Source organism: Acomys russatus, chromosome 1 (assembly GCF_903995435.1).
Source record: "Acomys russatus chromosome 1, mAcoRus1.1, whole genome shotgun sequence".
Lineage (NCBI taxonomy): Eukaryota > Metazoa > Chordata > Mammalia > Rodentia > Muridae > Acomys > Acomys russatus.
In genome coordinates this window covers 39,745,613-39,889,791 of record NC_067137.1, presented here as the reverse complement: position 1 = coordinate 39,889,791, position 144,179 = coordinate 39,745,613, and the positions used below count along the sequence as shown (strand labels likewise).

At 47.0% G+C, this 144,179-nt stretch overlaps 1 protein-coding gene across 3 annotated transcripts; it reads left to right on the top strand.

Moving 5' to 3' along the window:
- Positions 1-39,288: 39,288 nt before the first annotated feature.
- Positions 39,289-124,846, top strand: Rnf144a (ring finger protein 144A). 3 transcript variants are annotated; one of them, XM_051144173.1, is made up of 8 exons: positions 39,301-39,390; positions 91,531-91,676; positions 104,325-104,429; positions 104,587-104,647; positions 110,631-110,838; positions 111,934-112,081; positions 117,633-117,722; positions 124,656-124,846. In XM_051144173.1, exons 2-8 carry the CDS (start codon positions 91,542-91,544, stop codon positions 124,785-124,787), a joined length of 879 nt encoding a protein of 292 aa, XP_051000130.1. In that variant the 5' UTR covers positions 39,301-39,390; positions 91,531-91,541; the 3' UTR covers positions 124,788-124,846. The 3 variants fall into 3 exon arrangements, with proteins under 3 accessions (XP_051000139.1, XP_051000130.1, XP_051000119.1); XM_051144162.1 differs by lacking the exon at positions 39,301-39,390 and adding an exon at positions 60,716-61,050; XM_051144182.1 differs by lacking the exon at positions 91,531-91,676 and having other exon boundaries at positions 39,289-39,390.
- Positions 124,847-144,179: the final 19,333 nt, after the last annotated feature.

The following is a 144,179-nucleotide window of genomic DNA, read 5'->3' as shown; positions in this document are numbered from 1 at the left end:
ACAGACACTTTGAGCACCCACAGCCTCTCCACATTTGAAATCTATCAGTGGGATGTCCAAAGCTCACTCTGTGCTGGCAAAGAGGAACAAGACACAGGTTTGAATCACCAAGTCCAGAGAGGACAGCTGCTCATAGCCACTAGGATCCCATTGGTATATGCAAGCACATCACACATGTTTCTACATAATTGTGACCATGGCCCCATGGCTGGAGTTTACACACGTTACCCATTATGGTTACACAGGCGGGAGCAGCAGCCTTTTATACAGGGGATGCACAGTACCTCCAGCAGAGCCTCAGGGCTTCTGGAAAAACACAAGGAATGAGCAAACAGATGGACTTTTCAAACCATCCCTCCCAAGCCAAGAGGAGAGGACATCACAGAAAGAGCCAAAGGTGGAGAGGTGTCAGGGTGCAGTGACGTACTCACAGATGCTCAGTGCTCATAAATCAGCCAGCCAAGGGGCTCCTGGAAGGGTCTGGTCTTACATGTATGGTTTTGAACTTCTGTTTTCCATTGGTTTTGTTAGAGACTACGTGTTCAGCTACCTCATCCTGATGTGCTCGCTATCCCTTTAGGAACTTACTTGAGGTCAAGTTTTGGAACGTCTTGCATTGTTTTCAATAACAGGAAATTGTCTTATTCTGGCTCTGGTTTGTGCTTGTTAAATACAGACAACACGAACTGAAGCTTGAAATAGAAAGTAGACTCACTCTTCATGATATAAGAGAACAAGAGTTCATGGGGGCTTCAATGCCCGCAGCTCCTGTAATCGGATAGGAATTTTAAGAGAAACAGTGCACTCAGCAAAGCTACGATAATCAGAAGAGCTCTAGCTTGGCCATCCGCAAGGGATATCTCAGCCCCAAGAATGCCCACCCTTTTCAGGCAGGGGAGGGCAGGGAGGAGCAAGGGAGGAGATGGGGCTCACAGGAAACACAGAGCAACAAACAAACAAAAACAAAACAAAACAAAACAAAAAAACTGTAGCTGCAGAACCAGTGGTGAGCAGAAAGCCAAAATGATTTACAGTGTTTTTTGAGCTCCAATAATGACTGACCTGATTGGGAGTTCTTTATATGGGGCCTTGAAGAGTAGTTTTGTTTGCTCCCTGTTTCCCGCACCCAGCTCTTCTTGTTTGGGTTTTCTCAGCCTCTGCGTCAGTCGTACCTGACATAGCACAGGGTTCCTCTAAATATTTATATTGTAAATCAAATGTATAAGACGTATCAACCCAAGTTACCAAGCCTGAAAAAAATGCTAGGTATCTTGTACAAAGCAATTTTATCTGTGTGATGGAAAGAAATAAATCTGTACTTGTTTTTTTAAAAGGACTCTAAAGAGATTCAAAATATCTTTTAAAACTACATTTGTGATTTCGAGCACTAATAAATGAGAAAAAATTTCACTTAAATACAGCAATTAAAGTATGTGCAAACAGGTGTTTTAAGTGGTTGAATTCAGTAACTCCATTATTTTATTATGCATATCAAGATGACTGTTTTATGTAAGTACCGTGTCTAACTCACATCTTAGCAAGCTAAAAACACATGAGAAAGTATGTCACTAAAAAATAGTAAAACACAGATATAAACACAATGTGTTTTATCATAAACAGTCCTAATGACCAGAGTGGTTAGTTCTTGGAAAGGAAAAAAATTAGTATTTTTTATGTATTCTTTGAAAATTTCACATATGCCTTCAATGTAATTCTGCAGACTCATTACTTCATCACTTTAGCTTTCCCCATCTCCCACCTGTTATTCATTCCCGAAGTCCTGTCCTGGTCTGTTGATTTTTAAATAATACAATGAGTTCAATCTGTGCTGCTCATATATCCATGTATGTAAGCCCTCCGGTTGGAGCATGGGAAAACTACCAAAGGCCACACCATCAAAGAAAAATTCATTCTCTGTCCCCATCAAGTGTCAATAAGCCTTCAGCTAAGAGGACCTCATAGTCCCCTCCTCCATCTACACTGGAATGTTGAGTGGCAGGTCTTCTGTAGGCTACCAAAGCCTTGTGAGTCCATGAGAGCAATGGCTTCCACGTCTAGAAATACTCTCAGTCTTCCTTGATCTCTGGTTTTTATAATCTATTTTTTCCCATCTTTTGTAAAGCCCACTAAGCTTTGACAGGGACGCAGTATGACATAGATATCTTCTTTATAGCTGAGCATTTTACAGACACTTGCTCTCTGCACTTGGACCAGTCATGAGTCTCTGTTTTAGGCATGTCCACTACACAAAGATGCCTTTCCAATAGATACAGAGAGCTGTGATTACCTATGGGTTCAGAGATGTGTGTTTAGAAGGTAGTTTGGTGATGTGTTTGTTTAGCAAAATAGTAGTAGTAGGTTTACTCCAGGGCCTGTGAGGTCACCAGCTATGGGTTCTTGGCCAGATTTACAGTACCAGGCATGTGTGTTTCCTTCAATCTAAGATGCCTTGAATCTAATCAGAAAGAGGTTGGTCATCCCCATAATATTCATGCCACTAGTATAACCGTAAAGATCTCTTGTCAGACTGGACATTGTTGTATTTTGCATGGTTCACAGCTGCATAAGGCTGTTGATGACTTTATTTCTCAAGCAGGTGGTATAGCGCCCTCTGGGACTTTGAAAGCTAGTAAGAATGGAGGAAGGTTCTAGACTAGTATGATTGATTTCTGTAAGTCCTGTGCCCAACCCTCATGGTGGTTTTGGTGATAGAGTTTTATCATGAAGTTTTGCTGAGTGTCAGAACTGTGACAGGTGGCTGCATTGCTGTAGGGGTCCCCTGTGACCAACCATTCAAGGGGAGAGATCCCACGCCTGGCAGTCGGCTTTCGATTTGGCAAACTATGGCTTCTGGAAGGAATATTATGACCCATATAAAGTAACTCCGTATGAACACGTGTGTGTGTGTGTGTGTGTGTGTGTGTGTGTGTGTGTGTGTGTGTAACCATTATAAAACAGTAGATCCAGTTAGCTCTAATAGAAATTGTGTGGCCTGCAGAACAAGAAATGCTAGGCCTAGGATGCGGTTCAGTTACTAGAGTTCCTGCCTTGTGTGCAGGAAACTCTAGGTTTGATCTCTCTTTGCAAAACAAACAAACAAAAACAAAACAAAAACAAAAACAAAAACAAACAAACAAAAAACAGAATGAGTGGCTCCCACCTGTAATCTCAGCACACTGGAGGTAGAGGAAGGAGAGCTTCAAGGTTATCTTCAGCTACATAGTGAGTTTGACTCCAGCCTGAATTACCCAAGAAAACAATGAAAGAATTATTTATTACCTGTTCCTTGACAGGAAGAAAATAAATAGCTGAAAACCTCCGAATGGAAATGCCAGTGATGCCTCTAAACAAACACCGGTGACAGCCATCTCCAGCTCTGTCAGAGCAATATTAGGACCATCAGGGAAATCTCCCCCTTGTTTCCAAGGTGAACTACTGTAGCCACACAGACAACACTAGGGAGACTTCCTGTGTGGCAGCCACCATTGTGTAGGATGTCAGTGATAAAGCAAGGGGCTCTTCTGGAAGCAGCTGGAGGGGCCGGAGCAGAAGCCTGAGGTTAAGGATAGAGTAAAATGCCCAATGATGACGTTATCTTTCAGCTTGCCTGCATAGACTGTGCCCTTCAGAGTACAAGTCAGTATCCCTCCCAAAACACATGCCAATTGGATGGAAGAATGTTGAGTTCAGAAAAATACAAGGTGCACACACCCTGCAGGACAGGCGGCAGACACACAGTGAACAGTGTGTGCTGACTAGAAACTAAAATTTGATTCTATTTCTGCTGCAAATGAGAGACTCCTACCTTATTCTGGATGAATATACACCAGTATTCCCCATGAGCTTTAAGATCACTGGAAAGCTAGCAGTGCAGCAATGCCCACGGTGTACTGAAATGAGCATATTCAGAGCATGTCCGTCATACCCAGGGCCCTTTTGGTGGTTTTAATATCAATGTGGTACAGCCCTGGCTTCATATGTGGGGTGCCCTTACAGCACATACCAGGGCATTATCCTGGACTTGGTTTGGAATGAGCCACCATGAGATGGCATCCCAGGTAGCCATGCATCTGCAGATGTTATAAGGGTGTCGCACTCAGTAGAGGCCTCCAGTGTGTGGATTTGAGGGTTCTTCTGTGACAACACTGTCACCTACTCTCCACACTGTCTTGGATAACCCGGAGGCTGCCATCACCTCCCGCTGCAGATGAACTTTGACAATGGGAGGAAGTCTCATTGTCCCCTCAGACACCACCAACATTATTTCCAGGACCATTGCTTCCAAAGGAAAACACACCCTTACTTTAAAAGGAATGAAAATACACTTTCTTTATTGTTATTTAGAACTTTTGGATTTATAACTTCTACTGATATTCCTAGCAGTACAGAAATTCCATTCCAGTGTGTTTGTTTGTTTTTTGTTTGTTTGTTTGTTTTTTAATGAACTACAAAAAGAACCATGGGCTTACCATTGACTTGGGATTTATAGTCTTTTGAGAAGTTCTTACCATAACTTTTGTGTTTTGTTACTTTCAAGTCAATAATGATACTTGAGTTTTATACACTTGATGGGGAAAATAACTATAGAAATGTATAGTTTATATGTCTAAGGCAAAAACATAATTAAAATTTTGGAGTATATATTGTCATGATTGGCTGGAGATTTTACCAATATTTTCCAATAATCTCTCTGATGTCCACATAACTGAAAGAAACATGGACAAAACAGCATTTACTTTGTGAAGTGAATAAATTCTTGGTTCAGTGTGTACCACTTGGTGCCCTACAGGATGTTTGGTGTAGAGATACACGCGTGTGAAGACCTCATTCCTGCTTGCAAAGTTGGGAAGGAAAGAGACAGAGGAAGGCAAAAAGATAGGATATACTGGGGAAGTTCTCTCCTTGTCTCAGCTCCTGTCCACCTCAGTAGACTCTGTCTTATCCCTGCTCCTTTAAGGAGAAGACTGTGTTTGGATTCACATCACACAGCTATCATTTTAGTGAGGTCGTTCAGCTGAGTTTCCTCAACATAGTGCTGTGACTACTCAACTCTATTTTGTGCTCTCATTTACCTCAGTACACAATGTGAGGGTCCAACCCAATGTGAGTGGTGCCAACACCAGGCAGGCAATCCTAGTTGAGAAAGCCATGGAAAACAAATTAATAAGCAATGTTCCTCTGTGGGCTTTGTATCAGCTCCTGCCTCCAGGTTCCTGCCTTGAGGCCCCACCCTGACTTCCCTTCACGGTGAACAATAATTTGTAACAAACCCTTTCCTACCCAAATTGCTTTTGGTCAGTGTTTTATGACAACGGAAAAGAAAACTAGGACAATCATGCAGTCACAAGTCTCTTGCTGTGGAAACAGTACATGATCTTTAATATGTGTCCGAGACAGCATCTCAGTGCCTGTTTCCAAAAGCCATCAAGGAAATTCTGCTGCAATTCCAATCCCCGCCACTAGAGGGCACTTAGCTGTTTGATCCTCGAGTATTTTATAGGAATTCTGTTTTTTAATCTATTTTTCTGCATTTGACACACAAAACTGTTTTAATTTACTGTAACTCAACTGCCACATGCTTGGGTATAATCCGGAATAGTACAGTTACCTGCAATTTATAATTTTTACTTGTTTGTTTGCAATGAGGTCTATGTAGCCGATGTTATTCCTTCCTGTAGGAGGAACTTAGGGACCTATCTTTCTCCTGAGTGCTGGGGATATTACAGGTATGCACACCCATGCCTGATATATTATACTTTTTTAAAAGAGAAAAATGAATCATTTTCCCCCTGTGGATTTTTATATTACCTAAGCTAAAACAGCCTTCATATAATCAGCTTACGTGAAACAGATCTAGCTAAGCCCAGTGCAGTCTCTGTAGGGATGAAAGCCTGGGGGACATTGGCTGATTCTCAGTGGGAGAGTAGGTCATGCCACTGGAATGTAAATTTGAAGCTGAATTCAGACCTTCTGTGTCACTGGTACTTTTTCTAGTCTGGGGAAACTCCATTTCTCTCTTCCCTGAAGGAGAAAAAAAGGCTCTGAGCCAAGCACATGAGCAGAGTGAGGAACTCTCAATGCACCGCAGCTGTTTCATCCATCCTGACTCTGTGTGTACATGCAGGATGTGTGGGGCCTCTGTGCTTGAAACTTTCAACATCTCTTTCTAAAGGGGAGAAATAAGAACGTTTCTTTGTGGGAGTCAAATTCAACTTCGGCTTAAACAGGGCTTCTGCTTCTTTTTTGCAGCCTGAGTGTTCTTTGGTGAAACACACATTTTCTCTTGGGAAACTAGAAGCTAATTTGATTTACATTCCTATGTGTTAATGACAAATATTTTGCATGCGATTATTGCTCAAATCAGGTTGACAATCCAGTGACTGGAATTTTACGTTAGGAAGCTGAGAGGGCTGGACATGAATGAACACACTGTACTGCAAAGTTTTATGTCCCCTCATCACAGGCTAGTGTCATCTAAGAGGAGGGAAAATCTCAATTGAGAAAGTTCCTCCATTAGCTCAGGTTGTAAGTGAGCCTGTAAGGTGTTTTCTTAATCAGTGATTGATGAGGGAGGGTCCAGCCCACTGTGGGTGGTGCTATCCCCAGGCTGGTGGTCCTGGGCTCTGTAAGTGAGCAGGCTGAGCAAGCCATGAGTAGCAAGCCAGTAAGCAGCACCCCTCCTTGGCCTCCGCCTCAGCTCCTGCCTCCAGGTTCCTGCCTGCTTTCTTTCAGTGAGGGACTATGATGTGGAAATGTAAGACAAATAACCCTTTCCTCCCCGGCTTGCTTTTGTTCATGGTGTGCATCGTATCAATAGTGACCCTAACTGAGGGTCACTATTGCTTTGAAAAGGCTTTATCATCTCTGTAAGTTAGTGATGGTGATACCCACGACTTGTTTCCTTCCTTTGAACCTTGTTATCTGAGTGGAGTTATTTGGCTAAATTATCTGAATAATGGGCTCATGTTTTATCTTTGCTGGAATTTGGGGTCTAATTGTTGCATAGGAAAACAGCCAAACAATTGAGCCCAGCAGCAGTTGGTTCCTTTCAGCAATATTTATCTCCTGCCCTGCCCTACTGGTGAATGGATATTGTTTAAGAAGGTAGGATTGGACAGAGAACAATCATGCAGTCCTTGTCTGAGTGTGTATATATTACATTATGTATAACATATAATAGATCACATATTAGTATATAGATACATATTTATATGTATAAATACACACTATTTATAATATATATACACCCTATGTGTATCTATACACCAATATATTATACACATTATGTGATATATATTATATTATATATAGTTATGTATACCAATATATATATAAATATATACCAACTATATAATTATTTATACTATATATTATTAACATATAAATATATAACATTTATATATTATTAATATATTACACATAATATAATAAATGGGGAGGGTCAGTTGAGTTCCTATTCTCTCAGTGATGAAATGTGATCTAGAAATGTAAATGAAGCCTTTCTTTTTCTCTCCTAAATTCTTCTGGTCATCGCGGTGTTTGTCAAAGGAACAGAAAGCAAACTAGAACTGAACTCTGGTCTCCAGACTTATGCATAAAGCAGTTACCCACGGAGCCATTTGCCACACCCAACTATCCACATGTTTAAGAAACAAAGTAATTCAAGTGTTGGAACAGTTAGAATCACAGCAGAACAAAATATTAGCTAAAACACCACCATCACAACAACAACAAGATGCTTCGGACTCACAACAATCCGAATGAAGCACTAGAGGATTTTCTAAGGAGCCTCAGGAGACCTTGCTCCCATTTTTAATCCCATAATCCCCCAGACCTTTTCATCAGCAGGTGGTGTCCAGACTCTGCCGACAGCATGAGGAAATATGTTTGAGTCTCCCTTAGCCATCTTGCTGGGGTGGAGGGAGAGACTTGTTTCCCATAATTCAGATCAGATCTCTGAGGTGTGTAAAACAGGGGATGGAGGGATGGCAAAGCCTCTCTGGAAAATGTGAGAGGAGACGAAGGGCCTGGATGCATTGCTGCAGAGTTCTGGGCCAGGTGAAGCCCTCTGCCCTCCACCAAGGCAAGGCATGCTGGGTAGGCTTTGACTCCACCAGCCGCTTTTATTGGAAGCATCTTTGGGTAAGGCAGTTTGTTGTGGCTTCTCATAATTCCCAGAAGGGGCTAAGCCTCCAGTATCCAACACCCCAGCAGTCAGGGCCTGGAGTGCCTTGGTTCTGTCTGTGTGGCATGTGCACAAGACACGGAAGCAACCACTGCATTATAGGGTCCTAAACCACTTATGTATAATTCAATGCATCCATCACGTCATAGAAGCCTCACCTATACCCAGATGGTGGATACCGTATGCTGTCTTCCTTTCCTTTTATTTGAGGGCCATGTGCCATGAGGCAGTGTGTACTATGAATGAGAGCAGTCCATTGAGTTGTCAGGGATACAGACTTGGGGCTCTTTCCCAAATTCTTTTCCTGGCTGACTTCTGTGTGGACACCTTCCAAATTCTAATATTTTAGATTGTAGCTCCTTGTTTCAGGGTTAAGATTGGCTGGTTAAGCTATTTGCTTAACACCGCACTTTGTTTCTCTATAAAGACACAAGTACAGACAAATCAATGCTGCTCAAAACTAGTACATAATGGATGTGTTAGTTTAGCTTTGACTATGCCGCAGTAACAAACAAACCCTACAACTTCTACAGCTTAACCCATACAGGCTTCTATTTTGGGAATCGTCCTTCCGCAGGGTAGCCAGAGCCCCCGTTGACTTGGTATACAGCCGAAAGGCCACTGTGATGGAGTTGGGCAATACTGAGGGTCTTAAGCTCTCCTCATTGTCTCATCCAGAAGTGCAGCTCCTATGGACACCCAAGAAAGGAGCTGGGCACCCCAGGGGCAAGCGAGACGGAGCCCAGAGACTGGCATGGAAACTCTCTGCCACAACCACGTCCACCTGCACCGAATGTAATTTAATTATTCCTTCTGAGCTGAAGAAGTGTTTAAATTTGTCAAGCCACAGGGGTCATATTCTATTGTTTATTATGGGGAAGCAGTATAACAGAGAACAAATACATGGCTGAACCAGCCAAGAGCCTTGGGTAGCAGCACACTGAAGTCACTGGCTGGCGGAGATCTCAGAACTGGCGCAGGCTTCTTTATGCCTTAGGCTTTCATACGAGCAATGAAAAGCCAGGGCCAAGATTTCTTTCTTTTCTGTTTTGACTCTAACTAGATTCTACAGAATTTGCTTTTGAGCTATGGAAGGCAGGATTCATATGCTTCTTTTTTAGAATGGAGTCGCACGTAGCCTATGTAGGCCTCTCCTTTTTTAATCGAGGGTGACTGCACTTCTAATCCATCTGCTTTTACTTCCCAAGTGCTGAGATTACAGGCATTTGCCAGTAAATCTGGTTTATACAGTACTGGGCATTCGTGCATGCTAGGCAAGCACTCTTCCAACTGAACTACATCCCCAGCCCCGCTTACTTCCTTTGACAAATTTGTATTGAATGTTTGGAACTTTCTCTGTTGGTGCTGAGAATGGCAGTGTACAAGATACATCATGCTTCCATTCTAGGGGAAAACCAGAAATAAAAAGGCCTTGCTTTTTATTAATAGCCCAACCTTTTCACTAAGTGTCATTTATTTTCCTGCTTTTGGGTGACACTTTTATTTTTACTATCACACTTATTTTCTAAATTATAGTTATACATGGGCATGGTCCAGGTGCTTCTCTTAGCTTGCTGGGAAATGTAGCATCTAAAACGTACAGAATTTATTGTCTCACAGTGCAGAGTAAGTCTGTTGGCTAGGTTGGTTCTCCATAGAAATAGAACCACTAGAAAAATATTCTGTGCATTATCTACACATATACTATGGAATAAAAGCCCATCTGTGTTTATCTAAGGATATCATATGGAAGTCCAGGATATAGTGTGCACATTGGGTGATTACAAAGAACAAGACCCCTGAGATTGCCTACAGGCACATAAGACACCCGAGAACAGTGGCTCTCAACCTTCTAACACATTTCATATTGTGGTGACCCCCTTCAACCATAAAAAAAGTATTTCATTGCCACTTCATAACTGTAGTTTGTTACAGTTATAAATCGTAATGTAAATATCTGATATGTAGGCTATCTGATATGCAGCCCCCATGAAGGGTCCTTTACAGGTTGAGAATTGCTGTCTTAGAAACTTAGAAACTGCTGGTGGGATTTGGTCTGAGTCCTTGGGCCTGAGAATCAGGATGGAGTTGTATGGATAATGGGGAACAGGTTTGAGTGACTCGGGAAACCTAGGTTCAAGAGCCAGGAACATCCTATATGTGAGGCAAGAAGGTGGAAATCCATGCCAGCAAAGAGCAAGCTGCCCTGTTCTTGCCTTCTATCCTCTTTGCCTTTAGTGGGTTGGACCATGTTCCTTGGATGGGCGAGTCTTCGTTATATAAGCTACTGATTCCAGGCCTCGTCTGTGCCAGCATCCTTAGAGACATGGCTTCGTGGGCATCCCATAGCTCAGGCAGTTGACACAGGATTTGCTATGATAGGGTCTGGATGGGGCTGGCTACCAAGACAGTGAACACGTGCCTGCTCCAGGCTCTCCCAGTCCTCTGATAGTTTACCTATCTCACATTTGATGTGTCCTGGTTTACAGAATGATCTCCCATCCTAAATTCCCAGCACACCCATGTCCCGATTTCCCCACTTCCCAAGAAGAGTAGTCATAATAGCTGAGGACTCTATTCTACTTTGACTGCATCTTAATTAATGCCACCTGCATTTACCCTCTTTGGAAAATGCTCATACTCTGAGCTACTTGCAGTTGGACTTTACACAAATTCTCTTCAGGGTTGGGGAGGGCAAAGATCGGTACACAGCAGTGTGCGTATATGACTGCTGGCCATTTTACTTGTGCCTTCTTGAAGGTTCTCCATTTGCAGGACACTGTCTCTGTCTCACATATATATGGCACCCCAGCTAGACTCTCCCGAGAAGAAGGGTCTGAGCTGGAAGGTGTGGGTGGGAACCCCACCCATGATGGATGATGACCTGAGAGTAGTGGGAACTTCCTTCCTTCCTGAGGTTTTGCCCTAGTGGGCTGTTCCTTTCACCTGAGACAGTGCACAGTGCAGAAAAGCACAATGTGCCCTTGCTTTAGAGTGCCTTCCAGAAGGAGATTAACAGGCCCACTGTTGGGGGGGGGTGTTGCATCCTGTGTCTCCAGAAATGCAAAGTCCCCCAGGATCCTGGGATTCCCTAAGGAGAAGCTGAAAGGGGAAAGACACTCAACTTTTTCCTTCTCTCTAGAAACAGAGAATTAGATTTACATACAAATAATAAAGTTAAGCTGAGGCAGGAGGATTCCAATTTGAAAGCGAGGGCTAGGTTATGAGTTGTAGTGCGGCCTGGCTACAGAATTAGACTGTCTCAAAAGAAAAAAAAAGTGAATGGAAAGAATGTGAATTCTATACTTAGAATGTGCAATCAGAAGTTTAAACAAATTGCATTGTCTATTTTCTTTTTTTTTTTTTTTTTTTTCCTTTTAACCATAAGCCACAGCTTTAAGCTTCCTTCAATTGTATCTGGGAGAAAACTTCACAATGGGCTTGCATTTTTTTCAGCCTCTAGACCACCCTGGGCATCCTGCCCACTGTGAGTGATCATAAAATGCCTGTCCAGTGAGTGACAGTGAACAGCAAAGACCCTAACAGTAAAGTCTTACAAATAGGCTCAAAATGACCACCTTGCAGGGAGGTAGTCAGTTTTCCCCTGGCAAGGGCTTGACTGAAGAGCCACTGTGAGGGTAGAATGGCTTAAGAGCCAGCCAGTTTTCTGGAGAGAATGGCATTAGCAGTTGTGAGGCAGAACTCAGAGGAGCCAGCTTCATTCATTATTGAGCACTTATTACGCTTAGACTCTGTGTGGGATTTCACAGAGAGACATTCTGTAGACTGGTGATCTAAGCTTCCAAGTAAATAGCCAGCACAGAGAGGATGGCAAGTGCCATAATCCACATAAAAACAAAATAAATAATATACACATTTAGAGATCTGGGGATGTGGAGAGCAATGGCAGATACGACAGGCTTCATAGAAGAAACTGGAAAAGCACTGTGGGGTTTGCTGCAAATCCTGATTTCAGTGCCCATGTGGGGGCCTCACTCCAGCTCCCCAGCAGCAGTTGCATTAGCCAATGCATTGGATCATGGGAGTGAAGATGCGCAGGCAGCACATAAGCACTGGTAGGTGTCACGTGTGCAGTTTGATGAGGGTGGGTTTTCTACCTACTCCCAGATAGTCACGGGCAGCCAGAGTACCTCAGTCTCCTTGCTTCCACTTACCGTGAGCTTCTAGCCTCCCTGGAGCAGACTCTCAATCCTTCATTCATAACTTCACTCCCCCACCAGGCCTGGGGAGGTGTGAAAACATTTCTCTCAAAGCTCAGGCCTTCAGGCAAAACTATTTCAGTGAGAGGCCGAGGCAACAGAGTGCTGTTGTTAGGATTCTTCACACTGCGCTTTCTTGAACAATGGCATTTATACAAAGTCTGAGCCAAACCAAGACTCTAGGAGGCCACGTGTGTCCTTGGTTTGTTTTGAATTTCGCTTATTTGACATAGGGTCTCACGAATCTAGTCCAGGCTGGCCTTGAACTCTCAGCCCTCAGAATGCTAGGCTTATACATATGAGACACCACACCCTTCAATCATATGTCTCTGAAGATCAGAAATATTCAACACAATAACTGGTGGCAGTGTAGACGTAGGCATTGGAGAGATAGCTCGGTCAGTACAGTGCTTGCCCTGCTGGTCTGAGACTCGAGTTTAATATCCAGTATCCATGTAAAATTACAGGTATGGTACATGCCTGTCGGGTGATCCTAGCACTGGGTGATGGGGGTCGGGGTAGAGACAGGAGGGCTCCTGGAGCTTGCTGGCCAGCCAGTCTAGCTGGATTGGAAGGGTTTGAGTTCAGAATATAAGGTAGAGAAAAAGAGATGGACACCCCAGCATCGACCTTTGGCATGCATGCACACCCACATACACATGTATAAACACAAACTCCCCCACACACAGATGGGAATGCAACAGCAGAAAGTAGTAGATTGTACAGAGCTTTAGAGCCAGAGAAGTTCAAGTTAGCGAATAGAGGCTCTCCTGTCTCCTGGCCAAAGGGCCAAAGGCCCACAGCTGCCTGAGCCCAAGTGCTTAGGCAGAACATCTTAGTACAGGGCGCGTGTGTGTGTGTGTGTGTGTGTGTGTGTGTGTGTGTGTGTTTAAGATTCTCCCAAGGGCCTTCCCCTTCCCTAGTTAACTCTCACCTCCTGACATTCCCAGGACCTCCACAAAAATACCCTTTCCAATTGGGGGCCCTGCCCTTGGGGACATGTCGTTCTAGCTGTAATACTCTCAGACTCCAGTCATGCTTGCACGTTTGACACGGACTTAAGACGTCAACTTCCAGGGAACTATCAGAGGGACCGCAAGACAATAGCTTATGGGGATTCCCATCCACTGGTGGACCTTTGGCTCTAAGAGAAAGAAACGCAACGCTTTGGCTGCTGCTTTCCGTATATGCGTGGAGCCCCAGTCTCAGGCCCGTGCAGGCTGCAGACTCTGCACCATCCATCCTCATCATCGGATGTTAGGGCGAAAAGATGATTCTTGTCCATTGGCTCACAGCCTTCGTGGTAAAGTACTCATAGGCAGGATCATCAAGCAGGTCCTGGCCAGGCCAGAGGCTTGCTCTAATTTGCATAGCCAGACCAGAGGGTCCCAGATGCCCAGCTGAGTGATATTCCCAGCTCCTGCCTGGTAGGGTCAGGGTGCTTCCCTCGTTTCTTTCTAGCTGTTGGTACTTGTTCTTCTAGTATTGAAAGCAGGAGTCCACCTTCAGGCGGCCTCATTACAAGCTTGCTTCCGTCCAGGGCAGCACCCTCTGAGATCTGACCTGGACCTTCTGGCATTGCCTTAGGGGGGCTGCCCGCCTAGTCCTGGTGTATGGACGTAGCGGCACCTCTGGACGCCAGGGGGCGCTGGTGTGCGAACTGGCTCTGCTTCCCGCGCCCGCGCTTACTGCGCGCTCGCGCCCCGCCGACCCCGCGCGCAGTTCTCGGGGCGCAGGGCGGGGAGGCATAAAGGGCGCTGCGCTGCGGGGCGGGCTGCGCGCGGGAGGCTGACGGGGCAGCTGCACCCGCGAGCCGGCACCGGGCGGGGCCATCGCAGCCGCGCGCAACCAGGCCGAGCGGGAGCCCGGACCGCGCGGGACCAGGTGGGTGACGCGCGCGTCCCCTTTGTGTCGGCATCGCTCTAGCGGGCCGCGCGGGACAAGGCTGTGCGGGGCTGGCTTCGGTCCCCCAAACCCTAGCGCGGGGCAGTGACCCGCGGGGTTCAGGGCGGGGATGAGGGCTCTGCTCTGGGTATTCGCTAGGGCGACGGCCGCGTTCCCCTGGCCACTCGCATTTGGGGATCGCGCGCCACGGGGAAGTCTCCAACCGCAGGCGCGGGGTGCACTGGGCTGGAGTGGCCTTGGTGGGCGGCCGTCTGCAGGCCTTATGTGGACCCCGCGACCTGGACGTGGGCAAAGCTAGGGCGCGGGGAAGGTCGGGTCCGCTCTGGCCAGCAGCAGTTGCTAGTACCCCGCAGTGCTTAGCTGCGCCTGGCCGGGGGCATCGTCCTCTGCTGGCCTCTGGCCCAGGAGTCTCCGTGTCCCTTGCGCCCAGCCTGCCTGAGGAAGTCCCTCAGATCTCGCGCATCCCGCGCTCCGCGGCGCTCCCCGGTTTTCTGCACCATCTGTGGAGCGCAGAGATTTTAAACGCTTCTGCTAACTGGAGGCTTCCTGGCTGTTGGGCGGGAAGAGGCGACTACTTCACCCTAGGCGGGTCTCTGGTGGTCGTTCCTAAAGTTTGCTTTAGCTCTTGTTTGGTCTCTTTTTCAGAGAATATTTAAAAGAATGTTTGTTTTGAGCAGTTATCAACAGCCTGCGGCGTAGTGCAGGGTCAAAGGCCAGAGTAACAAGGAGAGCTAGCCTAGACAAGGCCCTGGGAACCGCTCCCAGGGTTCCTATGTCCTAGGGTGAAAGGATACACCAATCTTGCTTAGGACAGTTTTAGGAAGGAAGTGTCTTCTAGGAGTGGTGTCTGGGAGACAGAATCGATCCTTCCCAATGACCCTGGCCAGGATGGTAGTTCAGATTGCTAAGAGATGTGTATAAATTCAATACCAGATGGAAGACAAGGTGGTCAGGGTGCCCTGGGATGAGAGAGATGAGACAGGAGGAGGGGCTTTCTAAGGGAGGGATGTGGCATCAGATGACCTATAGGGCTTAGCCAGAGTGGTGGGGGAAGCGCCAGCAAGGGAATGCCCTGTGTGAAGGACCAGTTCCCATGGGTTGCCCACTTACCTCCCGGGCACCCGAAGTTTTTGCTCATTATGTCCTCTTCCGTGGTACCAGAGGTTTGCTGTCTCCCACAGTTTTGCTTTTGCTACATTTTACAGAGTACTCAGGAAGTATGCTGCCAGGGGAGGTTGAATGGCAGGTCAAGATTCTGGCCCTGGCTTCTGTGGAGTGGGGACCATGGGTGGGCTTGCAGGAGGACAGCAGACAGTACCTGTCACGCTTCAGAGTGGCTGTAGCAGTGCTGAAGAGGGAGACCCGGCGCTGGGTGCCCCGTATGGGCTTTTAAGTCAGACACCACCCTTTGCCATGCACACACCCATTTTCACTTGCCAGGGTTCCATGAGAACCTCCTCGGAAAATGCGTGCATGGCGCGCGGGTAACTCAGCTGCAACAAGGGGGAAATTTTTCCAGACCCAAACACAGTTTGATAAAAAATGGTTTTCGATAAAAACACTCAATACTTTAGTTTTTACTAGTGAGTTTTTGTAGGCTCTCTAGGTCAGGCCGGACGGGTACTCCCTATGTAGCTGAAGATGACCTTAAACTTCTCCAAGTGTGCACCAATAGAATACTGGAGTTAATGGGATGAACCACTATAATCAGTTTATGTAGAACTGAGGTTTGAACCTAGGGCCTTACTAATGTGAATGCTAGGCAAACATTGTACCAGCTGAGCTACATCTCCAGCCCCTGGAGTTCGTTTTTTCTAAACATGTTCCATTTCTCATGCTGATGTTTCCCTGGGGAAACTCAGATGGATGGGACAGGAGTCCATAGGCCACAGACCAGTCTACGTCTTTTGCAAGCGTCTTTCAAAACCCTGTTTGTAAGCTTGCAGTGCCTGATTCCAGACAGTTCCTAGACTACGTAGCTTCTCCTGGGGCTTTATTGTGGCTTGGAACTTGGAAAAGATACCGCACTCTGTTTTTTTTTTTTTTTTTTTTTTTTTTTAACCCAAGCTGCCCATGTTCAGGGCCAATGTGCTGTCCTGCTTGCAGCGGTAGGGCCCCCAGCCAGGAGCCACATTGCCTGACTGAGAATGCTGGTTTTTCCACTGTGGTTCTTCACTTGGCCTGACTGCCTCGTCTTGTTCAAACATCCCTTCTTTCCATAACGGCAGGGCGAGCTGGTAGAAGCCTGTCCTGAGACACCGAGAGTCATAGACAGAGAGGGGTCCTCAGTCCTCTTGTGTGACCATGAGGGCACTGTTGGCTGCAGAGGAGAAATCAGGTGTCCTGGCCACATGGAACTTGGGGTGATCTGGCCTGGGATCTTCCAAGTATCTATGGTCCTTTCCTTCTCCTCCTCTTGGAACAGGACAAGGATGCGTTTGCTTTCCTGAGACCCCATGATCTTCAGCTATTTAGGGAGATGGCCATTTGACCTAGCACCCCTAGCCACCCGGGATGTTTCCGTACTGGTGCTGGTTTAGAGGCTGTGTGGAGTGGACTCTTCTTAGGAGGCTGGGCTGTCATATTTCTCCTGGGTCGTTGTGGAAGGTGCCCTTCATTCCTTCGAGGTTGGAGAAGTCATTTGAGGCTAGCCTCCTCTCTTTTCTTTCCCAACTGCTGATACATATGGACACTTTTTCTTAATTAGCCGCAGAAATTAATTGAAGCTGCTGTTCACATGTCTGCGGGGCATTTGTTCCCAGCAGTGTCCCCACCCAGCTGTCTGACCTTGGCAAGCTTGCCTGGATGGCTCTGGTTCTCTCGGGATAGCCCTGAAGTGTTGGCCCAGATGTTCTCCTAGGTCTGGGAGCAAAGCTGCGGCGAGTCGGTAGTATTTCTAGAAGAAGTAAGTCTACAGAATGACCTATGTAGGCATTTATGAGGAAAAGGTATTTTTCCCTCTGAAGTGCGGCCGTCCTCCAAGGCTGCGTGGTTACAAGTTCGCTTTGGGGGAGGCCCTTGGAGCGCCACAGCTGACACTTGACTAGCCGTGGAAGCTCAAGGGGCCTCTTATCTATTCAGCGGAACTGTGAAAGGCCTGCTCTAGAGCAGTGATTCCAAACCTGTGAGTCATGGCCCCTTTGGAGGTTGAATGGCTGTTTCACTGGGGTCGAACATCAGCTATCCTGCATACCATATACTTACATTACGATTCGTAACAGTAGCAAAATTACAATTACGAAGTAGCAATGATAAACGATCTAATGCTTGGGGATCGTCACAGCATAAGGAAGCATATTAAAGGGTGGCAGCTTTGGGAGGAAGATTGACAACCACTGGTCTAGAGTGTGCATTTATAACCTGGATGATGTAGCATTACAGAGAAGAGTCAGCTTCCTGCTGGCCTGAAGTCTTTGCCGGCCAGTGTTGTTTCACTGTGTGTCTTATGTCTGATGCTGGAAGTGGAGGAGGCAGGAGTAGTGTCCATTAAGCTTTGGTCATGTACAGGTGTCATATGGACCATAGACTCAGCTCTCTCATAGCCATGGGACAGGTGTATGGTCTACACCCACCTGATGGGGGCAGGTGCAGTCCGAGGTCTTACAAGGTATGTGTGGAAGCTGGGCTCGTGTGACCTTGGTCTGCAATGTAGAGAGCTGGAAGTGAAGACAATAGCAGGTTGATTTTGCAGTGTGTGTGGGGGTTGGTCTACCGTGTTGGAAATATGCAGAGTATACCGGGCCCCATGCTTGCAGGAACCAGCAGGTTGTTAGCTTGGGAGATTAGAAGGACGGTATCAAAATCAGGACCTGAAATAGCAAGAAACAACTTGAGCTGGAGAGCAGGGTAGGACAAACACGGAGGCTCTGACCTTACCTGGTGGGCACTGGCTTGCTGGAGGGGTCTGACTCTGAAAGCTATCCAAACCAGACTTCTCATTTGTCACACAGTGCTATCCTTTCTGGTATCTTCTGGGAGGTTCCTCGGTGTATTTTCATTGTCATTTATTCTTGCCCAGTTGGCTTGTCGTGGAAGTCAGAGTTTAGGACAGGTTAGTAAGAGCAGTACAGTGGTGTGGCTGACACAGTTAAGAGGCATTACTCCTGAGTGGCCTAAGAAGGCTCCGTGGGCTGCAGCAGCTCCTACTGGTGTTGAGAACGTTCTAGTAAGCCTAAAGTAGTAGGCTGTGATAGCATGGGCTTTGAGAAAGCCCACTTCTTAATCCTACCTAACTTTCCAGCCGTGGGAGGTGTATTCGTTATTTTCTGTTGCTGTGTTAAAACATCATGACCGAGGCAATCTAAGGAAGAGTTCATTTTAGCTTATGGTTCCAGAGGAGCGAGAGTCCGTGATGCACAGCAGCACGTGGCAGGCTTGGTGGCCAGAGCAGGAAGCTAAGAGCTCCCATCTTCAGTTGCAAGCAGGAAATGGAGAAAGTGAGCTGGAAGTGTTATGTAGCTTGAAATCACCAAAGCTGCTTCTAGTAACACACTTCCTCCAGCAGGGCCACCCCAAACAGCTCCACCACAAAAGTTCCAGAGTCTGTGGAGGACACTCTCATTCAAACCACCAACATGGGGCAAATGAGGAGAGGTCTCAGAGTCTGCCATGATGGGGCTGGACCCAGCTGGACTGTTGCTATCTGACCAAAGACTGTAAGCACGTCAAGCACTTCATACAATGTTGTGCTTCTGGAAGGATGTGTTAAGCTTTCAAAGAGCCAGTTTTCATGTCTCCTCTGGATCAGGGCATGCTTGGGTGTGGGTGCCTGGGGTCTGGAGTGAGGAACTATGTGATAGGTGAAACTAGAATGTTCCCTAACCTCCTGGACAGACAGCCCATCTCAGAATGTGGGTCTGTTACTTGGCCAGTGGCCTGAGTAGCTCACAAATGCTGTACACACACACACACACACACACACACACACACACACACACACCCCATGGGCTCCCTGTACCTTCATGTACCTTTCTGGCATCAACCATTGAATTTCCCTATCATTCCCCTGGGCCCTATCATACCCTCTCCAGTGAATCTGCCCTCATTCCCTGAAGGAAGCCAGTCTGCTCTCAGGGGCAGCCACTGTTCCTGAGTCCTCACGTAGCTGTGGATGGAGCAGGAGATTCCCTTCACAGAAATAAGTGTTCAGAGTTTGGCATCACTGGCCCCCTTCCCACATGTCCACTCTCAAATGGGAGCATACAAAGGCGGCATCAACACGAGGATCACTAAACTTCCATGCGATGCTCACTGTCCCTCAGCGTTCTGTCCACTTACTCCTGCTTCCTCCCTGCTCAGATGCCTCCAGCAACTCCGTGACCTATGAGGAGCCCCTGTGACCCCTGGCTGAGCAGCCTGCCCACCAAGGAGTTCTCTAAATTGCTGCCATCTTGGATCTTTTTTTGCTGCCATCTTTGTGAACACCAAGCTTCAGATAATTTGCCCATAGGTAGCACCCTTTTCCTTATCTTGAGAACCACTACTGTGATGTCACTCTTCCTGGCACTCTCATTTTGCAGAGGAGGAAAGGGAGGTACACAGAGAAGAAAGAGGCAGGACTACAGAGCCAAGGCTTAGGCCTAGGCCCTAGGCCCAGGCTCCCATAGGCTTACATTGCCTGAGGCTCAGCCCCGACCCTCCCTCCTCTAAGGTAGATTTTTTTTCCATCAGGAACTTCTTTAGCAACTTTCCCTCAGAACCCACACTTGCACTTATCTATTCTATTTTAGTGATTTGTGTAACTTATTCCTTCTGCAAAACCATCAGCTCTACAAAGGCAGGAACTTACTCATTTGGGAGATCTTCCACCCCCTCACCTCCACCCCCACTCCCAGTTGCATCACACTCTTCTTGCTCTTTCTGAATGAAATGATTGCTGTGAAATGGTTGGCAGTACTCCAGAGTGCGTAACCCCACGGGGGTCTCTCTGGAAATATCATCAGTGACAACAAGGAGAGGTTGGTTGTCACTCTCCAGTGTGACCACAGAACATCCCATGCTGCTGGGCCTTTGTTTGAAAGGTTGAGTGGAAGCCACATTCACCTCCCTTTGAGCAAGACCAGTCAGATGTAGGCCCTGGCTCTGGAGTGAGAGGGGTAGAAGTCTGCCAGAATGCACAGTGGAAGCCCTGGGGGGCTGCGTAGACAGTTTCACCCTGACAAGTGCAAGGGTCTGATGGATTAATGCCCAGAGGAGCTGCAGCCTGAGGCTCCCTGTGGTCCAGATGAAGTAGGGGGTGTGTCCTGGGGCATCTACAGTGTGCCAGAAAGAGCCATTGAATGAGATGGACGCATTAGATAGGGGCTGAGAACTAGGCTGTGCTTAGCAGGCTTGTATGCAGGGGAGGCCGGCTGAGGAAAGGCTCAGCTGCCCTGCATTGGCTGTGAAGGGGCTTACTCCATAGGAGCAGGTTTGCATTTGAAGGTGCTGAGGAGATGGGCTGGCAGAAGAACCCAGGAGCAGCAGGGTGGGGAGTTCCTCACCCTTACATCCGCAAGTCCTTCGGATACAAGAGTGGAGTAACCACCCCAAAGCAGTGGGTGGAACGGAACTGTTCACAGGTGTGCTGGCCAGCCAAACCAGCAGGAGACCCTGTACTTATGGGCGTCAGGGCACACCACTGCAGATTGGCTCTGCCTTAAGAAAGAACAGCTTGTGGCCTCTGAGGATTCCCTCCATCCACTTGTGCTCTCACATACATGGGAGCATGTGTGTTCAGGACCTGCGCACTGGAAGTGTCCATGTGTGGTCAGAAACACAGGTTCATTTCTGCTGACCATCCCTGATGGCTCTGCCATGTCTCTTGGTAGCTGAGCCTGGGGTTTGACACACTCTAACACAGCAAAGCAAGAGTGTCCAGAAGATTGTTGGATGTGGCAACCCAGGTTGGGGGAATTTGTTGGCTAAAAACTGTCTGTTTTATTTGTGACCATATGGCTGGGAAGTCCCTTGGTGGGTGGGTCAGAGGTGACCGGGTGTGCCTGGAGACATGAATTCCTTCTTTGCTGCTTAGAGAGGCAACTGCAATAGGCAGTCTGGTCAGTGAAGAAATTAGATGTGACAGGACATTTAAAAACAAACAAACAAACAAAACACATCTGTTTGAGGCCCAAGAACCTGCCTTTTCAACATGGCTCCCTAACTTCTGTCCTTGCTCTGGCCTCTCTCCAAGTTCCCTGTCCCTAGGCCTAGCACTTTAGGGCTTCCAGAGGAGAAAGAAACCCCCTGCAATCCTAGGGTGAGAGCTGGCAGGAGCCAACCACAGGTGACAGGCTAGAATCCAGGCCAATGTGCCATTCTGGTTGCTGTTATCAGTCACCCCCACCCCCACCCGTGTCATCTCTCTGTCCACATAAAGACCAATCACACTGGATGAAGGCCCACCTTAGCTGATCACATTTTACCCTGCAAAGACTAACAAGGGGGACATTCACATGTGTACTGTAGTGTGTGTGTGTGTGTGTGTGTGTGTGTGTGTGTGTGTGTGTGTGTGTGTGTCTGTGTCTGTCTGTCTGTCTGTCTGTGCTGGCTAGTTTTTAAAGTCATCTTGATATAACCTAGAAGAAATCCCTTGCGACGAGAGTCTCAGTTGAGGAATTGCCTAGATGAGGTTGGCCTTTGGGCATGGCTGCGGATGATTGTCTTAATTGTTAACTGAGGCAGGAAGATGCACCCTGGATGTGGGGCAGTACCATTTCATGAGCTGCATTCTGAACTGTTTAAGCGTGACGGAGGATGGCCGAGGAACTAGTGGGCAGAGAGCGTGGATGACTCTGTTCCTCTCTGCTCTTGACTGTGGATGCAGTGTGACCAACTGCAGTGTGACCTGTGGTCTCAGACTCCTGCCATGTGTCTTCTCTGCAGTAATGGGCTGTGACCTGGAATTGTAAGTGGAAATAAACCCTCCCGCATAGTACTTCAGATCATGGTGTTTTATCACTACAACAGAAATGAAACTAGGATAGAACGTATACACACACACACACACACACACACACACACACACACACACACACACAAACCTGTTACTGTTTGTATGCATTCCTGTGCGGCACCATGGGCTTTGGTAGTGGCAGAGTATCTTTTAGCAAGGATTTGAACTTATAGGCATCTATTTACTCATGACAAGACAGTGTTGAAAGATGCTTGGAAGTTGATGCAGCTACTCTCATGTCCCTGAGAACCAGGCACTCCTCTTTGTTTCTGTATCCTCAGTCCTCAGGATACTGGCCTTTGTGTGCACACTGGTCTATGGTCTTAGATAGCTGGCTTTAACTGTAGACTTGTATCTGTATTTCTAGTAGGTGTGTGTGTGTGTGTGTGTGTGTGTGTGTGTGTGTGTGTGTGTTGATGGATATGTGTGTGTGTCTGTGTGTCTGTGTTGATGGATATGTGTGTATGTATCTGTGTGTGCTGATGGATATGTGTGTATATGTTTGTATGTGTGTATTGATGGATATGTGTGTCCATGGCATCTGCTCCCTTTCATTAGGAAAAGACAAGTCTTCTGAACTTCAGTTGATTCTGCTGTGCTGTTGGGCAGGAGCTAGCCTGTATAAACACAGTATGAGAGACTCAGAGAAGTGAGAGCTTGCAGTCATGGGGGAGCTCCAGAGGCCAGAGTGAGACAGAGTTCATGGTAACAGTCAAGGGCTGTGCTTGCCTCTTCTGGGCGTCAATAAACAGCTGTCCCTCTACCTGTTATTCTTAGAAGAGCAGGAATCTATATGGGGCAAGGTCCAGGTGGATGTTTGCACAACTTCGGTACTCTTGATGTGATGGTGGCCCCTGTGCCTTTGTCCCCAAGCTCAGTGTGGGCAGCAGAGGCCATAGGTAGGTAACACCTGCATAAGGCTCTCTTTAGTAGGTACTTAGTTGTTAATTGGATCTGCATCTTTTCCCACCGACGCCATGGAAGTCCAAAAGCAGTCCAGCTAGTCATTATATTAGTTTATGTTGTTGTGTTTATTTTACTTTATTTACTTTGTCAGCGAGTACTTAGTTCTGGGAATTTGAAGGCTAATTGAGGACTCTATGGGGGAGGGTAAGGACTTATGGAGAAGTGGGGCCGAAGGACGGGTAAGTCCTTTCTATAACAGGTAGGGCATTATATTCTGTGGTCTGCAGAGCACGGGTTCCGAAATGATTGGAATTGCCTGCATTCCACTTTCCCACTAGAAATCTGTTCAGCTGGAACCCACAGAATCCCTTTTCTCCAGCCCTACAGCCTCTTCCTGGTTGCTGGCTGTGGGGTGACTGATACATTGCAGGTGTGTGGCTTTCCACAGGCTGAGTAGAGACTGAGTCCCACCCACAGACGGGCACTATAGCATCCTGTGTCTGATGTGAGCGTATCCTGAAGGACCTGGCTTCTCTTGCTTTGGAGGCAGTTGTGCAATTCCTGCAGGCCAATTGGCCGCAGAGAGTGGCTCTTATCTCTTAATGCTTTACTACTCCCTGGCCTTGTTCCTCTTTGGCTCTCAGCTCCGTTTCCTTGACAGTGACCTTGCTTTCTCTCTGTTTTGGAAACAGGCAGCGAATCGAGATCCATCCAGGATCATCAGCTCAACTGAGCCCATTGATGACACATGTAGGCAGAGAGTGAGCCTTGTCTCTCTGGCAGATAGGGGGCTGTGTCTCTAGGTGGCAGGACCTCTCTTGTATGGCCGGAAGCCTTAAACACAGGCAGATGGAAGAGATGGAGCCTGTGTGCTCTGGGGCTTGGTGGCTGTCTACTCTGGCTTGTCCTATTTCAGCTGCGTGGAACGTGGGTGAACAGTGTGAAAACACAATGTGGGACACCGTAGAAGTTTTCCTATGAATCACATGTTGAGATAACTATATTTTGGCTGTATCGGGTTAAATAAAACACATTACTAATTACACTGGGGAGAAAGCTCAGTGGTTAATGTGCTTGCCACTAGGCACGAAGACCAGAGTTGGGATCTCTAGATCTGAAATAAATGCCAGATGGGTATGGCAGTCTGCCTATAATTCCAGCGTTGAAGAGAAAAGACGGGGTTCCCAGAGCTGGCTAGTGGCACTGAGTTTGCTTGAGAGAACCTGCCTCAAAGAGTAAAGTGAAAAAGTAACTAACTTCATTTGCGTGACAGGCTTTCATTTCCAAATCCACCCTCCTGTACCTATACACATGTACTTGCACATATGCAAACTTACATAAACATACTGCACAACACACACACACACACACACACACACACACACACACACACACACACACCTCAGTATCCCTTTCTTCCTACATCTTCTTCCCCCACCTCCTCTTCTTGTTCTTCAGTCCTCTTTTCCCATTTCCTTCCTCCTCCGTCCTCCTCCATCAAAAAATGCAAATCCACACGTGCAGTTGGCATTCTATTTTCTTGGACTGTGCTGCTGCTGCTGCTGTGGAAGGAGCAGGCTTCCAAAGCTAATGACGTTCTGGCCAGTCCTGTCCCGCCAGAGAACTCCCAGGGGTGGGCTGGCCACGTGTTGGATCCTGGTACTATGTTTTTCCACTGATATTACGCCTTGAATCTAGGTGACACTGTGGAGTCCCTCCCAGATTGTCTCATTTGGGCACCCCTGACTCCTGCAGCCCATATTATTAGACATAAGCTGCTAAGCGGACTCAACTCTGCACCAAATTCAACCCTAGAGTTCAGTTTTGTATGGTTTTGTTTTTTTCAAATGTGTAGAATGTAGCCTTTTCCTTAACAAAACTCTGCAACCTTTGAAATATATCTGACCACTTCTCACTATTGCCTGAGGTTAGTTGCCTGGTGTCCCAGTGTTTCCTCCTGCTGGGAGCTTGTTACCATTCTGACCTTCTAGGCTCAAATCAAATAGTCACTCTTAAGGATTCAGGGTAGTTGGTGGGAGTAGCCTCTCTCCTCTGTGCTTGGTTCCTGCATCTGTCCCAGGCTACATAGTCATGTCCTGGATGCTCAGCCATTATCCTAGCCAGCTGCTCTATCCCAGCCAGCTGCTCTATCAGGCAAATCCACTGTCCTCCCATGGCCTCTGTGCTGCTGACCTCCTTTCTCAGCAGATTTTTCTCCTCAGCATCTGTATGTGTGTGTGTGTGCGCGCGCGCGCGCGTGCGTGCACGCTTTCCTAGCTGCCCCCTCCCCTATTTTCTCTGCTTCTCTGAAGTGTGTGGTTTTGCCTGGCTTGTATGCTGAGCACTGGGCCTCTTGGCAGGATCCTCCGCATCACTCTTCTCAGTCTTTTCTCACTTTACATCTGGCTGTACAAAAATCCCAGCTCCTCCTCTTCCTGTCCCATGCATGTGTATTTCCATCAGGAACCAGGCCTCATGGCTTCCCCAGGTGGCTCTGACATGGTGGGGACAAACGGGAACGAAGTCATCATCCCTCTGTTCCCTAGACGGGCAGAGAGCCAAGGTGGCTGGGCTTTGCCAAATGGGATATTTTCAAAGCCTGGAAATAAAACCATTAGTTTTGGACTACAAAGAGACAGACCTGGGACTCATGTCAACACATATGTTTTATTGCATCCACAAAATAGACCCCTCATGGGGCCTACTGCAGCCCATGTACACTGGAGTGAAGCACATAGACCCTGAAATAGGCCACTGCTTAATGTTCAGGCCAGAGCTGGGGAGGCCCCAGGAGTCTGCTCTGAACACTGTCTCCTTCTGTCTCTTCGAGGCAATGTAGGCCTAGATGGAAGCAGCTCAGATTCCTTGGGTGACAGAGCAGCCAGTGGGCTCCGGGGCCAGAAGCATGTGGTCGGGCATATTTAATTTTTTTTCCTACCATAGGACCTCATAAACCAAACTTCTGTGTGCTGAACTTTTCTCCAAACCCAGTTGTGCTTGCCTGCTGTCCCAATACTTGGGAGGCTGAGAAAGCAGTGTAGCTGCGAATCCAGACCAGCTGCAGTGTGAGTTCTAGGCTAGTTTGGGCCTAGAAACTAAAATGAAATGGCAGGTTGGAAGAAAAGGAAGAGAATCCATTAAGATCATACACTGAGGGTGTAGCTTATAGGATAGAGTTCGCTCCTGTGCTTTAATCCCTTGACTCAGAACCTAGCTATGCACACAGCTGTAATCCCAGCACTCAGGAGGTGGAGTCAGGAGGATGAGGAAGTCAAGGTCATCCTCGGTCTCATTGTAGGTTCTAGGCATTCTGAGCTACATGAGACATTATATATATAAAGTTTGCTTGAAGGTGTATGTTGGTGATTTTCAAAGCCATGCGCTAGGTGTAAACCAACTCCTAATGTGCTAATAAGAACAGTCACTTAAAGGTCACACAATTCCAGTGTGTGTTGATTTAATTCTATTTGGGTCTTTTCTTGTGTTGATTCCAGTCTGCTTTCCACAGTTCTGTTTATGTGGAAACAGGGTACAGTTACAATGTAACTGCAGGCATCCACGATAAAGACCTTGAGAGAGAAGAAAGAAGTTTTCTTGGCAAACATGAAGTCATTAGTGCCTACATTTTTTTTATAAAAAAGAAATTAGCTCGAGGGAACTTCCTATTTTTCAAAGATGAACTGGCTGTGCTGTGGGAAGAGGGTGAGATGGATCATGTTGGCCCAGTCAGAGAAATAAGTCTCTTGGCTTGAGCTTGGGGAGGGGCTAGGTTAAGGATAGATGTATTATTTTTCTTTGCCATGCAGCCAGCCCCAGAAAACAATGCTAAGTGTGGAGAAAAATAAATGATTTATGCACAAACGCTAATATTTTCATTTTCTTTTTCAAACGTAATAGCCCCAAATGAAAAACATTTAAAATGTGGTTAAATAAACATCATTTACTAATTAGATAAGATTTTTGGAGATGGTGGCCCTGGGAAAATGTTTAGATTATTAAGAGAAAATAATTGTGAGATAGGATTGTGTATAAAAAACGGTTTATCAACATGGAAAATATGCTACAACATAGCTCACAAAGAACGTGGATTTTTAACATTGTGGTTTTGTAGCTGGCTCCCTGCACCCTTGCTAGGGTTCAGCTGACCATGGGCTGAAAACACTCAGGGGAGGACCTTTTCCTATCTTGACATTATTGCAGTGATGCCCATTCTGTCGGGCAGCATGTGGAAAGCAGAGAGGATGTGCAATATATGGGAGCTTGGGCATGGGTTCTGCCATCAGTGCCGCTATCTCTGTGAAGGAGCCTGGAGAGGTTCTCTACCCTTAGGGACTCTCATTTAGGCAAACCCAGGATTTTTTTTTTTTTTTTTTTTTTTTTTGGCTTCCTAGAGGAAGGAAAAGGATAGCATGGTGAAGCAGGAGGAAGCGGGGATGGGGGGTTTACCAACAGACATTTTAAATGTGGGTCTAAAGCACAGGGGTTTCTAGAAAGATAAATGACTGAGTAGTGAAAGCAGGCGAGGAGGATGAAGGCAGGCTTCTCGAGGGCAAGTCAGAAGCACGTTTCTGTATGATGGGTGTTGCAGGATTTTGTTGGCTTTGGTGCTGGTTGGTTTTTGTTGTTTTGTTTTGCTTTGTTTTTGTCAACCTGACACAAGTTAACATTGTCTGGGAAGAGGGAACATCTATGGAGGAGTGTCCTCCCATCAGGTTGACCAGTTGGGAAGTCTGGGGCACTGTTTTCATATAACGATTTATTTAAGTGTGCCGTGTTTTGCCTATATGTATGCCTGCATGCCAGAAGAGGGCACCAGTTCTCATTATAGATGGTTATGAGCCACCATGTGGTTGCTGAGAATTGAACTCTGGACCTTTGGAAGAGCAAGCAGTGCTCTTAACCTCTGAGCTGTCTCTCCAGCCCTGGGGGCACTGTTTTTAATGGTGATTGATATGGGAGAACCCAGCATACTATGGGCAGCTTCCACTGGCTAGATGATTTGAGCTTATATAAGAAAGCAGGCTGAGCAAACCACAGGGAGCAAGCCAGTGAGCAGCACCCCTCCGTGGGCTCTGCCTCAGCGCCTGCCCTGAGTTTCTTGCCTCACTTCCCTCAAGGATGGCCTGGGAACTGGCACTATAAGCCAAATAAGGCCTTTCCTTGCCAAGTGGATCATATAACATATCACAGAAGAGGAAAGCACCCCAGGATCACTCTCTAGTGCCATCTCTAAAGGTCACTAAGGAGCCCTGTCCCCCTTTATAGGAAGGGGAGATGTTCAAGGATCGTCGTTTAGGTTTATGACAGTGGACAGGTAGTAGGAGCTCAAGGTTGATGTCACTTGGGCCCTTGGTAAGCACACTTGGCTCACTGTCCCTGATCGGGGTCCTATGGAAAATGTAAGCTGTCTCTGTGGGCAGCTTGGGCTTCCTGGTATTTTCTGATGCAGTCAGCAGGATCAGCCAGCTGGGGTCTTTCTCACTCTTTCCCCCACCATCTTTCCTGCCTTTCTCTCCTGCCTCAGCTATGCAGGGACTGCCATTTTACATAAGTCCTGGAGCATCTGTAGCCTTTGGTGTCTGTGGGAGGAGGTGGAAGCCAAGGGAATCACTGGCCTGATCCCAAGCGATGGCTATTATTTCACTCCAGAGTGAAATGCATTGTTTTAGTTTAAAGCGTTAAACAAATTGTAAATTGAACTTAATTTTGTATGCATATGTGTATGTATTTGTGTGTGTGTGTGTGTGTGTGTGTGTGTGTGTGTGTCTGTGTGTGTCTGTGTGTAGGCTTATACGACAGCATGCTTGTGGAGGTCAGAGGGTTTGCAGGAGTCAGTTCCTCTTCTACTGTGTGATTTCTGGGATTAAACTCACATCATCAGGCTTGGTGCAAATGCAGTTGCCCACTGACCCATCCTGCCAGCCCCCACCCTCCCCCCATCTCCCCCCAAAATTAAGGCTCACCCCAAAACATATGTTGTATTATTTCACTCATGATGAGCATTTTGGCATGTGAGCCAGAGGTCTAAGATAGGTGTTTTGCTGTGGTGGTTTAGAGAGAGGTGAGTAACAGACCAGGAAAGGAAGCCTCCTGTTATCAGAGTAAACAACTGCTAACATCAGCACTCTTTCAGCGGGGCTGCTCCTCTGCTCCTGTGTAGGTCAGGCCCCTGCAAGCTGCCTGTGATGGTGAACTCAGAAGGCAGTCAGTGGCCTGCAGAGTCAGCATGCATGGCACCACCATCCAGTGTGGCAGCGGTGGTCAGGGATTGTGCAAGATGAGGCAGGACGAGGACAGAGAAGAGCCCTCAGCCCAGTCGGACTTCAAATGGAGGCCTTTGACTTCCATAATTGTTCCCAGATTGTTCATCTATTTGGTGAGGATGGTTGCACGGTTGCTTTATTCATGGGGCTCCTTTGAGGACAGAAGACGTCACGCCTCTGAAAATTGCAGGGCAATCCAAAAGGTGAATCCAAGGACACTGTTTGCTGGGGAGGTATGAGACCTCCTCCTCCACAGCGATGGAAGAGAGCTTGGGCCTGGAGTTGTAGCTCAGAGGTAGAGGGATAGACAAGAGTCTGGAGGCCCTGAGCCCCATGCCTGGCACTGTATAAAACGAGCAGGCAAACAGTAGCCGCTAGAACCTGCCAACTATTTTCTTTAGTTTTCAGCTAAAGATAGAAACGCATACGTGAATAATACTCCGATCTCTCCTCAGTTTTCTTTTTCTTTTTGAGCATCATTTTGTGTTAAGATTGAAGTGATGTCCATAGCCCATGAATGATGTGTGTGTGTGTGTGTACACGTGTGCACATGTGCACATATGTCATATTGTTTCTCTCTCTTTCCTGTTTTGTTCGCATATTGATTCTTTCTCGCAGTGTCTAGGGTAGCCTAGACATCTTCAGGCCTGAGGCTTTCGTGAGTATCCTTTGATAACTGGTTTGGGTTGCGAAGCAGGAGCACACTTGGCCTGATTTCTTGGTTCTTTTATTTGTTTGCTTTTGTATTTTTGTGTACTTTTGGCGTAGGATGTTTCATGGGAGGGAGGCAGAGTTCAGATGGGAGGCTACGGATCAAATAGATAGAGTTGATTGTCCAAAGCCCCTGTCTGTTCTGTTTTTCTGCCTCCTAGATTTGTTCATTTAACAGCAATGGATGGTGTCACATCTTTACTTAGTGGCTGGTTCTCTTCTGTAGTTTTACTATGTTTGCCTTATGTGTTTCAGCACAGTGTTGTTGAGTGTGTACATGTTTTTATGTCTTCTGGTGGAATTTACCTCTTTATATCTTGCAGCCCAATAGTTCTTTTGAACTCTTGTCATTGAGTTTTTTTTTTTTTTTTTTTTTGACTAGCTTTTGCATGTGTGCATGTTTCTCCATCCCTTAACTTTTAATCTGCTTCTGCAGTGTTTTAGTTTCTTTCTTTCTTTTTCCTCTCTTCTCTCTCTCTCTCCTCTCTCTCTCTCTTTTGGTATTCCGAGACAGGGTTGCTCTGTGTAGCCTGGCTGTACTGAACTCGCTTTGTAGACAAGGCTGGCCCTCAAACTCAGAGACCTGCCTGCCTCTGCTGGGTTCAGTGAATATCTTATGTACTCCTTCTTGTACCCATATTTTAATACAATATTTTACTAATTTTGAGAATTTCATCAATATATACAATGCATTATGACTATATTAACTCCCCCATCCCTCTTCTTAATTCCTCCTGGGTCCACGCACACCTTTCATCCCCTCCTAACTTTATGCCCTCTGTTTTTGTTTACTAACCCATGGAGTCCAGTTTGTGTTGCCCATATACTCCTGTGTGTGGGACCACCCACAGGAACATGATGGGCTTACCAGGGGCCACACCCTTAAAGAAAATGAACTCCCTATCAGAAGCCATCATTATCATTATCGCCTCAGCTTGCTGTAGGGATTCATGAACCTTTCTTATACAGGCAGCCACAGAGTGCAGTGGTCCTATTTGTCCAAAAGACACTGTTCTACTCCAGGCATCCCCAGACTGTTTTTTTCCAGGTTAAAAAAAAAAAAAAAAAAATCTCTGTTCATTGCCCCAAGCCTGTGGGGTTGGGATACAGCTATCCCATGTGTGACCGAGAACCACACCAATACTTACTCCCTTCGCTTCACTTTGAGGAGCTGTGATTTTTTTTTTTTTTTAACCACCACCCACTGCACAAAGCAGCTTCTCAGATGAAGTCTGATACCCACATCTCTTAATTGATCTTTTTAGACCATTCATATTTAAAGAGATTTTTTTGATATGGTTGCCTAGCGGCTATGGATTGCTATTTTTAATTCATTTGTTTCTTTTTCTTTTTGTTTTCCTGGTTGTGTATTTATGGGATTGCAGGCTACCAATGCAATTCACGCATTGGTCACATCTTACAAAAACAAACATTTTCAGTGATTGTCCTATAGTGTGAAGTCTGTATTTCTAAGCCTAATGCCCCATTTGAGAAACCACTATGGCACCAGATGGTATAGTAAATGGACCTTGTGACAGAACATCCCTCCTTCTTAGCTCTGATTTCACTTATCTATGCAGGGTTTATATTGTCCATTCGTCCTGGGTCATCATTTCCGAGCGTTCTAAGAAACTACTGTTTGTGACTATGGGATTAGTGACCCTTCAGCTGGTGTCTCTGGTCTGTACCTTGGTTGAGTCATCCCCCTACTCACCAATGTTCAGTCACAGTACCCTGCAGTCCCTGACTGTGATGACAGAGAGGACTCATGCCACAGGAGGCTCGCGGAGCTACCGTGTGAGGCTGGGACATTTTAGGTCATTTGAGAATTGACCTTCCAACCTGTAAACGGCCTTAGAGACACTTCAGAATAGCGCTGGGCCCGTTTGCATGGTTGAGATGTTTAAAAGGCTTTATTGACCCGTCACTTTTTTGCTCTGTTAAGTGGGCAGTAATTATCTGGATACTCTGTGTGGGTAGGTTTCATCTTTGGTCACCTGTGGAATTAGATAGAAACGACCTAGAGCCATTAGACACATAGGTAGCCTTGTCAAAAAAGCAATGCATGGCCTTGATGGAACGTCCCCTAGAAATACGTCATCTCAATTTTAGCTTTTAAATAGGAACTACGAATGGAGCCAGGCTTAGAGGGTTAGAGCTGCGTGTATGAACTTTACAGAAGGCACAAGACCATTGGTGCATGCCAGACTTACTGTGTGAGAGAGCTGAGGGATATTATTTTAGATTTTAAAAGTCTACCTACCTACCTACCTATCTATCTATCTATCTACCTACCTACCTACCTACCTATCTATCTATCTATCTATCTACCTACCTACCGATCTACCTACCTACCTACCTACCTGCCAGATGTGCGTATATGTATGTGCATTGGGGGGAGGATCTCATATACTGTTTGGATCTTGGGTCAGGCTGTCACATAGCCACCTTCCCCAGCTGAGCCCTCGCGCTGGCCCTGGGGTCTTGCTTTCACAGTGGTGTAGCTTTGTGACCTTGTGAAGTGACCAGCCACACTAACTCGAGAACTCTAAAATACTTGATCTTACATTATGCGTGTAACGCGAACATAATACATTAAAAATGTGATGCCAGACAATACAACCTCACAGGGTACAAGGCACTTCTTCCTCCTGCCCCAGCCTTTGGATCCAGGACCATTCATGAGAATCCTCCCCTTGTCAGAGTCCCCGTCTCTCATCTGTCCCAGCACACATATGCTTGGAATAGAAACAAATAATGCATCTTGCTCTTTGGGGGAAATTTCCCCTGCTCAGCAAATACAAACCCACCTCATTCCTCCTTAAGGCAAATCACCCAGAGAACTGCTTTCTGGGTTCTTTAAAGTCACAATGTGTTTTATTGTCGCATGACTCTAAATAAATTAGTTTTTCTAGTGTAACGTCCTGACAGCAACAAGATTCTTATTCTGTGCCTGCTTTGGCATCCAGTTGGGTAAATCAATTGCTTCTTTGTGAGCAGTTTGAAGCTTGAGACTCAGTTTTTATGAGTGATTTCTTTGAATTAGGGAATGGTGGTAGACTAACCAGAGGCCTTTCATCCCAGAAAGAGGAAAAAAAAAAAAAAAAAAAAAAAACCAAACCTCAATTAATTGATCTCCAATAAGCCAATGAACGTGCTTCATGCCTGCCTTGAGAAAGGCTTCAGCTGCTTAATTTACCCCAGAGAAGGGAAACGTTAAATAGGTCCCTTCAAGACAACACGAAAGGGATTGCTGAGGAGCACTGGGTGGCTTCGCAGTGGACAAGACTCTCAGTATAGTATGCATACAGAGAAGTGCTTTATTGAAGCCAGACAAGACCCCATTCATACTGAACTAGAGCAGCTCACACACGTGGAAACCTCTGCTCGCAGTGGCTGTGGGAACCTCCCTGCCTCCAGCTGCACTGGATTTTGAAATCCTGATTTGTAGGACCAACAGCAGCTAGAAGACAGCCCTGGGCTTCGGAATGGAAAGATCCGGGGAGAAGCAGCCTGGTCGCTTCGGGTCCTTTTTGTTGTTGCCTGTACAGGGAGTCATAGGTCTTTCCTCTCATGCTTGCTTTGTAGTGGTAGCCACCAAGCGGGTGAGCAAAGGCCAAATGTCAATATGCCATCTGTGAGGTGTGTGTGTGTGTGTGTGTGTGTGTGTGTGTGTATGTGTGTGTATGTGTGTGTGTGAGGTGTGTGTGTGAGGTGTGTGTGTGTGTGTGTGTGAAGTGTGTGTGTGTGTATGTGTGTGTGTGTGAGGTGTGTGTGTGTATGTGTGTGTGTGTGTGAGGTGTGTGTGTGTGTGTGTGTGTGTGTGTGTGTGTGTGTGTGTGGTGTGTAGAGGCGGGTGGGCAGTAAAGAGAAGAGAAAGAAAGCCCTGTTTGTTGGGCTGGGAATGCAAGGGAATTAGGCCCTTCCTGTGGGGTTTTAAACCATAGTTCGGGGTATGTTATACGTGGCATATGTGATCTTTTGTCAGACAAAAGTGGGCAGTTTTGACTGTGCCAAAGATTTTTTTAGCCTCTGAAAATCTAAAGAGATGCAAAGTGAAGAGTGAATTCCCTTTTGGTGCCCTCTAGAAGAACTGTATTATGTCTTCAGTCCTGCTCATGAATGTAGGATTAGTATGCAAACAGTTTGCATGTTGCCTTTTTCTTCCCAGGTGTGTCTTAGACATCTTTCCGTACCAACACGTGAGGAGCCAGCTCTTCCTCACTCCTGGGGAAGGCATCCTGTTATGGATTCAGCTTGTCATCTTCACTGCAGTCTTCCAGGGTTTGCTCCTGCAGTGGCTCCCAGAGCGGAGACATCACACTTCACCACTGCCCCTCCTATGTGAGCAGCGCTCTCTGGTGTTTCCCCTGTCCCCTGACTTCCTAAAGGACACTGGGCATAGTCTTGGTGTGCCCTGTGCTTTGTGTCCCTGTGAGTTGGCGTTCGAAAGGGTGAGGTGCATCCTCAGACGTCTCTTGTCCTTTTCTCTGGTGCCAGTGCTCAGGTGAGCTCTTGGCTGTCTTCTGACTACAGCATAGACATGTACAGTTCTGTCTAGCCCAGAGCGGCCTAGGGACCACCCACCCCATGCTTGCCACCTGCCTGGAGCCTCACAGGTGCACATGTGGTGTGAGGGTGCTTTGCCACTCACAGCTCAGATGCTCCACTGCTCAAAATGAAAACCTGGAAGCATCTTTGTCCTTTTCTCCCCCTTTCTTTCCTTTCCCTTCTTCCCCTCATTTTCTCCTCCGCCTCTCTCCCTTCTTCCTCCCATTTTAAAGTTACACGGCCCTTCCTTGTTTTAAAGTTACACAGTCCTTTCTCGTTTTAAAGTTACACAGCCCTTCCCCGATTACTTCCCTTCCCTCTCCTTCCCCTCCCTCTCCTTCCCTTTAACTCCCTCCTTTCCTTCCTCCTCTTCCCTTTCTCCATCCATTGTCCCTATCCATCCACTCCCACTCTATCCTTTTCCTTCCTTCCCTCCCCCGTCTCACTCCTGACCTCCTCTCTCCTTTCTTTCTCTCCAGCCAGTGGCTCCTGAAACTCTCTTCAGAGCACATCTGGCTTTGGCTCTTCTTACCACAGCTGATAGGACTCCCCTGAGTCTCCCACACCCACCTTGCTGAGCTGGTGCCTTCTCAGCTCTCTTTATGCCCTGCTTCCATTTTGGTCAGCCTGTTGTCAGCCTTCAGAGTCTGTGAGAGACCTCTCTAAGTCACAGCACCCTTCCGTTGCAAGGCTTTACTGTATCACTTACAATGCACAAGTGTAAACTTGGGTATGCTTGTGTACGTACGTGCACAAATATGTACGTGCGTAGACTGCAAAGGTATAGCAGGCCTGTCCCACAGTCTCACGGGGCAGCAGATTGTCATCTACAAGGTTTACACTTGTGCAATCTAACTAAAAGTACAATCGAAGAAGAAACTCTCGATGTTTGCAGTAAGTATGGATATGCTGTGGCTATCATGGGCACACGCTGCTCCTGAGCTGTGGGTTGGATGTACTGGGAAAGGTGCCAAGTGATGATCCCAACTCTGTATTCCCCTCACAAACCTAGTTATTTTAGTGATTGCCTTTACTTAATAAGGTGTGATCACATATAACCCTTTTATATAGAGATTTACATATACCTGATGAAAGGAATCAGTGAAATTATTTTTCTGCATTTCCTGCATGAGCTTGGAGTTTTGAGGGCTTTTATACTTTTCGGTAGCGTCCATGTTCATTTGAAGGTGTGAGTTAGATGCCATTGGGATTGCTTGATTATATTTGCTTCTTGGGAGAAACAAGTACATTTTATTAGTTACTAGAAGGGTCATGGGTAGACATGGGGTTTCATGTTGTACAGAGTTCTTAAGAGCAAGGACTTCTTGCCCATCTCTGCCCCAACAGAACTACCTGTGTCTCAGCAGATGTCCAAGTACAGGTGGGGGACAGAGGGCGCGACTTACATATACACTGTTGGCATCTGTAGAAGGGCCATGAGAAAATGGCAGGGCTCATTGGGGAGGCATGCACACCCACAGGCTGTGCTGTGCTGTTTCAACACTGGTCCATGCTGCTGAGTGAGTGGTGATTAGTACTCTGCAGTCACAGTCCTTGCCTGGGGACTGTATGCTAGAATATGTATGACAGGCAGCCAAGGAAGAGGCACCTGCTCTTAAAAAAAAAAAATCAACTTTATTGTTCTTTATGTAGTCTCTTTGCTAAATCAGTAAGCAAATGAGAGATAATTTAAAACACTTTTGCCACCATTAATAGTGTCAACAGACAACTTATCTTTAAAAATGAAAAAGAGGGGTTGGAGAGGTAGCTCAGCAATTAGCAGTGACACCTGCTCTTGCAGAGGGTCAGAGTTTTGTTCTCAGCTCTAGCACTGGGCAACTCACGATGCCTATCACTAAAGCGCTGTCCATAAATAACAAAACACATTAAAAATGCAAATGATTCACCACTGTCGAAGGCATCTTGTATACAGTACATAGATTTTATGCTTTGATTAACACATATTAATTATACATAGTAACAAGGTTCATTGTGGCATTTCCACATGAGTGTGTACTGTATTTTGATCATATTCACCCCATTTCCCTCTCTTGTTCCCCCCAACTCTCACCAGTCCCCTTCTCCCCGATCTCCCTTCATTTCTATGTCTTATTTGTGTCCATTTTCCCAGGGCAGATGCAAACAGGCTTTGTGACCCCGAGCTTTGGGAGCCAGGGTGTCGGTAGGCTTTGTAGCCTGAGGGGTTGAAGGGCAGGGACACGAAGCTCCTAGCTCAGAGTCCAGGCAGAGAGTTTTGCACTTGGTTGGCCTGTGCAAAGCTCTTCTTGATGCAGCTCAAAAGGGCTCCTATCAGCAGTGTGCTGTCTGAGAAGAGTGTTACCTCCCTGCTGGCAGGTGCAGTGCTATTTCTAGGCTCTTTTTATGTGGGAACAGGAGCAGAAAGGCGGGTCTCTGGAAGGAAGGTGTTGTCTTTTGTCTGAAGAGTCAGAAGTTACTGCCAAGTGAAAGCAGAGAATAGCCCAGTCACTTAGTGGTGGCCTTTCTGGAATAGCTGTAGTGAAGCTATTCAAGGCCAGCTGCGTGCAGGTGAGAGGCTTAGGAGCTGGGCTTAGGGCTCTGCTGGGGAAACAGAGTGAGTGCTGAAGGCTGCAGCCTTGAGCAGTCTCCTCATGAGTGTTGCAGGAGGAATGAGTGTCTCCATGTGGAAGGGAAGAAAGAGGGATACACCAACGAGACACGGGTCTGTATACCAGGATGCGTCTTCTATCCTGTCACCTACATGGCAGCCCTTATTGAAGGGACCAGGAAGCCTTTTAAGGTTGAAGCAGGAAATAGCCACTGATGGTCTGTGCTCCATGACCACAAAGGCATCAGAATGACCAGAGTTCAGACATGAGTGTTGCAGTCCTGTTGAGCAAAGCCACACTTGAAGAAAATTAGAGAAGAAGAAGAAGAAGAAGAAGAAGAAGAAGAAGAAGAGGAAGAAGAGGAAGAGGAAGAGGAAGAGGAAGAGGAAGAGGAAGAGGAAGAGGAAGAAGAAGGAAAGAAATTCTGGTGCAGCCTTACCTTGTACACTTGCTTCTTCTAGGAGCTTGTGCTGCCCGTCCCTCCCTCCCCTCCCTCCCTCCTTTCCTCCCTCCCTCCCTCCCTCCTTCCCTCCCTCCCTCCCTCCCTCCTTCCCTCCCTCCCTCCCTCCCTCCATCCCTCCTTTCCTCCCTCCCTCCCTCCCTCCTTTCCTCCCTCCCCCTCCCTCCTTCCCTCCCTCCCTCCCTCCCTCCTTCCTCCCTCCCTCCCTCCCTCCCTCCATCCCTCTCTCCCTCCCTCCTTTCCTCCTCACTTAAACTAATACTTTCTCAGGTCTGTCATTCACATCTTAGAGTCACTATCTCAGAGTCCCCGTGCAGGGGTTTTGATCATGTTTGCACATGGTCTTGTGACTGTAACCAGTACCTGATTCCAGAATGCATTCAGTAGTCTCCAGTAACCCATGTCCATGCAACGAGTCTCAGCAAGCCAGGCATTTTCTTTTTCTCTCCATGAATTTGCTGCTTGGAATGTTTTGCTTATGAGTGGTTTCATATAATGAAGCGCTTCTGTGCCCAATGTCTTTAACTTAGTGTAGTGTTCAAGATTAACTTTCCAGATGAGGAAATGACTCAGTGGGTAAAGTGCAAAAACATAAAATAAAAATGGCATGATAAGGACACCCCACTATCAACCTCTGCTCTCCATGCCTGACTGTTACACACACACACACACACACACACACACACACACACACACACACACATACACACACTCATCTGTGTCTTAGTAAGAATCAGTTCCTTTCAGGACCCAAACAATTGCATGGTCATGTAATACACCAGTTAATGGACATGTAGATTGTTTTCACCTGTAGGCTAGTATGGATGATGCCACTTTGATCATGTATGGGCAAACCTTAGTGTGTAGCTGCCTTTCAATTTATCTCAGGCGATTCCAGGGTCATAGGCTACCCTTAACTGTAATCACAGGCTGCAAAGTGTTTCCCAAGCAGACCTCACTGCTTTGCACTCCCACTAGCCCTGTAGATTGCTCTGCATCCCATTTAAAACATTTAGGGTAATTACTAATGGAGAATATGCACACGCCCTCATTCTGTTTCCCATGGCTCTTATTTCTCCTAATTTCATTTTATTCATTATGTATTTTTGAGTTGTGTGGGGTGTTTTGGTGTTGCTTTTCTTGATGGAAAGAGACTTTCTATTGAGTATCTATAGAGAGCAACACCAACCATATTCCTGTAGGAATCCCACAGGGACAGCTGGGTGCCTGACGACTGGAGAACGGTCCTTGACGATGAATTGACCTGTTGGCTTCTGTGTGAAATTTGCTCTTGTAACTTCTGTGGTGAACTGTAATGTTACACTGATGCTTAATAGGACAGGGTTTCAGACAGCTGTTTACCCAGAATTCCCTGGGGCTTGTAGATAGGAAGATCACCATCAACACCTTGGTCCTTCTTTGCATCCTGGCCTTGCCATCCTCCTGCTATTCTTGTGCTGACCTCTCTTCATTTTCTTCCTTCCTAGGTACCTTGAGCTCTGCTCTGTCTGCTGTACCCAGGGCTCCCCTTCTCGGCTGGATGGAATCTTAGTACATGGACTTTTCCTTCCGCCTAACGGAAGAGGCACCTGAATGCTCATAAGTGCAGCAGGACACCACGACCTGGCTGGAAGATATCACCTCTCCTTGCCTCTGCCCTTCTCACAGGTACCTGTGGACCCCAGAAAGGAAGGAAAGCTTAGAGATTTTTCTTTATTCCTTTCTCACTATCAAAGTCTCAGGCCAGTGCCAGAGACAATTGTACTGCCTGAGTATAATTTTCTACCCTTCTTAAACCAAGGCATGTAGGTGAATTTCTTCGGGGCTCTCCCTGGATGAATTTTAAGGAGTGTTGCAGGTGCCGACTGTTAAATTTATGCTTTGCAACAGACTTCTCTTTGGCTGCTTATTTTCACTGCATGAGACTGATGTTCCTACTCTCGCGCTGGAGCTTTGGTGACAGGGTCAGAAGGCTGTTGTCACTTGTGTGACTCATCTGGGGCGGCGGGGGGGGAGGGGGGGAGTCTCCTTGGTTCATCTGTGCTCTAGCAACATAAGGAATAAGTTCTCATGCGTGCCTGGTGCTCTTGTCACTCAGAACTCGCCGTCAACACAGCAGCACCAGGACTGGTTCCTGCTGTCTGTCAGGCAGAGGTGTGAAGACAGGGTAGGAACAACCATGGGGAGACACTGTGTACAGCTGATAGTGTGAGGAAGTAAACTATGATAGCTGTCAAGGCACAGATGTAGAGAGAAGAAAATGTAGGGAAATCTTTGTAAGTATACATATAGCAGTTTTTTTTATAGGTGGCCCTGGGAGGGCTTTTTAAACAGGTGGGATTTGAACTCAGACTTCAAGGAGCTACCAGCATTAACCACTTAGCACCTGGGCAAAAACATTGTTGAGGAAACCTCAGGTCACCAAGACCTGAAACCAGTGCCTCTCGGCAGCTTTGCAGGACCTTTGGAGGACAGGGTGTCCCAAAGGGAGCCTGGGAAAGTTAGGCTGGATTCAAAGATGGCAGGAACCTGGGTTGTTAGGCGCAACCACCACTCGGGGATTTCAGATTGCATCCTGGGAAACTTGTGCAGTTTTAAGTGGGGGAGGAGGAAGGGAATCTGCATTCCGCTTGAGGAGACTCATTTTGCTGGCTGTGATGGGAGTAGACACAGAGGGTGAAGGGCAGAGGTCGAATCAGGAAGCTGTCCCTGAGGCCACTAGAAGAAATCACTGTGGCATCAAGACAATACACAGTGGTTGTGTATTGCTCAGGCATGGAAGAAGTGGAGGAAAGTGGGCACTCACTGGGGGGAGGGTCTCTCTTAAAGATAGATACCATAACTTATCATTAGAAAAATGGAAAGGCTTATAAAGATTGTAAAGATGCTGAGTGTGTGTTCACACGACTGGCCAGAAAGGGAAAGGACAGGCTGGAGAAGGTTTGGACTCAGGAAGGGGCTAGAAAGTTCCTTTGTCGACATGTTGAGTCTGTAGTGATGACAGGACACCCCAGTGGGGATGCTGCACTGGCCACTATCTCAGAACCTGTGCTAAGAGCTTATCTACACTGATGAGGGTAAATAGGATTCTGACCAATGGCCACTACTTAAAGTAATAAGCTATAAGATGCCCAGTGAGGGAAGATTTTAAAAGTTGAGCTGTGGGACTTTCTAGTTACATGAAGACCCTGACTGGAGGGTTGGCCTCTAAAGGAGACCTGGAGGGAACAGCAAAGAAGGAAGGGGATGCCTTTCTAAAGGCATTTTCAGGAGTTACCAAGGAGCTATCAATGTTGACTGTCCATTTGACAGGGTTAGAATCACCTAGGAGACACATTTCAGATCCTATTTGTGAGGGAGTTTCCAGTTGGGTTAAATGAGACAAGCAAACTTACCCTAAGTGTGGGTACCAACTTGCCATGGGCTGATCTACTGAACTGACCCAATATGTGAAAGCTGTTGAGCACCAGCATTCACCTCCCTGCCTCTGATTTGCCTGGGATGGTTATGGTTTTTGCCTATGGTTTACCATAATTAATGACACCTTTTGGTGTCAGACAAAGGCCAACTTTGGACACTAAGTGACGTGATCACCCGGTTCACAGGCTTCTTGTATCCACCACCTTCTGGCTGCTCTAAATCTCTCCTGGGATCTAAAGAGGCACCAACCCGAGTCCACTTTCTAGTGCTCTGTCTCTGTTTGGCTGAACAGAGAGGGACAAAATGAGAGAGACTGAAGCTGCTGGCATGTAGGAGGGATAAAGTGTCTACTCACAGTGGGGCCAGAGACACAGAATGCTGAAGGGAAGGTCCATACCTTTGGCATCAGGGACTTAGGGGAGATGATTATGGGCACTTGTGTGTGCCCACCTCTGAGAGATGAGAGAACTGAGACTCTTAGGGTGTTTGAAGAAATTTAACAATCTCCATGGTGCTTTTCCTGAGCCCTAGAAACTCAGGCATTCCTATACCCTGAGTTTTCATAGTTTGTTCTTCAAAAGGGTCTGCTTAGGGCAACTCCCCATATCCACCCTCTACGTACCCACATTACCAGGTCACTCTTCTGAGGACAGTGGGACTGATAAATGATGTGTCACTGATGATTTTTTTTTTTTGTCCAGTACCATGGGCACGCACATGGTGGCATCAAAAATGACTTTTCAAGTGACATTCCTGCTGCCCATCTCTCCCTTGGAACACGGTGTTGTGAGCCTTTATCTTCTCGTTAACATTGTAAGATCATTCTAGTGCTGTCTGCAAGGAACTTCCTGATCCAGAGAAGCAGACTCTCATCTGTGGTGTTAGCCATCCGGGAGCAGACCAGAAAGCTTTTTAATGATGAGTGGAGTCCGCGTTCTGTCCAGCTACCGCCCACATCCACCTCCCAGGACATTTGTTTAGGAATCTGTCACAGATTCCAAAAAGTATGAAATGGCTTCATACTAATGAAAAAAATTCAGGCTAAAGAGGCCAGAATACCAGAGAATGACAGGTTCCAATGCCTCCAGATGCCCCCAGTACATACATCTGGAGTGGAAGCAGTGAGGGGATGTATAGATTTCAGCTTTTTCTTCTGATTTGCTTCCCACTTCCTCCAATTTGGAAAATGGCCTTTATTTTAAAGGGGGATGGGAAAGTCTGACTGAGAAAGTTTGGCAGGGCCTTGAAACTCCCTCGGCTTGGGGAACAGCTGGAATTCAGAGAACCAGTCGGGTTATCCTAGCTCCCCGCTGCTGAGCAGTGGGCTTCAGATGCTGCAGGGCTGAAACAGCTGAGGACCTCCAACCAGGTAGACGGGTCTCAGTGCCCTGTTTCCGTGGGATCAGGGGCATTGACCTGGAGACATTAGATCGTCACTATTTTTTGAAGCAGGGTCGATGTTCCAGCTAGCATGGCTAGCCAGTGGGCTCCTGGGTCTGCCTGTCTCTACTCCCTAACACTGAGGTTCCAGGCATACCATGCCCAGCTTTTTGTGGGTATTGGGGTATTGAATTCAGAAGGTGCTTTCATGCCAACTGCACTTGCCCACTAAGGTGACTCTGCAGTCTTCCTGTGCTTCTGTTTGTCACTCGATTGCGGAGACTCTAAGAGACACAGCTGCAGATCCACACAGGCTAGTGATGGTACATTTGGACAAGTTCGTTGGAAGCTGTGAGCTTTATCCCAGGAGCAACGTAAAGAGTAGGAGAAAACCCAGAAGGAGAGCCTGAGATACGTGCTGAACGAAGATTAATGTTACCTTCCTCTGTTTTTTTTTTTTGTTTTTTTTTTTGGTTTTTTCGAGACAGGGTTTCTCTGTGCAGCCTTGGCCATCCTGGACTCACTTTGTAGACCAGGCTGGCCTCGAACTCACAGCGATCCACCTGCCTCTGCCTCCCGAGTGCTGGGATTAAAGGCGTGCGCCTTTGGTTTTAAAACTACAGTTGCTTGTGTTATTCCCTCAAGGCCAACAGCGGAGTTTTCATAGACGCACTGTTCACACTTACACAAGTTCCATGCAGCCTTCTCCCACATTTGCTGCATAAGTAACTCCCCACTTTAGCTCCATTTACTATTGCTGCATTAAATATAAATGAGAAAGCCATTAGTGTCTTGGCCTTGTCATATGCGTTAGAGTGGATAGCATAATTCAATCATCGCAACCTCATCTTAGCCCAGACTTTATGGGTTATAATAGATTGTGTGAGTTGTGCCTTATCGTGTATTTCTCAGAGTTTTAGAACCTCCATCTCCGCCTACATATTATACACATAGAATATATATATATATATATGTATATATAACAAAAGGGAAACATTTGGGTTCAAACTCTAGGTGGGGCTGCATCTGATAGAATACAGGTATAATTGATAGTTTGAACACAATCTTTTCCCATTTCCATCATCGCAGCAATGATCAAAACAGCCAAATGGTCCTCACCAGCATATAATTAAAGAATTCTTGTGATCAGATTACAATCACATGGTCATTTCCTCCCCAACTTCTTTCTAGGTATATGGACCTAAACAGTCTGTGTTTGAGAGACAAATCATGGATACAGTTGAGTTATTTAATGCCATTCCCATGTAGCTTTTTTACACGTTCTAGCTGCCTTTCTTTTGCTAGGACAAAACTTTGACCAACAGCCACTTAGGGAGGCTTGCAGGTCCCAGTCCATCACTGAGAGAAGTCAGGGCAGGAACCCAGACAAGGCCTTGAAGTAGACACCATACCACTCCCAGCTTTTTGTGTAGACTCTGGTATCTGAACTCAAGTCAGTGTTCTTCCCCACAAAGCATCTCCTCAGCTTGTGTTCTAACTTAGTCCTATTGTTCCCTAGAGCTGTAGTTATAACGCAGCCATCCTCCTGTCGCAGACATGTGAGTTATTGCCAGTCTTGGCTATCACAAGCCTGCTACTGTCAATATTCTTGCATATCTTTCTCACCCGCAAGTACGTGTTTTTTTTTTTTTTTTTCCTTGATGAAAAAAAGCTACACAGGGCACCTTGTGCCAAAGAGAGGCACACTAATGATCAGGTACAAGAGACCACCATGGTGATAGCCGAAAGCATGCTAAACTCTACCCTCTTGCCAGCAGAGAACTAGTCTCCTTTAACGCCGTGCTTTAACAACAACCCATCACTTAGCACTGTAGGGCTTGTTCATTTTTCCCCAGCTAATGGTGATGGAACTCTCACATGACAGCTCACACCTGCACACTGCACCCTTCTCAGTGTTAATGGCCATTGTGTCCCACTGGTCTCCTTTATCCTTTAAGCTGTATTTTCCCTCACTGACTTGAAAAGCCAGTCTTCATATGTTCTGAAGAGTATTGTTCATTTTGTGGGCTAAAAATAGCACCTCCCAGTTTGTGCCATTGATTTTCATTTTCTGTGAAGTGTCTTTTTGATGGCCACGTATCCTTGACGCAGCATACAGAATCTTATCAATTTTGCCTGACAGTTAAGGCCATGTGCTTGAGATGCTCTGTATTCCAAGGTCTTAAATCAATCCTTTATGTTTTCTTTGGATAGTTTTGTAAATTATTGGACAGTACATTGTGTGTGGGATATTGTAAACTGATATTATTTTTATCCATGGAAGACAAATAACGCCCAGGGTTCTATGGATCAGCACTCCCTTTTCCCCACAATCCTGAGGCATGCACACTCTTTTATGTGCTGTGTATATTCATGTTTAAGGTTCCTTCTGTCACTTTATCTGATCACTTCCATGTCACTACTTCTTGTGGTATTACTTCAGCTCTTGAAGAAAGTTGCGTAATTGGACCCCCACAAAATTACATTTTTTTCTTGACTATACTTGGACCTTTGAAGTTCTATAAAACTATAGATCTAATTGATAAAGCACCCTAGCACCAGAAGCAAAAACAAAGCAGAACACACCCTGACCTGGACAGCTTTAATTGCCAGCCTTGATTAAGGAATTGCCTGGACCAGTTTGTCCTTGGGCAGGTCTGTGGAAGCTGTAGTATTGATTGTTAACTAAGGTAGGCGGAGCCCAGTCCACTGTAGGTGACACTATCCCTAGGTAGGTAACCTAGGCTGCATAAGAAAGGTAGAGGAGCAGGAACCCCCGAGCAATGTAGCAGCAAGCCAGCAAATATCCTGCTCTGACTTCCCTCAGTGATGGACTGTGACCTGGAAGTGTACAATGAAGCCCTTTCCTAAACTCCTGAGTTGCTCTGGTCATGGTGTTTTATCACAGCAACAGAAAGGAAACCAGAGCACAGCCTAAACAATAACAGTGACAAAAAAAAAAAAAAAAAAAAAAAAAAAAAAAAAAAAAAAAAAGCAAATCCCACAAACCCTGTAGAAGAATTGACTGGATTGCACTAACTCTGCAGCTCAACAAGATAATACTGCCATTTTTCTCCTGTACTTTTTTTTTATGGGGACCTTAGGTCTTTATCGTATGCCTTCTTAATGGTTTTGTTTTCTCCAATCTTGTGCTTTCGTGTAGATGAGCCTTACCCATCTGTGCCTGCTAGTTTAAAAAATATATTTTATTAATTTAAAAATATATTTTATTAATTTATTCGTATTACATCTCAATTGTTATCCCATCCCTTGTATTCTCCCATTCCTCCCTCCCTCCCATTTTCCTCTTACTCCCCTCCCCTATGACTGTGACCAAGGGGACCTCCTCCCCCTGTATATGCTTATAGGGTATCAAATCTCTTCTTGGTAGCCTGCTATCTTTCCTCTGAGGACCACCAGGACTCCCCATCCAGGGGACATGGTCAAATATGGGGCACCAGAGTTCATGTGAAAGTCAGACCCTACTCTCCACTCAGCTGTGGAGAATGTCCTGTCCATTGGCTAGATCTGAGTAGGGGTTCGAAGTTTACTGCACATATTGTTGTTGTTGGTGCCATAGTTTGAGCAGGACTCCTGGGCCCAGATCTGCCATCATAATGTTCTTCTTGTAGGTTTCTAGGACCCTCTGGATCCTTCCATTTCCCCATTTTCCCATGGAAGCAGGAAGACTCACATGGTATATACTCACTTATATCTAGACACTAGCCCAAGGGATATGTCCCATGAAAGTGCCCACTGGTTTTGTGTCAACTTGACATAAGCTAGAATCATTTGAGAAGAGGGGACCTCAACTGAGAAAGTGCCCCCACCAAATTGGCCTGTGGACAAGCCCGTGGTGCATTTTCTTGTTTGATGCCTTCAGCTCACTGTGCCTGGTGCCATATCCACCCGGGCAGTTGGTCCTGGGTGCTATAAGAAAGCAACCCGAGCAAACTAGTAAGCAGCACTGCTCCGTGTCCTCTGTATCAGCTCCTGCTTCCAGGTTCCCACCTTGAGTTCCTGCCCTGACTACTTCCCTGGGTGATGGAGTGTGACCTGAGAATCAGAAACTGAAATGGACCCTCTTCTCCCCACGTTGCTTTTGATCATGGTGTTTTATCACAGCAGTGAAAACCCTGTCGAAGACACCCTCTCCTATGGAGTTTGTTCCCAGCGGCCTTACTTTGGGAATGGCAGCTTGTTAGAGTCTGCCAACCCATTCATTGACTTTTTCACTGATCCCACATTTAGTCATTTTATCAAATCTTTAGCATTCTTTAAAATTTGTCTAAAAGTTCTCGTACATATAAAAGTCAGTTGTGAATAATGAAAAACAGCTTAAGACTCTTCATTCTTCTGTTTATAGCAGAGGGATTTTTGTCTGTAGTTCAGAAAGCCATGGAAGGTGTTCTTTCCTTGTGCCTGACTTCAATTAGGGGTATTTGTTGTCGCTTTTTTTTTTTTTTAATCTGGGTTCAGTGTATTAGGCTAAGGAAATCCCGCCTCCTCTTTTGGTTTGTTTTTCAGAGCTCTGTCTTCTGTTCTTATTACAGATGCATGTTGAGGTTTCTCTCCATGTGTTGGGATCAGATCCATTTCCCACCATGTTTTTATCTCTGTGTTACATGACACGTTGCTTATGGCTATGTCAGATTCTCTTGCTGTCCTTGGAGAAACATGTTTAAACACATGTCTCCCACACATCTGGATTCCATTTGCTAATATTTTGTTTTACATTTTTCTTCCTTTACTCATGAGAAAGTTTGGCCTATGCTTTTTCCTTTCTGTGACTGCTTTTTATCTGATTTAAGAGAAACGTGGCTTTCTTAACTCTCAGTTAGTCTCCCCCCCTCAACCCACCCATTTCTTCAGAAGAGTCTTCTCACATGATGTGAATTACCTGCTCTTGGCAGTTTAGTTGTGTTCGGTTATAAATGAAGCCTAGTGACCTAACGTGGGAAGGCACCGCACTGAGTGGCGAATGGGTGCTGGGAACGCAATACTGTCTTCTTCCAGATCAGCAAGGCCTCTTGACCTCTGAGCCAGCGCTCTCGATCCATAGTGCTTCATTTGAAGTTCTCTGTGTCCAGACATTTTGTCTTTGTATCCCCAGAGGGAAACTGACATCTCAGCTTCGTCTTTGTTGCTGCTGAATGTTCAAGAAGCCCCATGGCTTAAAGCTGACTTCGTTGTGTAGAGCATTCAGGAAGGTGGGAACCCTTCTCTGCTAGGAGGTGTCTCACAAGCATTGAGTACAGTCTGTGAAAAATGCCTGACTACTAGCCAAAGTAGAAGAAGTATTTTTGATCAATTTGAGCTCGATAAACAGTTCAGATTTCACTCTTATGAAGGGAGCATCTGCCTGTGTCATAACACACAGGAAAAAGGAGCACGGTGATGCTAAGATTAGTGACCATCTCAGCATCTATTTCAAAGCACTGCTGGGTAGAGCCGCTTAGAGAACAGCTCTGCTAGGCTCCTGTCTGCAAGCATAGCAGAGTCTCTTTAATAGTGTTAGGGGTTGGCTCTCTCCCATGGGGTGGGTCTTGGGTTGGGCCAGGCATTGGTTGGAGATTGCCTCAATCTCTGCTCTATCTTTATCCCTGCATGGAGGGGGGAGAGTTGTCTTGTGGAAAAGAGGTCAGGGAGGAGGATAAAAGGACCTAGAAGTGACATGTGCTACACAAGAAGACCAATAGAGCCAACTAACTAGGCCCAGAGGGACTTCAGGAGACTGAAGCACCAACCAAGGACCACGTGCAGAATGGACGAAGGCCCCCTACACAGATGTAGCCAACAGGCAACTCAGGCTCAGTGTGGGTCCTCTAGTAAGGGGAACAGGGGTTGTCTCTGACATGGACTCTGTTGCGTGCTTTTTGATCACTTCTCCCTAGCAGGACTGCCTTGCCAGTCCACAGGGGAAGAAAACACACTCAATCCTGATGCAACTTGATGATCTGGGATGGGTGGGTATGTGGGGGCTCCCTTTTTTTGAGGAATAGGGGAGGAGGAAAGGGAGAAAGAAGGGGGGATGGTAAGACTGGGAGGAGAGAAGGAAGGAGGATACAACTGGGCTATAAAGTGAATAAATACATTAATTAATAACAAAAAAAGAAGATTAGTAACCATCTGGCCAGGGAAACGACGTAGCCTGTAAGAGGCTGCCATGTAGGTCTGAGTTTCATGCCCTGGAATCTAAATGTTAAATAAAATCCTAGAGTGCCTTGTAATCCCGGGATTGGAGGGACAAAAACAGGGCTTACTTTAAATCTAATCTAGCACAATTGGCAAGCTCTGGCTTCAGTGAGAGACCCTGCCACACACACTAAGTGGGAGACCCTGCCTCAAATGCTAAGTGAGAGACCCTGCCTCAAACACTACATGGGAGTCCCTGCCTCAAGCAATAAGGTGGAGAGTGATGAAGGTACCTGATGTTCAAATGCACTCCTCACACCCACACACATGTTCCATTTTTGCCCCCAGTGACTTAAATATAGGCACACATCAAGGCTCCACTGCCAGGAACATTTACAAGGTGTTTGTGGCATGGGGCCAGGTCCGTTTTCTTCTGCATGTCTTACTGTGAGCTAACATGTGTCTAAATGTGGAACTACAGAGAGTTCAGCTCAGAGTAAACAGTAGAGATCATTCTGCACAAGGGTTTCCAGACATCATGTTGGGCATGGCAGTGCAGTGATCCTTTCTTATACCTTGTCTTAAAGAAAGCCAGGCCTTAAAACTAAGTTAAAACAGCGTTCTTCCCAGACTCAGTTTTTCAACAAACTCCTGTTCATCATGGCATCCCAACGGATGCTCCCAAGACTATTTCAGAATATCTATAAAACCCACAAGGACTTGATTTACTCTTGATCCCATGTCAGCACAGGAAGTACTAGGCACCGGAAACTTCACAGAGCTGGCCAGTGGCTGGACCAGCAGATGTCCAAAGCCTCCTCCAGACCTCCTAGTGCCCAGAGTGCCTTTCCACAACCAGGAACAGTGGCTCCTTCGTGCAATTAGGAAATAATTGGTACATTTTCACTTTTATTACTTCTTTTTCCCCCACAAAGATCTATTTGTTTTTGGAGATTTTTATATATAATGTTTTACCTCTGTGTATGTGTGTGCATTGTGTACATGCCTGGTGCCCACTGAGGTCAGAGGATGGTGTTGGATTTTTTGGGGGGACTGGAATGACAGCCACCTTCTGGGTACTAAGAACCGAACCTCGTCCTGGAAGAGCAGCCAGTGCTATTAACTCCTTCCTGCGTCCTTTAAGTCAGCCTCCTGTCAAGACATTTTGCTTGAATGGCCTGCCCTTATTGCAGCCTGGCTAATCACCACAGTCCCAGTTCTGAGTTTGTGCATGGCCCCTGGCATGTCCATGTCCTAGACTTGGGAAGCCAGTGTGGTGTCCAGCAATGGCCATGGGGACAAAAGTCCCTGCTGTCTGGGCTGCCTCTGTTTGCTGATCGATGCTGGGCTTCTCCCTGTTGTCACAGAGGAGTTGGTTCTTCCCAAGCAGACAGACCACATGCTATTTCTGGGCTGTAAATTTCCAAAGCTGTTTCCCCGTCCACCTCTTCAACCACATGCTGGAAAGAGACGTGTGTTTCCAGCTATAATCAGCACACTTAAATACTGGTTAAATTCAGAGGGAATGAAAAATCCGTACATCTCTGACCCTGAACGAAGCTATAAAAGTCTGACATGGCCAAAGGCCCTCTGGGGCCTTTCAAAATAAGGCTATCCTTTTTAACCTTCCAAGAGCTTATTGGGGGGTTCCAGAATAGCACAGACCACATTTAAGGGGTTGTCTGATTCATAGGGAACTGTGTCTGACCACTGTGGAGTCAAGGACTCTCACTGGCAAATTCTTTTCTTTTTTCTGCTTTTTCCAGAGATGAGGTACTCGGTAGAAAGAACATTTGTTTGCTTGCAAACTTCTGAGGACAGTCCCCAGCCTTGGGGTCCTTGGTATCCAATGCTGAGTCTGTATCCAAAAGAGGTGTGACACAGGAGGCTCATGAGTCAGAGGTGCTCCAAGAAAGACCCTACAACTCTCTGCCTTATTAGTCTCATTCGCTGATGCATGTGTTTTTGTACTACAGACTAGAGGTTATGGTATACATGCCATGGCAGCTGTGAGAAGCATCCTGGCCACATGCTACAACACTGAGATACCCCAGGCCGTGGATGCTCCCATGGGAGTGTGATTTGCCTTTGAGTCTTAACCCTGAGAGTCTCTTAAACCCAGATTCCTTCTGTTTCACAAGGTCCCTGGGTCTGTTTGATGCTCTTTCTGTTATAGTTGTCTCTACAAGGCTGCTCGGCTTCCAGCTGAAAATAACTGTCTACGCTTCTGAAGACATGCAGGCATAGAGGACTCTCCTCACACATGATCTGAGAGCCTTACAGAAACTTCCCACATAATGGGAATAACACAAACAATAGTCTCAGCATTTCTGAATCCACCCAGCTTCCTTCTCCCTTCTTTTTATATGGCCAGAGAGATTGCTCAGTGGTTAGTTAAGAGCACTTTCTACTCTTGCAGATGACAAGGCTTCAATTCTCAGCACTGACAAACAACATAACAATCTGTAAATCTAGTTCCAGGAGATCGAATGGTCTCTTCTGGCCTTTGTGGGCACCAGGCACATGGTGTGTGTACATATATGCAGAAAGAGCACTCATACACTTAATGTTTTGAAATTACTCATTGTTGTTACTGGTGGTGGTGGTGGTGGTATGTGTGTGTTTGTGTGTATGTATGTGTGTGACAGAGACAACATTGTAGAGTTGGTTCTTTCCTCATACTTTGACATGAGTACCTGGCATCAGGCTTGGCAGCAGGAGCCTTTACCCTTGAGCCCTCTCGCTGTCCCCACAGACTTATTCTTAGATGTCAAACATCTTGAGACACCTGCAGGTGAAAACTCCCATCAGTGGCACCTAGGATCGTGTGGACTAAGTCGGGTCCGTGAAGCAACTCCTAAGGAAGCTAACTGCTGCAGCCTGCACTCCTCTAGCTTACCAAACACGTCTGCAGTATCTTCCAGAGATGTCAGACCACCCTTCAGTACATGGGACTCTGCTGTATCTCAGATGTGCCCATTCTTTGCCTGGGTGTCTGTGGGAAGTGTGGGAGTGGCTCTTTAGAACAATGTCGTGGATAGGATGCTTACCAGGCAAGCTGTTCATCTAATGTTATATTGGCATTGATGGAGTTGGGACCCAAGAACCATGCTGCCCAGAGAGATGGCATGGGGAGTGGGCACTCTGTGTTGTCCATCCTAATCTCATTTCTAAGCAGTTTTGCATAGTTTACCCAGAGCTGCCCATGAATGGTCTTCCTGCATTTGGCTGGTAGAGCAATCTCTTGGAGCATTTGGACTTAGTGATGCCATAGCTCTCATTATGCCCTGGCAACTAGGAGAACACCTAAAGGCGCACCCCAAGGGCCACCTTTTTTTTTTGCAGATACTGCTATTTTAAGTAAAAGAAATGTCTTCAGTCCCTCCCACCCCCTTTCCAATCTTAGAACCGTGGATTGCCTTGTAGGCTCTGCAGGCTACCACGCACTCCCCTCCCACCACCCGGTCCCAATCTGTCTGTTTTCGCCAGCTCCGTGTCACATTCTCAGCTTCTCTTCTGGAGTTACAGCTGAGGCTTCTAAACTTGGGCGTCTCCAGACTAGGGTGAGGGAGTCAGAATGGGATTCCAGGACTACGCGTGGATTGCTGGAGGGCTTCTGTCACCATGTCTCTGAAGGTGACAGATGGGAGCACAAGCTGTCCTCTCCGGCCACAGGGTAGTCAGCACACATGGTCTCGCCCTCAGTGATGGGAATACTCTGCTTGGCCTCTGAAGGCTCTTTCAACACCACTGGGCTGGTGTCCCTTGGCAGATGCTGGTGGAGTGCTGAAAAAAAAAAAAAAAAAAAAAAAAAAGAATGTCACGATCCATCTAATCCAGTTAACTGCTAAGACAGGGGCAGGATGCCACCACAAACCAGACAAGCCTTTCTCATGGGCTCACTGTCTCTGCTTTTTGGTATTCACTCAGTCTGGTAAGCAAATGGCAAATGCTACATATCCAGTAGAACAGTGTACTCAAATGGAAGTGTCAGATTCAGGCATAGAGCTCTCCGACCCTGTCAGCCTTTACTTTGTCAACCCACAGATATTGAACTCCCTAGGGCTGTGCTTCTCAGCCTTCCTAACGCTGCGGCCCTTTAATTCAGTTCCTCATGTTGTGGTGACCCCAGCCACAAAATTATCTTTGTTGCTACTGCATAACTAATTTCTCTACTGCTGTAAATTGTAATGTAAATGCCCATGTTTTCTGATAGTCCTAGGCAACCCTTGTGAAGGGGTCAGTTGTCTTCCAAAGGGGGTCACACCGCACAGGCTGGGAGCTGAACTGCCCTGGGAAGTTCTTGGCCGTGGGCTGTGGCTCCCACCTCAGTCTCTTACATGGAGGAGCTTTTCTGCATCACAGTGATAGGCTGCTGGAACTTCAGTATGTTTTTGTTTTTCTTTTGGTGTACAAAGTCACAGCTTTCAGTCCACTCTTCTGGGAAGGTCCATGTGACCACGAGCAAGTTCCTAGGGTATCCCCTCATGGCCTCTGGTTCTCAGTGCTGCAGTTATCTAGATGGATATTTCGGGGCCTTGATCTAGAGTAGACATGGTTGTTCTCTCTGTTTGCCTGCAGCACATGGGCAGTACAGGGACCCTTTCACCTTCCCATGGCACCCTGGTTCATGGTAAGTAGACTCCCTGTGCTTAGAAGAGTTCAGGTGTGCAGTAGCTGCATATAGTCAGTGATTCAGACCCTATTGCATCTCAGCAGAATAGGCAGGTATTTACTTTGAGTTTTCCTGATAGACCCCCAGTGTTTACACTTTCTTTTTACTATAGGATTTGTGTGTGTGTGTGTATGTGGTCTGACAGGGGTATCTGACACACACATTTTCTAGCCTCATCCTCACAACAGCCATCTTTCTCTTAATTGTAGGGATCTCTGTCATTTGGCAGAAGAGCCACCTTGCTGTAATGTACTGGTCTAGCTTAAGCTCCGGTCAGCCTGGGCTCATTTGACCCCACATTTAACCTTCTCTTGCCTGCTTTCTTGGAGGGCCCTGATATCCTCCAGTAGTTGCTTTTATCTTGTTCTGTCCCTTTTCCCTGGGCTAATTCAATGCAGGATTTACCCCTAAATTTACTGCCTGCTTTGCAAAAGGCACATGCTATTACTGAAGGGCAGGGGTTTCTTCAGCGACTTGGAAGGGAGGGATGAGGGAGAAGGCCAAGGCAGGGCATGAATTTGGTGGCTCCTGTGATGTGTGCCATGAGTGATGTGCTGGGAAGAGGGCAAGGACAGGAGCAGCCATCTGTGAGGCCCCTGGATGTAGCGCTGGGACTACATTCCACCAAGCAACAGCTCCAGAAACACACTTTGGAGGCTCCTATGTTTGGGACGTGCTCTAGGTCATTGCATAGAGCGTTTCTGTCTGATCCTTGTTACTACCCTTGAGGCAGAGAGCATCTTGCTGACACGTCGGGAGTGCGTGCTCGCCATAAGGGCTGAGGCAGGCCACGTGGCGCCTCAGAAGTATCTCAGCAGATCTGCACCTCTAAGCAGGTCTGATCGTGGGAATCCTTAGAACTTTGTAATCTGCTCTTCTAGCACGATCCCTGTGGGTGACGAGGAAGTGGGAAGTGGGGAGAGGAAGCAGCGGGGGGTGAGATGGACAAGGGGAGAGCAGGGATCTCTTCACATTTGTGGGGTGTTAGGAAACCAAGGACTGTGGCTCACTTTCCATCAAGTACATTCAGGTGGAGCATTGATGAAAACAAACAAACAAATAAACAACAGGTGAGGTCCCCAAGTCCTGTGGGCTCCCCAGAATTTACCTAGCACTCAGGGGTGTCTAATCTCAGGGTGCTGCATAGATTTGCCCTGCCCTAATAGAAATCACTGTTCTCTGTGTTGCTGCCTCTCTGACTCTTGCCTTCCTAGAGCCCTCTCAAGTCCTCATGTTCTGAGATCCTAAGAAATAGTTTTCCTTAGAGACATGCAGCCTGGCCCCCTGAGGAAGTGTGTGCTGTGGCTATGGGGGCTTTGGAAAAGCCAATGGCAATACAGGAGGAAGAAGAGTAAACGCAACTTTGATTTTTGCTCAGAGATTGTTTTAAGTCCTCTTGTGTCCTCTCCCCTGGAGAAGCCTCAGTGCCTTTGCAGTGGAATCTGTGCAGCTGAGCCAAACCCTCTGAGGTCTCCAGAGCCACTCAAAATTGACCTTTCAGTCTTAATTTCTGAAATTCAGCCTTACTGAGGTTTGTTGCTGGCACTTCGGTGGGAACCTTCTTTGTTCCCCGGGCAACCTTAACTAGGAACATCCTGTGGGCTGCAAGTGCAGCGAGAAAAATGAAGACCCAACATGCAAAACTTTTTTTTTTTTTTTTTGAGACAGAGTCTCTTGTAGCCCAGCCTGGCCTTGAACCACTGTGTTACAACTTTGAACCCTGATCCTTCAGCCTAAATTCCTGAGTGCTGGGTATAGAGCAGTGCTCTGCTAGACCTGAGTTTATATGGTATTCTGGGGACTGAGCTTATGATTGCATGCATATTCTACTAACCGAGCTCTCCCTCCAGCCCTATGAGCTCCCATGTTAACTGAAGGAGAAAGCCAATGTTTAAAAAACTTGGTGGAAGTCAGAAGGGTCACTACTCACTCTATGCCTGGTTGAGTATTTATGTCAATCGACCAGTCTCCTCACCTATAAAGGAAGAGGTCATGCCAGTTAACCTCCACCCAGGCCCTTCCATTTCTGAATGGTCCCTGGCTAAATGGGTCCCAGTGTGAGAACTCTTGCCCTGTGATGACTAATTTTGCATGTCAACTTGACGTACCTCAACTGGGAACCTCAAGTAAAGAATGTCTCCATCAGGTTGGCTTATGGGCATGTTAGGGGCATTTTCTTGATTGCTAACTGATGTAGGAGGGTCCATCCCACTGTGGGCAGTGCTGTTCCTAAGCATGGGCCTGGCCTGTATAAGAAAGGTAGCTAAATGAGAGCCTGGAACAAACTAGTAAGCAGCATTATTCTCTCTCTCTCTCTCTCTCTCTCTCTCTCTCTCTCTCTCTCTCTCTCTCTCTCTCTCTCTTTCTCTCTCTCTCTCTCTGTGTGTGTGTGTTTTCTTCTTCAAGCTTCTGTCTCGAGTTCCCAAGCTGAACTATTATCTATAAGATAAAATGAAACCTTTCCTCTCCAAGTTGCTTTTGGTCATAACGTTATTTACAACAACAGAAAGCAAATGAGAATGTGCCTCTTCCCAAAGATACGAGTGAGCTCTTTATATGTGGAGATGTGCTCCCCGCCCCCACCCCACTCCCTTTTCCCCAAATGGCCTGTTTACTTCCTTCATCTCGAAGGGAGAACTGAAGCACTTAGTGGTCTGCTTGTGACTTTGAAACTGGTGGTGAAGTCACTGGTTGGTGTGATGCCAACTTAAATTGTACAGGGCCACATGTGTCTGTGGCCACGTGCTCATGTGCTTGTACCGGAGAGCTTTGCTTACTGTTTAAAGTAAGGTTGGATCCCTTGGCTGTCTCCCGGTGTGTGGATTTATGGTTTGTCTTCTGTGTGCCTTTTCTGGTAATTTCTTTTGAAAACAGCATGTGATGCTTTTGCAACTGAGAAGGAAATAACAAATGCTTCCTTTCCCTGAGGCTGACATTAGACCAGCCCACAATTTCTCATCGCCTTCTCTTGCATCATAGGGAAGCCTGTTGCCTCACAGATATTTGGTTTCTGCTCAATTTATATTTTCTTTCTTTTTTTTTTTTTGGTCTTCCATTATCCCCAGATGTGAATGGTAATAAAGGTCACAGGCAGTCCTGATGTGGCCAGGAAAGTCCAAACTTGTCTGAGGGCAGAGGTCATGGGTTCTGACTTTGAATCCCTATGGAACTTAGACCATTTGGGGCTGTGGCATCTTCAGACCCTTGTTGAGTACCTGCTGTCCCTTGGACAAATGAGGGGATCTCTTGGGATCCAGAGAGATGAAGTCTAGAGCCAGCCTTTGGATACTTGAATGTGTTTGGAGAGACTAGAAGGGCGCAATAAGGATGTAATCCATGGCTTTTGTTTGCAGCTGAGGCATTGAAAGTTAGTTTCCCTGGGAACAGGGCTTGGTATGTTCCGCCACTGTGGGACTTTCTGCTTCTTCTGCCCTGGAAAAACCTTTTGCATTCACATAACGAAGCTTTCCTGCGGCTCGAAGGCCACCATAAGTAGCATGCTTCAGTGACACTGGCATCCTCTGTCCCATCCACTGGGAATCATTAGGCAGTGTGGGAAATGATGGAAATGTAGAATTTTTCACTGTGTCTGGTCTCAGATGGAAAGTATCACTACATAGCTAGGTGTCACCTTAAAATCCATGCTGATGACTCCTTGGTGCTGAGGTCATAGGCATGCACGGTATATACCATTATTAGTTGTATACATGCTGGGGTTTGAACCCAGAGCTTAGTGCATTCTGGGGAAAATAGTCTCCTCACTTGAGGTACATCCTCAGATCTCTGAAAAATATCATCACTGTTTCCAAAATATACCTAACAATTGTGTGTAAACTATCGCGCTTATTTCCTTATCTGAAAGCATAGCGCACTGCAGTGTGTCCCTGGTTAACTAAGGTAACAGGTGACAGGTGACACGCATAACCTTTACTGTGCAGCCAGGAAATGTTAGTTCTTTTCCCTCCTGTTTCGCTTGACTACATAGGCACGTGTGTTCCTTCAGGCTGTCGCTCTGAGGTCTCGGGATGTAGACACAAGGCTGGCTCTGGACTTCATTTGGGGAAGGTGAGCCAGCTATAACTTGAAGGCCTTGTGATCCCTCAGAGCATCGTGTCTTGTTGAGCCTCGGCGAGCTTTTGAATGTGTTGGTCACTGTGCAGGCAGGCAGTAAAGCGACAGTAATGGTGATTTAAAAATACAGATGGAGGCTGACGAGGTGACTTGGTGGAGAAGGTGCTTGCCATACAAACTCAAGGCCTGCAGTACATATCCCAGAAATGTGGAAAAGCTGTTCAGGTGTGGTGGTGGTCTGTAATCCCAGCATTCTGGAGACAGAGACAGGGGATCCCTGGGGGCAAGCTGGGCAAGTCAGAAGGCCAGGGGAGAGTTGCACCAGCTTGCTTCCTGCATCTGAGATATTTGAGGATGTCTTTTCTGTAGTGGCCTTTCAGAGAAAAACTTGACTTCTCTACTTGGGAGTCAGAGAAAGTGGTGGTCTAAGGCGTGTTTATAAGGTTTGACTGGATACCAGTGGCCAAATGGCAATCACCAGTGTGTGCAAAGCAGCCACTGTAATTAACAGTGTTTTCAGTGTGAGCTGCTAGAACTCACTGTCTTTCCATGACAGCCCAAACTCTAGTGTTTCTGAAATACAGTGGGAGATGTGTGATGCACAGTTTCTGAGGGACTTCAAGGCTTGACTGTGTCACTCAGACCAACTGTATGTTGTGCACTGAGTTGGTAGGAAATGGGTGGCAGGACAAGTGCACAGGATGCTGTCTGAGGTGACTACTAGGAATGTGGACACAACATCTGACTCCCTCCAATGAAAGTTTAGTTCATCTATCAAATTACTGCAATCCGCTTGTCTTGGCTACTGTTTGATTGCTGTGATGAAATGCTATAACCAACACAGCATATTAAAGAAAGCATGTAACCAGAGGGCTGCTTACAGTTTGAGAGGGTTAGTCCATTATCATCATGGCAGGGAGCAAGGTACAATCAGGCAGGCAGGCAGGCAGGCAGGCAGATAGGCAGGCAGGCAGGCAGACAGACAGGCAGGCAGGCAGATAGGCAGTCAGGCAGGCCGGCAAGCAGACAGGCAGATAGGCAGGCAGGCAGGCAGGCAGACAGACAGACAGGCAGGCAGGCAGGCAGATAGGCAGTCAGGCAGGCAGGCAGATAGGCAGTCAGGCAGGCAGTCAGGCAGGCAGGCAGGCAGGCAGGCAAGCAGACAGGCAGATAGGCAGTCAGTCAGGCAGGCAGGCAGACAGGCAGACAGGCAGGCAGGCAGACAGGCAGGCAGGCAGGCAGGCAGACAGGCAGGCAGGCAGGCAGGCAGGCAGGCAAGCAGACAGGCAGATAGGCAGGCAGGCAGGCAGGCAGGCAGACAGGCAGTCAGGCAGGCAGGCAGATAGGCAGGCAGGCAAATAGGCAGTCAGGCAGGCAGTCAGGCAGTCAGGCAGATAGGCAGGCAGGCAGACAGGCAGGCAGGCAGGCAGGCAGATAGGCAGGCAGACAGGCAGTCAGGCAGTCAGGCAGATAGGCAGGCAGACAGGCAGTCAGGCAGGCAGACAGGCAGACTGGCAGTCAGGCAATCAGGCAGGCAGGCAGACAGGCAGGCAAGCAATCAAGCAGGCAGGCAGGCAGGGAGGGAGGGAGAGAGGGAGGCAGGCAGGCAGGGAGGGAGGGAGGCAGGCAGGCAAGCAGGCAGTCTGGCAGGCAGACAGGCAGGCAGGCAGGCATGGTGCTAGAGAAGTAAATGAAGAGTTTACATCCTGAACCATAGGCAGGAGACAGAAAGATTGGGCCTGGCAAGGGCTTTGGAAACCTCACCCGTCTCCCAACAAGACCACACCTCCTCCAAAGGCCACACCCACTAACCCTTTCCAAACAGTTTCACTAGCTGGCGACCAAGCATTGGAGCCTAAGAACCTGTGGGTGCCATTCTCAGTCTAACCACCACACCATCGTTGAGAATGTTGTCTGAAACTCATTTCCTCACCCAGACACAGAGCTCCTGTCATGATACTTTCTGCTGCTGTGATAAAATAACCAGACAAAAACAACTCAAGGGAGAGTGCGATTGTTGTAGCTCAGAGTTCCAGGGCAGTAGAGAAAGAGTGGTCTCCTTTTATCAGTAGTCAGAAAACAGAAAGAGAGAGAACAGATGTGGAGTTGGCTATAGAACCCCACTAGACTACTGCTTCCAGCAAAGCTACAACTCCTTGAAGTCCCACAGCCAACCCAAACAGCGCCGCCAACGGAAGACTAGGGGTTCAAGCCCGTAAGCCTGTTGTGGGAGACACTACACATTCAAATCATGACAGCTCCTTTGTCACTTTCCTCAGGAGACTTTCCTGAGGCTCCCTGCATCACCCAGTGTAGGAGGAAGAAGTGAAGGGGTAGCTCCATGTGACCTGTGGGGATGCCAGTGCACCTCTCGTGCCTACCCTTACTCTCAGCTTTTCATAGTGCTTACATGAGAAGTGTCTCTGGGGAGCCTGTATTGTGGCTGGATGGCAGCAAGCTCAGTAGTCCCGGCTCCAACCTAGAGCATCCCTCAGCTGATGGATGGTGACGTGTGCAGGACACCACCAGTTTCTTGTCACCTTAAAGGGGTGATTGTGGGGCAGAGTGTGAGTTGGGGGGTGGTGTCTCAGATTCCCCTAGGATTAAACATCCTATAGCCACACTGGTCCCTGAGAAGATCACCCCTTCACTGGCTGGCTTTCCTTGTGCACTTCACTTCTTCCTGTGGACTCTGCAGCTGGGTTCTGTGAGAAACACTTCCAAATATCATCAGCCCCTACTTGAACCATTGTAGACTTTGAGAGAAGGCCAACTCAGAACCCTCTGCAGATTTCTTTGTTCTTAAGTGTGAAGTGAGTATGCCCAAGCGTTTTCTGGGCACATGATTAAAGAACTAAATGGTTAAGGAACGTGGGTGTCCCTTCAAACTCAAACCACTAAGCTTGCTTGGTAGGGGGTTAGACTCTTATTCACATTTCAAGGAATACAGAGGTCTTCCAGAAATGGGTCTGTGTGTTCTGTAAATCATCCATACCCCTAGGGTAGAGGAAAATGGTTGCCTCTTCAAAGATGCTTATTTCTGGGATGCTTCTGGGACCCTTTTAAACTTCACATTCCTGTATTATGGCTGACCCTCTCAGTGGTACTGTTGCCATGGCTGGAGAAAAATAAGATTATACATGAAGACAGAATGTCACTTCCCAAGGTGACGTTGTCCAAGGAGGGTCAAGGCCATAGCTGTACCTAGCTCATAGCTGTCCTGTCTGGACAATAGTTCCCTTTCCTCTATGGACCACCCTTGAGAAGTTTGGGTGAGGCCTGTTCTGAAACCTTTTGGTTTTCTTTCATTGCAGTAGAAATCCTAAAAGAGAGCACTGTGTGAGATGATTTAAGAGTCAGAATAGATGGAGTCCTTTTGGGGTGTTGTTGGGTGCAAGAGAGGCCAATTAACACACAGGGCTCAGCAAATGGATCAGCACAAACCGCAGCATAGCTCCCGACTGGTGTAGCTAGCTTTGCCAATTATTCCTTGCTTCCCAGCTGGGGCAAGCTGGTGATTTATTCTAGAAACATGGAAGAGACTCCTGGAATTGAATGAGCTCTTGTGGCTGTGGCAGTAGCGAGGCTGAGCCTGTGAGACAGATGCCTGGCACTGAACACTGAGTGTTAGTATCCTGCTAGAGGAGGTGAGTCTGCCGCGAGCACAGGAACCCAACACACTAGACAAAACATTTATTTTCTCTTGTTCTCTACAATAGCAGCTGAGATTATCTGTACATCTATCTATCTGTCTATCTATCTGTCTGTCTGTCTGTCTATCTATCTATCTATCTATCTATTGATCTATCTGTCTATCTTTACAAATTAACTTATACCACAATGTTCAGAAATACAAATGAATTCAGGCATACTCAGTGATTGTTGCCTCAAAGCAGAACACCCCATTGCTACCCTAGGAGATGCTTATACTCAAGGGTGAAGCCCCTGATGTGATGGTGATGAGACGGGAGTGAGGACCACCATGATGGCTTCCCCTTGATTAAGCCCAGTCTTATTGGCTGCATCTGCTAACAGGCTGATCCCCATTGGTGGGTGGTGGTCAGTGCTGGTGTGGATAAATTGCATTTCTCCTAAACTTCAGGATTTATACTGCAGTCCTCACCTGGGCTCAGTACCTCAGAATGTGAGCTGATTTGACCCCTGAGTCTCATGCATAGGTTATGAGGTTGAAGATCAGTGCTTCAGCTCAGTTGGCGTCATGTTCTTATAAGAGGGAGAAATGTGGAGACAAAGATGCAACTAGGGAGGAAGATGTGAAAGAGGCCCAGAAGATTGCCACATTTCTCTTCATGGTGCACAGAAGCCAACTTGCAGATGCCGTCCCTCTGGGTCCAGGGTCCGGAACTGTGGGGCAACTCATTTGTTGTGTTTAAGCTTGTCTGTGCTAACTGATTCCAGCAGCCATAAGAGACATAGGAAGCAAATACTATGTCCCTCATTGTATGAAACAAGGGCAGGGAGGGCCAGGGGTTCTATGAAGTGAGGATCCATGCCTAGAAGTTAGCCATCTTTAGGCCAGGGTACTGTGGCCAGTGCTGTCTTTGAACCAGTTGCATGGCCAGTTTTCTTCCTGTGGGTGATCCCTCGGCTGTAAGGTACTCTCTACCAGTTGCCCTTTGCTTGACTCAGAGTTTGGAGCCCTAGTTTATTGTTGCACAATTGCCAACTACGCAAAATTGAGTGCACAAAATCTTCTATTCTCCCAGATTTCAAATCACTCTAGTGAGGTATGTCTGACATTTAAGCAGCTAAACTCATTTCCTGTATACTACTCTGAATTTGCGTATGAGTTAACACACATACAAAAATTACTGTTATCTGAGACATAACAAAGTCTATCACCAGCCTTGGTCTCCTCTGGCCTCACCAGTGTTGTTGCTTTATGATGAAACACAGAAAGGCAGGAAGATGGTTCACAAGGTAAAGTGTCCCCCACACAAGAGGATCCAAATTCAGATCCTAGAACCAATTCAAAAGCAAAAACAAAAGACCAAAAAACAGACACTACGGTGTCTCTGTGCCTCTATACACACACACACATACCACACACCACACACACACACCACACACACACACACACACCACACACACACACCACACACACACCACACACACACATACACACACACCACACACACACACCACACACACACATACACACCACACACACACACACACACACACACACACACACACTAAATCAGTACATGCATAAAAAGCAGTTGTAAGGCAAAGGTAGGGGAGATTTCCAGGCGATCCATGGATCTCATTGATCATTCAGCCTAGAGCAATCAGTGTCTCAAAGGATGAAAAGATGAGATCAGTTAAGGAAAACACTCAGTGTTGACTTTGACCTGCAAAGTTGGTCACCTGCATATGTACACACATGTATGTGCACATACATGCACATACACAAAAGAAAAAATTAAAAATCCTTAATATAATATTTACTCTAACATACAATAAAATATTATTGGCAATCTTTCTCTAAATTGATTTTTTCAGTGCTGGGGATTGTACTTAGTTAGACCTTTCTGCATGCTAAACAAGCACTCTACCATTCAGCTCCACAAAATCATTCATAATACCAATTAAAGGCTCCGGGCATTTGAGTCCTGATTACTGGCGTCACTCCTGGCTCTGCTGTACATTGCTAAGCAGTATGGGGAGCCATGATTTTTCTTGTTTCTCTTAATATGAAATGTGGCTTCCTGTAATTTTCAGTAAACACAGAAAAACCACCTGCTGCTATTTTATCTAACATTATTTTTTTAAGTATGTGTTTGAGTGTTTTGCCTGCATGTATGTCTGTGTACCATGCACATGCCTGGCTTCTGCCAGAAGAGGGAATCTGATTTCCTAGAACTAGAGTTAGAGATGTCTGTGAGCTGCCATATGGGTACTAGGAATCGAACCTGAGTCCTTTAAAATAGCAGCAAGTGCTCTACCACTGAGCCCTCTCTCCAGCCCATGTTTTGATATCTACTCTGTCCTTTTGCCTTGTTTTTATTGCAGGCTCTACCATTGGCTGAACTTACCAGCTGGACTTAGCCACTTACCAGGAAGTCACATGGGTTCCTCTGGGGACAGGAGTGCAGTGTGCAGAATTCCTCCCCGCCCTACTCTCCCTTCCATTTCCAAGCCTGCGCACCCTTGCCTAATTTGCTATTGCTCCAGGTGTCCAGTTTCTTGAGACTGGCTGTTGTCTTTGGCACTTGGGGCCTGGTCATGGTAGTGGGAATGTCTTGGGTAGGGACTCTATGACCAGCCATTCTAGTGGAGATGTTAAGTCCTGTGTAGTTCAGCCCAGGCCCACAGAAAGGGAGAGAAATGGGGTAAGGTGAGTTTACTCTATGCCCAAAGTTAAGTCTAAGTTGGATCTGGAGGGTTCCTCGTGCAGCTGCTGGCAGACCAGGACTCCTTTTGCACAGAGTCTCAATGGCAGAAGCAAATAAGGAGACAGGAGTCCAACTACCAGGTCATCCTGTGCCTGCTCACTACAGGGAGTCTGCCTGGCTCTGTAGCTGCTGGATCCTTAGCAAGCTGCTAAGGACCTCTGAGAGGATGGATTGAGGCCAAGGCTTGTGAAAGGGAAAGGTGCAGGAAAGCCTTTCCTTTGTGCCCAGGATGTGCTGGCCCAGCTGAAACCTTGGGTTCTGTCCTCAGCACTGGTCCATAAGCCATGTGTGATGGTTACACAGCTGCGGTCCCCAAACTCAGGAAGTGGATGCAGAAGGATCAGAAGTTCAAGAAGATTCTGGACTAGCGAGAGCCTGCCTCAGAAAATACAAAAGGAAGAAAGGAAAGATCTGCTTTTAGCAGATCCCCAAGACCCCAGCTGCCTGTCACTGTTGACGAGACATTGGGCTGAACCCTCTGCATTCCAGCTCTGCCTCATTTCTCATTCTTCTGACAGCTCACCTGATTTTTTTTTTTTTTTTTCCTTTCTGGTTTGCAATGCACAGGCATTGCAACTTGATTTATAAGCAGAAAGGCTTGGGGAAGGAGTCATTTTTTTTTTTTCCTACACAGCCTGGAGGTGGATTGCTCCCTCCTTGGGGCTCTTATCTGTCCTACAGCCTTATGCAAGAGATTACCAATGAAGCTGATGCCACCTCTCTTGAAGCCTCAGCAGAAGCCAAAAGTGTGGTGGATTCCTATCTTGATGGAAGCCCACCTCCTCTCCTCTGCCACCTCCTGACTCCGAGCTGGGACTGTTGGCAGGCTCCCTCGACTGTATGAGTGCATCTCAAGCTGAGTGACAAATGCCAACGCACTTGACTCCCCTACCAAACTTGGGCAGCCAGCCTTTCTCGTGGCTGGGAAAGGAAAGTGAAGTTACATAATTTCCTGTGCTCAGTTCCGCCCACATTTCATTCTTCACAAGGCTTGCAGTGATGATAATGCAATCTTCTGCTTTGGCATGACCTTCCATGTAGGGAAGGCTGAAGGAACACAGCCCCAGGTGTGTTTGAGCTGATTCTTGCTTCCTGGGGTTAGAATACAAGGTTGAGAGGGTTCTCTTGCCAGCCCTCAGTCTTCTCTGTTCCTTCCCTTCCTAGCCTTCAGAATGTGGCCCAGTCTACTGTGAAAGTCACTGTTTGTTGTACTTGTTTCTTGGGACCATGGCTGCCACCTGAGGCTCCTGATGGTGTCCCCTGCTGGTCAAGAGCACCAAATTTGCTCTCGAGACCAACGACTGGGTTCTGTTTTGTGGCTGCACCCAGTCCAGGGGCTCCCAGCAGAACCTTCCTGCAGATGTGGGTCTCTGGGAAAGCATTTTTGCAGGACACGTGCTGTATGGGCACTTGTTGGTTAGTCAAGCTGAAATTCTCACCCAGTGGTAGTGCGACAGTCAGAGCCCCAGGAGCAGCAGCATCCAAGAGTCCCAAGAGCAATGGGGTATTGGGGCCTCAGAGTGGAATTCACAGCCAACTTGTCCGTGTTTCCGACAAGACTCTGATACTGATCGACTCACTTTGTGACTTCAGGATCCTTGTGGGACTTAGTTGCTAATCTGCAGACAGTGTGGCTGAAGCATTACAGAGGATAGACGGAGGATGGGTGGGTTTAGTGGAAACTTAGTAGCTGAGCTGTAGTCAGCTACTGACCATGTGCTGAGCTGAGCCTCCTACCACTCGGCCTCTACTGCATACTTCCCGGTACAGCATCAGGCTAAGGTGGAATCCTAGGGTCCTTGGAGTCTTAACACTCTTATCTCAAATCACCAAGGCTTTAAACGCAGACAGCTTGGATTTGATTCATTAGCTTTCCTCAGTTTCTACTCTGTACACTGTTCCCATGAAACCTCCACACACAGTACTTCCCTTGGGTGGCTGGAGAGCAGGCCTATTCCTTCCTGTGACAGCAGTAGGGTAGGGAGTCTCTGTGTCAGGCCAGGTGGTAGTGCAGAGTCCAGTGGCCACAGGTGGCTACAAGTGTTAGAACTAGGCGGGGACATGTCTTTACTCCTGGCTTATGGATTTGGGATCAAAACCTAATTTCAGAAACTCAGTGTCATGACATGTAAAGACACTCACAGAGGGGGAAAAGGCTTAGGACGGAGATGGCTCCAGAGTCACCAGTCTTTACCCCATGGGTCAGTATATGGTACGTGGGCCGAGTCTGGCCACTTACCTGCCTTTATAAATAAGTCTCCTTGGACCCCAGCCAGGCCTTGTGTTGCACATTATCTCTACATGCTTTTATGCCTGAGCATCAGAGTTTAGTGGTCCTCAGGGTTTAGTGGTCCACAGAGCCAGAATTACTGACTCTGTGGTCCATTATAGAAACAATTTGCTGACTGGTGGCCTCCTGGGCCTCATTGTAGCAGGGTATTCACCAGTTGAAGTACGAATGTGGATGTCAAAGGAAACTGAGGTCCAGCTTAGTCCAAATTTGTGCTTACACCTCTTGGGTGTTGACAGTGTAGGATTCTAGAGGAAGAATGGCCGTCTGAACAGCATCCTTAAATTGTGAGGAAGAGATGGTCAAGTCATGACAGTGGAAGTCACACACATCCTAGTGGCATTTTCCAATAAAGCTTCCCAGAGTGCAGTGATCAAGAGAAAGGATACTCGTCATGTCATCTTTTCATCTTAATTTCCTGTTATCAAACAGGTTCATAAACCAGATGTGTGGCTCAGGCCTGTAATTCCAGCTGGGGAGGCTGAAGCAGCAGGGGCGCAACTCTCTGGCCAGCTTGGGTTGCAGAGTGAGTTCAAGGCCAGCCCGGGCAACTTCATGTGAAGTTGGAAGTAGGACTGGGAGTGTTGGGGAAAGGCAAAGACTTCGATACAAGAGGCTGTAGGTTTAATCAATAGCACCACACATGCGCGTGATGCAGCAATGCGTGTCTACAATAGCAGCCTTGGGGAGGTAGACACCAGAGGGCCTTAGAGGTTTCCTGGCCAGCCGTTCGATATGAGTTTGTTAGTTCCAGATTCGGTCAGAGACCCTGTTTCAAGAAATAAGCTGGAGACCCCACCCACCACACTGATCTGGACTGCTCCACCGAGTCTGAACATGTTGGATGAACCAGAACCTCAGTTCTTCCTGAGGTCTACAGTAATTAACACAGAAACCCACAAGTGGTCGCCATGTAGAGAATAGGGCATTTTGGAATGCTTAGCTCTAAATGGGATGTCTATATTACCACCACCACCACCACCACCACCACTACCACCACCACCACCACCACCATCACCACCATCACCACCACCACCACCACCATCACCACCACCACCACCCCACCCCACCCCCCGAGGCTCAGAAATCTATGCTGAACAGGAGGCAGAAAGGTTATAAGAGCCAGAGGCCAGATGACTCCAAGAAAACAGGGGCTTAGGGACAGAACAAGGCAGGTGACATACGAACTCATGAGATTGTGGCAGCATGCACAGCTCTGCATAAACTCAAGCCAGACAAGTCCCAGCAAGGAGGAGAGGAACTGGGCAGGAAGTCCCACCCCTAGCCAAGAAGCAGTTGACATTTGATTGCTACTAGGTGAGGGAAAACCAATTTTCTTTAGTAGAGTGACACTGGATGTAGTGACCCCGCTCCGAAGCAGGCCTCACATCCGGTAGCCAGCCAACACAAACTGGACCCCATGGTTTGTTCTTTGGTTTTGATTTTTAAAAGAGACAGAAGGTGAAATTTGGTGGGGCGGGAGGCACGTGAGAGGAGTCGGCAGAGGGGAAGGACTGTGATCAAAATGCATGTATGAAATTCTCAAAGAATAAATAAAAAACGTTATTTTTTTAAAAAGAGCTGGAGAATGATTGAGGAGGTCACCTGACACCATGTTCTAGGCTCTAGCCAGCGAGCCACCAAGGATCTGCCTGTCTCCCCACCCCAGCGCTGGGGTTATAGACCTGTACTCCGCTTGCCAGCGCCATCTGTCTTTTACATGGGTTCTGGGCATCTGAACTCAGATCCTCAACCTTGAGCAAAAGACACCTGATTCACTGAGCCTTCTCATCCCAGCTCCTCTGATTCCTTAATTCTTATTAGACTTCATGTTGCTTTTCTTCTATGACAGCCTGGAGGTTCGACTCAGAGATGAGGAACACTTGAGTCACTTCTTAGCTCTGGTGGGGGTGAGTCAAAGGCATTGTTCCCCTTGACAATAGAGTAAATTTCAGATTTTAAATTAGGAAGAGATCCAGGACACTTTTGGAACTCTGAGTTAGCTCAGAAAACACCTATGACTGTCAGCTAGAGCTTGTGATTTACATAATGCCAAATAATGCCTCCTAAGTTCTCAGAGGAGGGCAGACGCATAGGATGAGTGATCACCACCCTTTAGTTGAAGTAAGAAGATGAGCGGGGCCTTCAGAGACTGATGCAGCAACTGAGGACCATGCACGGAGAGGACCTAGGCCCCCAGCTCAGATGGAGCCGATAGGCAGCTCAGTCTATATGGGGGTCCCCTAGGAAGGGGAGCAGTCTCTGCCATGGACTCTGTTGCCTGCTCTTGACCACTTCCCCTGGCCTTGCCCGACCACAGAGGAAGAGGATGCTGATAGTCTTGCTAGGCTGAGGTCAGTTGGTAAGGGAGGAGGGCTTCCCCTTTCTAAGGACAAAAGGAGGGGGATGAGGTGAAGAGGGAGGGACAGGGACAGGGAAGGTGGGACCACTAGGAGGAGACAAGCGAGGGGGCTACGATTGGGATGTTAAGTGAATAAATTAAAAAAATAAATTAATAATAATACTACTAATAATAAAAGATGAGTTATAGGCCATCTATTCTGAGTTATCGTAATAGCCACAATACTTATTAAATTTTTTTGTAATTTTTAGTATCTATGAAGTTCCTAGTTAAACTTCCTTAAAGGTGTATGTTAAGAATTCTGGCTAGAGAGATAATTTAGTCCGCAAATTGCTTGCTGTGCGAGCATGAGGACCTGAGTTCAAACCCCAGTGCCAGCGTGAAAGGCTGGGCATAGAGGCATGTGCTGTGCCTGGAATTCTGGTGCTCTAGATGAGGAGGTCAGTCTAGCCTAGCTGAACTGGTGAGTCCTGCATCTACCCATTTCACATATGCACGCATACACAGGCAAATGCACACACACAGACACACACACAGAGCACATGTGTACCAATGCAAACATGCATGAACACAAATAAATACAGAAAGGCATAAACTAAAAAGTCTCTGTTGGGAATCTTGCTGATGTTTTCATGTGACCATTCTGTGCCCGGGGCAGCCCTCCCCACTTCTTTAGCTAATAGCTTCAGTAGCATATTAGTGTTCATCTAATGATCGCACCTGTAAATGCAGCATATGCTGTGCATCCCTGCATGCCTTGCAGCTTTTACATAATGTGCTCTGCAGCTCTTTTCACTCAGATGCATGCAGCTTTCCTGTTCTTTCTGCAGTATCCCACCTTGAGGAGCTATGGTTTGTGTGTGTGTCATGAACCTTCCCCTTGCATTGCTTCTAGCCTCTTACAGTAAAACTAGGGCTATGGTGACTGACTAACTTTGGCCCGGTGCTGAGAAATAAGATTACACTGGGTCAGTGAGTCAAGGAAAAGTTTCCGCAGATATTGACACACTCCCAGATTCATAGACTGTATGATTTTTGAACCACTCTCCGGGTGGGTGTTCCAGGAACTTATAACCTATAAGAACTTATAACTAACAGAAAGTTTTGCCAAGCATTTGAATTTTTCCTCATTTGTTCATTGGGAATAGCATCTGCTGGCTGTTCATTTTTCTGTACATAGTATGTTGTTCTGTGATTAATATCTATGAAGTCATTGCTGTTTATTTGATGATTTAATTTTGTTATTTGTTCCTTTGAGACAGTCTTTCTTGCTTTTAGCTCTGCCTGTCCATGAACTTTATAAGTAGCCCAGCTGTCCTCAAGTTTTGGACAGTCTTCCTGACTTACCCTCACCCGAAAATTGGCAAGATAGATGTATGCCATGCCTAGCTTTTTTAGTTACTGATTTTTTTAAAATTAGTTATCTATTATTTATGCACATAGGTGTGAGGGAGTTGGATCTCCTGGAACTGGAATTACAGACAGTTGTGAGCTGCCATGTGGGTGCTGGGAATTGAACCTGGGTCCTCTGGAAGAACAGGCAGTGCTCTTAACCGCTGAGCCATCTCTCAGCCCTAGTTACTGATTTTTGAAGCCTTGTGTGGATTAACACGAACTTTTCGTCTGTGATCAGTCTTGCATAATTTTTACATTAAAAAATTATTGGCTTTGCAGTTATTGAAATTTATTTTTATAAAGGAGTGTCACAGGAAGAAAAGCAGTCTCTCCTCAGTTTAATCAGATAATGGCTTCCTTTTGTGAGCATGCCTCCTTCCTTTGCAGTAACCCCACAGTGAGGGTGGTGTGGATTTTGAAATTTTCACCTCAAAGCGTTGGCTAAGGTTCCTTTTCCTGGTATGGTACATGCTTCCTTTTTCTGCATTTACCTATCCCCTTTGCAGGCACATCACACTCAGAGCTTCCTAATAGCACAGGAAATGCCCTAAGGAACACTCTCGTGCTCCTGACTTGTTCTGTAAATAGGTTCCCAGAATGGAGGTTACTTAATCACAACGTAGAAACATTTCTACAACCCTCCAGTAATATCCCACTGCCTAGCAAAATTGTCATTTCACTGGGTTTTACCATCACCCACATTTGTTTATTAGTTTCTGGAATTCTAACCAGGTAATTGCAACTTTGTGTTGGTTAATTTTCCTGGAGGTCCTTGAATCTCCAAGGGAGCTGAGAGCTCAGGTTCTGTACCAAGTGCCAGAGGCAAACCCAGGGCCCAGAGCTGGACTTCTTGTTCTTAGGAAGCAGGGATTGGCTCATCCCCATGCAGGGTCATCCCACCAAAGTGAGGGATTGGCTCTTCCCCATCCTGGGTCATCCCACCAAAACACTGATGGACTGGACATGGTTCTTATAAACACTTCTGTATGGCACCTAATGACGCCGAGCCTCCTTATACCCTGTTGAATGAGCATTTTTGTTTCTTAGAGATGAGTTCTAGGGTGTCGAATGAGTGTTACAGACCAGATCTTAACACTGTGCTATTTAGTGCTTGGGTGGATTGCTGGGTCACAGTAATGATCATGGACAAAGCATGTTCAAATCACTGCGCTCTTGGAGTGTCAGATACTGGTCTGAGAAACACCAACAAGGAGAATCTTCAAGCACTGGACATTGAGAGTTGGAGGGAGCGGGTCTGATAGTCACAGTCATCAGAGTCGCTGGGATAGAAAGACTGATGAAATGGTGTCACTGCACCTGTGTGGCTGTTTGGACACCCCTGGGAACTGCATCCTAGTCTCCCATACCTCTTCATCTTTGCATCGGGCTCAGCAGGCCAGTGGGGTAAGGACGTCTGGGTACCACCAGGGAAAGGAAGACTGCTGCCCACCGTAGTCCTGGAGACAGAGATCTATGCTGGGATGTTGTCAAGACTCTCATGGGTGGCCTGCAAATGGCAGAGGCCCAAGAGAGCTGTGAGCGAGGAAGAGATGGGCTGGACAGAGTGACCTTGTTATTTTGGAGGCTGTCATTCCGCATTAATGGATCTCAGGTGACCAAACAACTGTAGGGTGTCAGGAGTACCTGGTCCCACTAGACCCATTACCATTTCTACAACTGTGTCCTCTCCCCAGACGCTGCCGCCTCCAAGCATAGGGACATTTACCATTGTTGTAGGAAGATTAAGCCCAGATTGAAGCAGGGCTGTAAATAAGCACCCTTCCTAGGCTCCTGTTAACATGAGTACCCCCAGCAGGCATGCATACCTGGCCTTGGGGACTGTGCCCAGGTTGTCTTTGGGTTTTCTTGGGAATAATTGGAAATCCACATCTCCGTTTCCCTTAAGGAAACGTTGCATCAGTTCACCAGGTCATACCCAGTTCCCCCAAGGTTGGGCTGCACACAGAGCCACACCCCGAGTTTCCGCACGGCAGACTCTGCAGCCCTAGTCCTGGCCATCTGTCTAGGTTTGGCTTCTCTGTGGATATTCTCACTCAATTCAAGCTCCATTTCTGCATCTGTGGGGACTGTCAACATGTCAGAACTCATTCTGAGTAAGTTTCCGCAGGACAGAACTTGACAAAATGGAGTATTGTCTTCTAGGAAAAAAAAAAAAAGAGGGGCACATGGGATCTGAAGTGTTTGCTGCCTTGTGACTCTCTGTTGTGACTTTTCCACCTCCTGAGCTCATCTGGACTTGTCTTCTCAGCCAGGGCCTGAGGGTAGAGGAATTGGAGCAGCCATGGTGTTCCCTGAGTGTTGACAGGCAGCCAGGGTCGAACAGGGAAAGAGCTGAGAATTGGAAAGAGACATCTGCTGAGCTCCTGGCCTAGGACGTGGGCGGGGCTGGGGCTGGGGTGGGGGGCGCAGCGCAGCTCTCCCTTGGTGTTTCCTATCTAGGGATGTACTGGTCTTCCAGCTTTCCTTATGGTGCGGCAAGGATTTCAAATTAGATGTGAGTCCCCCTGAATCTGTGTGTTAGGACAGCTGTTCCCTGGGATCGGAAGTGAGCGAAGGCTGAGGATTTCTGTGAGTGTGGTTGAAGATGTTGAAGCCTGGATTTGTAAGTCTGCACCTTGGTAAAATGATGCCAGGAAGCCAAGGCCACTGTTACCGGCTAGAGGGCTTTATGGTGAAAGCCATATTGCCTTCTCAGAATGTGACTGTTCCAGTTTGTGTATCTACAGGAGAAACAGTGAAACAGCAAGCACCTGTGCATAAGGAAAGGTGTCAGTGTTTGTGCAAAGAGCCCGGGAAGCCTGTAGCAGTGGGTACACTTGTCATCACTGGTAGACAGTGTTTAGGGGAGCATTGACCTCGAGTCCTGGATTAAAAAGTTGTTGGGCAAACTGTGCTGGTATCATTCCCGAACCTCAACCTTTGATCTGTTGAACAAAAACAATTGGTCTGACTTTACCTCTGCATGATTTACTTATGATTGCTATGAATTACAAAATATCGGCTGTTACGCAGTGTGAGAAAATACTACAGATAATTCTTAAGTGTGTCAGGAGGTGGTATGCAGCACTGTTGGTTAGAAACTGGGTGCGTGGGTGTCGTGAGCAAGTTGTGACAAGCTGTGACAATAATACAGACCATTACAGTTACTTATTGAGTGTCACTAAGTTTACAAGGCTACACCAAGTCCCCCTCCACCCCCCCTCAGCTTACTTCACTGAGTCCTTGAGGTCTCCTGTGGAGTCGTAACCATGGCAACTGTAAGTGCTTTGTTCCTTTCTGATCTTATTATCCATATGCATATCAGCCAACTCATAGATCACAGGTCACATGTGGCGTATTGATTATCGGAAGGCTATACAGGAGTACAAAACAAGGGAAAGAGGCAGTGCAGGTATTACTGCCCTAGAAGAAAAAAAATAATAATAAAACCACAACTGATCATAGAGATGGACTGTGGGGTATACAGACAGTTGGCACTGATAGCCAGGAGAATCATGCTGTCAGTGTACTACTTAGCAGAGGCCGTGAGAAGCATGTGGAAGGAGTCACTGACAGAGCCCCAGGTGGATGTGCCCTTCTGCGGCTTCCTTATGTGTGTCTGCCTCATGGTTCTGGTTTGTCAGTCTGCTGTGCTCAGCATCTGCTGGCTTCGTCTGCCTTCACAAATGGCAGCACATCCCACCTTGAGTCATTCTACAAATGGAGTAACTGCCGGCAAGCTGTTCTATACTCAGTGGATGGGACGAGCTCTATGTTGAATGCAGTGGCTCTGTGCAGTGAGTCCTCTCTGCTTTATCAATCAATGGCAGCAGCATCTGCTTGTAGGAGGATTCACTCAGCTCCCCTAAGGAGCCGACGTTGCCCAGGGGAGCCTCGTCCTCTTCTAGATCTTGGAACCAACAAAGAAAAGAACAAAATAAGGCAGAATTTTTTTTTCCTTTGAGATGTTTCTTCTCTTGGTTTTTTGTTTGTTTGTTTGTTTGTTGTTGTTGTTGTTTTAATGGATAATGTTGGGGCTGAAGAGGTTGTTCATTAGTTAAGAACACTGATGGATATTACAGAGGACCTGGGTTCAAGTCCCAGCACCCACATGGCAGCTCACAATTGTCTGTAACTCCAGGATCTGACACCCTCACACAGATATGCATGGAGGCAAAACACCCATGCACATAAAAATAAAAATAAAGTATTGAAAAATAGGTAATAACAACACCAGCTCTCTAGGGGCCCGTACTTGTTCAAGGGGGAAGCAAACATAAACCTCTAAGTAGGTGTCTGGGGTGTCAGAGCATGTCTCTGGGTGAGATAAGGGGCGCAGAGGGTGATAGGGTACTGACTGTTCTCAGCAAAGAATCAGGTGCTTAAAGAAACTGGTACCTTGGAAATGGGAGGATCTCTGACATTGCTGATGCCACACTGCTGCAGTGACTGGGGATCTTTGAGTTCAATGCATCTGTTTTTCTTTGCTGTTGTTGTTGTGTGTGTGTTTAACAAAATGACAAAGACTTAAGAGTTGAGGCCCAGCAGGCCCAGATGGCTCTACAGCTAAAGTGTTCAGTGTACTTGTGTGAACACTTGGATTTGGATCTCTCGAACCAACTTCAGCCAGACATGGAAGTGTGTGTCTGCAGCCTCTGTGCACAGAATTGATGGGATTTGAAGGAACGCGGAGGCCAGCTAGACTGGTGCTGGTGGCTCACTTCCTTTCCTTGGCTCTGACCTCTCACCCACTGCCCTGGAGGATTTGAGGCTGGAATTTCCTGACATGTGTAGGGCTCATTCAGGAAACCTCCCCAGTTCCTCCCCAGCATCCCTGCACCAAAACCAAGCAGGGCAGAAGCCTGCAACAGGGGTTAGCAGACTGTTTTGTTCAGGGCCAGAGGTTAGCTATTTTGAGCTTTAATGGCCTTGTTTTTTGTGGGTTTTTTTTTTCTGTTTACTTTGTAATCGTTAAAAAATATTGTGTGTATGCTTGCTCCTGTGTGTGTATGTATGTGCGTGCGTGTGTGTGTGCGTGCGTGCGTGCGTGCGTGCGTGCGTGCGTGTGTGTGTGTGTGTGTGTGTGTGTGTGTGTAAGCATGTGTGTATGCAGACCAGAAGTTGATGATGGGCGTTTTCCCTGTATTGCCCTCCATCATCATCATCATCATCTCCTCCTCCTCCTCTTCCTCCTCCTCCTCCTCCTTCACCATCATCATGTGCATGTCATAGTATACAGTGGAAGTCAGAGGACAACATTTGGAAGTCAGTTCTCTTTTTCCATCATGGATTCCAGGATCAAACTCAGGTCGTCAGGCTTGTACAGCAAGTGCTCTTATGTGCTGAGTCCTCTTGGTGCCGCAGTCCACTCTCTTTTTATTATTTATTATTTTGTATCTATTGGTGTTTTGCCTTCAGGTATGTTTATACACCGCGTGCCACATGTGTAGTGCCCTCAGAGTCCAGAAGAGGGTGTTAGTCATGAACCAGCAGATGGATTCTGGGAATGGAATCAGCCTGGTTCCTCTGGCAGAGTAGCCAGTGCTGCTAGCTGCTGAGCCATCGTGTTACCATCCTGTCTGGCCTATTGCCCCTCGGAGCTGCATAACCCCGAGTCTCTTGTATGAGAGGAGCAACCTCCTCCAGAAGAGAACATAGATGTTCCCACATCCCTGTAAGCAACAGTGATGCCCCTGAGCCCATCCCCTGCCCCAGCCTGCTGAGTATGGCAGCAGAGTTCTCCCTCAGGCTTCCGTGTTACTTGGGACCCAGCGTTTCTCACCCATATCCCACACTGTCAGCTATTCTTTTAAAGTGTGTCTAGAACAGACCTACTTGCTATGGACTCTGAGTATTATTGTACCTGTGGGGGTTGTTCTCCTCATTTCCCATGCTTTACCTGGACTGGCTCCAGGCTGCCACTAGGCAAGGCAGACATCTTCAGGGACCGACTCCTGTATTAGCATCCCGCCAACACATGTGTTTAAAGATGAGCATGCTCAGAGGCGTTGTTCTTATCTATCACGTGTATCTTTTAAGCCTGTGTCTATATGATCTTAACTGGGCCTTCCTAGGAATGTACTATACTGAGCATGCTCAGGAATTGGCTCGCCCATGAATAAAATCTCAATGCTTCCTTTGCTCCAGAGGACGTTGCTTTGGAAAAATTTTCCTTCTCCCTTGCCCCACTGTGGGCAGTGAGTCTTGCTGCATTCTTCTATGTCTTGGCTCTGCCTGTTTTCTTTTTTCCCTTACCAAGAGGCAGCCCCACTGCACCTGGTTACACCTTGTCCCATCAGAGACAACCTTCTCCAGCCATGCCTTGCCTTCCTCCCTTGTGGACCCACACCCAGTGTGTACTCAGTACCCAGCATTCCATCTCTTTCTGCTTTACTAGCAGATGAGCTGCATGATTTTCAGATTTTATTATTGTTGTCTACCATAAAGTATACGTTCCTAGAGGGGCAAATAGGTTTATTCTGATACCTGTCAGCATTTCTAGACACTGATTCAGGGTCTGGGCTGAGAGAACACTTTCCTAAGAGAGTTGTCAGGGTCAGAGCCTGGGCCCTGGCAGCACTAGCAATTAGGGCTCTGCCCCTCATCCTCTATATGCTAATTAAAGACACTAGCAATCATGAAAATCAGAGAAAGATATGGTCACTCTAGCCACATTGGGAAGAGGAGCAAATAAAGGGATCCTGACCCCCAAGCCTATCTTCAGGGACCTGACATGACTTTTAGGTTAAAAAGAAGGCAAATGACATGTGTAAGTAAGCAGTCCTGGCTGGGGCATGATCCTGCCCTTGTTGACCCCTCATTGTCTGGGCTCTCCTGCAAATTCTTCCTCTGGCTGGTTCCAGGTGTCAGCCTTTTCCTCCTCCTGGGGTGGCAGGTGGGGGCGGAATTCCAATTTCTTGAGGAACAATCTTCAATAGGATAGCAATCTTGTGTCTCTTTAGAGTGTCTCTGCTCCTGCCAGAAGGGTTGTGCTTTAGAATGACAGGAGATGACTGCCTTTTGTTGTAGAGTGTGTGAGCACAGCTCCATCTTTAATTTCATTCCAGTTTTATCCTTTTGTGTTTTAACTCGGTGCAAATGCTGTGCAAATGGATGGGGTGCCGGCGTAATATCCGGCACCTGTGGATGTTTGGGTCAGGGAAACATGTCCATCTCTCCAACACCATTTCTTGTGTTAAAATGCTTGCGGCATGTTTGGGGATAGAAACACACAATTGTTTGTGGCCATGTCCATCTTGAATATTCCCACTTCTGGGCCTCTGCATAGCCTTGAACACACAGGTGACACTGGAAGATAAGGTGGCTTTATACCAGAGACTGTTTTGTTCAGTAGCACCGGCTCTTCCTTTGGGCTTGCGACTAGCCAACGGATCATCAACACCAGGACAAAGCTTGGCTTCTATGCCTTCATTCTGTGTCTGTCTCCTTTGCCCGAAACTTTGGGCCAGATTCTTGCTCAACACCTCAGAAGGCTGCTATCAGTGCCAGTGCCTTTCGAACATGGTACATTTTCTCCCAAGGCTGAAGATGCAAAGATTAGAAAAAGTGAGGTCTTTCCAACAGGTTGCCAGCTGCCAGCTTCTATTTACAACATCCTGTTCCAGACCCCTGGAGCAGTGCCTAGAAGGATTCAGTCATTGTCATCACCTTCCAGGAACATCAGACCTTTGTAGACATCATCACCCTGGTGAGACTGCCCCTCCTAAACTAGAACAGTCATATCCTGGTACCACCTTGCCCCTGCACCCCACATCAGGTAGATTTTCAAATGCTGTGAAAAAAAAAACCCTAATAGAATCAACTTAAGGAAGGAGGTGCTTATTTTGATTCCCAATGGCGTGCGGCGGGGGGGCGGGGGGCAAGGGGATGGGGGGATGGCCCAGGGGTTCTCAACCAGTGGGTCGTGACCCCCTGGGGTCAGAAGACTCTTTCATAGAGGTGGCATACCAGATAACCTGCGTATCAGATAATTACATTGTGACTCATAACTGTAGCAAAGTTACAGTTATGAAGTAACCACGAGGATAATTTTATGGTTGGGGGTCACCATAGCACGAAGAATTGTATTAAAGGGTCTCAGCCTAGGTGAATAAGTTATTGCAGCAGGCCTGTGAGGGCCTCAGAATAAATTCTAAATTTCCTGGCAGAGTTGTGTTAGGTAGGCAGACACTGCCCTGTAACAAAATAACAGTGAACTTAGGGCCCTCCTTTGTCACTTTGTCTTCCAACCCTTGGCTTCACGATGCGATTTGCTAGGGCAGGTTATTCGACTCAAGACAAGAGTTCTTCTACTGTGCTCTGAGGGTGGTGCCTGGCCTCGTAGGATTTCTTAACTCTTCATCTAAAATACCGCTTCAAGCTTTCTAGATGTCAAGTGCCCTTTGCTCAATACCTGATGATACATAAATGGAAGAATTGCCTACTTATGTAAAAGTAGGAATAAAAAGACGAGGGATTGCTGGTTATAGTGGTACATACCTTTTGTCCCGGAAAGATGAGAGATACAGACAAGACAAGAGGATCAGGGATTTAGGGTCATCCTTAGCTAACTAGTGAGTCCAGAGCCAACCTGGACACACACACACACACACACACACACACACACACACACACACACACACGTAGGGGCTGTAAGGTTGTACTTTTGGAAGGCTTGGAAGGCACACCATGTGGAATGGGGGATTGCATGCCTAAACAGAACACAACTCAGACCATGGCGATAGACTCACTGGGCTCTGGTCTGTGGTAGCTGAGTTTGAATTTTGCAAAATATACCCTTATTCATCACCTCTCCCTTTGAGATCTCAGTCATATGATTCCAGGTAGGCCAGAGGCTGAGTTTTTCACAGCTTTGAGAAGGTTGTGGCTTTGAGGAATCCTGAGCCATCCCCAGCCAGCCTGCCTGGCTACACATGAGGTCACTGGTCCACGAAAGTACAGGCACAGCTCCAGCCAGCATCTCATCGTCACCTGTTCCCAATGTTGAGGTTAAACTTGATTTTTTCTGCATCTTCTCGGAGTCCTCTCTCATCCTGACTAGCTCTTCTCCACTCCGCTGCCTCCATTCAGTTCTGTTCTCTTCACTCAAAGGGCTGACAAGCTTTCATTCCAGAAGTTTCCCAGGCTTGTTGCCCTGGCAGCAGGCTTCTATTTGTACCCTGAAGGAAATAGCTATTGTGCTCCGTGCTGAGCTGGCTGCAGGCCTGTTCTAGACCATGCTCACAAACACCAAATTAAAAGAACCACAAAAGCTGCAGATGACAAGAGAATCCATCCCCCTGCACCCCACAAATGGCTCTTTGTGCAGCCAAGTATGCTCCAAGCCCCACCACTCCAGGCTTGGCACAGCTGGGCCTGTGTTCTTCTGCCAATCTCTTCTCTATGCCATTATCTGGAAATAAAGCTGAACAAAGGTGAAGGTGACAGTGTCCCTTGCCAGATCTGAAATAAGATGTCGAGGGCAGTTTATTCCAAAACACATGGAATTGATGCTGAGGTGGCACTGTGTGACTGGTTAGGGAGTCTGCAAGCATTTGAGGTTGGAAAATTCTCTCTGGAAGCAGGGGTAATCCAGAGAGCCTCTTCAACGTTAAGAGATGGAATGATGCAATGCTTGCTGTTTAAAGTGTTGCTTTCTGGTAGCAAACTACATTGTTTATCTGATTACCACAAACTGCTGTTGAAATAATAGGCCCTTGGTGTCTTTCCTTGCATTTTGTTCCTGGCCGGGGTTCAGAGAGCTCAGCTGGCTTTGGCCTTCTATGGGAAGCCAGCCATGATGATAACGACACTGAGCATTAATTTTTTTTTGTTTTATTTTTGAGACTATAATATAATTACATCATTTATCCTTTCCATTTTCTTCCTCCAACCCCTCCCACCTACCTCTCCTTGCTCTCTTCAAATTCATGACCTCTTTTATCGTTAATTGTTGTTACGTGCAAAAATATGTTATATCTATATACATTTCCCTAAATATACCCGGCTCAGTCTGAATAATGTTATTTGTATGTCTGTTTTCAAGGCTGGCCATGTGATATTGGGCCACCTATTAGTATGTTCTTCCCTGGGAAAGACAATTGCTCCTGCTCTCAGAATTCCTTAGTTGCCCGTAGTTCTCTGTGTAGGATTCAGGCCCGATGGGCTTTTCCCTGTCCACTTTGACACACGTATTGCTGTTCTTGTACAGCTTGTATTTAAGGAATTGTGTTGGTGAGAATTTATGGGCCTAGGTCTAATATCACTAGGAGACACCGTCTCACAGCACACTCCCTGATTGCTGACCTCTGGCATTTACAATCTTTCCACGCCCTCTTCTCAGAGCCTTAGGTTCAGGAGTGATTTACAGATGTATCTGTTGGGACTGGGCTCTACGACTCTGAATTCTGATTGTGTGTGTGTGTGTGTGTGTGTGTGTGTGTGTGTGTATTGGTCTCCATCTGTTACAGAGAAGTTTCCTAAGTGAGTCATGAAGGCTACACTTATCTGTCAATATAGGGACAAATATCTAGAGTATGTACATTGGGGATTATGTTGGTTTAGTAAAGTACAGGCTGTAGGTTCTTCGCCTAGATCCATTTAAACTAGCCTTGGGTAGTTGGCCCCAAGGAGTTTGCCTCAGGATTGCTTATTATTGCTATACTGCCTTTCCGTGCTCGTCGCATCCATCTGGCATGGCAGAGACTCTCACTGCCTAGAGGATAGTGTTACTCCTCCACAGGTGCTACTTTCTCTGTTGGACAGGTTTCCTACAGATGATTTTATAACTCCTGATAATGGCTTCTAACGGATTCAAATGACTTTAAATCCTCCTACAATAGACCAAAAACTGTTATGAGCTCTATGAGCCTCCATGTGAATTGCACCAAGAAAGAAAACAAGCTTAAAATAAATTAATAATCAAGGAAATACTTTTAATCTAGGTTTAGTCCAAGGATAAGGCCCAGATGTATATGACAATAAAACAGAGCATATGAATATAGAAATAAAGGATGGTTATCTAGATAAGACAAGACAAGACAGACACCTGTTTCTTAGAAAAATCTTGACATAAGTAACCTGCTTTGAACACATAATGTACACTTGAAATGAGAAAAAAGATAACACTTCTGCTTAGAACTAATAATGGGATATAGATAAAACCACTGCATTAAACTTATTATAAACAAAGTATCTAGTTAGATATTAGGATCAATAGTCCTACTCTAACTCCCTTTTTATGTAATGGTTGTATCTATTTTTGAATAAGGTAATTTTTTCCATACATAGAGAACCTTTGTATTAGATTGTGTAACAACCCAAGAAAGAATTAAACAGTGGTTGAAGCCATCTGCTTCATCTAAAGATGTGTTTGTCTGTGTGTTTATATGTCTAATTGTCTGTATATGTTGTCTCTATGTATGTATGTGTATGCTTGTGTACGTATGTATGTATGTGTGTATGTATGTGTGTATGTATGTGTGTATATATGTATGTACGTACATATATATACGTATATGTGGATGAATGGTGTCTTTGGGAGCTCCCTTGTTTTGTCTATTGGTTGAATATGCGCATAGCTGTGTGAGGTTCGTAAAAATCTGCTTGCTTTGTCTGCCAAATGTGTGCTTCTAAGTTTAGTAAGTGATAAGCAGTCCGGAATGTTTTATTGGCCTTCTTAATTAGGTCTCTAGCTTCCAGCAAGCTGTTGTTCACTGCTGAGCCATCAAGGCGAAAGGAACTGAGGGTTTTTTTTTTTTTTTTTTTTCCTTTTACAACACCTCATTGTTCACCACCCGGCTTAGCTGATGAAGACTCCTGTTGTCAAATAACAAAGGTTCTCAACCAGAGAGCTGTTGTGGCTGTGGCGGCAGAGAAGCCAGAAGGCCTGACTAGTTACCTCTCTTTCCCTTCAGAATTAAGGTGGAAATAGCAAGGCCTAAAGCCTGGGACTTTAGGAGTTAAGCAAGACCATCAGCCGGGAAGATGAAGAGTTAAAGTATGTAGAGAAACACCAGCCACCAGCTGGCCATTACTGGCACTGCGACCTGCCTTGGTTTACCCTGTGTGCTGGAGCTGGTCTCTAGTACGTTGGCTCTCTCCCATGGGGTGGGTCTCAAGTTGAGGCAGTCATTGGTTTGCCATTCTCTCAAACTCTGCTCCATCTTTATCCCTACACTTCTTGTAGGCAAGGCAGATTGTGGGTTGAAGGTTTTGTGGGTGGCTTGGTGTCCCCTTCCCTCTACTGGAAGTCCCATCTGGCTACAGGAAGTGGCAACTTTAGGCTCCTTAAACCCTACTACCAGGAGTCTCAGCTTGGGTCACCCCCATAGACTCTTGGGAGCCTCCCCTGTCCCAGAGACACCCATTCTCCACCCTGGTTCTCCTCTCTCCTCTCCACACCCGATCCCCACTCCCATTACCCTCCCTACCCCCTTCTCACCCAGTTCCCTCCCTTCGTCTACTTTAGATGTCTGTTTTACTTCCTCTTCTGAGATTCAAGCTTCTCTCTTGGGCCTTCCTTGGCACGGTTATCCTGTACTTTGGCTAATATCCACTTATAAGTGAGTACATACCATGTGTGTCTTTCTGGGTCTGTGTTACCTCACTCAGGACACCACAAGAAGGCCTACAGAGTAAACTAACCTGGGCCCATGGGGCCACACAGAGACTGAACCACCAACCAATGAGCATGCACGGGCTGGACCTCGACCCCGTACACATATGTAGCAGATGTGCAGCTTAGTCAATTTATGGGTCCCCTAACAATGGGAGTAGGGACTGCCTCTGACTCTGTTGCCTGCGTCTGGATCCCTTCTCCCTAGCAGGCTGCCTAGTCAGGCCTCGGTGGAAGAAGATGTGCTTAGTCTTACTGCTACTTGAGGTGCTATGGAAGGATTGGTACCCCTTGGGGACAAGGAGAGGGGGATAAGGGGAGGGGTGCATGAGGGTGGGACTAGGAGAAGAGGAGGGAGGAGACTGGGATCAGGTTGTAAAGTGATTAAACAAACAAATAAGAAAAAATAAATAAAAATAAACTCTGTGTCCTGGGGTTTATCTAGGCATTTCTCATTGTCTGGGAACAATCTATAGTGATCCACTCCTTCCAGCTATGCACCAATGTCTCCAATTTTTATGTTTATATTTTGAATATAAATATAAACATTTTGAAGCCCCATAGTCTAATCTGTCCTAGAACCACCCTCAGAGATAACACTCAAGAGATGCACTTTCCTAATCTCCTATGAGTCTCTCCATCTACAGATCTGACTTCAAGATTAACCACCAGGCCTCAAGCTGGCCTACCTGAGGCTCAGACTGGTCTGGGACATTTCTCCAAAGGTGGTTCTAGCAGGGGTTTTTCCTACGTGTGGCTCTAACTCTGTTTTTATCACCTCCTGTGGGCAACAGCAGCTCTGGAAACCATGTGGATAGGCCCGTGGACAGTTCTTTCTGTGGTGCTGATAATGCAAGTGGGAATCCCTGAACTCAAGTGGAGGGGAGATGTGGACTGTGTGCTGTGAAAAGCTGTGAAAACGACCCTGCCTGTGGTTCTGTGTCATTGCACATCCTGTCCAGCCCCTCATCTATCTCAGGGTCCAGTCGTGGCTGCTCTTCTTGTCCTTGAGTTCCTAACGACTGGCCTATGGTCACACCTGGACAGGTGTGTGCTAAAGGGACAAACTCCTAGAGTTTCTGTGAAACTCCATGGCACTGGCTGTCGTCTCAGTGAATGATGTCTGTCCAGCCCTGAGCGATGTCCAGGCTAGGCAGGATGCAGCCTCCCTCTTTGATCCTTTGCTCATGTGTCTGCCTGGCCCTCCTGCTGCAATGCTTTGAGGATGGGCTTTATGGTGCAACGCCATATTGCTGAGCTGTCTTCCTACAGAAGATACTTCATGATCCATTTGATCCCCAACACAGGGCCTCCTTGGATTTGTCATGCATCATTAGCTTATCAAAGCCTTAATGTTTGGGATAATTCCAAATTCATCAAGAGACCTGGAAACTTTGTTCTAGATTTTTTTCAGATTTTTGTGGCATCCTGAGAAAAACCTTAGCTTAGAATGTCATTCTTTCCTTTTGAGCCTACATTTCTGGTGGGGAGGGGGTGCCGGGGCTTTAAGAATATACATCATTTGGTGCAATTTTGGTTGAAATTGGTAGGTTTGTATTTAGAGATAGAAAAAGGTTATAGATAAACCAGAGAGTTCCCAACACACACACACACACACACACACACACACACACACACACACACACACACACACTGGGGCATTATCATGGCCAATAAGCTTATGCATTCCTCATTAAAACCTTTATTAGACTTCCTTAATTTTTTATCCAGAATCCCACCTTACCTTCCAGTGTCAGTGTCACACACACATTTGCATGGTTTCAAGGGAGACCCTGGCAGTTTTGAGGATCACTGGCGAGGATTCTCTAGAATATTCTCGAATCTCTACTTCCACAGTGTTCCACACTGTAAGATTATGCTTGTGCGTTTAAAGAGAAGACCACAGGGTGAAGTGTCAGTCTTATGCAACCCAGTCAGGGGTGCACACTGTCACCTGGGCTGACCACTGTGACACCCACAGTGTGTCTGCAGCAGAGACAGTGTGACATCGGCCTGCCGCCCTCCTCCCTGTGCTCCTGAGCAGGCAGTCCCTGTGGGCAGCCCACCCTAAAGCCTGAGTTGTGCTCCATCTCCCTGGGGGAAGTAGCTACAGAAGCCTGCAGAACTTTCTCACACAAGATACGTGTCTTTTCTCTTTTTCCTTTTGAGATAGGCTCTCCCTGTGTAGTCTAGCCTGGTCTGGAAGCCACTGTCCTCTTGGACCCTGCTTCCTGAGCAACTGATGTTGCTGGCATGAATTGTCATGGATAGACAGCTTGAGATTTTTGTCAGGTTTCTCTCAGCTACTTTGATCTGTTTAGTCAATTTTTTTGGAGGGGTAGTGGTTGTAAGGTCATGGCTTTTGTATTTGGGGGTCACAGTTCATTTCCTGCTCAGAGCGCACAGAGGGTGGCACGTTCTCTCCATATTTGGGTGTCTTTGTGTATCACCAGTGTGAGTTGTTTTGAACATGTCCTAGCCCTGTGGCCCTTTAGGGTTTTGCATGCTTCTCGAGAACCACTTCTGACTCGACTAGAATCAGCTGTTTGTCCTGTGCACCTTGGCTCCTTAAATTGGACTGTATTGGACTGTGGATCTGGGCATGGCATTCATTTCATGTAGAGTCCCATTCCTTCTGTGTCCTCTCAACCGATGTGCAAAGAGGCACTTGCACGCCTACAAACCAGTGTATGTACCAGCATGCTCCCTGGAAATGTTTTCCATCAGCTTCTTTGGTCAGCCAAACATGACTTCTTACTTCAACTTCCAGTTCTATTCTGTTATCCCAGGATTTCTAGCATCTGTAGCTTCCTACCATCGGGGGTGCCTTGAAGTCAGTACAGATTAGTGATAAGCACAATGTCCTAAGTTGCCACATGCTCATGCGCTCACATGCAGAAACCACAGGGGAACACCAGGTGTCCTGATCTGTCATCCCCCACCCTGTTCTCTTGAGGCAGGGTCTCTCACTGAACCCGGAGTTCCTAGGCTTATGACTAGGCCTCGTTACCAGGCAAGCTGAGGTTTCCTTTTGGGTTCTGAGTCTCAGTAGTAAGATAATTTGGAAATGGACTTAGGAGGAAGCAAAGGACACTTTGATTAGAGTTTAAGAGACACTTCTGGGAAAAGAAACAGTCATGCTATTTATGTTCAACATGGAAAAGGAAACAGTTTATTATTAAAGATGGCACACACCATTAATCCAAGCACTTGGGAGGCAGAGGCAGGTAGATCTCTAAGTTCCAGACCAGCCTGGTGTACAGAGCTAGTTCCAGGACAGCGGGGGGTGACACAGAGAAACTCTGTCTAGAAACAAAACAAAACAAAAAAACAAAAAGAAAGAAAAAAGCACCCCCAAGAATGGATTTTCCTGGGAAGCTGAGAAAAGCAACCCAAAAGTGTCCCTCTGAGTGACAGTATTTTATCTTTTTATAGCCTCCGCCCTTTGTAGGTCCTATGTAAGTTTTGTGTATGCACAGTCTGTTCATTAGGTGATGCTACTGGAGCGAAAGGTCTTCTGCTCTGCAGACCAGCTTCTCTCACAGCTAGAATTGATGGAGATGTTTTGGTTCCTGCTTTTCTGTCACAGGCTGACTGTCCCACAAGCCCTAGGAACACCCCCTCCCCCTGCCCAGTGCTAGGGTTACAGATGGACACAGGCTTTTACTTGGGTGTTGGGGACTTCATTCTCAGGTCCTCCTGCTTGTACAGCAGGTGCTCTGACCCACTGAGCCACCTCCCCAGCTCCCATTGTCTCTTCTATGTTTGGTTATTATAATCATGGACTACCTGCCTACGGAAAGCCATGTCTAGAAGGATGGACCACAACCCTGACCATTGCGTAATCCCATTCGAAGGTAAGGAGAGAAACCTTCGGCTATCATAGACTTCAAATGACCCACTTAACAAGAAAGAGTTTTTAGTAAAGAACAGTTGAAAATCATGGGGTAACTTATCCCTGTCCCTGGAGCCTTAAGCCTACATGGACCTTGAGTCATGTGGATGTGAGTGGGGACTCTGACATGAAGTGATGCTGAGCAGTGGTGTGTCAGCTATCTGGTGAACCCTGTTTCTGGCTCCTCCCCCACCAAATCCCCTGTCAACACAGCTATGTATGGTGGCTGCACTCTTGAGTTTCTGACTTAGTAGGTCCGGGTTTGAAATTGCAGACTAACAGGTTATATCAGTTACCTGTCGTGTTTTAACAAAATACCTGACGAAAGCAACTTAAAGGAGGAAGAACATTCTTTTTTTGGGGGGTTGGGGGGAGGCTCACAGTTTGAGGGTGCAGCTTTTGACTGTGGGGAAGGCGTGGCAACAGAAGCCTGAGGTGGCTGGTCACATTGTATCTACCATCAGGAAGCAGAGGATGGAATGCTGATGCTCGCACCATCTTCCCCTTCTGCATCTGGTCCAGAACTGTGGAGTTCATGGACTGGTGCTGCCCACAGTTAGGATCGTCCTACTTCCATTAACGTCATCTAGACAGTCACTCACCAGCTGCCCAGAGCTTGTCTCTTAGGGATGGTAGAGCCTGTCAGATTGATCTCACAGATTCTTAGGGGTGGGTGCTGCTGCTGCTGCACCAGTGAGTAAGAGGACACCATGGGTCACGCATCAGAGAAAGAAAAGTGGAGATAGCCAGAGATGCAGAGATGTCATCGGGACTTCATAGAGCCCTGGGCACAGAGCTGAGCACAGAGGGCAGCCGGAGTTCAGAGAAGTACTGAGGACGGCAAGCGGGCTCCATTGGGAAGACGCCAGGATTCTAAAGAGCAGGGGCTTCACTGAGAAAGCCATGAGGTAAAGGAAAGAGAGTGATGTTCATTTCCTTCCCCGCCCCAGCTTTGCTTTCAAGAAGTTCACTTGGAAGGGCCTGGAGATGCGATGATCCTTGCAAATAATCCCATCTACTTTCTATGAACATGCTAAATGTCTTCTTCCATGGTGGGGCATTTTGTCTCTTTCAACTCTTTCTTGCCCTCAAGTCCATCCCTCTTCTGCCAGTGCACAGTCCTCTTGTGTAACTTCAGTTGCCCTTAATAAACACCTTACCCTCAAAATTGCTTGAATCATGCTTGTAATTGACCAGACGTCCTTAAAATGGTTTGTTGTTTCCCAGAACTTGATGTTCACATTAGGAAAACAAAGACTTTTTTTTTTTTTTAAACTGGTGCATTATGAATTCCCTTAGCAAATCCCTATTGTAAGCCTGCAGCTGTGCAGTGCTTACAGACTCATATTCAAGCCATCCTGTGTGTGTGTGTGTGTGTGTGTGTGTGTGTGTATGTGTGTGTGTGTGTGTGTGTGCAAAGGCCCTGATGGACTCACACAAACAATATAGACATTTTTCTTATATGTCCTGTTGTTGTTGTCGCTATGGGAAGCATGGGTTTGTGCATAGTTCAAAGGCTACGTCATAGGAAGCAGAATGCAGAAGGGGCACCTGAAACAGGAATCTGCCCTGCTTTTGAAGCTGCTTATGGGGAAGGGGTAGGCACAGGGCAGGGACAGAGGTAAGGGGAGGGCTGACCTGTCCCTTGCCCAGTGCAATGGAAAGCCTCATTGTCTGGGGGCCAAGCAGAAAGCATGGGCCGGGAAGAAAGGAAGCCATACAGGTCAAGTCCTCCCAGCTGCTTCAAGGGAGACTGTAAACAGGAAGAGGAGTAGGGTGCTGAAGCTAGTGGGGACACAAGTCTTGGGAACAGGTAAGATGGGATAGGGCAGTGGCCTGAGACAGAGGCTGTAGAGGAGGCAGGAAATCACTCTACATAGGAGCCCAGGCCAGCTCCTATGATTGAGGACTCAGGACTCTGTGCATTCCACTTAAGCTCTAGTTGTCTGTATTCTGTAGCCCACTGTAGGCTAATGTCCTGTACAGCTTATGATCAAACAAGGTTTTGGTGTTTGCATCTTGCAAAGGTCCTAGCAATTGGACTCACTGCCTTGGAAGGTTTCTTTTGTCCAGTCCCTTCTCTGCTGTTGTCTTTTCTTCCCTTTGCAGTTTTAATGGGGTATTTTTCAAGTTCTTTCACCTGACACATGTTAATGATTCTTGCTAAGCAGCCTAGCATTATCTGTTTTCTCACTCTGCAATTCCATATGTGCAGTGACTGTATATGGGTTTTATAGAGAGAAAAGATAGGCGGTTCCCTTGGCCTTCCAACATCGCCTAACTATGTGGCAGGTTATCGCAACCAGGCCCATTTGATTCCTTTCTCCTGAAAATCCTGGCGCAGTGCCCTGCAAAGTCTGAACCCTGTGCCTGTATGAGGTTGTCAACAACAACTGGTCCCCACCTTCCACCCTCCAAGAAATCAGTTAGCAGAGGCGACGCATCCCCTGGGGCCTCTTCAATCTTGAGTATGAAGCCTACCAGCCCTCAGCTTGACTGCTTTTAAGGTTTGTGAACTTTTTTTTTTTTTTTAGGACTGGTGATCATTCTTAATCAAAACAAAGTCCCTCTGTACAGTGTAAAGTGAAAACCTGAAGAAAAAAAAAATAGAGATTTAAAGAGGAAAAGATGCAGAGAACTCTAAACCAAGCAAGCAGAGAACCACGGTCTACGATCTCAGAACCTCAAAAAAGCCATGCTGGCATTGAAATGATAATAACAAATTTAGGGTGTGTGGATATGCTCTTTATGAACACACCATCAGCGTAGGAGAGGCCCATAATCCTAGTGTCCCCTGGCACCCCACAAGGCTGGGAAACCGAGGTCCTCTTGTGCTCAGAAGCCTGTCAGCGTTGGCCACATTAGGGCACATGTCTAAATTATCTTAAAGGCTCCACTTCATCTACTAGAAGTCATTTCATCTGTGTCAGTGAGTCCTTTATAAGAATAGAAAATATACTTGCTGCAGAGTAAGCTAACCACAGCCACTAACTGCCCTAGGAACTGCCCGGGTACATTTTGCTGCCACCCATTCCCTTCCCTGTGTGGGTTGGTAGCCCTTATTCCTGAATAATTCCAGGGTACAGTGGCCACACCCTTGTCTCTTTGAGCTCTGCTCCTAGGGTCAGGTATCTCCATGTGTCTGCCGTGGTCCCACACCACTGGTCATTGTATCTTATCTTTCTTGTATTTGTACAGATGGAGCTGGCTTCTTTTGAGTCCCAGATGCCTTCTCTCTTCAAGGGCATCTGGTGTTGACAAACTAGCAGTTTGTCCTAACTGAATGCTCGCACACGGGTACTCAGTGAACCTTGGCTGGCAGAATTTGAAGAAAGGTGTAAATATTGAGACTGTGGATCTAACACTATCTACACAATGTGGGTGGATCATGAGATTTGTATCTTAGGTCAGTGGTTCTCAACCTTTGGGTCCAAACCCCTTTGGGAGAGTTATGTATCAGATGCCCTGCATATCATATATTTATACTATGAATCATAACAGTATCAAAAAGTTATTAAGTAGGGACAAAAGAATTTTGTGGTTGGGGGCCAACATGAGGAACTGTATGAAAGGGTCACACCATTAGCAAGGTTGAGAACCACTGTCTTAGCATGATAAAGCCATCTTGGCATGAGACATCACCGGGGAAGAAGACCTTCTGTAGGATCCCGCCTCATCCTATTCTTCCATGGATTGGAAACGTCAACCCCTTTGCCCACATGCGCAGACTGATGCCCACAGAAGTTAAGGTTAAGGCCTGATACTATTTATGGATGATGGTTTCCGGAGAGGCTTTGTTTACTAAGACCACGTTCTTAAATCTCTCAGACATCTTTGAGTCTTCCTGGATTCTGAAGCTGGTGGTTACTGCTAATGGAGTCATGTTTCATTTATACCCACTTTTCATTAATAGGACAACTGTCAGCTATAAGGAGGAGGTTAGAGGATGCAAACCTTTGCTGTCTGCTTTTACTTGCTAGGGTAGGGGGTGCAGGTCTTCTTGTCTGACTGCCTTGTTCAGAATGGGACTCAGATGAAGCTGACTGCATGCCACACCTCTGTATCAGGGTTCACCTTAGCATGAGAGGGAGACATGGTGAGCGTTCAGATGGCTAGAGAGTTCATCTGGAATTCTAACGGAATCCTATTTAGTTCAAAGTGTGGCAAGCCTAAGTTTGGAAAGCAGGCTACTAGAATCACAAAGCCAGCATTTAAACATCTCAGGTACCAGGTAAGTGTACATGATGCTTAAAGTCGAATGACAAGTACTTGAAGTGAGAAAGAATTAAGATGTCCAGATGCAAGGATTTGTTTATACAAACAAAAGGTGATCTCTGGGAGGATCTTTAGATAGGTGTTGACCTGAGAGCTTGAAGGTTTCCCTCTTCCCTTGCCAGCCCCAAAGTCCTCTTGGCTGTGGGTGATCAAACAGCCACCATGGGTAATGCAGCTTAGCCGGTGTGCAACAGGCAAACACAGATGGCCAGGGGACATCATCCATAGGTGGCTAGAGATGTGACAGAGAGAGTCCTGAGGTGTAAGGAGTGATCATCATTGAAGGTTTACTGTACACAATTAGTTTCCTAAAGTCTGACTGCCAAAGACCCTCACTATCCAGAATGGAACATTCTAGAAAATGGGATTAAAAAAAAAAAAAAGAAAAGAAAAGAAAATGGGATTACTTAAGAAGCATACAAGGCTAAAGGTATTGCAGGTAGCATGGTAAGGAAGCTGCATGCTTTGTGAGGACAAGACGGGCCCTAGAGGTGGGCTCCATTGGGTCCTTTCCCTCAAATGTCTCTCCAACACAAACTAGAGAAGAGTAAATCCAGGAAGTGACTATCTTAACCTATCTTTTATGTTTACTAAACTTTACCGAAGCACTCTTCTCAAATGCAGGTTGAAGGGAAGGATGGGTGTGTATGGTCCTTTCTCTAATTTTGAGGACTAACACCAGACTGTAACACACCCACAGACCCGAGGCAAGAACCCCTGCATAAACCACCTCAGAGAACATTGTGTCCATCTACAGTCACTTGCTGCACCCCCCACCCCAAGTCCATCCCACTATGACCAGGAGATGGGATTCCCGCCGTGTTTCTGTGGAAGCCACAGGAGGGAGGTCTGAGTGTGTATCTTTCTCATTTTAGACTGTTCTGCGATGACCACAGCGAGGTACCGGCCCAATTGGGATCTCGCGCTCGACCCGCTGCTGTCCTGCAAGCTGTGCCTCGGGGAGTACCCAGCGGAGCAGATGACAACCATCGCCCAGTGCCAGTGTATCTTCTGTACCCTGGTTGGTCTCTCGGCTTAAAGTACATGTTCAAGGAGCTTGTTGGTCTCACTTCTAGTCACAGCAAGCCACACTTAGGACTAAGCTTTGTGGGAGCTTAAGTGTATACTCAGACTCACACAAATATGAGAGGAATTCTGGAAGTCAGGCTGGTAGCCTGAACAGATGCTTTGTGTGACAATTGCTTATGATAGGAGCCATCACATAACCAGAATTGTAGAAACTGGTAGCACATTGACAATGCCTGACACAGACCACATTCTCCTTGCCAGACAAGAGAATATACCTCTGTACCCCATTTTCTGTTTAATGATGAGTACACACATGACGTTGTGGCAGGGCTAACCCAAGGAGCGTGTGTAGCTAGGATAGCCATCTGTCTTATCTTTCCCTGCTCCATGCTGAACAATGACGTCTACAGCTTGAGGCCAAGTTGTCTCACGTTGCAGCCAGAATTCTTTGAGGCCAATATGTTCTCAGCATGAATATAGAGATTCTTAACTCAACAAGTTTGGATTTTGGGTTTGGGTCTAATTCAGACATGGATTTTTTTTTCTCATTTTTCTTTTGTTTTGTTTCTGTTCATGTATGTGTATCTGTATCTCCCCCCCCCTCTCTCTCTTTCTCTCTCTCTCTCTCTCTCTGTCTCTCTCTCTGTGTGTGTGTGTCTGTCTTACACATGTGCCAGTATAAGCCAGAAGAAGGCATCAGATCCCCTGGGTTTAAAACCTGAAAAATATTATTTACTTGGTTTTTCTGATTCCCTTCCCCCCTGTCATTCAAAGAAAAGGAGTGAAGGAAACATAAATGGAGCATGTGGGGTGAGGTGATGCTCATCAGAGGGTGCAGGGTGCAGCTGTGACTTGACTATGACATATAATGTGATGAGTGGGTTAGAATGCTGTGCTGAGGGACTGCACTGTTTCAGCCTAAGTATTCTCTCCAGCATGAAAGTGAAGTGAAAAAAAAAGAGCAGCTACAATAATAAACCCAAAGTCAAAAGGATATGACACAGGCTTAGTCAATCGCTTCAAAATATTTACAGGCATGGCTAGGGAGATGGCTTGGGATGGTCAGGGCCTCACCAAGTTAGATTATTAGAGCCAATGTAAAACCAAAGGCCGAACATGAGCTCATACCATCTAAGAGTTCCCTTCAGAAGAAGGGGGGTCTGACGGGGGGTGGGGGGGGATGGTGGAGACAGGGGGCTGCCTAGAAACTCATGGGCCACCTAGCCTGGCTTACACAGAGGACAAACAATGAAGACAGCCTGTCTGACGCAAGGTAGAAGTCGAGGATCTACGTCTGAGGTTGTCCTCCGCTCATGACTATATTCACACCCATGAATGCACACGCTGCCCCCCACCCAAATACACACATACGTGGGGGCATCAACTCAGGCACCTTAAATAGGCTGTTTGTGTTAGTCAGCTATGTATCAGCCAGACTGCGTAGCAAAATAAAACAGTAGAGTTGCTTTTAAAGGTATAGAAATGGGGGTGGGGGTGGAGAACTCTCTTTAGACTATTCTTTAAAGACCACCATCACTACTGAATATGAAAGCCATTCTGACTAGTGTGCGCAGCTGCCTGTAGAGTTGAGATGAGACTGGCTGGAATACCTTCCTACCTCTGTGCCCTGACCGCCTGTCCTACTCATGGCCTGCACCCTGTTATTTCTGCCTTCAGATCTAGGAGCCTGAGCCTTAAGCCCACAACGCCTCAGTCCCAGCCTGTCCTAGGCTGACTCTCGGAAGCAAGGAGGCTTTCTGGTTCATTATGAATCTCCTCCACGCCTAGCTTAGTGCAGGACTCATAATAGCTAATCAATAAAGGCTCAGGACATGAACCAAAGCGATTTGGTCTCGCTCCAGGAGCTCACATTCAAAGACACATGCCTCATTAAAGCCCCGGGGTGGGGGGGGGGGGAATAGCATCAGCCTGCTAGAAAGGAAATTGCTTCAGATGTTTTCAGGAGGTGGGGAAGGACTGGGGGGCTGGGGACGAGAAGATGGAGTGATCCTCTCCAGCTGATTAATGCCCGAGGCAGGGCTCTGATAGCAACCAGCACACGAGCTAGGACTTGAGCTTGTCAAGTTGTGCTAAAAAAAATTTACCTTTCTGCAGAATGCCTCCCTATCACTCGAAGGGACGTTTCTATAGTTCCCTCCAACTCCCATCTACTGTGGGTGCTTTTGGGCACACCTGCTTCTCTCCAGTCACCTGGAGCTGTCAGTGTCACAGCATGTTCTTTCCTCTTGAAAAACTCACCTTCTGCCTTCCTGCCAAGTCTTTCATTTCACTGTAGTTATTGTTTCTGTGTCTAGAGAATTCTTGTTAAAAACAAAACAAAACAAAACAAAACAACCAAACAGACAACTCTACCTCATGCCAAGGGCTTCCTTTTAGTGAAGGAATGGAAGAAACAGCCACTGTTTTCTCTAAGAAGCCAGGTCCAAAGTACCAATGAGCAGTGTCATTTTGTGGACGTTGTGATGTCCCCTCCCCCATGGCTGTTTTCTAACATTGAGAATGTTGAAAAACAAGCTTCTTGTCTTCAGCTCAGGAGTGTGAAGCAACAGTTGCATCTGTATGTTGGTTGAGAAGGGTGACATAAGCAATGTCAACATGCCATGACAGTTACACATGGTCTCCTCTGCTGACATCACTGGGGGTCACACCAGTGTGGACAAACCTTAGAGCTTCTAGGGCTTCTGCTCAGACAGACAGTAAGACAGTACAGCTGTGACACACTGAAAGAAGGGGCCCTGCTTCCAGGCGGAGCTGCAGAGGGAACAGTAGTGTTGGATCTAGTGATGGAAGATGTTCTCCCACTCAGACTGACATCTGTGGCTCAGCCATGGTGTGGGGACTAGGAGTCGCTGCAGAATGAGCGTCCAGCTGTGCAGTGACCTGGCAGAGTTTCAGACTCTCAATGTTCTGTGGTCTCCATAGATAGGAGTGTGGGTTGTCTCTGACCTCCAAGATTCATGCACTTTGTCCCTTTTTTTGACAGTGCCAGCACCTTTGTGGTCTCACCTGAGTCTCTCTGTGGTTTATGTCGGCTGCTCATATCTATGGCTTATACCAGGCCCAGCCCCTTTTTCCTTCATCCTAGTAGGGTCTCTGAACAGATGAGGGTGACTTCAGTGGCCATTTCTTCCTCACAGTGTCTCTAAATGAAGAAGAGGGGGAAGATGTTGCCACTAACTTTGAAACAAAAGGACAGTTCTTTCCCAGGAAAGACCTAGCCTTAGGACCTGACCACTGGGTTAGCTAAGATGAGTCCACTGATTGGTCCAGCCAGGTGCCTGGAACCTGTCTGGAAACTCTGGCCTAGTGTCTCAATACCAAGCAGGCAGGAAATAGGTCAGAAAACACAGGTCACTGCTCAGGGGAGAGTCGGAACCTTCCTATGAATGTGGAGAATAAACACTTTCCATGCTAAAGATTTCAAAACTCAGCCTTGGCACCTGCGTCCTCTCTCTGCAGCTGCAAAGTACCTGCATTACTGGGCCCCTTCTACTGCCTTGGTTTCCCTCTTATCTCTATTTTAAAATCTTCTCTACTCCTCCATTACCTGGTGTTTAAACTTATATTTGCCTTCACCGTGCACCGTGGCTGTGTTTCCCGATCTAGCTCGGCTGCTGTGGGGAGCCTGTGGGTACAGCAGGGTTGTATACCCAATTACTTGTAGGTTTGTCAAGGTTTGAAGAAACAAAGTCTGTCTTACCATGTAGGGTCCACCTACCCCTTTCAGAGAAGATTCTAGCAAATAGTTTCCAAACTGTTCTTAAGATTAGGTACCTTTATATAGATGCACATCATAGGGAAACGTACTGGTGAGTGCGAGCAACCAGAATCAGACTGCTCTGGCAAGTGGAGTCAGGGTCTAAGAGCCAGCTGGTTACCCTCACCCTGCGTCTTCCTGTTCAGGGGTCAGGCCTCTTTTCTAGGATCAGAGAGAGACACAGATGAGAGAAGCAGTGAGCAGAATAGGTGAGCGACCTGGTACTGCTCCACCAAGTGGGGAGAGGCTAGGTGAGGTGACTTCAGATGCAGGGGGTGGGTTTCTATGTTAAGAGGCAGCAGAGAGCTGGTTCCAGCTGCCCAGAGACCTGAACAGACTTTTGTGTCCTGTGCTCAGAATAGCTTCCTGACCTGAATGCATGTCTCTAGTTCGCTAACACAGCTTACATGCCACCAATGGAGCACTTTTCACATCCACCTCAGGCTTTATGGTCCTTGTGAAACTACGTCGTTAGTACTTGATAGAAGGGGTCGGAGATAGCATGAGAGTTTGGGATGGTGACAGTGTTTGGTTTTTGTCAACTTGACATAGATATGTCTAGGAAAAGGGAACGATAACTGAGGAAAACACCTTCATAAGATTAGTCTGTAGGCAGGTCTGTGAGGTACCGTCTTGATCGACAGTTTATGTGCGAGGGTCTAGCCTACTAAAGGTATTGTGTTACCCTGGGTTCTTAGTCCTGGATGGTATAAGGAAGCCGGCTGAGCATCCCATGAGGAGCAAGGCAGTAAGCAGCACCCGTCCATGGCTTCTGCTTCAGTTTTGCCTCCAGGTTCTTGTCTTGAGTACCCACCTTAACTCCCTTCAGAATGATGTGTGATCTGAGAGTTGTAAGATGAAACAACCCCTTTCCTCCCCAGGTTGTTTTTATATGTGGTATTTTATCATAGTAGTAGAAACTAAGTAAGACAGAAATGGTGCCGAGCATGAGGTATGCCTGTGACAGACCTGACCCTGTAGTTTGGGGAGGATTGTGGAAGAACTTTAGAACTTAGGGACCAAAAAGCCAGCAAGAGTTCAAAGCCTACGTGAGGCTTGTGGAATTTGGAGGATAGCACCTAGAAAGATGCGGAAAACAAGGGGCCTCGCTTGTTAAGTTTCTGAGGGAAGTTTTGAAAGTCCTTTGAAGACTATAAAGGTATTGGCATAATATTTTGAATTAAGAACCACTAATATGAAACCAGTGCTTTGCTGAGACAAGAGGTCCTGGTAATCTGAGGCCGGAGAATCAACAGTCATTAAGAAGAGTCCAAATCCATTAGGTAAAAATCTCCTGCAAGTATTTCTTCAGGGTCTGCACACGGAAGTTGTGGTCCAGAGGCAGCCAAAGCTGTACCTTGTGTTGGAAACCAAATGATAATATGTAAGGTTCTTCCCAAGTGGTAGTAGATTTGAAGGCATGAAGGGGTCATGGAGTGCCGCTGAGGCTTGGCACTGTGAGCAGCCAGGAGAGGCCATTGGTGGAGGCACAGCCTCAGTTGCAGTAGAAGTCTAGGAATTGAAGGGATCGTGGAGAGGAGTTGAGGCTTGACGCCATGTGGCTGCCTTAGAGTACCTGCAAATAGCCTATGACAGATGCTCTTGGCAAAGGTGCAGCCCAGCTATGTGGAAACCCGGACATTTTGGAGATTCTAGTCCTGTGGATGATGACAAAAGGCAGCGGCAGCAGTTGTGCAGTGGAGCCAGAGCGTAGGAAACAAGCTGGGTGTGCTGTGCGTGGCAGAGCCAGGGGAGTGGCGCTGCCCAGGCCCTTTGGAGCCCGGAAGATCATGAGTGAGTCCCACACGTTAAACGCCAAGCTCTTCACACAGTTGGACCATGGTTTTGCTTAGAATTGATTGTGATTGTGCCCTGATTCTTCCCTTTTGGTGTAAGAACAAACTTTATCTTAGAGAGGCTTGGACTATAAAAGAGTCTTTGGATATTTTAAAGATGCTGAACTTTGAAAGCGTTTGAGTTTTTAAAGACTGGGGCTTTAAAAATGGCAATGTTTTATATCATGAAATGGATATATGGTCTTGGGGATGAACAAGATAGGAAAGTTTATAGCTTAACAGATGATGTGTTTGTGTGTCAAGTTGACAAGGAGTCCATTGTGATGGGTAGTTTTTCGTCAACTCGACACAAGCCTAGACGTATCTGGGAAGAAGGAACCTTGAGGAAATGAAAAATTGGGAACCAGAATTCCCTTATAAGACTGACCTGTAGGCAAGTCCAAGGGGTCTTAATGATAGATGTGGAAGGGCCCAGCCCACTGGGGTAGTGCTGTCCCTGGACCTTATGGATGAGAGAGCCACAAGAAGCAAGCCAGTAATCAATATTTCTCCGTGGCCGCTGCTCTAGTTCCTGCACCCAGGTTTCCTCCTTGCATTCCCGCCCTGACTTCTATCAGTAATAGAGTGTGGCCTGAGTGTTTGATGCTGAAATAAGTCCTTCTCTCCCCATGGTATTTGGTCATTGTGTTTATCACAGTAATAGAATGCTAAGACAGGATATGCTAACGGTATTTTTTTGTGTTCTGCTTCTGGCACACACAGATTTCCTCATCTGGTATAAAGGATGTGTAGATTTGAAAGTTATAATGGGCTGTCAAGTTGTTGCTGTGTATTCCCTATTTCCGAGTTTGTGCCTTCTATCATCATTATCAAGTTTATTTTTACATGAGATATTGATGAACTGAAATGGCAAGAGTGAATTCACACACACACACACACACACACACACACACACACACACACACTTCTGTTAGTTCTGTCCCAGCAGCCGTGCTTTGCTGTGTCTCACTGAAGTCCGAGCTTTGCCCTGACAGCCTCTGTTATGCAAAGCACAGCCCATAATTGTGGCTGAAGTAGGACAGTGTTTATTTAGTGTCCTTAATGCTCCCAGTTCTTGCCTTCACTCCTCACTTACGGCAATTGAGTTCTATAGTCACAGTCTTCCAAGCTGGCATGTACGTGCACTAGTGTATAATATGACAGATGCCACAAATTTGAAGATGAGGTTCTTTGTGCAATAAAAAGTGACAGTTCCGTGTCCTGACAGCAGTGCGTCACAGCCCATGCTACTGAGTAAGCACTGTATAGTGACAGCTATTTGTCACGAGGACCTGAACATCAATGGGCCCTCTTCTATATGTGAGAAGACAAGGAGGGACAGTCTCTGAAACTCTGGTGTCCACCATGGCCCACAAGGAGAGCTGGGCTCCTCTGAGGTAAACCTACCTTCTAGCCCTTGCCTCTCTGTACCTGGCTGTCTAGGCTTTGTCTCTGCCGCCCAGTTCTCATGTGTGCCTCTGGGACCCAGACGTCACTCAGGACTTCTTCACTGCCCGGGAGCTTCTTATTCCCTCTCCCCATCCTTGCTCCCAGCCTGTCTAATGACATCCTCTGTGATAGACAGTTGTCCTGTTCAGTAGGACTGAGTGGCATGTTCCAGGAAGGAAAGCAATTTATCTCTATAGCTCATGATGCTCTTCAGAATTTGTTACTCCCATGTCATTTTTCCAAAAACCACAGACAGGAGCTCGGGGCTGCTCTCTAGGCGTTTTCTCACCCACCATGGGTCAAAGCCACAGTTCCTTCCTGCTGCCCAAAAGCCCAGGTACCTTCTGACCTGAGACGGATGCCAGAATTACTTCTCCTCTTCCTGTTTTGAGTAGTCCATCCCCAAACCTGCCCTTGTGTTCTTCCAAGAGGCCTGTCTATGACAAGTTGCAAATAGGTCCACCCGGAACCTGGTGTTGAGAAGACTCCCCACTGAGTGGGCTCGCCAGGTTCCCAGCCTATTGTCACCATGATATAAGAAACATAAAACCTTTGCTCTCACTATTTGATGGAATGATCTTCTATTATCTAGAAAAGTCATGTCCCTCAGAGTATCCCTATTAGGGTTTAGGCCTCAAGTGTTACCAGTCTGAGAAATTGCATGTGATCCAATTTCATATTGTGGTATGCTCAGACTCCCAGTCTCACCACACACTTCAGCCCGTACCCTCCCCAGGCTTTCTTACAATCCCACGGGCACAGAGGCTTCCTCTGACCTCAGCTCCCTCTTCGGGTTTCAGCATATTCCTCTGTGAAGAAACTGACCATGTTGAGTTGACCTTGAACCCAGACAGGAGACAAGATCCACACCTGACCCAGCCAAACCGCAGTCCATGTCCTCCTTGGTGGCTCATAGTGGCAGGCTCTTTGTGGACCCTAAAAGGTCATCTCAGTGAGCACTCACAATAAGGAGCCTCTGTGCGCAGCCTGGAAGGGTGTCTCAGCTCACTCTGAACTGGTCCCCTGCAGGGACAGGCCCAAGACATACACTCAGTCTTTACTAGATATCAGAGAGGTCATGACTCCTGTGTCCACAGGAGGGATACGGATGTTATTAGCTCTCATGCGACCTGATGTGAGAGTGACATGCGCTATGACAATGGACAGGGACACCAGTCACAGGGCACTCCTCCGACACCATGTGGCTCATTTCATGACTAGATTGGCCTCTCTGTTTTGGACTAGTGGGCTAGTAAGGTTGGGAGGTAGCTTCTTTTGTTGTGGTGGTGATTTTAATATATATTTTTTTTAATAATTAGGACATTTAAAAAGTAAAGTTGGGAGGCAGAGGTAGATGGATCACTGTGAGTTCGAGGCCAGCCTGGTCGACAAAGTAAGTCCAAGACAGCAAAGGCTACACAGAGAAACGCTATCTCGAAAAACAAAAACAAAAACAAAAAAAGTAAATTGGGGGGAAGGAATTTTGAGAGGTAAATAGGTCACTACTTATGAATTTTCTCCTTGGTGGGAGGTAATACTAGCCCTTCCCACAGGGAGATTATTAGTACAGAGCAAGCGATAAGTGGAATGTGCACAGACTAACCAGACTGGCAGCAGACGTGCTTGTTAAATGCCCTTGTGCGCTTGAGGGAACTCTTCCTAGAAGCCCTGGGAACGTATAGCAGAGCAGTACCCAGGCGTGGCTGGTGGTGACGGGCACTTGACCAGCAGCAGAGCTGGGCACCAGAGAGCACAAGCCACATTTCCTTTGGAGAATCACTGCTTTGCCAGGAGCACAGACTAATAAAGAGGAGTGGTTTCCTTCTTCTTCTTCTTAAACATGTAAAGTCTGGGTTTTATTTTTATTTCATTAATTTTCAGAGACTTTTCTATTTTTGGATGCTTGTGAGTGACTTCAGGGCCTGTGATCTTAGGTCTCTGCTCTTAGCTGGAAGAAGTGTGTGGGCAGCTTGTACTGGGTTTCCAGGGCCATCCAAGGTTTTTGCGAAGCTGTCTTCAAAGGGCTGTGTGGTACAGAGTTCTAGTCCCAGGCTCTGTGGCTCAGCTCTCTGCAGACCTGTGTGGACAGCTTACCAATATCTCAGGTTTGGTGTCAGCTGAGACACAGCACGCTGGTGGCTAGATTCTGGTTCCACTGTTGATCTGTGAAGCACTGATTTCCCCACTGACTGGCACTGCCAGGTGTGGGTAATAGAAAGAACCCTGAGCTGTTCTCAGCTTCAGAGAACCTGCCATCTGATGGTGGAGAAATAAAGAGGTCCAGTACAGTGGGCTCTAGGAATGCTGGGAGAATGCTGACTTCCAGCTATCACCTCAAGTAGCGCGTCTCTGGAGCTCTCTGAAGAGTGACATTTCCCGTGTCTGCTGAGCTTACCCCACACCCTGAGCAGAAGGCTCCCAAATGAAGATTGTAGCCATTGTGACAAGACTGGTTCATGGGTGAACAAGCCTCCAAACTCAGTTGTAATTCCAGGGGCCTTGCTCCCTAAATGGTGTGCTTAGAGCCCACTGCTTTTGTCTGAATCTGTCCCTGCGTGGTCTTTGTAAACTATGGTTTTGGACTAGCCTAAGCTACCTGGGTACATGTCAGCCACAGTGTCTAGGCACTCACAACTGACTCACTGGAGTTTCAGGCCAGTTTCTTTGGCCCACAATTCCTTGGCAGCAAGCTTCTAGTGGAGTGGGTGTGTCCTGGCCAATCAGCAGATCGGTTTCTTCAACTCTTTGGAAGAGTTGGCAACCACGGTAGAAAGTGTAATGCCTGGAACATTCTGTGGCTCCACTGGTGCTCCCCACTGCCTTCCATAGTCCTGCTGCTCTCCTGAAGGTACTTTGTCCCTTGGGGGTCAATTTTCCCTCTCCCATGCTTTCCCTGATACTAGGTGGCACTGGACCCTAGTGTCCGGGTTTGTTTTCTGTTGCTGTGATAAACATCATGATCAAAAGAGGAAATAAATCCTTCAGGTTACACCCCATCTTTGAGGGAACTCTGGTGGGGCCAGGACTTGAAGCAGAAACTTTGGAGAGAGAGGCTGTTTACGGATTTGCTCCCTGGCTCAAGCTAGCTTTCTCACACAGCTAGGGGTGGGGGGTGGGGCCCACCTGCCTAGGGCTGTCCACGCCCACGGTGGGCTGGACCTTCCTGTGTCACCAATCAAGCAGATCCCTCCTAGGCATGGCTGTGGCAGTTTGACTGAAGCAAAATACCCAGTTGAGGTTAGTTCTTCCCAGGTGACTCTAGGTTTGAGGCAAGCTGACAATTAAAGCTATGGTTTACCTCTGTGTGGATTCAGATGTTTAGTACTTGTAGCCTTTGTTCTATGAGACGGGTTTGAGGTGCTTCAAAAAATTATTGCTTTTGCTGTGAGAGCCTGTGTGTGTGTTTGTAGTGTGTGTGTGTGTGCCTTTGTGTGTGCAGTATGTGTGTCTGAGTGTGTGTGTGTGTGTGGTAAGTGTGTGTGTGTGTGTGTGTGTGTCTGTGTCTGTGTGTGTGTGCTTGTGTTGTCTTTTAGAGATAGGGGTTTGCTCTCCAGTTCAGGATGAGCAGCCATATAGTAACAGGAACTCACTGTGTAGCCAGAGTGACCTTGAACTCATTATCTTTTTGCCTCTTCCACAACGTTCTGGGATTGCAGGCCTGAGTCACCAGACCCAGGTCAAGGAGCTCCTAATTGAGGAAGAAAGAGAAGGGGTTCAGACAAGAAAATAAAAAAGAAAATGGAGCCAACCTTGGAGTTAGACACACATGCCCTGGGGGTTTAGTGACTGTATTTGAAGAAAACGGCCTTGGACAATGTTTAACTTCCTGACTCCTCAGTTTCACAGTTTCACTGTGGTAGTGATAACACCTCCCACGGTTCTGGTTCCCAGGATCATTTGTTGGGCTAACAGAGGCAGAGTGACTAAGAGCAGTCTGGTATTTGGAAGGCACTTAATTACAGACAGATGATAGATATGTCAGAAACTTCGTCAGTTACTCTTTGGGGGATGTTTATTTATTGTTGCAAAAGTTTCTCTGATGTGTGTGTGTGTGTGTGTGTGTGTGTGTGTGTGTGTGTGTTCATTTTAAGACATCTTTTTGCTATTAGGTTGAAAAACAAGGCTTGTGAGTCATGACCCACTTTACATCTGGAAGAGGGCCGTGGCTGGTTTTGATGGATGCAGAAGCAGCCACTCTGTAGTAAACAAATCAATATCTCATGACATAAGCACACTGTATGCTGCTCAGGGATGCCAACCATGGCTCTGCTGAGCTTGCTTTCAGGGAGCGGTCGCCCAGACGTGAGTCACTGCTTGCTGCCATAAGCAAGCCTTTGAACAACGTGGTTGCAAGACGTCCCCAGGGCATACATCTCACACCTGGCTTAATTGTTGTGTTTCCCTTTTAGAGAGAATAAGGCTGTGTCGTTATATTGGACTCTGGCCAGTGTTGTCCGAGTTTTCTGAGTTCAGTTGATTTAAGACATTCCAGGGCCCTCCAGAGACGCAATTAGACAGATTTAATTATAGACAGTAAAGCAATGATCTTATTGCTACGGATTTGGGCATTTTCATGCCTGTGACTGTAAAAGGCATATCACACAGGCAGACATATGAGACAACCACCCCGGCTTACTTAGCTGCTATATCAAGAAATGTACCGGGTGTTCGGATAGTCTTTATTGCTTTCTGTCAAAAAAGCCCAGCAAGGCAGGCATTCTAATTTTATCATCTAGAGAATGAGGGACCAAAATGCATCAAGGATGTCCCCCCATGGCCACAGTAGAGGGAGCAAGATTCCCAGAGTCTGTTTTGCTCCAAGGACTGCAGGGGTCATGTTCCCTTTTCACGTTCCACCATGGACAAGGCGTGCTACTTTCATGCTAGCCACACATCATAGGCAGTCAGCAGTGCTGTCAAGGTTGCGGTGGGGCGGCACCGTAGCCCTGACAGGGCTTGGTGATAGTTCTATCTTTTTCTGGTTTACCTGCCCTCGCTTGTGTTGGGTAGGCCTTCCATTGGATCACTACCATGGGTGATAACGAGTTTGTTTCTGAAAAACGCCACCATCTTCCCTCCAAAGGTCCCTGAGCCTTGTGAGTAGGAGTATGAGATTGCTGTCCCAGTTAGAGGTGAGCGCTCGCAGGCTCTTAGACTGTGCACATTGGCTAGTTGTAGGACTTGTATTAATCACTCGCTCCTGAAGAAAGAAACCTTTCTGATGAAGGCTGAGAGATTCACTACTCTGGGGGTATGATGGTGAGAACTTAGGGAACAGTTTAATATGATGTCCATTCAGCAGAACACCCCTAGGGCCTATACCCTAGACGGCCACCTGTTACATGCAGTTAACCATATCAACTCTGAGTTCCACCTTAATGACCTGACTTTAAATCCAATCAGTAAGTGGTTAGTCCTTCCTGTAACAGTCACACCACTATTGCCGCAGTAGGCATATCTTGCTGGGCTGGTGTTTATGTTAGCTCTCGGACATAACAGCAGTTTGCTTAACAAATCACTTTGTCTTTGTTCTTTGGGAAGTATGGGTGTTTACACACCTTTTCGTTTTTCCTTTCAGTGCCTGAAACAGTATGTTGAGCTCTTGATCAAAGAAGGATTAGAAACTGCAATTAGCTGCCCGGATGCTGCCTGCCCTAAACAGGGCCACCTTCAGGAGAATGAGGCATGTTCAGGGCGGGAACACGTGGTCTTGTTGCCTGTGTATGGTGAGCTGTGTCTGACTTATGGGGATGCTGTGTTTGTCTGCTTGACCTCGTATTGTGTTACATTCCAGGCCTCTGCATATTTCAATCCTTACACGTATTCTTTTTTTCTTTCAGATTGAGTGTATGGTTGCAGCAGAAATTATGCAAAGATATAAAAAGCTACAATTTGAAAGAGGTAAGTGGCCTGCTGTGTTAGCCAGCTTTGAATCCTACAACATAAGGTGAATAAAATTTATGGCACTTTCTTTTGGGGGACTTTGGTGTACACCATTTGATGGGAGTGAAAAAAAAATGAGACAATAAGGATGAAACCATCAGTGTGAATTGCACCTCTGAAATAATATTGGTGTAGAATCCTCTGAGCTGTTCACAGCCTGGTGGCTAGGGCTTGTGACCTATTTGGCAGCAGGAGGACTCTGAAGAAACTGTATATATGCAGAGATTGGGGCTTCTTGCTGGCTTAGGAAGGCCCCTGGCCCGCAATGTTCTTCAGCTATGTTTCCGTCTAATGCCTTTGGAAACTCATTTAAAAGACCCAAAGGCATGGGAGGAAGTCCTGAGGCTTGGGGCTCCCACAGGTACCCCTGTAGAGCACCAAATCTAGACTCAGCCTGTTCTGACTCGCTGCCCCTTGCAAGGCAGATAGCTGTGCTCACGAGTAACCTAGCCTTGCACCTCAGTGACTGCCCCACACCTGAGACATCATGATCTGCTGTGCTCATACCCATGGCCACTGGGTAGTCACCCTGGTTTCTAACTCTGGTAGAAGTCTGGCCACATCTTCAGCTCTGAGGGCCAACTCCTTCCCTCCTGCTAGGCCCTTCATGGCCCTCCTACTAGATCCTGTCATGGTGAAGACAGAGAGAGGGGAAGGTATAGGCAATGGATTCAGAGGAGTATTAACTTTGTTTGATGAGCGCACTGAAATATGGAGATATACCTCATGACCAGTGAGGCCTTCCGCTTTGCTCTTTGAAGTGCTCTGCAATTACAAAATGGGGTTTGAAAGAACCTACAGGACCCATTTGCTCTGTTTTCAGAGACATGAGGTTACCCGCAAAGAGCAGGTCAGAGACATCGCAACGCAGGTGCCTCCTGCCGCAGAGATTCTGTGAGGAAACCGAGTTAGTGCTCTGACTGACTGTTCAGTGGAAACTGCTGTACCACACCCCCTCTCCCTAGACACCGAGAGCCCATATCAGGGGTCTGCTGCTGAGCCAGATGCCGAGGGGATGTGCTCACACGGAAATGCAAAATGCAGGGCAGGGTGCGCAAGTGGCAAGGGGCTGTGGATGCTGAGAAATGCTTGAGATAATTTCTAAATCGCTTACAAAGATGATATATACACACATTTTTATGTATACATGTTGTATGGACAACTTCAAAAACCAACCAAGGGAGTGGCGAGATGGCTCAGCAGTTAAGAACACTTACAGTTTTTCGACAGGATTTTGCTTCAGTTCCCAGCACACCACCATCAGTGTCGTGAGCATCCAGTTGCAGCAGATCTGAAACCCTCTTCTGGCCTGTGTTAGCATTGCGTGCACGACGTTCACATACATCCATGCAGGCAAAGGCAAAACAATTACATCCATGTGCATAAAATTAGGTTAAACAAATCGTTCACAAGGTCTATAAGGGTTTTTAATGGCTTCAAAATTTGTTCTCCGGAGTTTGTTTCCTTAGATGGCAAACATCGCTCACGTGAGGCAGCTTATCTTATATATAGTATCAGGCAGCATTAAAGACAGAGTGAGGGGTTATAAAATCAATTAATTTGGATCTCTGAGAATCCCAGACTTTTTAAAACTCATTTTCAGGGGATCGTAACAGACACTGGGGCTTGTTTGGATCACAGGGATATGACCATTCTGTGACCTCAAATTTAATTCAAAAGTGCAGCTGGGTAGATTTTCCTACCAAGTAATTTTAAGCTTTCTTTTTCCTCCCAGTACTTTGGCTTAGGCTAAAAGTTTCTGGCTCTTGAATAAGAAATTAATCACCTTAACTTAGGTTAGAAAAATACTGAAGACTATCAGTAGAAAACATCTTAGTAGCCTTACACTGAGTAATGTTTAAAAAGGAGTTTGGACTTAATGCCGCAGAAGCACCAGCCAGATGGAATGTTACAAGTGGGACCTGCAGCACAACTGCATGTTCTAGCCAGCACCTTGGATGAACCTAGAGATGTGATCAGAAAGCCAATGCTGACTGATTTCACTCCTTCAAAATTTAGTCTGTGGAGGACGCCTAAGGAGGAAACTCATTTGGGTGATTTTTCCAATAGTCAGTTAGAGTGAAGTCCTGCAGTGAGTTTAAGCTTCAAAGCACTCTTTACTTAGTCCTGTGTACCTCGACTGACCCGGCATCCTGGATTTTTATTTTAGATTCTTGACCTCTCCCCCTGATGTCTTTGGCCATCTGCAGACCACAGGAGGGTTCTTAGCTACTGCTTTTGCTTTCTGGTACCTTCTCTCCCAGTGTGCTCACTCTGAGACCTGGGTGAAGGCCTGGAAGGCTACGTGTGTTCCTTTCCATGTCTGTCTGGATGCGCATGGTATCCCAGCTTGATCCTTTTGTTTATTAAACGAAAGAAAATCTCAGAGCGATTACTAACAGGGCCAGCTACATTTCCAGCCCTAACAAGAGTGCTCAGTTTTTAACAGGAACTTACCCACCACCACAGAAGAGGACAAGGACATTAGGCAAATCGGTCAACACGGCAGCGAGGAGGAGTACATGAGAGCATGGTGGGTGCTGGTGCCTGATAGTTAGCGTACCATCTGTCCTTTAAAAGTAAGCCAGCTTTGTAAAATGCGGTCAGACAGTTTTCTAATAGTGCTGTTGGGACTCAGCTTCACTGAGAGTCCTTAAGAAATCTGTGCTAAACCCAGTCTCTTAAAGAGAAAGTCTGCATGGCTAGCATGCCTTTGGCTGACTGGAGTTAGGACTGGATTCTTTTGCTTCATGTAGACATATCCCATATACACACATGTGTGTGCATAATATAGTAGATATAATATGCTATATAAGATGCAGTATGGGTGATGGGAAAGCTAAGAGACACATCTGTACATCCTAAGAGAAACACGTGAATGCTGCCTGCTGTGGGCCCTGTTGCTCGACCCCTGCCTGTGTGCACAGCTGGCGGAACCGAGCAGCGGAAAGGACAAGGAGCATGTTAGTGGGTTTCTGCTAGGGGGTTGGAGCTGCTGCATAGCCAGGTGTGATGGGCGCCAGCACAAGGAGGATGCCTGGCATCCTCTCAGAGGCAGTTCACTTCCTTTGCCCATAGGGAATTGTTCTGTGGTGAACCAGTCATAGAACTGGAGTTGAAAGCATGGAAACCTTCCATTGGTGTCCTCTCCGTGCCACAGCAGAATGGGACCTTCTGTTACAGAGGAGCAAGGTAGCCTCTCTTACGGTTGTCACACATATTTCAGGAAGTATGTGAAGAGATGCCTACCCACTGCCTCAACCCCCTCACACCCCCCCCACACACACACTGATGGCTGGAGCTTCCAGAGAACCGGAGGGTCAGCAGGCAGGATATGGGGTCTCCAAGGGTCTGAGACAGGAAGCCTACTCCCGGCAAGGTTCAACTACAGCATGATTAAAGAAAAGCCAGAGGCCTGTGTTCATGCCACATAGTCAGCACGCTGAGGCCCCCATGTCTCTTTCTCCCCAGAACTTCATTCCGTGGCTATGCAGATAGAGTACGTCATAGCTGGCCTAGGGCCAGGCTGACTCCCCCAACACACGCACACAGAGAGGCAGAGGAGTGGTAGGTGAAGATGAGGTTGGTGTGCGCCGAAGAGGAAGGGCTGCTAGCCGAGAGAATCCTGAGCATTCGTGGGCTGTGGGAGCTCCCTGGGGATTTCCCTCCAGCACGTACCTGAGGGCTGTGAGGCTTTTAGGGAGCTCTTGCTTGGCCCCCCAAGCCTGTAGGGCAGCCCTTCTCCCTGTGCCCCAGCTCCGTCTCTGCACGTATCCTCATGCTCAGTGGCCATGAAGCTTCTTCAGACAGTAAACATTGACACAGGTTGGGCAGTAGCTATTGTTCATTTGCTCCGGTGTCAGGGGCACCTCCGAGGTTGTGTAGTATTGTAATGAAGTCCAGTCACTGTAGAATGCGGGTTCTTAGAGTTCCCTTGTTGTCACATGTACCATCTCAGACCCTTTGTTCTCATATCAGCGAGATCCTTTTTCTGCTTTTTATGAACTCATCTTAAAAAATGAGGCAAGCAGTACTTATTTTGATTTAAGAGTCAGCCAGTCATGGCTAGGAAGGCCAACCCATCTCCAACACCCTTCTGCTATAATTAAGGTTTCCTCAGAACCTTCACTTCAGTCTGCTTTTAACCTCAACAGCAAACCAAGTAGATGGTATAGAAACCCAAAAATCACACAGTCCATAACGACATAAACAAACTTCACCCTGCCCTATACAGATGTTGGCCAGCCACTGCACAAGTGGCTAAGAGCATCACTGAGATTATACCTGACAGGCTTGCTTCTTCGGCGCTGACCAGACCGTCTCCTTTCATTGAAGGAACATGGAACCCATAGAAAGGTGCACACATGTGTATGAGGTCAGGACTCTGCAGCATTAGACCTTGTAGCTGAGGGTTTATTTGGCTCACAGCTGGACATTTTATAAGTCCATAAGTTATATACGTAGGGAAGGCATGGTGGCAGGACTGTGAAGGGGCCAGTCACACTGCATCTGCAGTCAGGAAGCAGAAAGTAATGACTATCTGTTCTTAGCTTGATTGCTCCTGTTTATTCAGACCAGGACCCCAGTCTGTGGAATTGTTCTGCCTGCATTTCAAATGAGTCCCCCCACTTAGATTATCCTAATTTAAAAGCCCCCTCATAGAAACCCCCAGAGGCTTTGTGTCCTAGGTGACCAAGACTCCTGTGGAGTCGGCACTAACGTCACAGCCCTCTGCACTCTCAGTCTGAGGGGTGTCCCATTGAGATCTCGGAGTGCCTGTCTTTGATTCGGCCAAGCCACAGCCACCTGGTGTAGGTTTGCAAGCAAGCACTTTTGCTCCTTTTCTCAGCAAAATCCAGAGCTCCCTGGATCGCCTCTCAAGAATAGCCCGACTGCAAAGCTGAGGGCTAGCAGCCTGTGTAGGCTTGTGGAGAGGGTCCTATAATCGGCTGTCCTGCCCTGGTTCCTACCGGAATGTTAGCTTTCTGTTTGTGGCTCCAACCACACCTAGTGAGAGTTCAGAGTCCACTAGAGAGGAGCGAAATTGAGATGCCCGCCTGGCTAGCTGTGGAGGGCAGCTCAGGACGAATTATAAACGCAGGACTCGGACCAGGATGTGAAAGAAGAGGAATACCACCATATCCTGTTTTTAAACTAAACTTCCTGACCAATCCCATCAGGTCAGGCCTTTGCAGTAACTCAGGCTTAATATGCAGTGAAGACAAGGTATTCGTTTTACCCAGTAGTTAAGGGCTCAGACTTGGCAAGAGAATCTCTCATGGGCATGTGAACCACCCTATTAGAAGACTAATTGTGAGCAAAATAAGATGTCTATGTCTGGAACTGCCATAACAAAATCCATGGTTTTGTATGATTCCTTTAAAAAGTAAGGCAATAAGACTAATGCAACAGCTCCTTCCTTCCTTCTTTTCCTTCCTTCCTTCTTTTCCTTCCTTCTTTCTTTTCCTTCCTTCCTTCCTTCCTTCCTTTGCAAGTGACTATGTGTGAACGTGGCACTGGGTGGTATGGTTTCAAGAAAAGGCTCTCAACTTGACTTCAGGAAGTGTGCTGGCTGTGGTGGGGGCACCAGGGGATGGGTTCCAGACAAGGATCTGGTCATATCAGCGCCCAGAGAAATTGGACTGGGTGAAAGCTTCTCCAGAGTGTAATGGAGCTGGAGGTTAGGAGGGCAGGAGGGGGAGCCCTAGACACACCAGGTACAAGGGTGAAAAACTGGGAGATATTTTCATGGAGTTGGATGGACATGGGGATCAGTAGTAAACCATCAGTCTATCTAGGGAGTGTCTGTTCTGGGTCACCTAGATGTCCTCCATTCTGCCTGCCTGAGGCAGGGCCCCAGAGTGTGTCTCCACCATGCTCACTCTCCCCAGCGCCCATGGTGTCCTGAAACTGATTTTTGCCCCCTGTCTCCTTGTACTAGAGGTGCTCTTTGACCCTTGCCGGACATGGTGCCCAGCGTCCACCTGCCAAGCCGTGTGCCAACTCCAGGACATTGGGCTGCAGACCCCCCAGCTGGTGCAGTGCAAATCCTGCGACATGGAATTCTGCTCTGCTTGCAAAGCTCGCTGGCACCCTGGCCAAGGCTGCCCAGAGACCATGCCAATCACCTTCCTTCCCGGGGAGACCAGGTACTAGCATGGAGGAGCTGTAGTAGAAACAGTGGGCTGGGAGCTGAGAGCTGGGGGCTGGGGGCTGGGAGCTGAGAGCTGGGGGCTGGGGGCTGGGGCCTGAGAGCTGTGGGCTGGGGGCTGGGGGCTCGCGGAAGAGGTAGGTGTTCTTCCTTAAAGTGCCGCCTGAGAATATGTGGCTGTAAATATATTGGCCTCAGGACACACTCCTGCCTCCCAAGTCTCCTTCAGACCCATGGTTTACTTGTGAGGACATCTGACCCTGGAAATGTAAAGACGCATAGGAACACTCTCCCTGCATGAAGCGTTAGAGGTACACTGGGCTACACACCAGCTGTGTACCCACAGCTACCCTTGGTTAGAAGTCATCTGAAGTGGGACTGTAGGAGTGAGCACGCCAGGCACAGTGGGTGTGGGCTACAAGCACGATCACTAATAGGTTTGCACCTGAACCCATGAGCCCTCAAGTCTCTCTAAAATTCTGAGTCTATTAGATTCTGGCAAAACACTAGTATGTTTCTCCTGCCTTGTACCTCCCAATCAAATAGTCCAGCTGTTTGCCCAGGTGGACTTGTCGATGACATTAATAGATAGAGTGAATCATAAGAAATTGGTTATACTAGGGGCATTTCTCCGGCCCCTCAACAAAATTTATACTGTCATGTAGTTCAGCTAGGCAAAGCAGCCGTGACATGAAGACACTTTCATGACTACCTACTCCCTAGCCAAAGGGACATGACCAAAGTGCATAAAATTTATTATCCACTTTTCGGGAAATGCACACATTTGTGAATCCCCAACACTATACCTTGAGTTCTCCCATTATAAGTTTTGAGCTGCTTATTAGTTTTCCTTTAGAAATAGAAAGTTATGTATGTGCTGATGTTGCTTTTTGTTTCATTCCGTTTTGCCTTAATCTAGCAGATTCGTCGTATTTTGGCTATTTGTTTCCTGGAGTTTCTGTTTCTTCGGCTTTGTGTCGCTTCCTTTGGTAACAAGAGGGATGGGGTCCCTCTGAGAAGAGCTTCCAGAGCAGCCAACTACTGGGTTTCTCTTTATCATCACCAAGTGATCCTTACAGTATGTCTCCCACAGCTCCGCGTTCAAGATGGAAGAGGGCGACGCACCCATCAAGCGCTGCCCCAAGTGCAGGGTGTACATCGAGCGGGATGAGGGCTGCGCACAGATGATGTGTAAGAACTGCAAGCACGCCTTCTGCTGGTACTGCCTGGAGTCTCTGGACGTGAGTACTCTGCAGCCTCACGTGGCAGCCATGGTCTCTGGGTTCAGATATGCGGTAGGTGACCAGCCTTGCCCAGGGAGTCTGGAGGCCTTGCTGGTGACAGAGAAGTAGCCCTAGGGAGTTGATGCTTCTGTGTTTGTCGGAATCTTGGTTCCCTGAGGTGATGGGTGGTCACTAGTGCTGGGTATAGAAGCTTGGGGTTCAGCTTTGTTTTGAAGAGTGTTGAGGGTCTCTGCAAAACACCTGAGTAACAATCTGTGCGAGGCAAGAAGGAAGTCTGGCTCAACGTGACTCAGTAGCCGGTGCTGGTTCAAACTTCTAGAGTCTGACCATGGTCAGTCTGATTTAAGTGCATTTAAGTACAGCACAATGTTGACAGCTGTTTCTTGATGTAACGCAGTCCTGTGTACACAAGGAGACACAATTACGTTGAAACTCTTCTCAAAATACTGTCACTTCTTCCACGAAGATGGGTTCTAGAGATAGGCTCCATGTGTTATCTTAAGGGCGTAAGGGAGGATCCGATGTGGTCTTGGGGAAGTGCATAGCGCAGAGGTCATCTACACCATTAGCATCTCTGCTCCTGGTTGGGAGAACTTGAGGGGTAGAGATAGTACACAGATCACCCAGGCTATTGACCACCTCCACTCCCCAGCCTTCTGGGTAGAAAACGGGCTATACATCTTTTTCTTCGGAATGACAACTCTGCATGTTTAGCATTCATGGTTTCCCTAGTGCTAATCTGTGAGCACAGGACCTTTGTGCTCCCAGTGAACAAAGAGATGCTTACTATCTTATAGTCTGGCTCCTTAGGGTCAATCCTAATGAGCCTGGCTGTTTGTGATAGGGTGCTATGGACTGGGTGATGTAGACAACAGGCATCTATTTCTCATAGTTCAAGTGCTGGGGAGCTGGCCTCTGGCTACTGGCAGATGGGGTCCTGTTGAAGGTCCCTTCCTGGTCCTTTGATGACTGCCTTCTCCCTGCACATGCTGGGAAGAGCAAGCTCTGGTCTCCCCCAAAGACACTAGTTTTGTCAGGGACTCCATCCTCACAACCTCATCTAAACCTAATCACCCCCAAAGGCCCACGTCCTGATACCACCATAATGAGACTTCTAACTTGGATGAATTCCAGAATTTGGGTGGTGGGAAGGAGGCACATTTAGTTAGTAGAACCATGGGAAAAATGAAAGTACATGCAGCAAAGCATGCTGGGCATTGGGAAGTTTCTATGCCTCATCTACATAGAAGGGAAACATATATTCCCTTTGCTATCTGCCAAGATAGACGTTTCTAGCCTAGTGTACCAGCCTTCTCTCATGTGATCTCTGTCAAGCCCCTTATGCTGCTGTTACAAGGGGTTCTTACTGCTTTGACCCCCCTTCCCTATCCACACAGCAGTCTGTGCAGGAAAGTGAGGTCCAGGCTTCAGGAAGATGAACGGCAGTGTGAAACAGGGTTTTTATTCTGACCCGCCTGCTTTAGCAGGGACATGGTCACAGCAGAGATTTGGTTTGTCTGGAGTCACCTGACATGGTGAAAGCAAAACTTATCTGTTTCCTATTCTCTTTCCTCAGCTGTATTGCCAGCTGGGTTTAGTTTCCTCTCTGTTGCTGTGATAAAGTGCTTCGATCAAAAGCAATTTAGGAGAGGTTTTATTCTGTTTACTTTGGGGGGGTACATTTTGCAGTTACATTAGGGAAGGTGCTTGAATAATCACTAGAAAACTACTACTTGCTGCCTCACTCCCATGCTGGCTTTCTGATACAAGCTAGGGCCATCTGTCTAGGGAATGGTGCTGCCCACAGTAGGCTTTACCCACCCACATCAACGAACAAGACAATGCCCCACAGACAGGCCCATAGACTACTCTGATCTGGACAAACCCTCAATTAGAACTTCTTCAAGTGACTCTAGGTTGTGTCAAAGTGACCGTTGAAGCTGGTCAGGAGGGCATCTTTCCAAAATGATGGTGTTAAGACTTTATTTTTGAAGAGTTTGATAATGTATACTTCAAAAGAATATCCTTAAGTAGGATTTAAAATCACATATTAAGCATTGTAGTAAGCACTAGTCCAAGTGAACTGAACTGAGAGGTGTTTATATGTATTCTAGACAGCAGAGATGAATGTGTCCAATTCCTTAATTTTAGTCGGAAGCCATGAGATGCTTCAGGGCTTCACTCACAAACCTAAATTTAACAATGAAATCATGTCTTTAAGACCCAGTGACCAACATTTTCTGCCATCAACTTGATTGAATTATAAAAAATTGTTCCTAGGGCATTAGAGTCACAACTCTGTGTGTGTGTGTATGTGTGTGTGTGGTGTGTATGTGTGGTGTGTGGTGTGGTGTGTGTGGTGTGGTGTGTGTGTGGTGTGGTGTGTAATGTGGTGTGTGTGGTGTGGTATGTGTGTGTGTGGTGTGTGTGTATATGTGTGATGTGTGTGGTGTGGTGTGTATGGTATGTGTGTGTGGTGTGGTGTGTGTGTGTGGTGTGGTGTGTGTGTGTGGTGTGGTGTGTGTGTGTGTGTGTGTGGTGCGTGTGTGTGTGGTGTGTGTGTGTGGTGTGGTGTGTGTGTGTGGTGTGGTGTGTGTGTGTGGTGTGGTGTGTGTGTGTGGTGTGGTGTGTGTGTGTGTGTGTGTGGTGCGTGTGTGTGTGGTGTGTGTGTGTGTGTGGTGTGTGTGTGTGGTGTGGTGTGTGTGTGTGGTGTGGTGTGTGTGTGTGGTGTGGTGTGTGTGTGTGTGTGGTGCATGTGTGTGTGGTGTGTGTGTGTGTGTGTGTGTGTGTGTGGGTGGGTGTTTTAAGGGTGAGGATTAACTGAAAAGGAAGTTCCCACCCTGAATTCTGAATATGGGTGGATGGGTGGTTCCATCCCCTGGGCTATAACCCAGATAGAATGAAAGTGGAAAAGGAAAATGCCAACTAAGCACCAGCACTTGTCTCTGTGCTTAGCGACGTGCCTGCGTGTGAACAAGCAGCCTCATGCCCCTGCCATCCAGCCTTCCCAACCACTCTGGACTGCATACTCAAACCACAAGCCCAAACAAACCCTTCCTTCTGTATACAGCTTCTTGCCCTGTGTTTGACCACAGCAGAGTGAAGTACCAGTGCAGACCTTATGAAAGTCCTCAGTGTAGAAGAAAAGCCACCTTTAGTGTGCGGCCATCATGCTCAGCTGCACCTGGGCAGTTTTCCTTTGGTGGATGATAGGTTACTGTGCAGAAAGTTAGGCAGGCCAAGGGGAGGGGAGGGGCCTCACAGCAAGTGGAAGTGGCCAGATGCAACTGTGGGAAGCAATGTCATGGGTGTTCAGGGTCCAGCCCCTCTGTGGTGGGTCATCTTGACTATCAACTTGATAGAATTTGTACTTTCTATGGAAACACACTTCTGAGCATGTCTGTGAAGGGGTTTCTACAAGGGGGTTGTTGAGGTTAAATGTGGGTTGGAGCCCCTGACTGTTAGCCAGAAGCTAACTGACTGGCAGCAGTCTGACCTGCTGCCTCAAGCTCCTGTAGGAAGTCATGTCTTCCCCACCATGATTTAGAACAACTTCAGACTGTGAGATAGAATGGTCCCCTCAAGTTATCTCACAATAACAAAGACATTAGCCAACACACACTGCCAGGCCGGAAGTCCTCTGGCATGTGAAAAGGACACATCCTAGAGAGGGCATTTTGTTTTCATGGGTGTGAAGTCCACTACACAGAGTGACATGGCACTGAAGGCTAGAGAATGGGGGTTGCTGGGGACATAGGGTTGAGCAAGAATTTGTTTACGTGCCAAGAGAACAGGAGATGTTGAAACTAGCAGCGACAAAAGGATTGGACACACACACAAAGGGAAAAGCTGAAACTACAGTGGAGCCATTACATTCTCGGTTGAGAACGTGAGGTTGAGGTTGAAGGCTTTGACCTGCAGCAGGGCCTGGATACCTGACAAAGCAGCCATGCAAGGACAGATTAGATCAGACCCGCTTAGGGAGCCTGGAAAGTGGGCTTGCCCTTTGCCTATGGGCCAAGTATTATTACCAGCACTGTTAGGTTCAAAGCATGGACTTCAGTAGTTCTCACAACTAGGTTTGGCTACCCAGCTTCAATACCCCAATTAAAGAAGCAGGGAGATGTACTCGGTGTGCTTGCACTGGGAGGAGGAGCTGGTGAAGGAGTCCTGCAGCCCCACCCTCACCTCCATGGACTCCATCTTCCTGGTACTGCTTTAAATAGAGGGCAAGAGACCAGACAAAACTTAGCAGCCCTGCCCAAGGTGTGGTCCCACCCATCACTGACCTATCATTGTCTTAGCTCTAGTCTCTGCTGCAAGGTAGCATGAGACACTGCCAGAAAATGAACTCTTCCTGAGAGAACCCCTCCATACCAGGCTGCAACTTATTTCATCTCCCATCATGAGTCTTCTGGGGAAATCCCTGGGAATTCATTGTTTTTCAATAGTCTTATAGCCAGAGGTTTTTTTGGGGGGCGGGGCGTGGCTTTAGTGTCTCTCTTTAGAATATTTCTGCCTCTGCCAGGGTGGTCACCATATCTGTGGGGTGCAGTCTGGGAGTCTTCATTTGCCACAGGCTGTCTAGGGGGTTTTGCATGACCAGTGCCCACTTTCAAGGGTGGCGATCAGTAAAGACTTTAAAGTACCTGGTGCCTGTTGGCTTGGTTGGCGTGTGCTTTTTCTAAAGGACCTCGAAGCTTTTAAAGAGCCCACAGAATAAGATGCTGTGATAGGCAGACTGGGAAAATGAGACAAGTGCACTTAAGCTATTCTCTCGGGTGATGTACATTAACATCGACATGAAGGGAAAGGCAGTAAGACTCCAAGAGGAGAGCTCTTAGCAGGCTGAAGTGGCCAGATGGAGTTCCGACAAAGACATCTGCAGCTGCAAGAGGCTGGGAGCTCACCTGTCCAGGGAAGGTGAAAACAGCAGCTGAGCTTCTGCCTCCAGTGGTCGTTGCCTGGAACTGCATCATAAAAGCCAGGGTTTACTGCCACACTTCTCAATACTGAGACCAGTAGCGGTCCTTATGTCAGAAAATACCAGGGTGGTTTCTCTTTCAGCACAGGAGAGGCAGGCCAGCTCTGCCATCTCCTACCTCTAGCAGTGTTGATCTGAGAGGCCCGAAGTTGGTGGGTGGTATCCTGGGTGTCTCTGGTTTTCTTGTCCTTTCAGTCATATTAGATCTCACGATTATTCTTTAAAGGAAGCTTCCCATTGGTGGGGATGAGCTGGGTGCTGTTTCCTACCTGTCTCCTGTGTTGGTGATGGCCAGGCAGGGCCTCCTGTATGTGGAGGTCAGGAGAACACCTGTCTCCGATACTCACTGGTGCTGATGCAGATGAATGTACATTGAGTGGCGAGCATCCTCAGAGGGGCCCAACATAATGCGCCTTCAGCTCAGGAACCTGGCAGTCTGGAGGTGACTGTCCTGAGAATGTGAGGTGCAGCCACCTGGAAGAAGACATGGACCAGACATGTACATTGGGAAAGGGTTCCGGGTCCAGCATTCACCGTAGACCTACTTTTCTCTGCCCTTCACAGGATGACTTCCTTTTGATACATTATGACAAGGGGCCCTGCCGAAACAAGTTGGGCCACTCCCGAGCATCAGTGATCTGGCATCGGACGCAGGTAAGAGGCCGCCCACCTGGAACTCTGATCTCAAAGGAAGTGTGTGTGTGTGTGTGTGTGTGTGTGTGTGTGTGTGTGTGTCTGTGTGTGCGCGTGCATTCCAGAAGACTTACCAATGGGAGGTGATGCTGATAGGCCTGGTTGTCCAGTATTTGTAACTCCTTCTGCTTGGTGAAGGTCTGTCTAGGGCTGCCCTGAGAGACACAAGCAGGTTGGAAAGGACGATGGGGACATAATGGAACGCTTTTGCTGTCTGTGGAGTCTGTAAATGGCTCTCTTTTAGCAGACTCAGCAATGTTGAACTATAGGTTGAGTGGTATTATCACCGGTGTGCCAGGCCCCTCTGGGAGTCGGAGCCAGACATGTAATCTGTTCTTCTACGAGCCTTCCTTCCTTCTACTCAGTGGAAAGGGTAGGAATGAGGAACCAGCAGACTCAGCCACGACATACATCAGCCCCAGAGTGCCGGGCGGGGACGGGGGGGTCTTTGGTGGAGTCGGTGGGAACGTTCCTTACGGGTTAGTGCTACTTCTGAGTTTCAAGGAGAGAGAGGACAGAGGCAGGTGAGGAGCTGGGATGGTGGAGGGACAGATCCATGTGAACAGTGGGACAGGGAGTGTGGGTTTCGCCTGAAATGTCAAGTCAAGGCCATGTCTCAGAGGGCTTCACAAGACCTCGCAGAAGTTGGTAATGTCAAAGGGTTAGGACAGTGGAGTCTGCAATACTCCCTGGTTGCTGGGGAAGGAGCCTCTTTCCCAGGCTTTCCCAGGAGCCCTCTGAGGACATTGTGCCAGTTCATCTAACGACAGAGACCCACTCTCAGGCAGTAGCAGAGAGTTGGGAGTACTTCTAAGTGTAGTTACATTTTCTTGGCACTCCTAGCTACAGGTTAATGGGCGATGGAAGCCCATGAGTGTGAGTGTCTGTAGCAGGGCTGAGGGGGATCCCCGCAAATGTTACTTAGGAGCAAGCAGTGCTCTCAGCTGCTGACCAGGCCTGATGCCCCCTATTCGTTCTCTGACAGTAGTGGGTTTTCAGTAGCATCTTCTATAAGCATCTTTGTGGGAGGATGTCACTCACGGTTTTGGTTGTAGTGTTGTCCTCAGGACCAGCGTATGATGCACAGGCTTTCAGAGGCATGCAAGCTATAGCTAAGGGAGCACAGGGCGTCAGAGATTGGATTTGGATTGAGATAGACCAAAAGCAACGAGCAAGCCAGTGCTTAAGGATAGTGAAGGTCATGATCTGAGTATGTGAAGTAGCAGAAGTGAAGGGCAGACATGTGGCCACACAGGAGGGAGGCTGTCCATGGAGAGCCTTCCCCTCCCCTGTGCATTTGCAAGCAAGGCCAGTCCCTGTGTTAGGACCCTGCAGTTTTCAATATTATCCAAACCCAACACACCATAGAGTGGCTATGACCCCGAAAGACCCCTTCATTCGTGTGGTTTGCCTGCCTTAGTGGCTTGCCTGAAGATGTCCTGCCAGCCTCCTGGTTCTGGATCCAGGTGCACCTTTCTTATTTCCTCTGTGCACAGGCTCCCTGCCTTAGCCCTGCTCTCCCCAGACTTGTTAATGATATCGGGAGACAAGAGTTTTACCACCTTTCATCAATGTTCTCATGAGATTGTTACTGGGTATTTGCTGAGCACCCAATATTGTAAGGGGGAAATTCAGGAACCTAGTCTAGATTAAGCAGGGGTCTGTGGCCTCATCTTTTCTTCTTGTGCATTTGGACTTGGCACAAAACCTTCTGTGCTCTCGTGTGCCTGCAGAGCCTTGGCGTTCATTACATCTCTGCTTCATGGGCAGCTCTGCGATGCCACTTGGCACTCCATGCAGCCCATTTAGGCTTTACGTCTGCTCCAGATTTGTGACATCACCTCCCGTCTCCAAGGAAGAGGGTGTGCCCCGTCAGGCCTATTGCTCCCACATCTGCCTTCTCCCCCCCACCCCCACCCTGGACCCTGCATCTGTTCTGCATCTTGAGGTACATCAGCTTGTCCTCGGTGTAAGGGTAAGAGTTTGCTCATCCTTGTAACCTCAGAGCCCTGCTCCTGTTCCCACAGCAGAGAGATGCTTCAGACGTGGTCGTCAGATGAAGTGAGGCTTCAGCTTGAACTGTAGTGTTGCTTCTCCATAGCACCCACATCCTTCCTTCTTTCTTCAGTCGCTTCCTGGATGGGTAGCAGGGTTGAGGTAGGGTAGCCAAGGTCTTGGTTCTGTCTCTTTGGGGTCTGTTCCTGGTGAACTGATGGAGGTGGAAATAATAAGCTTGTGTGTCCCCACCTAGAGGACCGAACACCTGGGTGTGGGGGCCACTGGTGACATCTCTGGAGCTTCTGCTGAGAAGACAGACAAGCTCCACTGAGATAAGTAGACAGGAGCCCAGAGCAGCGTGACAAGGGAAGCAGAGCCCAGTATTAGGCGTGGTGTGAAGTGACACATGCGCAGTGGCTGGAGAGGGCATCTGCGTTCTCATGAGGCCCACACACTACGACGTCCAACTTTGATAAATGGGTCCACCAAAGAATTCATTTCTACTTCCTCTGACTGGTTTTACTGTGTCTCAAGTCTTGCTTGCTGCTGTCCTTCTAGCTTGCTGCTGCTGCTGTTGCTGATGCATTGCTGGCCACACTTTACTACATGCTATGCTTTGAACAAAATCTAGTGAGCCTGAAACTTCTTCATTTAGCGGGTTCACAGGCTGGAAGCCAGGAGTTCATGTAATATTGCCAGGCAGTGTGAGAAGCGGAAGCCAGGGGATACCTGCTGTTAATCCAGGCTAGAAGCCTGCCGTAGAGCAGAGCGAAGTGGGAGTGAGGGTGGCAGTGAGGTGGGGCTGGGGAGCATTGCTAGGTAAGATCACGTGTTCTGAAGGTTGCAACTTGCAAAAAAACACCTTAAATGAGAAGAAAGTATGGGCAGAGACTCAGAATGTGATGGGTCAGCCTCACGATGCATTTGGCATACATCTGATGGTAGTTGGGACCAGACAAGAGCTAGAAAGGGAGAGAGTGGGAGCTACAGGGTAGGCTAAAGCTGACATTGGGAACCCACAGAAGGTTTAGAGCCCCAGAATAAAATGTTCCAAAGGTCTAACTTAAAGATACCCCATGTCACATGTAGCGTCATCCGCACCCCTACAAATTGGGAAGTGCCAGCACTTGGAAGCCTCACAGCAGCCTGATGTCCTTTCTCCTCCTGTCTCCCACTCATATCTCTTCCATCCATCTTGAAACTCTGTTCCAGTCTTGTCTCTTGCACCCAGAATCTCTTGAGCATTCAGCACATAGCACAGCTTAAGCTGGGGCTTTTGGCTTTGATCTGACATCCATAGGTAGACACATGTAGTACATTGACAGCCACCGGAGTGCCTGCTGCAGTCTGCATATGCATCGACCAAAGTCCTGGTGTCAACGCTGAGAGTGGGAGTTCCTGGAATGCCTCTGTCTTGTGGCTGAGGGCCTTGCTCAACTCAGACCTCCATGGTGTTCATGACAGGCCTCAAGGCTAGTACACTGTGACCACAGTGCTTGGGGGTGTTGTCCTCAGTACATAATATGTTGACTTTGTGAGTTCATGCTTCCTTGCTCTTCTTTGTTTTAAAGTTTACTAGCATTGTTCTAGCCGATTCAGGGGGCTTTGCAGCTAGCTTTTTATCAGTTTTCTGAGCATAAAGTATTGCACACTAAATACATTTTACCCAGTCCCCTTGTCAAATGCTGTATTCCAACACAATTGCAAATTCCTTTATTTTGCCAAGGTTTTGTATAATTTACATTGTCCTGAGTTTACACACACACACACACACACACACACGGTCTTAGGGGAAAATAAACATGAGTGATAAACGGGTGGGTGGTGTCTGGCAGGCTCTGGTGCTAGCTATGCACAGAAAGAAATGTATTAACTGAGTCTCAATTGATGATGATGGCTACCCAACATCCAGACTTATTTTGAACATTTAGCGTAAGCCCCACTGGGGAATGTCTGCTGCCTTTGCTCCATTGCCGTCCCAGACACAAGCTGAAGCACCTAAGAGCTGGACACGCTTTTCTTTTCTCCCCCAGAGTAAAGCTTATATTTCAGGACATGGGCATCTTCCAGGAGAATCTTATCCAAGCTCCCCTCTCCTGTGAGCAACCAAGAGGGACTTTAAAAACAAAAACAAACAAAGCAACAAAACAAAAACCCAAAAAACAAAACCAAGAAAACTCGGGCCTAGTCCAGCCAAGAGCCAGAACTCATTTCAGGCCATCAGCCAGCCCGTGTCTGACTATGTATTCCCTTGTGTGTGTGAGGATCTCCACACCCCACCCCCAGGCTGAAGGATGGGGGTTCCTCAGAGTTGCTTAACAGCTGCTAGGATGACCATCTGAGGCTGGAACAATATTGAGACCTTTGGAAGTGCATATTGGGTCCTAGATTTTGCATCTGTAAAATGAGAACAGGGAAACCTGGATGCAGCAGCACACACCTGTGGTCCCTGGTAGGAAAGTGGAGACAGAGTCTTGCGAGCCACCCGCTCTAGCCAAACCTGTGAGCTCAGGTTTAGTGAGAGGCCCTGGCTCAAAATAAACAAAAATAGTAAATTGGAGAACAACTGAGAAAGACCTCCGACTTTGGCTAGTGACCTCCACACATGTGTGCACCTACCCGCATGGCTGTGCACACAAACAAACAAACAAATTTTCTAAAATGAGAACATCCGGCTGGATTTTAATCCAAAGACTTAGTGAGATTCCATCATCGCAAGCCTGGTTTTGCCCCATAGCGAGTGAAGTTTAAAATGCTTTGTTCACCTTTCCATATCTTTGATTTGAACTCGGTCTTCCCAAGTTCTGAGATGAGAGCATTGGCTTATGAAAGTCACGTGGAAGCCTGTTGTCCCGCAGCCCTCACTGCTTGCCAGTGCTGATGTCACCGTGTATGTAGTGACCCTCGGGAGCCTGAAGCCATCCTCTGCCACCCACATGGTGTGGTCTAGGTCCTGATCATCAAGATGTGTTCTGGTGACTGTTTTTGTTTTATGCTGCTCACTTTTTTTCTTTTCTCCTTCTGGTGATTCCTGCAGCCACCAATGACTAGCTGGCAGTGGCTTGATAATTCAACTTACCAGACAGCGTGTAAATGCAGACAGGGCAGATAGACGAGCTGAGAGGAGGTGGTGTATTACTGGCGAGAGTGTGAGCATGTGGTCATGGCTTAGGCTGTGGAGGGTGTGTGGCTTCTCCAAGGCTAGCAGTCACCTGCCCGCTGGGGAACTCCAGCTGACCTCAGCTGACTTCACTGTGCTCTTTTGGGCCTTAAGTATCAGGTATACATGTGATTTTTAAAAAGTAAACGCATGCGTGTGTATGTGCACCTGAGTGCAAGGGCCTGCAGAGAGAAAGACTGCATCAGATCTAGAACTGCAATTACAGGCATTCGTGACCTGCCCAGCGTTGGTGCTGGAAACCCAGTCAGGTCCTCTACAGGAGCAGTGTGCACGCCTAAGTGCTGAGAAACTCTCCAGCTCCCACAGTCTACGTGCGTGCGGTTCTTAACACGTCGTCACCTGACCTGGTTGGTGGGTTCCCACCACCAATATTATATTTATCAAGTGAGCATTGCTGGCCGAGGCTCGGAATCAGCACAGCCTCATTTATCAATTCAGTGTGATGTCTTTTTTCCAAATGTGATCTTATTTATAAATGTGGGCATGTATGTACACTGTGGGGTATGTACATGTGTGTGGTTTGTTTCCAGGGAGATTTCCACTGAAGGAATTCTTCCCTTCACGTATGTTTGATGCCTCACCTTATAATGGGCCTTAGAGATCATTTATTATTTCCAAAGCTGAGAAAACAGACTTGGGGAAGTCATGTACTTATCATCTTGAGCACTAGGTGGCAGTCTAACTCCATATTCAGCGTTCAGTAACAAGCATGTGGCTGACCTAGGTAAGGCTGTGGAAAGAGGACCATGTTCATTTGAAACAGCCCCACTGCCTGGTGTAGCTGTCATCGGGTCTGCATTTCCACCTTAAACCTAGAGTGAAAAAAATGAGTTTTTTAAAAATCAAAATACAGAGCAGTCCACAGTGGGTTTTAAATTACAGAAAGGCAAGGCTAGCTCAGTGTAATGTCTAATATTCCACGGCCCTGCCATTAGTTCCTTCATTAGAAGGGTCTTGTCCTTGCCCTCTTACACATTAACCATCTAGGGATCTTTGCCATCTCAGCCATTTCCTGTCCTCTAGGAAAAGTAGGCCTCTGTTTCTTGGATGACCTTTGCCTGGAACTGAACCCACTTCCTGTGAGGACTTTGATGAAATCTTGGTCTTTTTACTAGACAGCGTTCTCCTGGAGTGGATCATAGGCGCCATGTCTTACTGTATGTAGCTAGCCATCATATAACTGACAATGGTTGCTCAGGGAGAAATCACTAAGTAGTCGAATGCACAGAAGAATGGATTGGGAGAAGAAAAGGGAAAGGGAAGGAGGAAAGGGAGCACAAGCAAATAAACAAATGGTTGATTGGATACGTAGGAGGAGAGATGGGTGCATACACGGATGATGAATGAATGGGTTGATGGTGGATGGATACGCGCATGGCTCCGTGGATGGTTGGATGAGTGAGTGGGTGAATGAATGCATAGATGGATGGTTCATTGGATACATGATTACATGGGATGGATGGTTACATGGGTAGAAGGTAGATGGATAGATAGATACGTGAACGGATGTATAGATGGATTGGTGGGTGGTGGTGGGTGATGGGGGTGAAGGTTGATGGTGGTGGGTGATGGTAGGTGTGGTAGGTGAAGGTCGGTGGTGGTGGGCGGTGGTGGGCAGTGGTGGGTGATGGTGGCTGGTGGTGGTATGGTTTAAATTTCCAGTATAAAACCCGCAGAACTGCCCTCCTCATTTCTCTTCTTTGTTTCCCTTCTAGGTGGTGGGAATTTTTGCTGGATTTGGGCTCCTGCTCTTGGTGGCCTCCCCTTTCTTGCTCCTTGCCACACCTTTTGTACTTTGCTGCAAATGTAAATGCAGTAAAGGTGACGATGATCCATTGCCCACCTAGAGGACAGTGTGATGCTGGAACAGACCCCTGCCTCGGGACGTGTGGCTTCCCTATCCCACCCCCCCTCACTAAACATGTTTCTTGCCTTATGCGCCCCATTGAGCTTCAGCGTCCGGCTTGCTGCAGGGATGTCAGGGATGACATCAGCAAGTAGGCAGAGGCCTCCGGTGGCCTCCTGGGTGTCAGGGGAGGCAAGGGTTGCAGAAGCAGGTGGGGTGCATCCCACAGAGTCATTCTATGTCTTCAGACCTGGCCAGAGGTGGCATCAGCTGCATATCGGGCAGTTTTCTCCCTCTGGCCATAGACTGGGAACGTCCAGTGGGAGTTGACAAACTCATTTGGACAAAGGGTCACCTTGGCTTCAAAATGGCACCATGTTGTCAGGAGAAGTCTTCAAGGTTTAGGGTTCTCATCAGCCAGCACCCGATTATCTGACTTGAGAAAACCACCCTGTTAGTGACAACTGTTTTTATTCCTAAAAGCATTTAGTAAAATCCTTTTTAGAAGGCATTTCCCCCCTGTCAACTGAGCAGTGAAAATCAACAAGGTGCATATAAACCATCCTATGCCTTTTTTTGAAACGTGCATTTTATGAAGTTACAGATAAATGACTTTTCTGGCCTGATCTCTTTTTTTTTTCCAGGAGCTACAGGAAGCCTTATGCACACTTTGTCTTTTTCTTGGAACCTGCTGTAATCGCTTTTTGAATGCTGTGAGCTGTGTACTGTTACCCAAATGGACCCCCTGTTGTCACATTTCTTTGAAGATACTGACACATTTAAGTGATCCTCTCTAGCTTTATACCACTCCCTCTCTCCCTTCCCTCCTCTCCCCCAGTGGAGCTCACAGGCCCACCCCTTTAGTCCTCTTTCTCCCAGGTGGCAGCAAATGCCTTTGAATATCTTTAAACCAGCTGTTTTCCTCTGAACTGGTTTTAACTTCAAGTGAGTGTTTTGACTTCTTGCCCCACATTTTAGGTAGGCAGCAAGGAGGCAGTGTCATCAGTCTCTGGGGAACTCTTGGAGGCCGGGTGGGAGCTTTCTGAAGTCTTTGCATTGTTCAAATGCTTTTAAGTAATTTGAAAAATCATATGACTCACACAGTGTCAAGCCTGTAGTTAATTAACCAGTTTGTTCTTGCTAGGAAAAGAAAAAGCCGAGAGAAAGAATGGAAGGCAGTAAGGAAAGGAAGGAAGGAAGGGAGGGAGGGATCCTTCTGTCTCACTGAATTTTTCTGATGTGGGGAAGTTTTGAATTGATCTTTCCCTGGCCTATGTGACAGTTTCTATGTGACAGTTTCCATGTCAACAAAGTGCACGATGATAAGAAGACACAGGTACTCCAGCAATTGGCTCTGAGAATAGGAGAGTGCTTTCTTTCAGAATTGACTTTCAAAGTCTAGTATGCTTCCCAGGAATGGGATGGAAGCTAGGAGGTTTGGGCGGGGGCCCTGGCCTGAAGGCTTATTGAGCGTCCTACCCTTGTAGCGAGCAAACAGAGTGCTCTCATCTCAGCCATTTGTCTATACTGCCAAGTGCATCCTTAGTGACTTCTGCATTTACAGGTCAGTGTCAACTCCTAGCAGACACTCCCTGCCCAGAAACGGCTTCACTTTCTTCATTTTTAATTGGCAGCGAGTAGCTTAGGTAAAACAGAACCACTGCTTTCTTACCCTCTGGTATTGATTCTCTTTATTAAGCTAAAGCCATTTAGAAGCTCAGTCTGCATCAAAACCACACTCAGAACATCCGTCCTCTGGTGGATGCAATTTACAGCTTCACAAATCAGGTGTGACCTCAGCTGAGCCCCTCCTTCTGGGTGAAGCCTAGACCTTGAGCCTCTCTCTGTGCTTGGAAACATGGGAGAAAGGTGGCCTGGCTTTCTGGAAAGGGCTGGCAAGTCCATGTGAGCCAGTAGCTGGGATTTGAGGCCCTAAGTCTGCGATTTGTATGTGAAACTATCTGACCACCGCCCCTTAAAATGCCTGACAGGAGTGTAGCAGTCCTGGGTCCTCTTTCCTCCTTGCCTTCCCTTGCTAGCCGCTGTCTGTTTTATGGCTCGGTGGCATTCTGTCCTTGTAGGAGTGACTTCAGCTCAGGCTCCTTTATCAAAGATGGGGCCACCTTATGTCTAGGAGATTTCTCTGGATGTTCACACACGTCTGTAACCCCACTTACTCTCATACCTCAGCCTACAGCGGAGTGCTTAAGCACGTGGCTGGACGCAGGTGTGAACCATAGTGAAAGTTGGGTGAAACAGGTGTGGTTAGAATAGCCCTGTCTGCCCTGCGACTCCGTAGCAAGCACACTTTCTCAGTTGGATTTAATAATAAAACCTAACTTGTCCCTTCCCTATAGAAACACCAGCAGGATCACATTGAAATCCATAAACTTGCATTGTTGCCTGTGGGAGTCCCTTTAGTAGAGGGCACCACACCCATTTATTACGGACGCTCAGCTTGAACCATGTGTGCTGTGAAATGCACGTGGAATAGTGATGTGACTGGTCTCTCTGGCAGTCCGAAGAAGTCTGAGGGTTCTGTGATCACTTGTAGCCATTTTCTTGACAGAAGAAGACCTGGGCTTGTGGAAAAGACTCTTAAGTGGCAGGCCATAAGGCTATCCAGTAGGGCTCTACTGAGGACTTGCTGGCCTGCGGGTTATCTGAGGCTCTTGGGCAGTTGACCATGACCTTACTGGGTGTACTTAGCTGCACCAAACTCAATCCTGCACCCTGTGGCCCAGGCTATGTCATGATAGGTTTCCGTGGAGGACAGGGTGACAGCTCCTTGCAAGGACAGATTTGGATTCCATTAGTTATGGCCCACCTCACTACCCAGGAGTAGCTCAAACTGTGGAACCAACACTTGCTCCCCTGCCCCTTTTAAGGAGAATACATTCTCTCTATAGCATATTTTTCCATAAAATGGATGTGAGACCCCAGCCAGTTCCCAGTTGAACACAACACATGTGGGAGGAAGGATAGTCAGGTTCGAAAAACTGACTTCAAGATGAATTTATCTTTTCCACTGGAGTCAGAAAAGGAAAAACCTGTTTTATGAATTAGAAAAGTGATTCCTCCGTCAGTCTTTAAAAATTAGGGGGATTGTAAAAATTCAAGGAGGGCTTACTTTGTATACTTCCCAGATTCCCACTGATTAATAAATACACCTGTGAATATATATGCAAATCACAATGAAAACATCAAGGAAACCATTTTGCATGTTATACAATTTTATGAAGTTTTCCTTAAAGAAAAATACCAAAGCTTCTTTCTCCCTCACAACGAACCCAAACCCTTATGAAGTTAAATGAAGGTGCAGAAATTATGACTGGCTGTTGCCGAAAACTCAGCCAGGAGGGGAAGGCCTTATGATCAAACAATTCCTGATGCCCAGTGACTAGGCCCGCCCGCCCGCCCCTTTGGTAATTAAACTCCCCTGTGGCCTCCAGCCTTCCTGACTTGTATAATCCTGTCTTCCAAGATGCCAGGGCCCTTCAGTTAGGTGTAGCTGTGTGCCATGTGCCTGACTTTTCTTTTTCATTGGCTTACTTTGCCTCGGGTGTATTTTAACCTTGTATAAAAACATGCATGTGTCAGTCCTGCGCACGTGCACTTGTATTCATTCTGTAGTTGACAAATGGTGGTAAGACCAAACAAACAAAAACAAACAAACAAACAAACAAAAAAAGAACAAGAAAATTGCATTTGTGGTTTTGAAATGTGAGTACACTTTGTACCACTAACACTGTGATGTATCCAAGCTGTTTGAATGCCTTTTCATGTTGTGATTTGTACTTTAGAATCCTATGGAAACATTTGATTTATAATTTCAACATATATTTTAAATGTATTGTGTCTTAAGTAGTCTTCTGTCCCCTTTCACAGGGATTTCTTTTTAAAGATATTTTGGCTGGAATACAGGTGATTTTTTTTTTTTTTTCAAATCCTGCCTGGCTCCATCTTTTGTAGCTGCTTTGTTGACTAGCCTGGAGAGCGGATAACGAGTAGAGTTGGAGATGGGAGGGAAGAGGGGGATCTGTATCCTGAGACTCTGTTCATCACCAAGACAAAATGCCTGACATAGCAACTTAGGGTTTATTTTTGGCTCATGGTTTAAAGGGATGACAGTCCACTGCATTGGAGAATAGAGGGTGGGGTCTGAGGCAGCACGAGTGTGTCCCTGAGACTTTATATCTCAACCAAGTAAGAAACAAGAGAGGGAACTTCTGGCACTCAGTTGGTTTTCTTCTCTCTCCTTTTATATTCATTCTTGGATCTCAGCTACATCCCCGACTTTTCTCACTGGGGAAGTACTTCTTCCAGCTCACAATTTGGGGACATGACAGAAGGAATATGGGACAGCTGTTCACATGGCACCCACAGTCATGAGGGCGACGAGGGGGCAGGAATGCTGATGCTCAGCTTGCTTTTTCCAGAAATTTGTGAGATGGTGTTGCCCACATTCGAGGTGCCCTCTTCAGTTAAACCCTGATAGGGTCACCCTCTAGATGCACACTCAGAGGTCTGTTTCCATGGTGAGTCAGTGATAACTGACCATCACCCAGCCCACGAAATCGTAGCTCCCACATTCAGGGTGGATCTTTTCCCCTTTGTCCATAGAAATGGATCCATAGACATACTCAAAGTGAACTTCACTTATGACCAAGGTGTTTCTTGATCCACAGGTTCACCATGGAGATTAATCACTACAGACTGCCTGAAGAGTGGTCTCCACTCTCAGATGCCCAAATCATCTAGATAATGGGGCAAGCCAGCTATTGGGATATCCCCTTATTTCTTGTGGTGCTGAAGCAGTGTTACATCCCCAGGAAGCCTGCTGCATATGACAGCACATCCATGTGCACTTCCCATGTTGCCATACTTTAATGAGGATGCTATAAATACTAGTGGCATTATTTCAAAGCTGGAAAAGGGGCATAATATAATACAGATACTTCTGATAACAGAGGAGCCATCTTTCCAAATCGACAGGGTCCCCTCTGGTACTGGAATAGGCAGATGACAAGATCCCTTACATAGTGAAGCACTTGCAGTCCACTTGCATGCATCCTGCTGTGGACTTTCCCTCATCCTTAGGCTACTCAAAGCCTAATACGATTCAAATGGTGTATTAGTTACTTTTCTGTTGCTGTAATAAAATACCATGAGCAAAAGCAACTTAAGGCAGAAAGAAATTTGTTTTGATTTATCCAGAGAGCTAGAGTCATGGCAGGGGATGCATGCTTGGAGGCGGGAGCAGGAAGCTGATAATACCTCATCTCCATAGAAGAAGCAGAAGGAGACAACAGGAAGTGTGATGAGGCTATAGACACTCAAAGCCCACCCCCAGTATAGTACTTCCTCCGGCAACCTTGTGTCTCCCAAAGGTTCTATAACCTCCCCCAAATAGTATCAGCAACTGGGGACCAAGTGTTTAAATATGTGAGCTGTTGGGGGATATTTTTCATTCAAATCACCACAATTTCTCTGCAAGTAGTTGTTATAGGGGAATGTCAGCAAGGAAGACAGTCCACATATCCAGTGCAAGGAGTAACTTCCCCTCCATGGTTGGTTGAAACTGCTGACAACAAACCAAGTGACTAGAAAGCCAAAATTTAGCGCATGTCACTTTGAGTTTTTCATCTGCCTCATCTAAACCTCATAGGATAATATATACCTCATTTAGGAACAGATAATCAGTTACTTTCCTTGTATTTAAGTTTAAAATAAGCCCATAGTATTAAGACATGGGTTGGGGGATGGGTACTCTGATAATTTGTTCATATGAGCACCAAGGGCTCAGTGCATTCGTTACTTGTCTTTTTCTCCGCGACAAAAAAGAAGGAAATGACGATTTTGCTCCACAGTTCAAGAATGCAGTCCACTACGGCGAGGGACTCAGTGTTATAAGACCATGAGACAGACAGTCACACTGCATCTACAGTCAGAAAGAAAGAAAGAAATGCTAGTCCTCATAGCATCCACTCATTCCTCATACTCCCAACCCAGGTAGCAATCTAGACATGCTTGTAGACTTGCCTAGAGGTTCGTCAAATTCCATCTGGTTGACACTAAAGATGAGCCATCAACTTACTGTAGCGCCTCTCAAGGAACTTTGAAGAGGGAAGCAAAAGTCAATTTATTGGGATGAGGAGTAACAGGCTCATAGCAGGCTTTGGGCACAGACACTCAGCCCTGGAGGTCACGAAAGCTGTCCAGAGGATGCCAGGCGTGAGCAAGGGCTTGCAGAGGAGTGGGTTTTAACTGAGGAAATGAGTGTTGAAGAAGTAGCCCAGTCCAACAAACATGGGCGAATGGCTTCATCTTATCTATACGTTGCCAATGAAGTTACTCAAGAATTGACCTCATGGTGGCACAGAACTTTGGCCTTGTCAAGACTCTGGGGGATGTGTGGCTTCTTGAGTGATATAAGAAAGGACCACACTATGTAGCTAGTATGGCCTGCAGTCATTGTCTCACAGACTGGTGTATGGGAAGTCCCAGATGAAAGTGTCTCCAGGACTGGAACCTTCTGAGGGCTGTAGGGCAGGCTCACTCATCTCTTTGTTTACTTTTGGTAGTAGTATCTGGCAGCCCCTGGCTTTCTCCAGCTTGCATATACATCACCCTATTCTGCCTCTATCTTCCTGTGATGGTCTCCCCTGGTGTGCTTATGACTGACATTTATGGCCACATTGAGAAACTCAACTTGGTCATTGGAGAGACCCTATTTGCTGATAAGGTCACACATTCATGAGTTCTTGAGGTTCATCTTATGGAACATCTTAAGGGAATATAATTCTGCCTTCAATTGGCAGCATGGTGCACAGAATACTGCCCCAGCAACTTGTATCAGGAGCTCATTGCTTCGACTATGCTGGGGAGCCAATGTGCTCCTAGCATCCCCCTATCTCTATCCCATACCACTAGCCTATCTATATATTTATATATGTGCGCATATATATCACCCTTTATGCGGGTGCTGGGGACCTGAACTTAGGTTCTCATGCTTGCACAGTAGGCACTTTATGGACTGAGCTGCCAGCCCCCAGGTACAAATTCTTAAGTGTTGTTTGCACAGTCAATGAGGAACTCCAGGATAGGCAGGTAGACTCCCTTCCATGAGAGTCCAGGAATTTGGCTTGCCGAGTCCACCCAGCACAAAGATCCTCAGTCACAACTCATTCGGGATCCACAAAAGGACAAAAGCCCAATTGTGCTCAGCTATTTGAGGAAAACCTTTCAGGGCTGGGAGAATGAGGTTGCCCAGAGCAGAATGTGCTCCTCTGCAGAACTCCTAAGGCATTGTCAGTGCACAATGGATGGTAAATAATCGCAGAATGTTTTTTATTAACGACAAAGGGGTAATCAGAACCATAATGGAACTTGCAGATGAGACTAAGCTGGGAGTTATAACAAATACCAATTAAGAGACAGAGACAATGAAAAGAGACCCCCCCTACCCCACCCCAGAGGGAAAGTTACAACAAAGCAAGTTTCCGTTTTGCAAAATAACCACAAATGCACCTGCAGAGGATGCATACTGTGGGGAAAGCCCAGAGTGTTTAAAGGCAGACAGACACCAGACTGAGTGGTTTAATGACTGGCACGAATGAACAGTACAGTGGAAGAGAGGCAGGAGGATTGCTGTGAGTTCGAGGCCAGCCTGGTCTACAAAGCAATTCTATGATAGCCAAGGCTACACAGAGAAACTCTGTCCCGAAAAACCTAAATAAATAAATAAACCATTTAAAAAAAAAAGCATGAGATGTCACTGCAGTCTTCATTAAAGATGCAATACATGGAAGCTGCCTCATTTGGAAGCTCTTTAAGAGCTGGGCAAGGCTGTCCAGGATCTCTTCTGTTTCTTGTTGGTGCACCTGAGCCCCCAGGCTTGCTTTGCTGCTGCCCTTCCTGTTTTTATGCTCTTCTCCGTGTTCTCTCTTGTGCTTCAGCCAAAAGCCCTTTAAGTGATCCACACACTTGAGTGATTGAATCATGGTCTTCACCCACCAGATCTTTCCAAATAGACCTACCTACTCACTTACTGCTCAGTGTGACCCGCATTCCATGGCAGGAGGACTCTTGAAGTGGACAGCAGTGGGTCCCTTAGAAGAGGGAGGAACAGGTGGCCAGGGTGGGGGCCACATCTCTGGCCCACACTAATATGTTTTCTGGCCTCTGTGTTATTGTCCCACAAATACATAATAGCTTTCTATCTTCTCCCCATAGAAGTTCTACTTGGGGCCTGGCAAAGCCCCGCAGAGCCCTCCCCAGTCCCGTTGCTTTATACCATCTACGTACATGTCGGAAAGAAAAGCTCATGACATTTTCACAAAAATAGGGTTCTTGTTTTATGTTTGGTTATGACAAAGAGGAGTGACTGGGGCCGCTGGAGTGGCCGGGTTTGTGGTACTAGGAGTGTACATCTAGGACTCCTTTTATCTTGGGTAGACCAAGAACCAGAGGCAGTTCTAACCCATTCCCACAATGACCCACTTTCTCCAGCCAACCTCCACCTCCTAAAGATTCTAGGACCTCCCAAGACAGCCCCAGCAGCAGCCCCTGGGAACCAGTGTTCAAGCACATAAATCTGTGGGGTTCATTTCACATTTAACCCATAATGGACAATGAACACCAAGCCGTTAGGGCAAAGATTGAAGGCACCAGCTTTGCATGGGTGGGGAGGAAGAGAGTCTCATCTGTCCTGTGGAGACTGCAGTAAAGGCCTTACAGTTACTAATACTTGTGAAGAACTCAAGTTCTGTCTGCTACCCATCCATTGGGTAAGTCTGAGACCTCTCCAGCAGCGCTTAAGCAGTCACTTAGGATGGATGGATGAAATCTGAAGATAATAACATCTTCTCATAGAAATCTGCCCAGCAGTCTATGGGCGAACACCGTAGATGCACTTCCTGGAGGAGCAGCGGGGATATAGAGGTGGAAAGGAAGTAAATGATGGAGGGGAGAGGATCAGTCATGAGAAACTGATGCAGGTTTGCCATGAGTTTGCAGCCAGCTTTGGCTATATGGTGAGTGCTGAGCTCCAGAGTAAAATCTTGTCTCCAAAAGAGGAAAGAAAGAAATGGAAAGATGGAAAATAGGAGACAAGAAAAGACACTGGATTGATTGGGTAACCAGAGGCTCTTAAAGCCTTTAAAATATTTTAATGAGGGGCTGGAGAGATGGCTGAGAGGTTAAGTGCACTGGCTGCTCTTCCAAAGGTCCTGAGTTCAATTCCCAGCAACCACATGGTGGCTCACAGCCATCTACAATGAGATCTGATGCCCTCTTCTGGTGTTCAGGTGTACATGTAGTTAGAATACTGTATACATAATAAATAAGTAAATAAATCTTTAAAAATATTTTAATAATTTATCATTTTAATTGTATGTATTGATGTTTTGCCTGCATGTATGTGTGTGTGAGGGTGATCCCCTGGAGCTGGAATTACACAGGTGTGAGCTACCATGTGGCTGCTGAGACTAGATCCCCGTGCTCTTAACCACTGAGCCATCTCTCCAGCCTCTATTCCTGCTTTTGAATGAGGTTCATTTTTTTTTTTAAGTTACTGTTTAGTGCTCTGAACATCCTACAGAAGACGTGCTGCTTATGGCCATGTTTAAGGTCTTGAATTGCTGTCAAGGAAAACGTTCTGTTTTCCTTGACAGTTGTGTCTTGAAGAATTATCTATCATCTGAAAGTCTCAGCCAATTAGAATATCAAGGCCAGATTCCCCACAATGTGTCCTTTCTCTTTCTGCTTCATCTTGTGTTTCTTTTCCATTTTCTGACTGACCCCTCTCTCCCTTCCCCCTCCCTCCCTCCCCCTCTCCTTTAAACATTCGAAAGTCTAAATAAAACGTGACTAACTCTAAGGACTGCAATTGGATGATGTTGGCTGTCCATTTTCCCAGAAAGATGACTAGAATCAAGTACTCCAGAGACAGCTGTCCCTAGTGCACAGGACTCTCCCATACAGCCATGTGTCACCATGGGTGGCTCCCAAGCTGATTATTTTCTTTGTTCCCCAAAGCTAGACTGACTCAGACAGTCATCATCACAGTGTCCTCTGCATTCCTTTCCTCTTACAAAACACATCCGGAATAAACCCAAAGCAAAATGGAGGGAAAGGTCAGTGCATTTTTCTGGAGCCCCAAATCACTGTTTCCTGTTGGGCTCTGGTGTTTCTTCTCTTCACTACCCAGAGGAGCATCCTTCACTGTTGCCCAAACCACAAAGGAGATATGGAAACCTTCTCATAGTCTCTTTTAGCCCGGAGGACTCCTCGGATCTCCACAAGACCTACTAGAGATGCTCTCTGCCACATAACACTTCCCACCTCTGCTTATCCATCACAGCTCCCATGTCTGAGCAGCATCTGTTGACCTCTCCTTCTTCTTTTGCCAAAGTAGCACCGCGTTGGCATTTGGGAGGACTTACACATGTGTCTCCTTTCCTTCTAGAACCTGGATCCGTTGTGAGCAGAAAGGGCCTGAATTGACCCCTTTGGTTTTCATAGCATCTCAATGCATGAGGCACAAATGGTTTCTGACGCGGTAGATGTCTGTTTTGATGACATCAGTAATTCTGCTCTAGTTACCTTTGACCTCCTCCCACCCAGGATTACAAGTGTAAAGAGACTGCTATCTGCTTAGACCTCAGCTTCACTCTTATGTCCAAATTAACTCCCAACACCCAAGTAAATATGGCACTTTGACCACTCTACTCATGCTGGTCTCCATCAATGTTATTTTGCCTGGTTTTACGCCTCCAAGTTGGTTTGGGCTGCCAGTATCAGCATGGAACCCTGATGGGAGCTTAGCTTCCCACCAGGCTTCAGTTGAATGTGTATGAATAGTCCACAGTAGCTGATTCTATTGTTCCTGGAAGACTTGTATTATTTAGAGAGCAATTAATCATTTTTCTGAGGCAGCCTGGGGAGCCAAGCCCATGGTGAGGTTGATGATCGCTTTTTCTTCCAAGATGAACAAAATAAAAACCCCAGCCAAGGCTTTCCTGAAGACCGGCTTATCTCCCGCATTGATTGGCACCATTTCCAGGCCAAGGTGGAATTCCATTACCAAACAACCAGCTTACAGACGCAGCTGAAGGTTGGCACCGCTGCTGCCAGGATCTGCGTACACTTGGCACATCTGCTCGGTGGAGCTCGTGCTTCAGGCCCAGTGCTGAGGCTTACAGCTTCGCCATACATTTCCTTTGCTAAAGGTGTCATTGCTCCCCAGATTATCCAAGAATGAACATGGCTAGAGTTTCAGTGGTTGGTAGGAAGGAGTGCTTAACACTTAGCAGAGTGTCTACGGCCATGTACTTCTTTTATCTGAAAGAGTGCTTAACAAATAACACTTGTATTTTAAATATTTATTTATTTTATGCATATGAGTAATTCCCTATATGTATGTGTGTGTGTATGTATGTATGTATGTAAGTATGTATATGTGCCAATGCATGCCTGGTGCCCTTGGAGGCACAAAGAAGGCATTGGCTCTCCTGGAAGTTACAGATGTTTGTGAACTACCATGTGGGTTCTGGGAACTGAAACTGGGTCTTCTACAAGAGCAAAAGTGCTCTTAACGATGGAGCCATCTCTCTAGTCCCACAAATATTGCACATATTTTTTAAATATTTATATATTTATTATTATGTATACAGTGCTCTGCCTGCATGTACACCTGCAGGCCAGAGGAGGGTATCGGATCACATTATAGATGGTTGTGAGCCACCATGTGGTTGCTGGGAATTGAACTCATGACCTCTGGAAGAGCAGTCAGTGCTCTTAACTGCTGAGCCATCTCTCTAGCCCCTGCACATATTTTAATAGTACACATATAATAGCTACTGTTCCCATCTTACTCTGATGTAGAAAAAAAAAAGAGGTAGGAAAAATATGCCAGATAGCTACTATTAAGTAAGACATCACCCCCAAATTCAGTGGCATCCACTGAAGAGCATCGAATCACCCACAGTCTAGAGCAGCGGCTCTCAACCTGTGGGTCAGGACCATATGAAAATACGTACTTCTAACGGTCTTAGAAACACTGAACCATACATTTTCCAACCATACATTTATTTTTGTTGCTACTTTATAACTCTAATTTTGCTACTGAATGTGTCTTAGTTCCTAAGACCATCAGGTTGAGAATGGCTGGACTAGTGGAGCAGGGAGGGGGGCCCAGTGAGACCTCTGAACTGGACCATTTCATAGGTAGGAGAAGAGGTTCATTTGGGGAAATTCAAAGCTGCCATGGCGACCTTTCAGGGAACACAGAGAATAGCAAAAGGCTGGGAAGGCCTTGCCAGTTTTAAGGAAGGAGGTTGTGGGAGGCAGAGGGTGCAAGGCAGAACAGCCTGGGAAGCTAGTGTGGGGACTTAGATATGTTAATAGGGAACTAGAAACCGCACTGTCAGATCTAATTGTAGTTGGCTATAGAGGCAGATAAAAAACTAGTCTTCCTGACAAACAGAAACCTGCTCTACAAGTTTCTAAGGAATGCTGACTTTAGGGTTTCCTTTATCTGCTAGCTAGTGGTGCAGATGGAGCTGAGTCCAGACTGTCATTTACAACATCATCAGTGGCACTGCCATCTGGGGTCCCACATTGAACCTAACAGTGACTTGGGGAGTTCTACCCATGAAATAGACTGAGGTGAAGGTGATGGCTGGGGATAGGTGTCGACCTGGGGGTGTGTGTACTTGATTCAACTCATGGAACCTGGTGACTCTCCTGGACCCAAGCCTCTAAGTGACCTGAGCTCCAAACCCTGGCCAGAGGCCTAGAGAGCAGAGCTTGGGAAGTAACTCCAGTCCTGGGCTTGACTTTCATATTTTAATTCATCTGCTTCCTGTTGTTATTGATGGTGCCATCTTATTTTTGTCTTTTTGCCAAAATGAATCTCAGAACCGGTCCAGAGTTAAAGAGCAGCGTAGTGGTGGTAGCAGAGTGTACGTTTTGCCTCCTTATAGGAGCTACTGTGAAGACCTGTTACAAAGACTGTGGGTAGGAGGGCTAAATCAATCCCAGATGTATCTGAGCAATCAATCACATAGATGTCTTCTGGGTACCTGGGGGAGGGGGGGCGGAAGAAATAGGAAGGATGTTTTCAGTCCCAACAGAGTTGCTGCATCAGTGCGAGGGAAGGGCATAGCAGCCCTCAGCGAAAACATGAATACAGGCTTGTGTACACACTGCCCTCAAGAGGGTGGAATGTGGGAGAGGGCGGGGTCAGAGCAAAGAGGAGGGGCCAGGTGCTTGCGCCCCAGCAGCTCTGCTCCGTGGGAATGAGGGACTCTGCTCCAGGTGCCATCTCCCCAGCTCTTCTCATCCTGATGCAGACTGAGGACCCTTAGAGATCTGCCATGCACCATGTGTGGGTCACCAGTCAGCCCTGTGGAGCATCTTCCTAGCACTACACTCTGAAGTCTGAATGAGCCGAGTGTTGGGCAGAGAGTTTTGTTTTTGTTTTTGCTTTTTGTTGTTGGTGGTTTGTTGTTGTTGTTTCTTTGTGTGTGTTTGTTTCTTTTTTTAAAGCTAAGAGGTCAGGCTTTGTATGAACTGCTGAGGCACGGCCAGTCTTGGGGGGCGCAGGCCTTCGTGTGGACACTCATCCTGGGTCACAGCATGAACTGGGCTTGTTGTTGTAAGACAGGCTTTTTCTTGGGTCCTTGGAGGAGACACAACAAAACACACCTACTCACCCCAAAAAGGGAGCCCAGGATAGAACAAAGTAACAGTTGCACCAATGGCCAAATCTGTGAGCCAATGAGTTTTTACTGGGGACTCCCAACAGCAAGCAGCGTGGGTAAGGGAGCTACTTGCAATGAGCAGGGATCACCCCTATCCCAACATGGGCCAACCACATTTCTGCAGTTTGGCTGCTCAGTGGTTTGACCCCCCAGTGGTTTGCTTCCTTTTACACTTTTGGTGGGGGCTCTGAAGACTCTTTAGGCTTCAACTCTTCCTGTAGGTGTGATCCTTTGCTTAGCTCTTGTTTATAACCTGAGGTTTCTGGACCCCCCCCCCCCCCCCCCCCCCCCCCCGCTTCTTCCTGGGTCTAGCATTCCAGTTCAGAAACAAGGGCTCCAGTTCACAGGAGATGCCATACACAAGAGCAGCAGTCCAGGTGGGAGGGAGTGCATCAAGCCTGGGCAGCCTGCTGGGAGCAGAGGACACACTTAAAGGGTGCTTGCAGGATGGATGTTGGAGACCATTCGGTGGAGAGGTGTGGTGGTCTGGTGTGGGGGGCTGGTCTGTCTTGGCTCCTGCTGTGGATGACCATGTACAGGGTCTTGGGGGGTAGTGAATGCAGAGATGGAGCAGAATAAAAAGGGGAGCCTCTGAGTTTAGCTATGGGCAGCAGTTAGTTTGCCCGCACGGAGAAGCCCAGCAGAAATCCCAAGAAGCAGATGGACCTAGAAGAAAGCCCAGAAAACTAATGGAGGCAAGGCTTTACTTTTTGCACCACTATCACATGGAAGAACAGCAGGGCCACAGGAGGTGTGCATGAGAGAGTGAGTGAGAGTGGGAAGTACATGAGAGAGAGGGGGGGCGGTGGCAGCAGGAGGTGGGCTTGTGTGCTTGAGGGGCTTTTACCAACAAGGAATAGGCCCAAGGCAGGAGAACAACTGCAGACAAGCAGAAGAGGTGTCTACAATTCCCAAGTGATGGAGAGAGATGCCATGAAGGAAAATAAAACACTGGGAAGGAAGCTCTGGACTCTCCTCTAAGACTGCAGAGGATCTTCTTGTCATATTTCATCTTCGCGGAAATGGATCGAATCCAGAGACTGGTGTATGAGCAATGGTGGGGAGGGGACGCCTGAGGACACACATTACATATTCAAATAGTTGAAACATGAATGAAAGAAGTAGATGGATGCCAGAGAGAAATCTGTTCTTTTACAAAAAAATAAAAGTAAAACAAAATAGGCCTAAATACATATACATGTATGTGCTTAATAACTGGGGGCAAGAATTTGGGGCCGGTTCTCAGAGAGGGGGGGTTAGGAGAAAGGGAATCTTCCACCATGACCAGAGGGGCAGATAGCCCAAGGAGATAGGAATTTATGGAATAGGAGATAGCACTAGAGGAAAGCCAAAGGGTTCCTGCCTGTGAGTTCTACTTTGTGGAAGCAAAGGGAGGAGGAAGAGCTATGGTGTGCAAAATTACCTGAATTAAATAAAAATTAAATGAGGACAGCCAGCATGCAATGATTAACTATGGCCAGCAGGTGGCGCACAAGCACCGTGTTTCGATAGTTTCTGGGCTCTGCTTTGTTAGTTTTGTTTATTTTTGTTTTGTTTTCCCTCCCTCCCCTCCCTCCTTCCCTCCTACCCTCCTCCTCTTCCTCCTCCTTCTCCTCCTCCTCCTCCTCCTCCTCTTCTTCTTCTTCTTCTCTCTCTCCCCCTCCCTCCCTCCCTTCTTCCCTCCTTCCCTCCCTCCCCTCCCCCTTTCTCTTTTATGGTGTGAGAAGTGGATTTTGTGTCTGTCCTTATCCATTTCATCTCACACACCCACCATGTTCTTTTCCAACTTCTTGCAGAGTATTTTCTTGGTCCTGATCTAAGGTGAGGTCCTGAGTGGAACTGGGGTTGGAGGGGGGAGGTGTGTATGGAGGTGGATGGCATGGGCAGGGTAGGCCTTCCTTTTCGTAGCTCACTAATTGGAGACCCCTCAACTAGCTCCAGCTCATTCTACAGAGGTTGTATTCCTAGCTGTAGCTCCACCACTCAGAAAAATGCTTTCACCTGAAATAAACTAATATACTGAGTGGGGCTGGTGTTGGAACGTCAAATCTTTTGTACTCCAGAGGCCTCGGCAAGAGAAATGAAAGTTCGAGGCCACCCCCGGCAACTGCGTAAGACCCTGTTTCAAAACAAGAAAAAAGAGGACAGAGGAGAGAGGTGGCTGATTGAGCGCTTGCCTAGTATGGATAAACAAACAGAAACAATAATTCCGAACACACTGGGGATGCGAGTGAGGAGATTGTACTCAGCCAGACTTCACCTTTCTAAATAAAACAGCTCCATCTGTTCATCTCTCTAAGGAAAGCAAGCGTGTTTACCTGGATGACCTTCCTGGAGAGTATCTCTGTGCAGGCCTTATCAGCAACCAGTAACACAGTTTTCTCTGTGCTGTGTGACGATGGTGCCTTATTGGACCCTGGTCATGCTCTGTCACCGGAGCATTTTCAGTTGAGGGTTCCCTTGGTCTTTCAGAAGCAGCCCCGTTTTTGACAGATTTGTCCTGTCTACAGAAAGACACCAGTTTCCTCACACTTCCAAGTTCCAGGATCTTCCCTCGTCATCACAGTAGTAATTTTCTCGCTAGCATGTCTGTTCCTTGCAGGCCTCATGCACTTGTGAGACAGGTGGGGGTTGATGTATCTATAAACCACCCTGAATGAGTGTCAGGCCCTATGTAAACCTCAGCGAGATGCCAGAGGCGTACCTGAGCTCCTGAGGTTGGAAGCCATGGACCCCTCCACTGTCAGGCGAAGCATGGCAGTTTGCTGAGTCTGACCACTAGGGTCCCGTGTAAGGAGGGCTGGAATTAAATGCCGCTGAGAGAAAAGGGTATGCTCTTGTGAGCCCCACAGGCCAGATTTTCCATTCAGAACAGGCTTTGGCACGAGCTGTGGGGCGCTTCCACTCCCCATCCAACCAATCAGTGAATTGCATAGGTAGCTTTTCAATAACTGGGCTATTATCATCTCCCTCCCAGATCACCTGTGCCTGCTCTGCAAGCCCTCCTTGACTGAGCTCCTGGATAATGCCTGGTAATACACATTAAACAATATACATCTGGTAACATATATTCTTTTAAGTGCAGGTGAAACATAGCTTCCTCTACTTTTCCTCTGTTGATTTGAGTCTGATGTCTTTAACATTGTCAAGCGGGCTGGAGACCTCCCCCACTCCTTCTCAGATTTCTACTCCTGCTTAGAAACATTTTGCTCTACTGGACTGATATGTGAAGTTCTGCACATATGTGTTAGAAACCAGGGATGTTGGGGGCGGTGCTTGCTGTACAATAACTGGATTAATTCTTAAGGGCTACTGGTACCAGGTCTATTTTGAGGAGTTTTCTACTGCTGTGGTTGGCGTGAGGCCCTCTCTTCCTCGTCTTGGGATTCCCTTCTGCTCTTCAGCCCAGCCTGTCCTTAACCTTTCCTCTCCCTGTAGGTCTGCAGTCACTGTGATTAGAGCAGTTCACAGATTGGTGTTATAATCACCAGCAGAAGTTTAAAACCAGCTCTTGGGCCCATCCTCTAGTTCCATTATTACCCGTTGAAGAAAACAAGCGTGGTCTTTCTTAGCTCATACATTCATTCTTCTTAATTTCATTTTATCCTTTTTTTTTTTTTTTTTTTTTTTTTTTTTGATTTTCGAGACAGGGTCTCTCTGTGTAGCCTTGGCCATCCTGGACTCACTTTGTAGACCAGGCTGGCCTCGAACTCACAGCGATCCACCTGCCTCTGCTTCCCGAGTGCTGGGATGAAAGGCGTGCGCCACCACGCCCGGCTTCATTTTATCCTTTTAATTTCTTGAGTTGAGCAATGTGACGGCTATATATTCTTGGTTGTCAGCTTCACTACATCTGGGATTGACTAAACCCCAAAGATGGCCGGGCACACCTGTGAGGGATTTTTGCTTAGTAAGATCATTTGAAGTGGGAAGATGCACTTCTCACCCAGATCTGTGAGTGGGGCAAGACGCACTCTTATCTTTGAGCTGGGAGAAACCACCTTTAACCTGGCCACCCCTTTCTGCGGGTAGCCTACATGAAGGGCGTGGGAGAAGGGAGCTTGCTCTCTTTGCATCCTCGCTCTCACTCTTGCTAACAAGAGCCCACTTTGGAATTCTGGCACATACTGCTGACCCGCTGAGACATACAGCCTTGGTGACTGAGCTACTACTGGATTCTTGGACTTTGCATTCATAGGCAGCCACTGTTGGACAAGCTGGAGCACAGGCTGTAAGTCATTCTAATACACCGCCTTTCCATAAATATAGAGAGATTAATTCTATGTATCCTGTTACTCTAACCCTGGCTGGTGTGAACGATCAAATAGGGTGTTGGGGTTTCAGAGTAAAATACTCCCACAGGATCAGGTATTTGAATATTTTGTCTCTAGCTGGTGGCAGCATTTGGGGGGGGGGGTCATGTGAGGACCTAAAACCTTGCAGAAGGAATTATGCCACTTGGGGTGGGCTTTGAGAGCTTATAGCTCCACCCACTGTGTCTGAAAGTTATCTGCTTGGAGCCTGGTTCAGCTAGAGGCAGCTGTGCCACCCAAGCCGCTGGGTTAGGAGAAGGAAGAGGCTCTTGCATGGCTCAGCGGCTCCCAGGACAGGAAGACAGGGAAGGCCACACCTGAGTAACTGGCATGAGGAAGATGGCAACCCAGGAGGGGATCCCAGGGAGACATGCAATGAGAGCGGATCAGGTAGTCACCATTGAGAACACGACTCTTGGTCTCTTAAAGTCTCTGGGTTTGCCTACTTCAAAAACGGCATTTGGTGGACCTAGGGAGGTTAGTGGGTAAGAGTCCTTGCTATGCAGGCATGAGGACCTGAGTCCAGATCTTCAGTACCCACAGTATTCCTGTAACCCCAGGACTTGGGGGACAGGGAGTAGAAACAGGTGGGTCCCACAGCCTCGGGTGGGGGAAGGGGCCAGCAAGGCTACCCAGACTTCCTTATGTTTAGTAAAATATCCTGTCACAAGGTGATATGCAGAGTGATAAAGCAGGAGTAATGGCATCCTGTCCTCCTCTAGCTCTGTGTGCTTTTACACATATACCTACAGGAGAGAGAGAGAGAAAGAGAGGAAGAGAGGGAGAGAGGGAGAGAGAGAGAGGGAGAGAGAGAGAGAGAGAGAGAGAGAGAGAGAGAGAGAGAGAGAGAGAGAGAGAGAGAGAAGAGTTCTTTTTAACTACACAGCAACATATCAGTTAAAAGCTCCACTTAAGCATCAAATCATCCTGTTTAGCTGTTATAGAATAGGAAATGGATTTTCAACATAAATGGTTTTCCAGGGCGTGGGCAGCTCGTGAGTGGAGCACCAATGCAGATGGCTTCATGAATGTGCCCTTTATTCTCCTAATCCTCTGGTTCCTAATTTTATTCAGTCTCCCCAAGGTCACAAAGTGGTTAGTTTCTTTTTAAAGGTAACCTGTGGTAGTTGTGTCTGTTCAAACATCGCCAGCAGGTAGCTCAGAGCCGTGTGAGTGTGCTCGGTGCAGGTGTGCATTCGTGAGGGTGGCGTTTACCTGTGCAGACACCGGGCTTGACTTAAGGCAACCAGCAGCCCTTCGCATCGATCATGCCCAAACACCCAGAGAAGGTGCCTGGCTGGGTTCTAAGGCACG

Coding starts and splice junctions, on each gene's coding strand:
- Rnf144a (XM_051144173.1), top strand. CDS start 91,542: ATGACCACAGCGAGGTACCGGCCCAATTGGGATCTCGCGCTCGACCCG. Junction 112,082..117,632: donor ACTGCCTGGAGTCTCTGGAC/GTGAGTACTCTG, acceptor TGCCCTTCACAG/GATGACTTCCTTTTGATACA. Junction 117,723..124,655: donor TGATCTGGCATCGGACGCAG/GTAAGAGGCCGC, acceptor TTTCCCTTCTAG/GTGGTGGGAATTTTTGCTGG.